Genomic DNA, 144,179 nt, shown 5'->3' on the forward strand with positions numbered 1-144,179 from the left:
ATTACAGCTTAAATAGTAAGGCTTACTAAGTACTCCCCTCTTTAAAATAAAGGTACGTCCTACTTGAACTTATGCAAGGGCAGGACTGGCCAGTCTTGAAATGGAGTGTACAATGGTGACTGAGAGACTGCCCGAAGAATGCTTGGAGAAAGATTAATGCTTCAAACAAACCCATTTCCAGCAGTGGAGCAGCAGTTTTCTTCCCTGTGTGATGTAAACTCACTCGAGGGTATTTTCTATAGATAAGAGTACATTTTCTGCTTCAGTGCCAGTTGCACTTTAGCTGAACTAGTAATTTGAGCACATAAAATCTTAAGTCAAACAAGCAAACTGACAAATAACTTTGCTTGTTTACAGTGTAGCTTCAAAACATCATGATAACGATAAAGCCTTTGTCTTAGTGTGTCGATTTTGAACAATATACTGGACTGAAATTCTTACAAAATTCTGCTCTGGTCTGCTCTTGGAGGTTGAAAAAGAGTTATAAATGGACATGAATTCCTAAATAAACAGTATTCCACTTCAAATGAATAGTTTGTATTTCATTATTTTATTTCACGTCATGTTGTCAAGTATTCCTCAAGGAAAAGAAATACCCAAGTACGTAAAATGGAAGAAATCCCAATGGCAAGTCTAATTAAAATTTGGAGGCCAGATGTTTTGCCTTCTCTCTGTTCCCCGTAGTATTCTATTGGCAGCCTCCAGCCTCTGTATTTTTCAAGAAGCTATTTGGATGCACAATAAAGCAAGAAAAAATTCTTTCATTTTCAGCCAGTGGATATTCTTATATAGCTGTCATTTGCTGAATGTTTTTCATCCCAAAATGCCCTATAAGACCATGAGGGTATACGCTGTTAAAGGCCTCCTCTCATATTATTTCTTTTTTGCTTTATTACCAACATGGTCAACACTGGTGAACACACTGGATTTGTGTCTCTTCTTTCTGGTTATCGGCCATATTGACTCTCATTTAGGAGAGCAAAACAATAATTTTGTTAAATAGTATAACTATTTGTCACACAAGGTAGCACGCCAAGGCTTTTGTTCATTGAGCTGTGGGATTTAGAAAAAGCTGGAGGTATTCACCTGTTCACATTCATAAAGATTTGTTCATGCTTAAAACACTAAAGTTAAGGACTGAATGAGCTTTCCTTTCATTTTGGAGAGCACAGGAAGCCTGCGCGGATGGTAGATTTAATACCACCTACAGTATACTTAACTGCCTTAAATTGGCATTATCTAGTGAATATAGGTATCCATTGTTCTAAAAAATCTATAATCTAAAAACCCTACAGTCTTGCAGAGGTTGTGGGCAAAATAATAAAATGAAAAAATATAAAATCCAATACAACATCATTATAAAGAACAGCCTAAAAGATTCCCATTGAGCCTAATCATCACCCCCCTTAGACAAGACAATAATATAAGCCTTACCAAGATGGTGTTTGTGTCAAGTTAATTAGAATACATTAGATTGTTACTGTTATTGTGTCCACCCCCTGAAAATAATGTCTCTTTTCTGCATTAGGTAGGTTTGTACCAGCCCTTTACGGTTTATACCAAATAATAACCTGGAACAAGTAGAATAAACAGTGCAACACAGATTTAGTTAATAAACAACATTAGACAACAATGGTCTTATTTTTCTGCAGGGATTAGACAGCATTTGTAAAATAAATTACTCTGAGGTGAAAAATTCCACACATTTGGAGTTAACAAAAGACTTAGAAGGTTGAATGGCATCAACAATTACTGTGGGTTTGACCCGTACAGTTTCATAAGACTTTGCTTAATAGTCTCACCAGGTCTGACGGATGAAAAACTGTAGGCGTACACCTCTTCAACTCTAGTCCATACGTATATTCAGGATAAAGTGCAAATAATGATTGCTTTCTAAAAACCCTTGCAGTCTGTTCTGCCTAGACAGGAAGTACAGAGGAAGAGGAGCTGAATTATAAAAGGAATAGCAAACTGATATGTATACCAAGGACATGGTTTTTCAACTCAGAACAGAATGTTATGTAATGGGTTAGCAAGTGTCAATATCCATGATAATGTGCAGTCACAAGAATGAAATACTCATTTTAGGGTGTTGTCTAGATGGTTATATAATTCAAATATTGCAGTTTAAAGAGTTAGGAGAGAAATTAAAGTTTTTTTTTAGGTTTTGTCTGTGGGTGTGCTGTAGTCTTATGTGCGTTGGATGATTAATTATCTATAGGCAGAAGGTGATTTGAGGGTGGGTGAGGAGGGATGCCATTCCCTTGTAAGCAAAAAAACCCAATGCATCCCCCTTGTTAACCTGCCCTCCTCCCTCTCTATCCCCTTGTAGCAGAGAAAGTGCAGAGGCAGAGGGGATGTTTAGCTGAATATGTTGGTCTCGTCTGCCTGACTCATTGATCCTTTATCGGACTGAAGTTTGCGCACATTAAAGTCTATTGCCCCAGCCATGACTCTGAAATATCAGTAGCCTAACTGTGCCTCATATTGGACGATGTTAAAATCACTATGGCTTTACTGAATGTGTTCACTGTCAGTGTCTTCATGTGTTTGACCGATTGATCTCATCTGCACAATTGAATAAGCCTAATTGGTTTTAAAATAGGCTAAAAGAAATACAAATATAAACTAAACCAAACTACCTTTCATTGTAATACTGTGATAGTTCAGTAGTGTATGTGCTACAAAAGAGTGTGTCTTTGTTGATAACATTGTAGTAGGTGCACTGCAGGTGTGAAAAACCTGTGGGTTTAATGGTATTAAAGGTTTTAATGCAAATTTATACCCCGCTAGAGAAAAGTTGGATATGTAGGAGGCTGGAAAGGTCAAGATCAAGTTTATTAAAACCTGAAAACTGTGTAATGTCGCCTTTACCTGCCTACAATGTCTTTGAATAAAGTTGAGTGGGTGAGCTTCAGCAATCATCAGATCATTTATTCTCCCTTCAGCCAATATCTACAGGGAGCTAAGGCAATTAGTAGATGTAGCATTTTTCAAACCAATGAACCAGTGAATGGGTCAAATTCTTTAATTGGCGGGTGAGGTCTAAGGCTGCAGCCCTTCGGAAAACACCTTATCTGTTACTGTTTTGCTGGTTTGCGACAGAGTTCGTGTTGACAGCCTGACTGACAAGCTTGAATACAAACAGACAAACACAGGCCACTTTTTTGTTGCGCATCCAAAAGCCGAAGACAAATCTTTGTTATTATCTCATGCGTATAAATACAATGTTCATGAAGTCGACTTTAATAATTTGAAAATGAGAAAAAAAAAGAAGTGATTTCCTGCTGCAGCCCTTACCCAAATTTCTACAGAGGCCTGAATCTGATTTTGAATATATTAAACCCATGGAAATGAGAACCCATTTTACCAGCATGTAATAATGAAAATAACAATACACTTTACACAGAGGCACTTTATCTGTCCACCGGAGTCTTTCTCCTAACAACCCATACAACATTTTAGTGTTATATATGGAATAACAAATTGCACCACGTGGAATTTCTACACATCCCCTTTTTCAGTCTTATATTTGATTTGATGCCATAAAATCTTTAATATTTAAAGCATATGATTTATATATTACTCACTTCAGTCTAAAATGAAAGGTAAAAGGGTATTCACTTTAACCACAGGTGATGATATGTGCAAGTGGACTCAGAGACATCAAAGCTGTTTATATAATAAATGAAGTTACGGGCTTTATGCATAGAAAATATCAAGCAGGAGACCTGATGATCCCTCTGATTATTTTGTGTGCGAGCTGCCTCCTGTTCTGTTTTTCTCTCTTAGGTTGGACCAGGATGAGCAAATAAAAATCTGAAGCAACATGTCTAATCTGTTAACCCCTTGATAAACACTTAAACCTTTTTTTTTTCATTCATCCAGTCAACTTTATAGACTGCAGGTACTCACTCAGGCTACTCAGTGAAAATCTAGCCAAGTGGATGATACTTCACTGTACCTGTACTTAAGCTAAGAGCTCAAAGATTTCAGCTATTTTCCCACAAATACATCAACTAGGAGATCAAACATTTAACTGAATCGTTTTCCATTTTCTTAAGGGCGTGTGTGTAATCAGCGAAGTGGTTTGGCGCAATACACAGTAAAGAAAAAATAATAAAAGTTTGGAAAATGAGACAAAATGACTCAATCCACAATTAAATGAGTAAATCCTGGGTTCAGACTGCAAAACTAGATGAGTGCTACATTCTATTTGCTAATCCATTCAAATCTATAGAATTTATTTATGACTGTGTACATAATTTAATCTTTTTAAAACGCAAAGTGCTAAGTAGCTTAATTTGCCTCTCTCTCCCTTTTCTCATTTCCGCTTTCTTAAGACGGTGTTGGGTTAGAAGCTGTGCTGCGGAGCAACTGACTGCAGGAGTGTTTAAAGCCCACTGTTTCACTATCAGAACTGCCATTGTCGGTGCTATTGCATGCCTGGCTGTCTGGATCACATGGCTATAATCCCAACCCGGTGGCAAACATAAACAATGAACAAAAAGGAAGGAAATGCAAACTAGTGTATCTCCTTGCATGGTTAAGCACACTGCAACCCCCCCAACCCTTTAAGAGCAACGCCGACATCCCGCACTGCTGCATAGAACCAGGAATAAATGCACTGAATAAGATAAAGAGGCATTGAGTGTAAGACATAGAGACATGTTTACATGACAGTAACAGGATTACTTACCCCTACAGTGCAATACACTCATCGCGCTCACTAATGTGTTAGAATATTAATTTTGAGAATGTATTCGTAGGTAGCTTGTTTGAAGTCCAGTTTTGTGGAGATGAAAGACAAATTTCCAAAGCTCCGTGTTTTCCCAAATTCATTGCGTTTTCCACAAGAGGGAGGAGTGATGCAGATCCTCCCACCTCTTAATGCTCTCTGCTTGCTGGAGAGCCCACTCTGTTAATTAACCAAACCACATGGGGCCAAACATAAGTCCAAATGCTCTCTTGTTTTGATTTAAGTTCACTGTACACTCTCCCAATGAGTAGGAGCTAGATGTCAAGGCTATAGATAAAATAAAGGCATACATATATACCTGTAGGTGGGATCTCTTAAGGGGGATTGAGAGTCAGACCTCATGCAGAAAGAATATATGTGCCGGCATAAGTATAGTTTTAACCTACGACCATAACCATCATTGTCTTCCTACTCATGCTGGCTTTGTCACCTTACTGACTGTCTGACTTATTTTTTTTTTTTAACACCACTTCCTGTCTCCACCCCCACCTCCCCACCTGCCTCATGTATGACATTGTTTGGAAAAGACAAACAAGAGTGCAGGAGGTGAAGTGATAACTGAACTGGCAGCTGCTGGTTGAATTATTAGTGGGTAAATTGTTCGGCCTTTGTAACTGCCAATCACAAGCACACACGCGCGGAGCTAAATCATGACAGGAATGACAGTGAGTTATTCATGTGCTGCTGACAGCTATATAAACACACCTGTTTTAAATCTCCTCAGCTCCTGGTGCAATTAGGACATCAGTTGTCCATTAACACATTTCCGTCATGTCAAAACCTTCAGAGTTTGATGGTTTGTCCTTTTCCATTTCTTATTGACATGAATTTGAACTTATTACAACCTGTTTACAGCCGTGCAATATCAGGTGCCATATTTATGTGGCATTTATTGATACTGTTAACTGCTTTAAATTATCACATACTGCAATGTTAGTCAATATGATCTACACTGTCGTTATAGTGTAGTACTATGCACATATCTTACATTTCTATTTCTTGTAACAATTCTATTTCTAAATGTTAATATATATAGTTGTCACATATCTTATATCATAATATTTCTCTTTCTACTTCTACTTCTTATTGTCTTCTCTATTTATATATTATTATAATCTCTTTAAAATGTGATATTTCTATTCCAGAAAGGGGCAACTGATTGATTTTCCGGCTTCCTCTGGTCAATAAAGTTGCAAAGTTAATGTTACTTATGTTAGGAGATATGGTGGAGGGAGGCAGACATCAGCTGTGAGTGATAGAAAAACACACTCAGTAGCTTAAGAGCAGACATCTGGGCACGATTTTATGAAGTTAGTGGGAAGCAGAAACTGGACAAGACGCACAAATTGAGAATGCCATATACTGAGAGGCGTCAAGATGCATCGAGAATCACTGTCCATTCAGATTGTTCACCATTGACAGGTGAATCGTAATCGAATCGTGAGGCCAGTGAAAGTTTACACCTCATTTACAGAGCTAACTCTGCTTTACACCCATTCCAACTTCTGACTTAATCCTCCAAGTACAATTGAAAGTTGTGTAATAATTAATAACCCCAAAATACAATATTTTATATTGTAATATCATGAAAAAGTTTCTTTTAGACCATGCATGATTACATTATGAAGAAGTTATATTGATTGAGCACCAGAATGTAGAACTACGGCTACAAAGAGAGTTACCTTTTGATCAAACTTTTACTGCTATGAAGTCTAGGAATTGAAATTGAGAATGGTGAATGGATGAGAGAGACTGATGGCATCCCAACTAATTTCAACCTTTGCTTTTCTGCCATACCACCTACAGCCCTGTTAGATTGAACTGAAGTACATTTAATGGTGTCAAGTACTTTGACTGTTTAACTGATAAGGTTGTTATTTAAAGCTAATGGCTTAAATCTATTAATTTCAGTTATCTATTGCAACCAGTTATCCTTTACTTAGCTTACAGTTTCAACAGTTCATCAATAACATTTCGCTATTTTGTAACAGTTATGTTTAGCTATTTATTCCCACTGTTTATTCATTTCTTATTTCAACCATTTATCAATTATTTAAGCTAAGTGTATAGCTGTTTATCACCAACTATGTCACTGTTTACCCAATATTTAACTTACTTAAATATCTTTTTTCAACCAATTAGTCATTAAATACACCCAATTATTTCAAACACGTATGCTTTTGCTGCTGTAGCTGTGTAGATCTCTCTGCAACTCACCTGCTAGTGATCACACTCTCAATTACAGCATGCACTGTTCGGTTGTTTGGGTTGACTCAATATTTCAATAGTTTTTTCTACTGTCTTCCCACATAACCTCTGGTAACTGCAGCAGCACAGCATAGCCCAATATACTGCTCTACAATATAATGTCCCATATAAGTCTACCCACGCATTCCTCCTATCTTATGTTTTAAGATCTGAACATTTTTTTGCACATTACTAGTGTTTGTGGATACCATTATTTTGTCGTAGTACTAGACTACAGCTGCCATTTTAAGATACGCTTATTTAGCATTCTCTGAATAGATGCCATTACTGAATCAATGCCCACATTCAGGAATATTCCAAAATTATTCTTTTTAATTTGTATGGATTCACAAGTGAATGGAAACCTAATTTCAGCGGTGACAAATTTGCTTCATAAACTGCTGACTTGCCGGGGCTTTGTTCCAGGGCTGAACAGTTCTGGATTCATAAAGTTTCCTCTTCGCATCACTGCTCCTTCTATCCCTCCGTTGACCCATCTGTAACTGCTCCTGCTCCACAAGTGGATGTGCTACAAATCTGAATCCAACATATTCTGCCACTCAGTGTCCGCCCATGAAGAGAAGAAAACATATGTTAGATAAAGGGATGTTTTTCTCCCTCGCTGCGGATGAAATATCTCAGACTCTATTTTCAATGTTGTGACATTTAAAGAGTGAATCCATAAAAATAGCATATGGCAGAAAATTTCCACCTGTGGGCTTAAATGTGTTGCACTGCTGACCACACCCAGTGATGTCACAGTGGGTGTTTTCAATCAGCTGTCAAAGGCAAGACGCCCGCTGTGACATCACTAACACGGATGTATCTAGAGGTACAGCATCCTTTCACAGTCGGACTTGCAGAGAGCAGTGCAGAGTGCACATTCAGTGTGGATTTACTCTTCAAAGTGTACACAGACAACTTTTGCTGCACTTTTTTTCTTCAACCTGTATTCTCTTACCTCATTTCTCTCCCTCTAGATGTATCCCCGTGTGTGTGTGTGTGTGTGTGTGTGTGTGCGTGTAGCTTTGCGTCTGTCTGTTAGTGTCTTATTTTGTCTTTTCTCTGTATAAATGCCTCCTGTGGAAGTGTGTGTGTTGGCGGGGGAAGGAAAGGTGCTCCAGGTGTGGTATGTGATAAGAGAATAGATGTAAATATATACAGATCACATTCGCACGCTGTGTTGTTGTGTTGCTGCAATTGCAAACAAACCATGAGCTTAGAATTATAACATCCCGTCTGCCTATGGAGTATTCAAGTGAGCCGAGCTTCAAGGTTTCCAACATCAATAGACATAAATGGAGATAGGTCTGAAAAACACATTCTTCCTTTCTTTTTTTTTTCCGAGAAAAACTTGCCAGACATTTAATTGATGCTCGTTTAATGTGTTTATGCGGCTAAGTCGGATTTGGAAGAATCAGTCCCTCATCAAAGTGCCAGTGTGTAATATTCAGGGCACTGGCCACAGACAATGTGCTGGCCAGATACAGCATGGCGGGCAGACTCTTTTGGGGAATGTGGGAGAGTCTGAGGGCATTTTTTGCCTTTGCTCTGATGCACCGATTACCCTTGCCTTGTCCCGGTTTTACCTTTCTCATATTCAAATATGGCCACCAGGAAAAAAGGTGAGTGGGAATCAAACAGACCCGCACTCTTTATACTGACTTATAAAGGCATCAAATGAAGCCGCATTTCAGCCCACACGGTTATGACTGAAACAGACAATACCTCTGTTGAATTGTAGCCTTCATGAAATGCATGAATTTTAAATAAATGAATTGTGTGAATGAAGGTGACAGTGCTCCCAGTCAGTTTAAAAGTAATTATATCAAACCACTGCCCTGAATGCACATTTTTGATTTATGTGATTAACTAGCAAAAAAAACCCACAACTTAATTTCACAGCAAAATATCATCAACCATAAATTATGTTAACTAACAAGAAAAGGGGAAATTAAATTGTTTCATTTGTTGGTCACTCACTGCTTCAACGTTCACTGACTCTGTTATGTTTTTGTCTTTTATCGGTATATAAATGTCCTTTAACAATCCTTTCCTCTCTCTCTTCTTCTCAGAGACAACTTATGGGCCACCTGTGAAAATACTTAAACGTTATTAGTATGGCTGGTGAGGAGCAGCATGCAGTGGCAGTGCGTGGGCGGGAGCTCTAATATGATTGGCTGAGGGACACTGTAAGCCTGAGTGGCAGCCCTTAATGGGAGCCCTGGAGAGGTAACCCAACAGCTGTGTGTTTGCAGCTAATGAGAGATGGGGGAGGAGTAAAGGATCACAGACTGGAAACACTCTGATAAACTCTTGCTTGAGAATGGCTGGGGAAGATAGGAAATCAAGTTTCTCCAAGGGGACATTGCTCAAGGCTTTCCTTTGTGACAGAGCCCGTGTTTGACTCATTGCTCCTGGTCCATTGCTTGTACTTAAGCAGTTATGATCACCGGCATCAGTGTTTGGGAAGAAAGCAGGAGAATAACTGTGGCGTGGGATGGATTTCGCTCCCTGCTGAGCCATGCTGATTTACAGCCCTGAGCGAAAGCATTGTTTTTTTAATTACACTGCTGCAGTTTGAGCAGATGATGTCAGATTTAACTAGTTTAATTCAATATACACCGACAGCATAGCCTTTTTCTTTTTTCTTCTTCTTTATAATTGATAGCCACTGTCTTCTGGTGAGAAACCAACATCACAATGTGCAGAAAAGTCCAACATGATGCAAATGTTAACACTCCAGTTTCCTCATCTGATGGAGAAGACTGTGTCGCTTCCCCTCCTTATTAGAACCGCCTGAGGGTGGCGCCAAATGAATAAATTGTGGTCAACCTGCTTCCATTTTAGGCCATTCATTTTGCTACATGGAATGCATATCAACAAGTAAACTGTCACTTGGGGCTACCTGTTACATCAAATGTTAGACAATTAGTGCGATCAGTGGGTTTGACGCCAAGAGAGGCATGAGTCGTTTTTTTTGCAGCAAGAATAATATAAATACAACAAAGGAGCAGGGAATGCACAGTAACTGCGTGACACGCTTATTTAATAAGGTGCATCCCCCCCCTCCCTATTTCAGCTGACCCAGTTTGATGAGATCTTCTTAAACTGTAGGAATCACACAATTTCCTGGTCGGCAGCCCAGGCATAATGTGATGCTGAGTGTGAAGTTGCTGTGTGCTGCGGTGGATGGGAGCCCCACCTCCTCCCACGCTCTGATGAGTAGAGAGAGGAAAAAGGGAGAGAGGGGAGCAACTAACCTACCCACAGTATCTCACCACTTGCTCTCTGGAAACGCTTTCAGATGGGCTTCTCGTTTTCTCTCGCCGCTCCGTGTTCACGTTGCAAAAAATGACATTCACGTTGCCGTCGTTCAGACATCCAGTGCGTCTTCAGAGTGCGCTCTAGGCTACTTAATATCAGAGAGAGGGGGGGAAAGCGCTCGGGGAAACTTGGACCGAAGGGATGCGCCAGCGAGTGCATATCTTGGCAGGGATCAGTTATTGAGGATTGGAAATGGCACACTGTAGGCTATCCCCATGGAATGAGACTCCTCGCTCCGCAGCCCTGTCATAAAAAAATAATCCAACAGCTTCTAAACTTCTGATATCTTCACGGACAAGATATCCGTCATCTCCTCCACGAGAGTGCCGGACGACGGTGTTGTGGACGCTATCCTTGAATTTTGATGCGGAAAGTTGTAAATGCTGCGATTGGATTCCCGTGGCTGCTGAAGTTATTTTGACGCGAAGCCCTGTGACGGAGGTTTGAGGGTGAGACACCTGCCTCTGGGATCACCGGTGGACATATCAGCTGCGGACGGACCGGCTTGGACGCGCCAAGCGCTCATTTTGAGAAGTCTCCGGCTCAGGTACTGAAACGACTGCAGAATATAAACCCGAGAAAGTTGTCTTTTTTTTGCGATGCGTGTGAAGTTTTTTTTTCTTTTTCGGGAACATTTCTCCCCGAGTGCAGCCCTAATAGCGCAGGCCACGGTTCCAAATAGGCTGTTTATACAACAAGTTGTCCGCGGTGCACTTTATCACAGACGAGGCTTGACGGAGCGGCGGCTCGGTGCGTTACAGGTTGATCGGACGCAGCGGTTGGAGATCTGTCACCCCGCGACAACGATGCGCTGCGTGATTGATAAGAAGATGCATCGCAATTAAAAAAAAACAACAACATCCGAGTGGACCGGCGCTCAAGCCTGCGTTAGTAATGGTATTAAGTCATTAGGTGTGCATATCGTGGCACTTCACCTACAGCATGAGCGCATACGCTTCAATCGGATCCGTCCTAATTGCATCTATATTATGCATTATGATCCAGTGAATGAGAAAATGCGATCCATTTGGCATCATCCGCTCTCTCGCCTTTTATTTCATACTAGCTGCAAACATCGCACTAATTGCCTCTATTAGTGGATCTTTATTTGGAGCGGTTTACTCACGAGAGGCGATTTAAAAAAAAAAAATATTATTATTATTTCGCGAAGATTATTCTGACGTACACGGGCTGCCATGTTCGTAACTAATCGGCAGTTTTCCTATGGAGATATTCGCGCGTGTAATTGGAGAGGGAGGGGAGAAGAGGGTGGTGGAGGGGGGGTCTTTGATCAGCGCATCCGCACGGGTAATCCCCCCCACCCCGCACTCCGGAGAGTCTGGGGTGTTGTTTTCGTCACTCCACCGACCACCAGGCACATTTCTAATAGTCTGCTCCACATAGATGTCGGTCTAAGTTCCCCACACACACTGTGGGCTACGAGGCCCCGTCACAACAGTGCAGATCAAAACAGGCCTGCGACCGAGATCTAGCCCATATCTGTCTGACAAACTGTCCATAAGACACAAACCTGATGCATGTGATGATGGAAGCCAGCTGATTATGAAAGCAGCTGTGTGTGATGGGAGTTTGGCAAAAGATGAATGAAAGAATGTCTATCTATCTATCTATCTATCTATCTATCTATCTATCTATCTATCTATCTATCTATCTCTGGCTGTCTGTCTGTAGCCTACTTATTTCCTCTGGTCTATAATAACACACAGTGCATCATGCAGTGGAGCTGCTGAAAAAGGCTAACTCTTTGGTAAACATATCAAATCAAAGAAAGTGAGTTCTCTGACATGACTGCTTAACACTGAATTGAGCTCAAGAGTGCGAATCCTTCACGAAATAATACAAAAGCGGTAAAATGAGGAAATCTGACTGAGTTCTGGTTTTAGTCCGGGGAATGCAAAGTGTACAACCTGCCAGTGTGTTCATATCTCTCTTTAGACACTCTGGCCATGTCTGAATGTGGCCTCTTTGATCTCAGTGTATTCAATGGGCTTTTTTTTGTGTGGTAGGAGTGACCCTCCATCGGTGGTTTTGTGCCGAGCAGCCTACATGAATAGCTAAATCAAACACTCATGCCCTTAGCAAGTGTTTCCAACCAAAGGCCATTGCTTTCTCATTACCAGTGGCCAGGGTTTACAGTCAGTAGAAGTGTGCAGAGGAACATTTTGCAGTAAATTCTACTGGTGGATCAGCTGTGCGGGGACCTAAGCTGTGATGCTACCCATCATAAATCATGCTGGTGGGAGGCTAATGGATTTTACCTGTTATACTAGCTAAAGGCGCAGAGTCAGCCAATATATCAAATCACATCAGTTGAGAAAATCATTAAATCATTTGTTATCTTTCCACACTCTAGTGAAGCAGCAATACGCACCTTACAGGAGGAATTCATGAGCTTGATTTGTTCCCAGTAACAGATGAACATTCGGGTTTCTGCAGAGGAAGGCTGGTGGTGGTGCTGGATCATAATCTACTCTGCAGTTACTGCAAAGCAATCAATTAGCACATAATAAGTTTCACTCCTGTACTCTAGTGTGCTTTTTCTCCGGACGCAACGTAACCCTTTGACATATTAGTAATTCACAATTTTGCCTCGGTTGATTCCACGCTTGAGTCATTTCTGCTGGACCTGTGGAGCAGCCAACTTAAAGAGCAAGTGTCACCCAGTCAGTCACTGAGTTGACTCAGCCGGTAGATAGTCTGTCTCTATGGTAACCAGGACAGGCTTACATGCTCCGCAACACAATTATATTCTTCGTCTACATACCTTTACTTTGAATGCATTATGGAAGCAGTTGCATGTATGTAGGCACACACTTAACTTCTTGAACTTTTCCTACTTCAAGCCAAATAGCATCTTAAGAAAAATAAATAAAATTACATTTAAAAACAATCATATAATATAATTTAATATAATATAGTTGCAAATAATTTTCCTTTGCAAACAAATGGTGAAATATCCATGTTACAGTTAGGAAATACATGATGATGTTGATAGATTGCTGATGTAATGCCCCTTTCTAATATTTTTCAGATGTATCCACCTCACAGAATTTCGTCCTTTTACTTCTTTATTTTCCACCCTATAGTTTCTCTAATAATCATTAAAGGTGCACTATGTAGTTTTGGGGAAGACATTTTATTACAAAGAGAAAGGTCTTCACGTTTGACTAATTTCTGTTCTATGTCTAAACAAACTAAATAACAAACTCTCTTCGTTTTCATGACTCAATAAACTGAATAAACACACTGACCTTAAAGGACAACACAATTTCATACTGTTTTACTTTGTTCATATTTGGCGGACCCTGCCACTTTTCTAGCTTCAAACAGTGTCATGGGGACCTTATTTTCCTCTGAGAACAGCTTGTTTATTCAGTTATGAAAAAAGAAAATATTTCTGAGTTGGTATTATTAACTCATTAATACCGTAAATATGAACATTTTGAGATCAAATTTTTTCTCCCTTTAACATGAGTTATTGATAGAATATCAAAACAGGATCTGCTGGTCCAGTGCGACTAATGCCTATGGCATTTCTTTAATAACCACATAGCTACGAAGATTTGATTAACATGGAAGTATTGTGCAATTTTCTCAAAAAACGAAAATCATGACACTTACATTGGAATGCACCAGTTAACCTTATGTTTTTCTCTCCTCCCACCTATGAAATGTCAAGATTCCCTAAGACATTTTGACAACTGCCTGGGGTGCAGACGGATTTTGGCAGAACATGTGTGGAACAGTTTTAGGATGATGGTTTCTAAAACAGACAGAGTGAACAGGCTCCTACCATAGGGGCCAAGGTGATACAGACCACTGACCAACATGCAGACATGTTTATAAACTGAGATGGTTCCACTTTCTCAGAGGTCATTGTTATGACTAGGTTAAGCCCTAGCCTCATTTTGGCAGAAAACAGAATCCCTCTCGAGAATGAGACCGACTGTGCACGGTTTGCCAAAGGTAGGGTCAGTGATAGTAGACATGCGATACTTGAAATGTTCACTTGGAACAGGGAGTGCAGCTGGGTGGTGCACTGTGTGAGGGCTACAGGTGAGGCTCAATCAGACCTTGCAGTTTGACTGATGTTTAGCTGCCAGTGAAGTCTTTCACCTTCTCCTCTGTGAGGAGAAGAGCAGCAGCGCCGGCACTGGGCACTGAGCCTTCAGGGAGGAGTGGAGGGATAGAGGATTGTAGGCAGGTTGCTGGGAGGAATTTAGGAGTTCGCTGTCACACAAAATGGCATTTGAGGAAATGGGTAGATCCATGAGGTAAGGGAGAGATCAGAAGGAAGGTAAATGGAGCCACAAAGTGAAGAGATTTCCCCTTACGTCTGCTCCACTGGTGGAATTCAAGTCTCATTCTTTTCCTTTTGAAGTTGCTGCAACTGTTCCAATATTCCGCTTTATCTTCGCTTGTCCTCTTTTGCGTATTTTATATTTTGTAATGAAACGAATCCACTTTTCTTTAATTATTGAGAGGCTATATGGTTGTATAAGCAAAACATTTATCCCTGCACTCTTTTGATTTATATTTCTGTATATTTAGTGAAGAAAAAATACAGACATTTTCCAGAACTGACATTTGACAGATTCACACTATCATTTGATGAATGTGGAAGCATATTATACAAATATTTATGTAATTCTTTTTGCCTTCTTAACTGCAGCGCCAGGTCGTAACATTTCCTTTTTACCCTTAGGTAAAACAGTCATGTTGATCAACCACAACACTATGTTTCAGCAAAATTTCAATATAAGTGACAACAGACTCCCAGGTGACACAGTGGGCAGAAGTGAGAACCACTTTCCCTCCTCTCCTCGCGACACTCTTATCTATAGAGGTCACTGGCAGGTGAAGGGGTATGCTTGGGTGAACTTCTCCTGCAGCTTGTGAGTGTGTGGAGTGATGGCCATGCTGAGCATGAGTCATGAAACACTGACTCTCTAGTCCCTTCTTGTACTTAGACTTGGCACCCCTGATGGTCTTAATAAGCTGGGTTTTGGCCAGGCAGTGTTGCCACGTAGCAAGCCTACTCTGTGATGTTCCTCAGGGTCTTAAACTCCATCGCTGAGTGGTTTTGCCTCAACTGTATTCTTTGTTGCAGAGTCAAACATCTTAACAAGAGATACGGCAAATAGCAGACCCATCAGGCGATTTGAGAGTGGCTTTGAAGGTCCACCTCCATACTGTGGTACAGGCTGCCTCCAGTTTTTCTCTATGTAGGAACCATCTGGACCATTGCAGGATCACAGCATGAGGCTTTGTGCTGAATGCTGCTTCACTGGTAGAGTTAAAGTTCTCTCTTCAGTCAGACGGCGGATGCCTTGATTGTGTTTGGAAAGATATTTCTCCAGAATATTTGTTGCTCAGAAGGCACCTCCATAAGTGTCTGGCTCAATGTGTTTGTCTTTTTGTGCAGGATGCTTTTTGCAGCATACAGCGCTTAAGGGAATTACGGTATGAGCCCTTTAGGTCTTGCAGAGCCCTAATAGCTCTGCGTAAAGGCAGTAAAGTGTGTATTGCACTCATACAACTTGTAGTACAGTAGAGGTCACCCAAGCATTAGCCAGGTCTAAACTGTGCTTTGGTGTAGCATGTAGCTCTGCGATTTTGTAGTTGTAATGTGTAGTCAGTGCACGAATGAAATAGTCTCTGCAGTGATAACCACCACTGTGCTGCCACAGTTGTGCGGTGTTTACAAGGTGAGTTTTAACAGCCAAAAAGATCTCACCTTCTCAGCCTCACATTTTTTGAAGATTTTAGTTTTGCCATGTCCAAACCAGCTTAATATCTGCCCCACTTTTTGGCATTCTTATTGCAGAATTTTAGAGTGGTAAGCCACGTTTGTGATACGACACATTTGAGCACACTGAAAAGAACTAACTTCTTGTTCCTCCCCTTTGATTTTATGCTGAGTTATGTATCGCGATCTGCCTGAATCAGCTTGTAGTCTTGTGGGTCTACCACACCATCTGGGATGGCAGATGATAACCAAGTTTTTCAGAGCAAAAAGTGCTGAGATGCAGGAAATGTCACTCCCAGTTGTGTTCAGCAGTTCTAATTTATCTATTTTGCTGCTCAGGTAGTGAACTTTGGTGAGACATGCTGTAGTCCAGTAGTGAAAAAAACCTCAGCGCAAGTTCCCCTTCGCCACTACCTCACCGTGCATGAGGGATAAAAAAGTCAATGCTGTCAAGCTTTTGATAAAATATTTGTGAGACAGCTGAGAAATGTGAGATAAAAATCCAAAAGGCATAGTGTCAATAATATTCAGCCTATCAGAGATTCTCAGTGAGTGATGGCAAGCGCACATTTCACAAACAACATGAATTTTAATGTAAACGTAAACAAAGGGGGGAAAAAAGCACCAAATCGCTGTGGCCGCCAGGCACGGTGCCATCTGGAAGACAGGCATGAGGCCAACTGGAAGACATTAAGTCATGAGTGTCATCAACCATAACAATCATGTCACTATCAAAGCACGCCTATTCATTCTGGAAGTGGCTGTAATGGCAGAGGGATGGGAACAGCTAAACAAATCATTTTGGATTAAATTTTTTAAATGACCATTTTGTACAAATGATTTTTGCAAACTTGAATTCAACAGTGAATGTTTTTTTTTGTTTTTCTTTTTAAAAAGAGAAGATGAAGAGATGATGCAAGTGTCAAAAAGGCTTATTTTTAATTAAATTAAAATCCATTTATTTGTGCCTGAAGGGGAATTGCAGAGGCACGTATGGTGGTACAAATCACGAGTAAGACGCTACAGAAAAAAAAAAAAAAATTACAAAAAAATGTAAAAATAGAAACACACATAACAAACAGTGCAGCATTGCTGATTCAAAGTTTAATCAAATTTACTCCAATACGACCATAATATTCTGGACTTGTGTGTCATATAAGGAGACATTTTGTAAGAGAATGATCACATTATTTAATTAACAATGCATAAAAAATCTCAAATTCCATATTGACCATATTTTTTTTTTTACAAGCTTTTAAGAAGCAAAGGCAGCAACACTGTATGAAACATTTTCAGTTTAATTTCAGTTGTAACAATGAGAAATGTGTTTGGAGTGTATCCGCTGATTATGTTTTTACTCCAGCCTGCCTTTTTTTCGCTGCGCACATGAACACACAAAGCACACTCACCGTTCACGCCACATTGACTAGAGGCTCGCCCTGCAATGTAAAAAGGGACACATCGATAACTGAGCAATTAGTGCATCAATAACCTGCACTTCCAATTTTAATGTATTCAAAAGGAATTGGATTTCTCATTGGATTTCTGTATATTTGTGTTTTGCTGTCTAGCTTAATACACATTTGCTTTGCTCCTCTGTGGAACACTTTCTTTTGAGGGGGTGCAGAATGTACCGATTTGAACTCAGATTAACACTGTGTGCTCATATTCATGTATATTTCTGGCTGTTCTCACAACCACACAAGCCAAGAAATCACTGATCCCTAATCTCAGGGTAACGGTCGATACAAGATCCAGCACCTGTACTCCTTTTGTTTTTTTCCCCTTAGTTGTTAAATTCTTCTATATGTAACATAATGCTTCAATTACACATCACTTTTGAACTAAAAACGGCGATGTTTAGTTTGTAACGTTCTTTAAAGGCTTGAAGGATGCCATGATTCATGAAAGTTTAAAAAAATTGTTCCAACTTTGTCAAGAAGTGACTAATACAAACAGTGTTTAATCTAGTCTGGGAAAATTCCTATCTATTTAATAAGGTCAGGATCATAGCCAATTCAAATCAGTATTTTGGATTAGTGAATCAGTAACACAAACATACTGCAGTAGACGGTACAAAACAGGCTGCACTGAATGCACACACACAAATCAGCACTTCACGATTGGTGAGTAGACGTCACATGAAATTTGGTAAAATGTTGCCACTACTAAGTTTTCCAGAACACTGGACCTTGATACTTAACCTCAATGTCTGCTCCCATTTCAATTACCAACGCACACACACGCACAGTCTCACACTTTCACACAAGAAACAATTATAGTCTAAAATCACTGTAGCATGAAAAAAGCCAGAATTCTTTAGCTAGAGGAAATACAGATCAAAGAAGACACTAAAATAATGGGACGTAATTACAAAGTTGAAAGGTTCAAAATCAAACATAATGATTACAGTGTTTGAGTTGGCCAGTAGCAATGGAGCATGGATGGAATTTTCTGCATTGTGCATTGTTGCAAGCTGCATGTGACGATAACGGCCAAGTTGCATAATCTGCATGGGAAGAAATGGCCTCATCGCCTCCGTGCCCTTTAGAATGAAAGCCCTTGTCGTGGCTTGTTTGTAGAGGCCTCTCTGGCAACATCAAACAGTTCAAATTTGTCGATAGACAATATCATGGCAGGTTCGCAAGGATTTATTTTTAGGGGGATGTTTGATACCGTAGGTTACTTCTGAGCTACATTGCTTCACCACTCAATGTCTATTAGTGTAATACTAAAATAATGAGTCTCTTAGGCTGCGTTGAATCGGATTTGGTATTACATTTTTATTTGATTATACAGCTGAAACAATCCACACTGGCCCTCATGTTTGTTTTGCTTGTAAGCTCACAAGATATAATTTCTTCTTCCTACATTCATTTCTGCATGACATTTGTAAAGCTGAGACATTCAGTGAAGCTATTGAAGCCCTAGGACAGAAAAGAAACCATGTTGGGATAGAGTTATGGTTGCATTTTTTTAAAAATGCATAATTTCCCTTTGTTGTTGTTTTTTCTCTAATTGTGATATTGTGCTTCTAGGCCTGCTGTAGCTTTTGGCACAAGTTATTGACAAAAATAATTCATTTTACAGCGGTAGAGTTATAATAGAACAATACAATGAAGACAGTCTTTCTTCCTGCTGACTAAATGTATCACTCTCATCTTAAAGACTTGTTGATGTGAGTTCTGTTATTTTCCTTTATAATTAGTGTTCAGTAATTATTGCCTATGGAACCTGGTACAGCTGCTAGGCATTTTATCGCTGAATCTTTAAACATGATTTCCAAACGGAAACAACATTCTAACACAAGTATTCTTTTCACTCTAATTTCCAGGCAGATCTTCTGATGACCTAATGGAACTGAATTTACGAGTAGTGCTGTTTTGGGTCCTGGTGCTGCACTGGGGTTCTGCTGAAGGCAGCATCCTGTACCGGGTCCAGGAGGAGCAGCCTCCCAACACTCTTATTGGTAGCCTGGCAGCAGACCAGGGCCTGCCAGACTCGGGTCATCTCTACAAGCTGGAGGTGGGTGCTCCTTACCTTCGTGTCGATGGAAAAACGGGAGACATTTTCACCACAGAGATTCCCATAGACAGAGAGACCCTGAGAGACTGCCGAACCCTGACTAAGGGTAAGCCCTGTTTCCTGGAATTTGAAGTATCAGTGACAGATCTGATACAAAACCAGAGCCCACGACTCATTGAAGGACGCATTGAGGTACAGGACATCAATGACAACACTCCACAGTTTCCCTCTTCTGTGCTCACCATCTCTGTCCCTGAGAACACCATCATGGGGGCGCTATTCTCCATACCTCTAGCTACAGACAGGGACTCAGACAGGAATGGGGTTGCGGATTATGCTCTGACTGCAGGGCCAGACGCCGCAACCCTATTTGGTTTACAGGTGGCTGATGACAGGGGGGGTAAGCTCCCACAGCTTATTGTCCTGGGCAACCTAGATCGCGAGTTAAAGGATTCCTATGACCTCACCATCAAGGCTGTGGATGGAGGCAACCCTCAGCGCTACAGTAGTGCTTTGCTGAGGGTGGTTGTCACCGATGCCAACGACAACGCTCCCAAGTTTGAAAAGTCCACGTATGAAGCGGAAGTGTCGGAAAACAGTCCAGTGGGGCACTCTGTGTTGCAGGTAAGATTCTAGTGCAAAGAGACTTGCTTTTAAACAATTTTGTTTTATTTTTTTTATTTTGAATCAAATTGCAGTCTAAGACAAGTTAAATTGCAACCATATTTGTTTGTGCTGCTTGATGGGCTGTTTTGAATTCTATATTCAGCACCAAATAAACCACAATGCTCAGCCAATTTATCAAGATGTTTTTGAAAATTAGTCTGTGCCTCATGTTTGTGCAGAGTTTATTCCTCAGATCAGTCTTCATGCGTAACTCCAAATCAAAGATAGATATTTTTTTATTAGGGTTTTGTGCTTTAAAATATTTACAAATGGCTTGACAACTCTGAATGTTCAGAACTTAGCCTCCAGTTTAAAGCTCTTGGAAAAACCAAGGCCAAATTTATTTCCCTGTCACTTCACATATTTTCATCATATTCATCTTTTTAAAATTAGTTTTACACAAGTTGTTCCACTAATATTACTCTAATGTGCGTTTTTAAGTAATATTAAAAGTATTAGAGCATTTGCATGTTGTGCTTGTACAGGTAATTAAGCTGCTTATTGCTTTTGTTGTGCTATTGTGCTTGCAGAAATGGAGTTAGAGATACACACTGTCTGAGTGTAGGAGTGAGACGCTCTGTGTAGGATTTTCTCTACATACTGCTGTGAAATTGCACTGACTGTCATGAAAGAAATAGCAGCCCTAATATTTTGCCATATGTTTTCATGTGAACTTTTTCTCCATTTTCTGGAATAAAAGAAAGGGAGGAAAAAGGGAAACATTGCCCTTGACATAAATATCAAGAGCAAAAGGGGAAATGCAGCAATGGAATACTCCCAATTAAAGCTTCACTTGCTGAGCTTTGAAGTGATCAGACATCTGTTGATTCATTTATTCATTCATTGACCGATGATTAGTAGAGAAAATCCTACACAGGCTTCTTTTAATTCTAACACCAAATCGTTTGGACATAAATCTTGCCTTTAACCACAGAATTCTTTTTATTGTAGGTCAAAGCAAATGACTCTGACATGGGCCCTAATGGAGAAATTGAGTACACCCTTCACCAAGCAGTAGACCCAGTGCCGAAACTCTTACGAATCGATCGGTCCACTGGCATTATCTATGTGAAAGGACCACTGGACAGAGAGGAAATCAGCAGCTTGTCTTTCTATGTGGTGGCAAGGGATAAGGGTCCTCAACCTAAAAGCTCTAAGACGTTTGTAACCATTGAGGTGACTGATCAAAATGACAATGCTCCAGCTGTCGAGATCCGGGGGATAGGCCTTGTGACACACAGTGAAGGAGTGGCTAACATTTCAGAGGACATGCCTGTGGGAACAGCTGTTGCTTTGGTGCAAGTCTCTGACAAGGATGAGGGAGAGAATGCCGTGGTCACTTGTGTGGTCGCAGGGGATGTGCCCTTCCAACTCCGCCCTGCCAGCGACTCATCCAGCGACAACAAGAGGAAGTATTTCCTACAGACCACCACTCCTCTTGACTACGAAAGGGTTAGGGATTACAGGGTAGAGATCGTGGCTGTCGATTCAGGCAATCCAGCGCTCTCTAGTACAAACTCTTTGAAGGTGCAGGTGACTGATGTGAACGATAACTCCCCAATATTCTCCCCAACCTTGTTTGAAGTAGATTTTGCCGAAGAAAACCAACCAGGAGAGAAGGTTTTGGATGTTACGGCTTCGGATGCTGACACTGGCACTAATGCGGAACTCCTCTATAATATTGTGGCTGACTCATCCATCAAAGGTCTGTTTGAGATTGACCCAAATACAGGCGAAGTCAGAGCCCGGAGTCCACTTGATCGTGAGCATAAAGAGCGCTATGAGTTCCGGGTCACCGCAGCAGATAAAGGGTCACCTGTTCATAAAGGAACAGCAACTGTAGTGATAAAAGTCCTGGACCGCAATGACAATGACCCCAAGTTCATGCTTAGTGGCTACAGCTTTTCAGTTTTAGAAAATATGCCCCCCCTAAGTCCAGTTGGCATGGTGACAGTCCTGGATGTGGACAACGGTGAGAATGCCCATGTTCAACTCTCTGTCGAGCCAGACGGAGGGAAGTTTGTTGTTCAAAATGGAACAGGCACCATTCTTTCAAGCATCTCGTTTGACAGGGAGAAAGAGAGCAGCTATACTTTCCGTCTAAAAGCAGTGGATGGAGGAGAGCCGCCCAGGTCTTCATATGTGGGTGTTACCATCAATGTACTGGATGAAAATGACAATGACCCCGTTATCACCAAGCCCTCCAATTCCTCCTTCAAGCGCCTGTCACCTCTAGCTTCTCCAGATAGCCATGTTGAGGTAGTAGAAGCTGAAGACCTGGATAGTGGGCCAAATGCAGAGCTGGTCTTCAGTATTGCTGGTGGAAACCCTTACCAGTTATTTCGCATCTCCCCCTCCAGTGGGGAGATCACTCTAGCAAAAGAGATGACCCGAAAACACGGCGGACTACATCGCCTAGTGGTGCGAGTGAGTGACAGGGGGAAGCCTGCACGTCATGCCACTGCCCTGGTCCACATCTATGTCAATGAAACCATTTCAAATGTCAGCTTAGTGGAGGCTCTAGTTGGACACAGTCTTTACACTCCACTGGACAGGGACATTGCTGGTGATCCTGACAATGGTTTTGCTGCACAGCGTAGTAATATTTTGTTTGGAAGCCTTGCCGGTGTGGCAGGTGTTGTAATGTTGATCCTGGTGGTGGTATTTATTCGACACCGCATCCAAAGAGAAACTAAGAGTGGGTATCAGGCTGGCAAGAAGGAAACAAAGGACTTGTATGCACCAAAACAGGCACCAAAGAATGCCAAAGGCAAACGAGGAAGAAAAGGGAAACCCCAGAAGTCCCCGAAACCACTCGGGGAAGAGGAGGAGGTCAGCCTTCAAAAGAGTCTCAAGTTCAACCTTGATGGAGTCAATGATAGCCCCAGGATACATCTGCCCTTAACATATTCTCCAGGAAGCCCTGATATAGGCAGGCACTACCGCTCCAACTCCCCCTTACCCTCCATCCAGCTGCAGGCCCAATCCCCCTCAGCCTCACAGAAGCATCAGGCCGTCCAGGACCTCCCTGCTGCCAACACCTTTGTAGGAACAGGAGGAGACGACAACTCCACCGGCTCAGACCAGTACTCAGATTACAGCTACAAGACCAGCCAACCGAAGTACAACAACAAACAGGTAAAGTGATGCCTTCCAGATGTAACTACTGTCTCAACGGTCTGTTAGAGGAGTGGATAGTTCGTGTGTCGCTTTGTTTGGGGGTATTGAAGAGGGATAATTAAATTCAATTTCAGAATAATATGCTCATAATTTTATTCTTATTATGAGCAACCCTCATGTAGGATTATTACTGTCAGTGGCAGTAATATGCCATGAATTACTTACAAGACAATAACATGATAAGACATTTGAATAATTTGAATGGCTTTTGTTATCGTTGCGCCATCAGTCCAATTTGTAAAAATGTAAAATGATACTTCAAAATGTATGGCAGATTTGTTACTATCACTTCTTTCTTAGTCATGATTGATTTAATTATCTGCAAAACTGTGCATAATGTGAGAGATAACAGATTAAGGAGAGGCACAATGTTTATTCCCATTGGAAAGGCATTTAACTTGCATAAATTCTAGCTGTCACTAAAAAATTTCTATGGTCATAGAGACTAAATTAATATGCTTTGTGAAAAATGAAATAATGATATTTACAGTTATTGGACACCAATTATAGAAACAATACAGTATTAATTATCTCTCTATGAACTGAAATGACATACTGTCTCACCGTTTGTTTTGCTCTCATGTAACTGTTCTGAAGGGTGAATTTGGATATAGAAAAGAAAGTCGGAGCAAAAATTATTAACTCCATGTAGGTGCTTAAGTGTTGCACTACAAGAAAATTTAGATGACTCTTCATGTTAAGTTTTCTTTTCATCAGGTTGGCAGTAGAGTTGAACTGGGAAGGTCCATTTCTCAGTGACTTACTTCTGCTCTTCTGCCTGACCTCTAGTGCTCTGATCTCTGCAGGTCACTTGCTCTTATCTCCCTGCTCCTTATGCTCTTATCTCCTCTTATCGGTACAACATTTGGCAAGACTCGAATCGCCATGGAAACAGAAATATTAATAGACTCAGAGGGGATTACGAACGGCAAAATTGTAGAGTCTAGGGATAGAAAGCTAGTGTGTCTCTAGGTTTCTGTGTCATCTGCAAGTATATGAATGTGCGTGTTGGACTTTTCAGATGCGTATTTGTGTATGTGTGTGTGTTCAGGGTGATACGGAAGACCATTATGCTTAAATAGTACAACCTTTTATTGTGTGGTAAAATGTCTGTATGTTGTGATCCCACCAGTTATCAAGACAGCTGTACTGTGTATGGACTTTTGAAATGCATCTCACATTTCTCAACAACCACTTTACTGAACTTTTCTTCTACGTGAGGAAAAATCCCCTGGTGTCTGTAGGTGGTAGAAACAGTATCACATAACTTCAAAGAGCCCTCAAATCCAAAGACTGCCTACTACAGGGGCATTCCCGCTCAGACAAATGTAGTTCATCCATCATCTGCAAGTGAACATGTCCGTGTCTGAGTTTATTGAGTGATAACTGATTTATTTGCAAATCTCACAGATAATAGCTCTAACAAAACAATATTACTGCTGCGACAGAGGAATTAAAAGATGGTCATCATTTTTTATTCAAAAATATTTGGCTCTGACCTATGCAATTTATTTTTCATACAAGACGAGTTGACATCGGCTTTTCAGACGCTTCCATATATCAAATCACAGTGTCATACGTACAGAACGGTTTGACATCCTCCTAGGCTTTGCAGATAAAGTTTGCTGCATGAAAATTAGCAAAAACAGAATTGGAAAATATGCCACTGAGTTCTGAACATGTGTAGGTGACACATTTTCTGTGGAGATATCTTCAGAGCCAGTATCACAGTTGGCTGGTTGGTAGTTTCAGCAGATGCTTGCTGACAGCTTAGGTGATCACAAGCCTTTGTGGGTGGAGTCAGTTTAGAGAACAGTCACCACTGTCTCCGTGATGGACAACATAAGGGACCAAAATGACTGCGAGCCACGGGGTGTGTCTGGGTATTTGTGTGTAGTGCCAATCTCTGTGTTTGTGTGCAGATTTGGAGCTTAGTAAAAGAGTGTTAATTGTAACTGCGGCACAGATGCAAGCTCTCAGCGCTTGACAGTGTTTGTGGTTTCTCAATATGATAACATAAATGCGTATGAGACATGACTCAAGTGATTGACAGGCTGTGCAAAAACACAGACAGATGTTGAAGCTCATGTGACATACCTCAGCAGATGTTGTCTCATGTATGGCATCCCCTCTCACATCAGGAAGAACAGATTGACCGAAATATATAATTAAAGTAACTGCCAAGTGATGTGACAGATGTAGAGTGGTGCCCTTGCTTTAATTAACTGTGCTACACTCGACAATACCTTTTCATTGGGAACTTGGTCAGGTGTCTGGGTTTGTACTAAACTTCTTGATATTTTGTCTGACAGCTTGTGTGTGAACAGATTATGAGCACACAGAACGTAACATGCATTTTTAGCACTTCTTTTTTTTTTTAAGGCATTTGAAGGATTTTACCACAAAGCTAAGCTCCGTAACTATCTGCAGCATTATCGTTCTTTTTCTCCAACTCTCTCAGGCTTTAATTAAAGGCATTTTTACTTATGAGCACCAGTCTATTGTTTGGGGAAATCAGAGTCAGTGTTTAACAAACTAAATGAGTCTGATCTGGAAACTATAAAAAAATATTTGTACGTGTGGGTCTTTTACTTATGTTGTTGTGAGGATTAGTTTTGAGTTTTAGACATTAACAGTGAGTTTAAAAAATATTTTTGCCAACAAGAACTTGCTTTTTGGGTTCGGGTTGGAATGAGATTAGGATAAGGGTTAGGGCATGTAGTCATCCAGGGCTCAGGTTAAGATAAGAGACTGTAGAATGCGTTGTGTCACGAGGGTCCACACAGTCCACATACATGACCCTATACATGCTCGTAAGCTATAGATTTGATAGGCAGTGGTAGACTGTATAAAGATATTATTCACCACAAATGTATATAATTTATTGTGTTGGTGTCACTGCCCTCATATCTATTTAAATATGCGACTATGTAGCCTTCTTTGCTGCAGCTTTTTAATTCTAGAAAATGAATATTGCACATATTAATTGATTTTTACATTAAAATATAATTAATTTATCCACCATAGAATATATACATTTTATAGGAACGTCTACATCTATAATTGGAGGCCTTGAGTACAGCCTGAGGCTGAATACTGAAATCTTTTAATACTGTATACTCAAGAATGGCTAGTTAAGGGTGCCAAAACCCAAACAGATGTTTCCGATGTCCTAATTTGATCGCAGCATTATCTAGGCATGTGCCAGCTATATGTGCAAAACAGTATTTGTTTTGTTTCCTACACTCGGAGCTAGTTCTGCTATCAATTCAGAAACATTTTGATCTTCTCCCAAGAGTCTGCAGGGAATATTTCAGCCCTGTAATTGCTTTAGATTAACCCACTTTGGAACAGAATTCCTGAAATGCCGTTTCCGGGCTTTAATATATTACACCAGGCATGCTTCCTCTAAACACAGTTGAAGGCAGTTGGGCAAAAAATATCCATTGCCTCACAGCATATTCAAAGTAAATCCTTTTTTCTAAAATGCCTAAAAAAAAAAAAAAAAAAAAAAAGAACCAGAAAATGACAGGAATAGACTTAGACACCCGAAACCCTAAACCACAGTTGTAACCAGCGGTTGTCATGTACTGTATGTGTCTAGAACCAATGAAATTCAGAACCATGGACAGTGCTCTTTGCTGCCAACTCTTCCAAAGCCTCTGTGCAGATGGAGTACCGTTGCATCACGAGCGGAGAGAAAGATGACAAGCCCCTGTGAGGCTGATATAGACAGACTCCTGTCCTCCACGGTCCTTTGTAAACACTCTTTAGAATTTAACCAAACACTAATTAAATGTTTGAAATGCTAAATTAAAAAATGTACCGCATTTTACTGAAAGTGTTGAAAGCCACCTACACCTAGAAAATCAGAAAAACACCTGAGCCATTCTTTCTCCTATTCCTGATTGAAAACCAATTTCTTTGGTATGAAAAAGCCGTAGCAAGTGCAAATGGAGCATCAAATAAACCCAAAATGTTTCTATGCCAGATTGAAACAAACAGGATGAGCTGTCTGCATGATAAGGTGCTGTAGTTCCCCTGTGCTGAACAGAGGTCCGTACAATTGCTTCCATACTGCACCTGTTTGGGTTATATTGTAATTAAAGTGGGGACATTGGGAATTTCCCTCAGGGTCTTGGCAAGTTTAACCGCTCTCAGGTGGATGCTGCAATTCTGTTATTGAGCCAGGGTAGGCATTAACATACAGGAACGTTTGGGTATTAGGAAGGAATAATTGTGAATAATGTGTGAATACAAGCTGCACATCATGTCATATGCCATGTACACAGTGAAACAGTAATATTAACATTATCAACATCAATATCGTCATAAAAAACAATATATTTACACAAACACAGAAGCTCATTTATGCATTTACATTCAGTGTTATGGAAGTTCAAGGATTATTTCAGAAAAGGATGTTTGAAAATGCAAATTCTTTAGTTAGGTTCATATGATGTCTTGGCATGGTAAGCTTTACATTTCTAAAACAAGAAGCTCCTTCAACGACTGTCTTTGTGGTTTTAAGTTCCCCCTTCGTCACCTCTGAATGTGTGATATTGCATGATGGTTGCTGGAGAAACCAGTGACTCACATTAGCCATTAGAGCTGATAATTAGCCCTTTTGGGTCTAACAGCTAGCACCTTTTTTCACACTTCACTTAATGAGAATCCTACTTTTAAACACAAGGCAATGTGAGTGGTATGAAACACAGATAAATCTATATAAGACAACAATCATGGCCACTTCAAAGGCTGTAAATTTATACATTCACAGTAGTCACATACTTTTATCAAAAATGGATGAGTGTTGTCCCCCTGTAGGCCACTCGTTCATCTCCATTCCTCACTGCAGACACCTAAAGCCACTCCAGTGGATTGTTAGAGCAGGAAAAGGGATAGAGTGAGTCACTGTGAGTCTTAATTAACCTGCTTCTTTGTTAAGCAGGGCCCACACTTTGTGAACTTTAGGCATCCCTTTGAGCTGGATTAGCCCAATTTAGCCCAATACTGCTGTTTGAACTCAGCAGAGGTGTATTACAGACTAGGCCGGAGGCAAAATTTGCACTTGTTCTACAAGTCTGTGACACATTATTCTCTCGTACCTCTGCTCAAGACCAGTGAAACCTAGAAATCATCGGAAATATGCCATCTGGATTTCAGTGAATCGTTGGGAAAGCGAGGAGTGCAGCTGACTTATTTTCCCTATCTTTTCCTATCTTGGTTTCCAATCTGCCTTCCAGTATTTTTCAAACAGGCACGACATATACACACACACACACACACACACACACACACAGAAAAAGACACCCACACACAGCTCTTTGTGCACCGCATATTTGCCCTGGCTGATTACCCAGAAAAGGAATGCTAGAAGGAAAGTGAGGTAAAAAAAAAAAAAAAGCATTGTAGATGCTGGAATAATTTACCCTGCCTGTACTGCATGTTTTCTCACTGTCTTTATAGCAAAAATGCGTGATTCAATGCATTGTGTTTTACACTGCATTGTTGTGAAAATACTATATTATGTAGTCACCAATACTGCTGCCATTTTACATCTGTTTCCAAATGTTGGCTCAGACTTTACTATGCTTGTTCGGTTGCCAAGCCTTCTTTTACACAGCCTGATGACCTTGGTCTTATATATAGTATGCCTAGTACTCAATGTATTTTTTATAATTGGAGCATATTACCTCTGAGAATTGGTGCTAGTACAGTTATGTAACTTAACTTTCTAGAAAACACCTACTATTTTCCAGTATATTGTTATATATAGTATACACACCTACATGCCGTCACTAAATCTGCTAGTGAGTCTTCACTCCATTGTTGTTGCCTTTGTAATGCACTTTTATCTTTTCTTAAGGTTTTTTAGCAGCATTAAAAACACATTTCTATTGCTCTGAAATTCTCTACATTATATAATTTTGTAATGAAGTGAGTATTTTAGGTATAGGTTGCATGAGTTACTGCCACTAATTGATTATTGAAGGAGGATTATTACTTTCAGCTCAGATAAGGTGATGTTTCTGACACGGAAACAAACACCGAAGGAGCTTTTTTAAGAGCAGAAGCCAGTAATGAATACACTGTAAGCTACTTTGATCCAGACTTGATGGAGCCAAGGCATGGCTGGATCAAACAGTCATAAAGATGACAGGAGCCGATTCTCAGGAGGAAGCTTTCATAGGTTTCAATAAATTTTAATTGGGATTCTTGCACTTTTGGAGAAAGCACACAACATGAGGGTACACATAATGTACACAGTGGAACTGTTTGTTATGATGCTTCATACATCTACCTTTCCCTCTCTCTTCCATGGCGAATATTGAGTCTGCTAGGTCCATAGTTTGGCAAGCCCATACTGTCATCATTCAGGTAACTGACACCAAAAGTTGGACTCAAATGCAGACACTAATGCACAGCAGGGTGGTTAAAGGGCAATTTACTAGCCCTCAGCACTAGAGTTGGCAGATGGGCAGGACATGAACAACTGGAAGTCAGGCATACAGGTAGCAGGCAAATGGGACTGACAAACAGGTAACAAGAGAAATGTTTGGACTGAGAAGTAACATTACCTGGCTGTGAGCAGCCCTCGACAAATACTGGGACTAATTGCTGATGAGGAGCAGCTCGGTAGACACTTGATGGGGTCGGGCTACATACAGTGGAGGGAAAGTGTGGGCAGGGGAACACTGACAGGAAAAGGAAGACACTGAATACGCTGAGACAGGAGAGAGACAGTCTGAGGCTGAGTGTGAACCTGAAAGGGAGGGAAGAGAGTTGAGATGATGTAGGGAGCACAGTGACTCTTGTGTGTCTGTGTGTGTGTGTGGCTGAGCTGCAGTCAGCATTGAAAATAAGATACAAGCAACACAAGTGATTGTGCTTGAGATAGAATTGGACTATATCAGAGGTAGATATTGAAGGAAAAAAAGTATTTGTATGCATATTCAGTTTCTGGTGAAGGACTTGGTTACAGGTCATATAATAGAGGACAGTACAAAGTAGAGCATAATATATGCTTGACTGAAGAAGATCTTGGCAAAGTATAACTTTGGGATAATACCACAGACGAAGAGATAATAAAACGTACGCTCAAGTTGAAACAGGTTACTAAGGACAGCGAAGCTCCAAGGGAAAAAAGGGACTGTAGCGCACTGATTAATTTGCAGCCTTTAATTGTGTAAACAGACTAATCATCAGATCAGAAACAAAGGAACAACCAGAGTTCAACCCATTATCCACTAACAACTGTACACCTGTTCTAGGTTGACTCCATATGTGTGTTTACCTCATGTAATGTCTGATAAAGACAGTAGTGTCAAAACCTTTTTAGCAATTGCAGGCTGCAAATCACTTGGTGTGCTCCACTCCCTACAAGTAGTCTGTAAGAAAAGAGGACAATACTAAATAACATTACACTGCTGAGTTACACGAGTCTTCTGTATTGCTGAGCTGCTCCCACCCAGACTTGCTTCCTTTCCCATTAGAAAATGAAGCCAAAGTCTCCGGAGCCCTTTCATTATTTTCTGCTGAAGCATTGCCTTTAAATACTGTGTGCTTCTAATTTCATTTTGTTTAGGATGGCTGAACACGAAGACTGAACTGGCAACTTCCCCTTGGGACGATAATTAGGTTAAAACATAAAATATTCTTCACACATCCTGGAATGATTTGGGCTATCTACACATGGAGATATTCACAGAAAATACATCAATTAAATACTAAAAGTTGTATATGAAAACATGAACATTTTATAGGTTTTCCTCTTTCTCTTATTGAATGTTTTTCATCGTGCTACTACAAACTATTTTTAATTTATAGACAGGCTACAACCATTGTGTGTCTCTGAAACAGCCTTGAATCTCCCATTCCTCAACAGTCCCCACTCAGCAATTTATAGTAACATACAACATGTATGAAGGATGTCAAATACATTTTCTGTTGTTCATTTTCTTCAGTTAAAATCAAGGGGTTTGTCCCTGACCTGCCTGTAGGAACCATAGCTGCCATACCCCCAGCAGCCAAAGTTACGCAACAGCAGGCAGGCATCTTTTTGAGACATTTAGCTCATTGACAAAAATAGCTAACCAACTCAACAACATGAAAAGCAGCACTATGAATATACTGTATCTCATCCAAAACCTGGATGTATTGATTTTTTTGCAAACACACCACCACCTTTGGAAAAGAAACTGAGGAAGTTTGTCTTTAGATTGTGAAAGCCTGGGAAAGACTAGGTGTACAATATCAAATAATCTCCTTTGGGTCTGTGAACATGCACACAACACAACACTGCAAGGAGAAAGGAGCAATGTTGAATCCAATGACCAAATAATAAAAATAATACAACCACAATAAAGTGATCTGACTCGGATATGACTTTATATATATAGGTCTAATAATGTCACTGCACAGGTCTCGAGTCCTCGAGCCTAAAATCCTCAAACTCCACCCCTTCATGTCTTCTTTGGTGTGTCTGCTCATTGCTATTAAAAACTACGCAAGGCTGGTGGAGATTGAGGCCAAAAATATTCACATAACATCCACAGACTTCCTTTGAAGTATCTTGCCAGGGTAGAGAGGGGTGTATGTGTGCGTTACCTTGAGTTACAGTAGACGGAGACGGATGTCAGCTGTGCGATCTGGCTCCGCGCAGTATAAAAGATGGCACAGCTCAATAATCAAGGCTTATGCGGAAACGCTTGGTGTACAGACTGCCTGCTATACTCAGCACATTTACAATTTCTTGGCATCCCCCATGTTCCCCTCTGATGCTGTCTTGTTTCATGTTGATTTAAAGACTGGAGCACCGGAATATTGGGATACATCCTAATTATTCAGGCGCCAATCAACTGTCGAAACTTAGAGGGACTGAGTTTCTTTAAAATTCTTGTGACTGAACAAGTCAAATCCTATTTGAAGTGTTTGGTGCTAATTAGCATGCAGATTTCTCGTTTTACACCAACAGACCAATGACAGTGCCAGACTTATTGGTGGGCTCCAGGTAGTTGAGGAGAGAAGATTAAAATTTGAGTCAACTCAAAGTCAGAATCCATGGATCATGATTACAGCTGGGTTTACATATTCAGCACCTCAAGTGCACGTCTGACAGGAGGCCAGTAATCATGGGGCTTAAGTAAAAGTGAAATGTGGGCTTGTACTTAGAAATGTAGCCAATTAAAACACAATTACAAATTACTGAGATATTAAAATTACAGCAGGAATAACATTGTATGTCTGACAAAATGTACTGTACTGAAAAGTATAGTTACTTACCTTTCATGTGGTATACACTAATTAACACTGGTTGCTGACTAGTACTAGGCTGGTGTGTGCTGTAATTGTAAAGTTGATACCAGTGGCCATGTGTTGTCAGGTCTTTCTCATTTTGGTCCAGTGTGTCCGGTCGCTTATTTCTTTCTTTTTGTTTTTTATTAAGGAATTAGAATCAAATCGCACCTTTAACTAAAGTAACATGAACTGCAAAAAAAAATCCTCAGAAAAAACATTGAGATGAGAAATCATTTGCAAGCACTTTTCGAGCAGAAAGTATTTAGCTATTTCCCACTACTCCAGGTAACAGAGGGGGGATTGACTCCAAATGGTCCCACCGATAAAGCCTCTAACTAGAGGGACGATCAACATGGCGAGGGCACGAGAGACAGCAGAGAGGCAAATGACTTCAATTAGCAGGCTTGTCCTAATGAGAGAAGCATTCTTTGAACTAGGACATGAGGATTGATTTCATTTGCACCTCACTCTCAGACTGAATGATTTGGCCGTCTAAGATTAGTTGGCTCAGCCTTAGTAGTGTGGAAAGACAGACAGATGTAGATTATGGGCTAAGACTATAACCCCAAGAGAGTCATAAACTTTCCAGTATGTAAAGCATAATTAACATACTTGTCGGTTGCTGTCTCGAGAGCCTTTTCACCCACCAGCTTTTAGCTGGTCTGTAACCGAATTTCATTCTTTTTTATAACACGACATTGCAAAACTTTTAAAATGTGCCAATGAAGTGTGATACCACTGGGTGCATGCTGTTTATTTTAGGGTATGAAAATACTAACATAGTGTGAAACATGTTACTTCCAGTTCGCCTGTTGTTTTGAACAGATTTTACTGGCATTGTATTCCAGGACTGGTGCGACATGGCGAGGTGATTAAAATTTCAACAGCAGTGTATCGAGTTTCCCTTACTGAGGTAGTGTTGGGGTTTGATAGTATTTCAGCAAATCCAACTCCAATATGAAACTCTTTCTTAATTCTTTGTCAATTCTCATTCTAACGTGCTTCATTTGCAAGTAAGTAATGTTATAAATAGCTATAACTATACAGGTTGAAATTCAGTTTAGTTGTGGGACCACCTGATATTGGGCGGGAAGCCAACAGAAGCCAGTTAAGTTTTTGGTGGTAGCTTCAAAATGAATCAACATCAACATTAATTAAGCTGTCATGACCTGTAGCTATGAGCAGCAAAGGGTATGAAATGTTGATTGTTGATTGATATTGATTGTTCTGACAAACTCAATCAGCCATCTATAACCACATCCAAACCACCACCACCACCACATGTGAAGTAATTCGTCCAGTCAACATAGCCATCTAGTCTACCCTACATCGCTTTATTGGTACGTTCTCATATCGCAGATCTACTAGTCGATGTAATGTTTAGAAAACAGAAGTAAGAGGATATTAAATACAGTTATCTCGATTCGCCTGACAAATAGATTATGGACACCTTCAAAGCTGATCACAATCTTAAAATTGTCAGATCGTCCACCACCATATAGAATTCACATTGATTAGCTTCAGCTGATATGATCTACCACCCATGACGCTTTAATAGAAAAAAGTAGTGGTCAGTGTTGCCATGTTCTCAGCATTGGTCTACATAAAAGGTTAGATAAAAAAATTGTTAGCATTGGAGTTTCATCTATCTGGGTGCTTTGCTGACCTGAAACTGGATCCTAAATGCAAAAATACACCATATCAATAGGTTAAAACATACATGTCAAGTGTCAGTGTTAGCTTAGTTGGTAACCATATGAGGTTGCAGTGGTATATTTTATTTACCCAGCTGTGTTTTCTGTTTCATGCATGTCAGCTTTAGTGTTGGACTTATGCATAAAAGATTTTTTTAAATAATGTAACAGCGTATTGATTTAAGGGTAAAGGGGCCGTGACAAAATTCTTCCTGATGAATGGCAGTTGTAACTGAACTATTTGTGCGGTTGCCCTGACTGCCAACCTTGAGCCCTCTTGATGTCATCAAAATGCCCAGCAATGCTGACTTGCTCTTTGATGTAGAGGAAAAATAATTAAAGTGATGCTAGTGATCTATATACCTATTAAAAAGTGATGGCCCCTCCCTATCGATCAAGCCTGATGAAATGTCTGATGAAAAGCCAGTCGTTCACAATGATCTGCTCTCATTTTTCCTCAGGCTCCTTTGCTTTCCGCGAGGGGCACATGGTCAGATTCCGTCTTTTTATGTATAAAATAAAATAAAATGAGTAACTCCTTTAGGTAAAGCTGTGTGGAGGCTCAGCTCCCTGATGGCATTGCCTTTAGCTTAGATATTATATCACCAAACATCCCAGCCTCCTTACCTTCTGCCAGGCAGATTAGTGCTTTTATCAATAAGCAGCTTAGCACCAAAGTGTCCCTCAATAATATGCCATGGTATTTTTTCTCCCGCTGCTTTAACTCCTGGGCTTCTCTTTTTGTGTATTTTGCTCTGACACATTCTCATAACCTCACATTTTCCTGTTTTCACCCCCCAAAATACCTCCACTTTCTTTAACTCCGGGTATTAACCTTTGACTAAAAGGAACCGTGATACATTATGTATTCTTCTCTTCAGGTCACATTAGGAACCTAGACAGGGCCCTGGAGGACCAGAGAGCAGCATCCCCATCAGACATACTACCCCATTAGAAGCCTGCAGTGCACCATAAAACCCATTAAGGTCCATTAGGGAAGTGCTCTGGCCTAGAGACACCTTTAAGTCCGGTCAGCCACAAAGGTGCACAGTTACAAATGGTGTAAAAGTTATTTGATTTGTCTTTGAAACACCATGTTTTCCTTTGGATATTTATTCAGAGCCATTTCTCATATGTCTACACAAAAAGTATTGTTTTATGTGTCATCAATTTTCCCACATGGCTTCTGAAATTTAATTTAAGTCTCTGTCAGTAAGTCTTAATTATCCCTGAATTCAGTGGTGTTTGGTGACAGCTGTATAACTATACAGTTATGGCGTTAGCAAACCAGTGCATAATGCACATTTTCACGATAAATAGGAATTAGCATAAGCATTATTGTGCCAAAAGAGATCCCTGCTGAGATTTCCCTCAGTCTTTTGTAACCGCCTGAACCGGCTCTTCAGCAAATAGCAGCTTGTTCACCCTCCTTCCACTGGAACAATTGCATACAGCTGAGAGGTTTCAGCATCCTGCCTCTTATGTGATCAGAGCACTGCTTATTACGTTTGATGATCCTGACCCAAATCTTCCAAATGCAGACACATTTTTCTAAGTGAGTTTGAAATTCTAAATCCGAGATCAAGTCAAAGGTGAATCCCTAACTTGGCCATAAATTGCTGTATCTGGTGCATTTCTGTGGTTTAAAAAAAAAAAAAAAAAAAGAGCAACTGGACTGTCACATCCTATCTACCATTTTGTTCTGTGGTAGATGCTCATAACATTTAATGAACATCGTCAACAGCTACAAATTTATATGTCAAAACCACGTTATTCTGTCAAAACAGAAGTTTGCCAGTGAGTTTTGGAGCACTGCTTAATGAATGGTTTTTAATTAGCTTTGGGGAAGCATTTCTCTTTCTGACAAACTGTCACGAGTTTATGATTAATTTCATGTGTTCCATGTTTTTCTTTTTTTTGTTTTGGTGTTGGGAGGGAGGGTAGTGAATGGCTCAAGAAGAGAACTCATTCTCATTATTTTTTCCTCCAGCCTCACTTGCAAGCACACATTTTTTTTTTGTTTTGTTTTTGCTGTATTGCTGTACTTTATTATTTATAAAGAGCTGATGATGGATACACATATGCAAATGAGTAACATTCTTTGAATTGTGTTCTTTACACACATTATGCGAGTCTGTTTAACTGGTCATTGTTGTACTTGTAATGCAATTCTATTGCTTTAGTTTTCCATTGCATGACCGAGGCTCTAATAGAGTTATGTTTACAGTATACTCGAGGATTATTCTCTATATGCTGGGGGGGACCAATAAACTTAAGATGTTTTAAGAATTGCCCCTAAAGGGTTACATGGAAAAACATCCATGTATAATCCTGTGTTTATATAATACAGAATAATGTATTCTGGTATTTATATAAACATTATTATTTTCGATGTTAGTAAAATTGAAATGAACTTCAGAAGAAGGGAAACCACTTGAAACACATAGCCTCAAGTGTTCCAGAGAAGACTTTCTTTTTTTGTTACATTTCAAGTGAATATGCACTTTTCATTCTTCTTTTTCTTTCTTTTATCACATTCTGCTTTTCACAGCCATAATGTCACTTACAGTCTCATTTGCAGACAGATATTGTAACTCTGGAATGTATTAATTGCATGAATATTTTCACTTAAAAAGAAATTATGTCAATTCAAATTATTATGAATCTGCAACATTGCATATTATATCTAGTATTTGCAAAGGGCTTTTACAGTATCTATCTTGTAACTTGTTATACATAGTTAATTGGCAGAGAGCTTACTGATGAGTTAGCAAGCAAAAAATCAACAGTGATGTGAGGCTAGCCCAAGTGTGTTTGCCTTGGCAATCAAAGTAAGTTAGAACAATGAAGAACGGCTCTGTGAAAGGGGTTTTGACATGTTTGACTTTATACTAACGCTAATTCCAAATGGAGGAGCACTTAAGTGTTATCAATAGGATTTTGGAATGCATTGCATGCTAGTGAAAGCCAAATGAATGGGGCGACGGTTATGTGGCTACGCCGTTTACATTTCTGATTAGAGACCTCGCTCCTCTAATGCTTTTAACTGAAGCAAGAAAAGACAGGAAAGAAAAGAACCATGTCAGAAATAATCTCATTAATTTTGAAGTGCTCAACATTTCCAATGTGAATCAAAAGGTAACATCGAAATATCTCGCAAAGGGTTTACTTTATAAGTGGAACAACCAAGGTTTTGCCATATTTCAACACTTTTGACAACTATTAAGCAATTAGAATCATTCATTTTTACATTTAGATACTGTACAACTATATGTAGTTTCAAGTTCCTTGGGTAAATTATCATTTTCTAAACCTGTTAGAACTGCTGTAGGAGCCCTTGTGAACATGCCAACAGGCTATAGTTGTCACCTGTGAAAATGTTGAAGGTATATGTAGATATTTCAGAATGTCTCTCTTACCTGTTTTCCCCAAGAGTTAGACGAGAACACAAGTGTCACCTCCGTTCGTTCATTGTGGAGACAGCACTACGATGTGTTGCTGTAGCTGAGAGCTGTAAACAAGGAGGTCTTGTTTACACGTTATATGTGTTTTTAACACATGTAGAAAAAAGAAGATTGCGGTAATGATTGTGTGAGCATTTAGCTCTGGAAACTTTTTCTTCACCAGCAACAGCTGAGAAGTTGGGGGTATTTATGTGCAGAAATGGAATACAATATTATAATTGTGTTTTCATGAGTGTATCATCACCTGAAGGTTTTTGTTGGCTTAGAATGAGCCTTTAATGTCTACAGAGGGAGCAGGGCCTCCTCACAGATTACAATACGTTGCACCAAAATGTTTCTCCAGTTGCCTAGAACAGACAACAGCGTTTTTCGTCAGTGTAGGGGAGGGTCAGACGAGAAGCGATTTAGAGGCTGGCTGCCATTTTTTTGTGTAGTTTACTGTTAGGTTACTGTTGAAATTAAAGATGAGCAGATTTGTCCCCCGTGAGTATGTTTTTACGGCCTCTGGGCAATAATTTTGACTCACCTGTAGCTCCACGAGATCCTCTTATGAGCCTGAGGGAGATTGTAGCCATCTGGCTTGTAGGCATCCTCCGGCCAGCCTGCTCTTCTTTTAATGTTGGCAGTTTAGGTTTCCTTGTATGGATGAAAGAATCAACAGGCAAGTTCCCCAAACTGTCAGACAGTCCAAAACAAAAAAAAAATCAAACCATTTAGGTTTTGTGTGAAATTCTTAGCCTAAACTCTCAACCTGCATACACACATCATCTACCAAACGTGAAAACCTGTTACCAAAATCACACCCTCCCAATATATATATATATCCCTAAATGAACTCTTCCCCATTTGATCTTAGTATCCTTTTTTCTGTTTTTTTCTCACTGTACTAAGCAGTAAATTGTGTCTTTTTTGCGTCTATTGTTAGCGAGATGTTGTGTAAATTCCATGAACACATCTACGGTTGTGTCCATGGAATACATTACATGCTTGGACTATTAGATAGAATGGCGGAGGGTAAATATATAGTGCACTTTATAATAAATAGGGTTTGATTGAGAACACTGCATACGTTGCTTTCCGCTAACAATCCCACAATGCAGTGTGTCACGTTTTAAAGATGTGAAAATGATAATAATACAACCTTCTCATGTTTCTGATGATGCAAATGCAATGATTTTAATGCCCACTACGGAGTAAACTACACAATGTCTATAAGGTATAGGCAGTTGTAAATAATTGAACCAGAGTGTAACTTTAGACACAGCCAAAAACCTAAGTATATTGATTTTCTCATTTTACTGTCATCCAGGCAAATGTTTCAAAATGTTGTGCCTACCTTTCCATTTTTAATAAGTTCTCATAGACTTTCGCTTTTTAGACTTGAATTGTTGCATAAAGCTGCACTATTTCGACATTGTTGAAGTACACATAGAAATGCTGTGTGGGTGGAAAAAACAGATAAAGAGAGATGAATGAATCATCCATCTTACAGTGGATACTAATGTATACTAATGTAATGATGAAAAGAAATCAAAGTAACATATATGGGAATTGGGCAGGAAGCGGAAAGAAAAAAATAGTCTTGCTGTCATAACAAAACATTTCTATTAAAAACAAACAAATGCTCCAGAGTAACAAATGGTATCCCTGTGAAACACTTATGACCATTCTTATCATTCAGAGACGGAATTGCTTGTCAGATAACTGCACGAGCAGCGGAAACATCTCGCAGTTAGATGCAGTAATTGCAGACTTACCTACACACCGCAGACAATTCAGGTTAATTACACCTGGTGAAGGATGCGTACACACATTACCCACCGAGGACTGAACATGCAATATGATTGCCAACTACACCACGCTTCATGAGCCAAAGAAAGTGTTTTTTAACCTCCAACTGAGAGGTTTTTACTGAGGAAGCATCGCCACAGTACTCATTATAGGGCTCAGGTTGGGGTAGACACACAGCCAATAAAAGTTTGTCGAATTCTGCCTGTGATGCATCCAGGAGTGCTATATCAGCATGTTGCCTCCGCTTCATTGCAGGAGGTACATATAGAGAAGAAAGAGGGGGCATGGTCAAACTGAGCTATAAGCAGCTGTTCCTTCTGATATTCAGTCTGAATCAAGCATTCAAATTGTGAGTTTTGTAAAAGAGTACAATCGCACAGATATGCCACATTACTGATTAATTTAGCCTCTGAACGAATGCTAATATCATTCAGACGTGCCTTTGGATAGATGATTTTTACTCCAGGCTATAGGTTGCTACTGTTACTGGGACATGCATTCGATTAAGCTCAGTGAGCATGTCCACACAGGCAGACAAAATTGTGTGTGTACAGAGTGCACTGTAGCATGGGTTGCATCCTCATCTCCAGCGATTGGAGAGAGGGCAGGTGTTGGCAGAGGTTGGAGGATAGATGGTGATGGGTGGTTGGCTTAAGAATGGGGAGGATCGGGGGCTGGGTTGTGGGCCAGATCTCGTCCTTGCAGTTATGAAGGAGAAACAAACTGATCTGACAGTGACAAATGAACCATCTCCTCTTCCCCAACTGCCAGTTTTCTTCCTCGCAAACTCCTTTCCCACCCTCAGTCTCTTTCCTATCCCCCCTCCTATTTTCTTTCTGAGCTTTTTCAGCCCCTGTCTTCTTCATTTTTCACCTACCAAGCTCTTTTCCAAACTCAGTTATATATTTTTTACGTTCCTTTTGTTCTTGCTCCTTGTGATGCTCTTTTACTGCTCTGCCTCCCACTATAATCTTCCCCTATTCTCTTTTTTGCCCTGTTGCTTGAGCAATATCAGAGGATTTTGCTTTTGAAGAAGGAGTCCTGCTGCATTCTATTATGAAGTGGACTATTTTGTCCATCTAATAGATAGACTGACTCTAGCACACAATAATGACTTCCTTGCTTCTGTTTCATGTCACCGATGCGACTAACATGGCATTTAAAAACTATAAATTGCCTTGCATGTATCAAAATTTTATTGCTTTTGAGTGGGATTGTCATAGGCGGTTGCCATTAAGCAGTAGACACTGAAGTAGCACGAAGGATGAAGGCATAGCTCAGCAGTGATTATTGTTAAGGTTTAATGACTGTCTTGCTCCTGTAATAGACCTTCTGGGGTGTTGAAATGAGATGCCAAGCAGAGAAGACAATTAATTGCTTGGCTTCCTTTTGTCCCCGCCCTCATCCCCCTGTGTGTTAGACTGCAACCTGATAAGATAAAGGCTCAGGGCCACCCTAATACCTTTAGAGACTTGTCTGATTATTTTTGCATTTTTTTGTGGGTGCATTGTGTGAGTAAGGTTGCATTGTATTGGTATTTGACATAGGAATATTGTAATGCTCCGCAGGTGGACTTTTAAAATCGATAAGAAGCAAGAAAACGCAAAAAGAAGAAAATTGCACTGGACAATGAATGTATACTTTCACGTGGAGATGGAGATATTTCTATGGAGCTACAGTAACACTTGTTGTTTTGAGATTGACGGAGCGACTCACTGTAGATATCACATTTCTGTGTGTTAACACAACACACAAATCAATGGCAGGATGAATGTATCATGCATGCTCTGTCCCTCCTTGCTTCATTGGCAGGTTATAAACCGGGAACTTTGACGATTGTCAAGAAGCTTCGCATCACTACCGTGTTGGTAGTTTAATTCAAATGAATACTGGTAATCTTATCTTCATTATGCCTGTACCCAGAGCCCTCAAAAATCTGCCAAATGATGCAAAACATGTCTTCTGAAGGGTTTTAGGGACTGTTCAACTAAACATTGTATAATATAGATCAAGAGAGACGCCCATCTTTCTCTTGGATCCAGTGAGGGGCGTCTTACCAAAAACCGGATCAAACTGTTTAAGCTAGGCAGTGCTGACAAACTATAAACCAAAATTCTGTTACTACACTGCCTTTCTCACCTATTTTTGTTTTTCAGAAACACATTTTAGCATCCTGTTTAGCTGTAATAGAGAACAATTATGAACTGGAAGTGGCCGCCATATTATTCATTTATTGTGAAAACAGAGGCTGACAAACTATGAATATGAATGACGATCCCGTTCATTGTCTATTTCTCACCTAAAATGTTTTCAAAAAGGTATTTTAGTGCACTGTTTAGATGTAATACATTATTGTAGGTTACTAGCTGGTCGCCATACTGTTTCCTGTTTCAAAATGGACTCTTGCGGAAGTGTTATTGGTTGTTATAGGTTTTCCACCTTCTGAGCAAAAGGGAATAACACTGCTCTTTTTTCTCTGTTTTCTGCATGGAACACCTATTTCAAAGATATTTGCACCTTTCCACTGCATAGACGGTCCAGTTTTCTCTAAGGCCATCTTTTGAGCAGTGAGATACCAATTCTACTGAGCAGAATTCAGTCAGTGATATCTGAGATATTATGCGTGATGCTTGAAGGAAGGAATGAATGCTTTAGTGCACCCCTTTAGCTAATCAGTGTAATTTTAAAAACACTCAAAACCCACCGGTGACGTGCATAAATCCGTCAAGCTGATCAGTATCACAACATCGGGTCTCCAAAACTATGATAAGGCACACTATTAATTAGAAGTTTCTCTTGAAGGCAAGCTTACACCCGGATCACAGTTGCGTCACGGCTATGACCAAAGTCAGTGTCATTTTAACGCTGCGGGCGCTCCTCAAATTCCAGTTAAACGTCCGTCTTTGTATTTCAGCTGAGCTGCACATTTATTGTGATTAGTCTCATATAGAAAGCAAGAGCACATTTTGTACCAAGGAGTTGCTTCAAATGTCATGACCATATACACAGTTAAATAGTGGAGTAAACACATTCAGCGAAGAAAGCCACAGTGCACACTCTTGCTTATGAGCATTAAAAATGCATTGGTGTTCTAAATCATTATAATGCAAATTCTGAGTCTGTTAAGCAGCAGTACACTGCGCACATTAGATGAGTGCAAATCCATCAGGCAGAGCTAAAAAATACTGTGTACCGTGTGTAATTGGAATAACAAATGTTAGGCTATATTATTCAACGTATGGTCAATACCAAACAGATTGGAGTCAGAGGGGAAAAAAAGCAACATGTGCATGTTTGCCACACCATTTCCTTTGGGCGGGCACAATATACAGCGCCATTAAGAGCAGCCCGCCACGGGTAATGGAAAATGTGAAGAATAATACAACCCTATGTATAAATACTGTCAATCAGTTAGAGGTAAAGATTAATAGCAAACAAGCCAGCTCATACAATTTCAATATTTTGTTTACATATTTATATAACATTTGCATATTTTACTCAAGAAAATGCTGCAAACAGCATTGATTTAAAAATCTGATTTCTGTCTCTTCCTCCGTTCTGCTAAGTGTCGGTACAGAAACAGCACTTAGAGTGAGGACTAAAGCATTGCAGTGTGGAATTTCAGCTCTCAACATAATGACTCTCAGAGGCTGCAGCAGCTCATACGGGGAAGGATTGTTTCTGGTTTGCAGTCATATGAAATGTCATCTGGAATTTGACAAGATATGAAGAAGCAATCCCCTTTGAGAGCTCCACTGAACCACACATTTTCTTATATTGTTCTCTTGTTATAATCAAGGCCCTTACGGGTGACCCATGTCATTGTGTGATAAAACTAATTATTTTGCCACAAGAATTATTGTGGGCTCCGCTGTCTCGAGGTCAGAATAACTGGCAGCCTTCTTATACTATTAAACTGATTATACTGTGTCACTGGCCAAGAATCGCCAAGCAGATGCCTTTTTTTTATCAGCACTATGTTGTCATTGTAAAATATTAGGACGAACATTTTTATGTGTGTTTGTGTAATTCTCCTCGTGCATGCATCGATGTACACTGGCAACAAAGAATTAACAAGATTATAATAGCATGTTCGTACAAAAATCAGTAGTTTAAACTCATTGTAAACTGTTTTTAACCTGTGAAGATGTTAGCACGAAACATCCTTCCCCTTACTGCAGGTAGGGAGTTTTTGCAACACATCTGCACACTTATTTATTTACAGTTTTCATGGGTTTGCACACATCTGGCGCTTGTTTTGGAAGTAGGTCTTTAAAGAGTTCTCCCTGAGGCGCTCCACTGTGAATGTGGCTCCAAATAAACACAAAACATCAAGTTAAAAAATCTCTCTTGTTGTTTCTGAATACATTCTCTATTTTGGAATCAGCTTGTCAACGTTTTTCTAAATAATATGTAGCTTCCACCTGCCGATTTGTATTTCTTACTATATTGTGCCCTTTGTTTCTGCAGGTTAGCAATTTCTTTGATAAATGCATCTGTAGCAGTCTCTTTGACCAAAGATTTATAGTTTCCAGTGTTCAAACCATGTATTTTCTTTGTTTTATTATTCTTTTTTTATATGTATATATAATGTATAATTAATGCATTTGCAAACTATCCTGTGAAAGCCTTGAACTTTTACCGCAGCAGACTGGTAAAGAAACAGGCCAGCCAAAGTTCGAGTGCTGGGTTCCAGCTGCTGAGAGGTTCGGTGGCACAGCTGGAGTGGGTTTGCATCTAAGGCTTCTTCTGCCCAGCACATTGATATTTCCATGGTTGCACAGTTTGAGCTCGAGGGCATCCTATAGTAGGACGATTGTCCAGCTTCCACTTCAGTTCAAACAATATGCATCCACCGCAGCTGCAGCCACTGTTGCGTACTTAAGGATACATTTGTGATTACTTCCGTTATAATCATAGAAATATGCGTCTCATATTATAAAATCCTCTCATTTCAACCCGATGGAGTGTGTGTGTGTGTGTGTGTGTGTGTGTGTGTGTGTGTGTGTGTGTGTGTGTGTGTGTGTGTGTGTGTGTGTGTGTGTGTGTGTGTGTGTGTGTGTGTGTGTGTGTGTGTGTGTGTGTGTGTACGTGTGGCTGTGGTTAGCACCGTAAGCATACTGTTACTGTTTTTACCTTCAGAACTCCAGCAATGAATTCACAATCACAAAGCACAATACATCCCCAAAATTCAAATTAAATGGAGACACACCGGGAGAAAGAAACTCTACCACAAAACAGCTTGCTGTAGCAGCACTTTCCTGCTTCTCCCATAATGGCCACAAAAAAGTTGCTTTAAGCCCACAGCATTCACAAGGTGAAATAAACAGGAATGTTAAATCTAAGTATAGTGTGAAAATGAGTGTAGTTTGAAAACATATTCATCACAAGCAATAATCAATTTGTTAATTGCTGTAACACTGAGACAGTACCTGTGCATTCAGTGCCAAATTACATTTAACAGACATTGTTGACAAACAAGACTTTTAGCGCACTTAGTTTGCTGTCAAGTGATATTTCGAACACAGTATCTGCCAGCATAGAGTGCACATTATGTTACTATTAAAAAGTTCCCATCTCCTGCACCATATTTATGGGACTGTCTCATCCTGAACTTAGCCCCTCAGGCAGCATTACTTTCTGTTTTACCATTAAAGTAATCCCAGAGCCCTTAAAGACAGAATAGATATCTGGTGAGATGAAGAGAGAACATAATTAATGTGCTTTTTTACTTAAATATGCATAATTCTTTAACCTTGACGGACCAAATATACACCTATATATTATTAATTGACCAATGCCCAATAAATGATGCTTCGCTGAAAAAGCGCTCATTCGTTCTCAGAGACATTCCAGAGGCATTGCACTGGGGCAAGATCGAGTTACAGTTTAATTAAGTAACCCATTAATCAAAGGGATAGAAACAGGCATTAGCCTTAAAATGCTATTTCCCCTTTCTGTAGGTGTCGCATTAGCATGCTGAAGCTAAAGTAGGGCAATGTGGCCTCTTGACATGACGGTGGTATTTGCCAGTAAACTTTTATATGCACAAGCAGGAGCTGTGCTGCAGTTTACAATCATTGATAAGTGAGCGAGGCATCTTGTAGGTTAAATTATATCACGTGGAGGTCTTTCAGAATTATTCAACAAGAAAACTATTTTTTTGAATTAAATTACTTTCATGATTAAGCTCATTTTAACGTCTTAGGTTCAGGCTTTATATGGTTGGTCAGAAGGAGGCTATGGCTGCTAAATGTGTGAGTCAAGACACAGGAAACATAGTCAAGGATGCCGTCTGCATAGGGAGTGGCAACACAACTGTGGTACTTTTGTGGCTGTGGGCATGCAGCACTTCTGTGTGCATATGGAAGCAGCTAGGGTAGGATTAGGGTGAATCAATTTTAATACATAAAAGGTGATTTTGTAAGGGTTTGTTAGGGGGTGTAACAACTGTGGCCAATAATATTGGCTCCTTTATCCCCTTTTAAAGCAGTGCTGCTCTCCCACCACGACAGTCTGGTAATGGAGTGGAGAATTGGAAGCACCGTCACCTATTGTTCCCTTATTAAACATGCAGTTCCAAGGGCACGTATACAACACTCAGAATTGGCTGCCAAGGGCGGATGATTTGCCTTTTTTAAGTTTTGTTTAATTATTTTTAGGATTCACATTTCTGGATATGATGAAAGCTGGCAGTCACCTGTTGTTGTTTTTTTTTTTCATAAGTTATGATGCGCTTGTATGTGGGGTGAGAGTAGCTCAGGTGGTAGAGTGGGTTAACACCTTGCATGGCAGCTCCAGCACCACTGCATGAATGCTTAATGTTTGTGGATAAATGTAATGTAGAGCAAAACACTGTGAGCCATTCTTGGGTACATGCACTGCATTTATGAATACAGTCTATTGCACCTTATTTGAGGTTGCAATGATAAGACAAAACATAACATAAAATATATATAAAAACAAAACTTATGTAAGTCTCTAAGTTTAGTTTAATGTTAAAATTCTAAAGAGTGAAATCTGCAACACAATATGAACAAACATAATTGTTTTTCATGCCTGCTACAGGTCAACACTTCAGGTTGCCGCATTGTTTGCACATAACCTTAACGTCCATGGTTCGACTCCTGGCCAGGGGACCTGTGTGGCATGCCATACCCCTCTCTCTCCCCATGTTCCCTGACATTCTCTGTACTAGCTATCAAATACAGACAACATATATCTATTTCAGAAAGCAAAAACAATGCAAATCTTCAGGATACTAAAATTGCAACCCATCCCTGGATGACCAGTGACACCTCTTACTGTTCTTCTCTTCTTAACACAGTCCACAACATGTGCAGGCAAGCGAAAAAAGGCCACTTCACCACTGAACCTACTCAAAGACATAGCCCATAAAATTAGCAGAGAGAACATTGAGGCATGTCAGTGCACAATTCAGGAAGCAGGACAAGCAAAACTGACGTATAAGACAGCAGCCCAGGTCCTCATTTCACCAAATCCAGTTGCGTAACCATTCCTGTTGACTGCGCTCAGACCAAACAGTAGTTATACTGAAGGCTTGAAGGTATCTGCAGTCATCAGGTATTAAGTTACAGTGCCCCACCAGGGGCAGTTTCAGCGCTTTGATGATTACAAAAAGTTATTGAAAGGTTCCACTACCTCTAGTAGAAAGCACACGCAGGTATTGCCGTTCTCCCGATGCGGCTGGTTGAAGCCAGAAATGCTTACCCAGGAAATGAAGTCAGTAATTTGCTTTTGAGCTCGTAGTGAATCAAAAAAACCAGATCCATGATTACTTGATTTGCACGGTCGATATACTCTATATCACAGTATACACACTCACAACAGTACATTTGTTATCTGACAGAAGCTCCTTATATCGTCTCTCAGATTTGTGCTTCCTTTGACTATTCCCACCTTGTTAACGGGGCAGCAGACAGTCTGCAGAGATGGATAAGCTCAAATACAATATATCAGAAACCTAAACATTCCCGGGTCTGTTTGAGAAAGCCCCAACCCACGAATATGTTAGTCTATGTGTTTAATACCGTTTCTGTATGTGCTTGATAAGCATATGTCTTAAATCATTGTGCTGGGATTGTGTGATAAGCCTTACATTTGACTGCAGCCCTCCATAAAGCCTGTGCCTTTTGTGTTCTCTGTGCGTTTAGTACTGTGTTTCTGATCCAAACTCTTGTGCACATTACTTTAAGTTTCCGGATTATCGTTTGTTGCAGAGCACCGAGCGTCTCCTATCATGACTTTTCTTTGTAATGAGGAGAGACTTGGTTGCATTTTAGACAGTATGTGCTTGTAACACTGAACCTGTCCTCCCTGTAGCATAACAGTGTATCTGACTAACTTTGTATCTGTTAAAAATGTGAACTATGTTCTCCTGAAGCAGGGAAATACTGCTTCTGCATGTATTCTTTGACACCTGTGATGCCTCAGTGAGGAGCCATCTTTAATTGAAGGAAGTTTCCTCATGTGAGTCGTGCTCAGCATTATAAACTACACACTTAATGCCGTCAAGGGAAAAGCAAGGGTTATGATAATAACTGTTCCTTTTTCCTTCTTTGTGTATTTATAACTGGTTAAGCCAAAATGTCAACTTTACACAGGTGTGCAAGATGTCTGGTTGTGATAATGAGGTCTGGGTTATTTCATCTGGTTTGTTGTTTAGATAAAAATCTATCTGATAAAATCACAGCGATAGTTGGAGCTCAGCATGTTTTTAATACCGCCAGGCTATGTATTTGATTATAACCATTTGCAATTAGCTTGAATCCCTGATTTTGTGCATATATCTCTCCAGCTGGGAGCTTGTTTGTGTCTTTTAGCTTGTCTTGCCTCACTGTCGGAAACAGTCATTGACTCAGAAACAATTACCCTTATGACATGAATATAATTCAATTAATTTCCTTCATTTCACAAGTAATAACGCATAACAGAGTTCATTTTCCTCAGTCCTATGAACGACATAAGGTTTTCACGAGAGAACGCCATTGCCGTTGGCTTCAATTGTTCCATGTAAGTCCCTAATCTTTCCACTCATTTGAGATGATTTATGAGTTCCGAGTGTTTATCAAAATGTCCGGTGAAGAGCAGGATGTCAAAATAAGCACAAGCTGAATCTTTGTGTGCGTTCCTCTGTTTCCTGCATCTTCCACTCCCAGTGTTTTCCTCCTGCCTGTCACAATAGCGATGATTGAATATTTGGGGAAAGAGGATGCACCTCACATATTCAGTTTACATTTGACATGTATTTGATAACATGCCACAACACCATTGCAGACAACTTGACACCTCTAATCTGCAACGTGATGATATTTGCAGTTATGTCAACAATCCCATACTACCAGAGTATGTATATGGAAAGAGGTGCCGAAAAGACTGAGAATCTGTGCTTTGCGACAGTATTTGATGTTCAGCAAACATTTCATCCTTTTCTCCTTGTCAAAATGGTTCTTTGGTTCTGCCATTTTCTCTCCAGAATAAGATCAGAGGTGAGGTGATGTCAGTATGATGCCCCCCAGTTTTTTGTAGTTTCGTTATTAAGCTTTTCCTTGCAGTAAAGAATCCTGCAAAGGATACCGGACTTAATTGTTTCCCTGCCTTGAGCACTTTTGGACTGATTCCAGTACTTCCTTGGGCTTGGCTTTTTCCACTGATAATTAAGGGTTTCTGTAATGTTTTCAGCACTAAGGTCAAAGCTGCCACTGTACGCAGAGCTTCAGGAGATGGAAAGATCTCACAGAAACATATGGATTAAGAAATAATTACCAGATAGGTGATTTCCATCTTTTTTTGTTCTTCTTTTTTTTTCTTTTTGCTGTAGGACAGTATGTGGCAGCAATACATTAAACATGTTTGACATTTTGAAACATGCATGACCCAGTCGGGGCTCATGTGTACGTGATGTTCATTTCAGAGTGAAACTATGCTGCTGCTGCTGCTGCTGCTAGAAACAATATCTCTTAAAGTTTTTTCCATCTATGCAATTATTATTATGCAAAAGAAAATATGTTTTGAGCGAAAGTTACTTTTGGAGTAGCGTTTTTCTTCAGTATTCTGTATGTGATGGAAATGCTTGCTTTTGAATTGTTAAATTAACTGATTTTACAGTTACATGCAGTGCAAACATACAGTAAATGCATGTAGAAAGTTATTTAATCTATATGTAAATATTGTTGTGGTGGATGACTAATAAAAGCATCAATATTATTAGATAACATACAGTGGGGCTACATCAGCATAAGATTGTTAGATAGTTTTCATTCATTTGGACTCAAGAAAATTATTTTTGTGTCTGCGGCAATTGGAAAGCAATCGCAACATTACAACAATTACAGTCAAAGACACACAGTTAATAACAAAGTGCCTAATATAATCACCAACAATAAAGAATACAAATATAATTATACAGAAGTGCAAGTAACACACACCTCATATCACAAGGATTTGTAACAGAGCTATACTGGAAGGTATAAAGGATCTCTGGGCAAGGGAAGTCCGCTCTATTCTAACTCATATTCACCGTAGACATATTAAAAATCATACTAAGTTTGTTCTTGTTAATTACAGACTGTACATACTGTCTACAACCATCTCAGAAAATACCACGGTTTCACAGCATTACGGTATTACATGATTATTATCTTAGTTATAGTCCTGACAGACATGAAACTTGATATAAACTTGAAACATATCTATTTTTCATAACACTACTATGGTAGAATTCAGTATTGTAGATAAGCAAATATGCATGGTTAAATAACAGTTACATCATCATGTTGTCTTTGGACATTGACAGAAGCATCCAGGTTGTAAGCAATCGAGTCAAACTCGGTGCAGACAAATGGCTAGCTATCAAACGGCATCGGCTGAAAGCAATGACACGGTGTGTTTTTTGTGTCATTAGGACTAACGAGCAAATGACACAGCTCATCGTTTTTTTTCTGTCAGACTGGAATTGTGGAGGTAGCATCTCTTTCCTGGATGTCACTGCTCCCCACTGCTGTATCAACATTCTCGATTGGGAGAAGGGGATATAATCTAACTAAGCTTTTAGTACCAATTAATTAGATATTTGCATTATTGATTAAATCTTTTAAAGTGCTTTTTGGATTAAAATGGTCTTAGTCAAATCTATAATTAGCATTAGTATAATTAGACCTGTTGATGAAATTATACATTTTCTTAATATGCTTTAATTCTTCTTCTTAACTCTTGTTTTATTACATTTTGGTTTATAATGTGGTGATTTTTCATTGTCAAATCAATTTTTGATGATATCTGAGAGCACTAAAAACTACTGTTTGGAAGGGCGGTGGCTAGGCTGGGTAGGAAAATAAAGAATATACAGTGTATTCAACATTTTGAGCATATTGGAATATTCAGACATATCAACAACAGAGTTGTCTTGAATGTCACTATAGATAATACGCAACTTGTTTATAAAGCAGGAAGGAATGTATGGGACTGAAGATTATCTATTAGGTAAGAGAGGACAATAAGAACTAGCATCAGTAGTGCATGCCTCCGGCCAAGGCTCAACAGTCCCCTTTGATTCAATTAGGCGTAATATCAAAAACTCCATAACCATTTATTACTCTAAATTTTAAACCAACCATTACTGCTTAACAATAATTTACCAGATCTCAGTTCAGCATCAAATTGTACTCACTGATAGATAACAGCCACCTCAAATTGCCAGATTTTTTTCATTATGATCTACCCATTGTTCCCTGAATACACTATATCTCACAATGTTAAAGAAAGTGAGAATAATAATCCTGGATCTGTCCTTTATCCTGCCCGCACCAAAAGTTAATGGGGTCTATTTTCGGTCAGGACCCATCCTCCATCTAAGTTTTGTGGAAATGCATTCAGTTGTTTTTGTTTTTTTTGTAATACTGCTGACAAACCAACTAACCAACAAAGAAACACAACCTCCTCGTCGGAGGTCATTAAGAGCAGTGATATGCTAAAAGTAAAAATTATGAATTATGTTCAGGGTGAGATGAATTGAATGATGATTGCAGTTTTAAATGCTTACTGTGAAGTTTCAAAATGTGAAAATATAGTGTGCGTATGCCATAGAATCTGCAACCTCAGTTTGAACTGTTAAATTGTTTGGGATTAACCATTTCACCTACTTTCAGTCATTGTCATATTATTAACAAAAAAATGTATATGGGACCTTATGAAGTTAATTACCATATGACCCTTTAAGCCAATCGCCTGCCAAGGCCTGTATGTAAATGGCACGACTTCCATTTTCCTCCATGTTCTGTTGAAGGCCAAAACATTAGGGTGTTTGACACAGCCAGAATAAATTGGTGAAATTGAGTTTAGTCAACTTTGTCTCCGAAATTTGTGTGTGTGCTACCTTTGTACCCGCTGGGTATTCAGCAGTTTGAATGGAGAACAAGTATTTTAGAGTATTATATGATGTTATGTATAAACACAAATCCAAATACCCATTTAAACTGTTGAATGGCAAGAATAAGAATGAGTCAGCCACTATTGAAATAGTTCGATTAAATTCTAACCTGAACTCTGCAGCAGATGCTTTGTAACCTTGTACTATATCTTCACCCCTTTTATATACTGGTTTTTCATTTTGCCTTTAGTTTTCTTAAACTCTTGTATAATGAGTGTCTTCTTTAAACCAGTGTCACCATGCCTTTATCATCATCTGACTTGCAAGTATGAAAGAAAGCAATGCATTTTTTTTTAGAGAAGGAACATCTCTCTGTTAGCTGAACACCAAAAAACTGCATTGTACTGTACGTGTCAAAAGTGTCAACAACACATAAATGTTCTATAGAGTTCATGTACAGTTAGAGAAGAGAGACAGAAAGGCAGTGGGTTTATCATTTTATGTATGTATGTATCCCTGCAAAATAGGTGCAACAATGTGTGGGTTGGGATGAAGGTGAGAAAAAAAAAGTCCAGTAGGAGATTGGTGGTAGCTGCTCACCTGGGGATTGGGTCAGGTGCAGAGAGCAGAGACAGAGGGCATGTGGGATTGCCGAGTGGGAGGATGTGTGAATGTTACTGTACCGTTTGAAATGTAGGGGGTTGCTAGGATACGAGGGAAAAGATTAGATGCTCTTGGAGAGCAACGCACAATTTGCCCACCCGATACGGCGTCCAAAAAATTAGAGCCAATGATTATTACTTGTTAAATAGAAAACTAGCAAGCGTTAGCAATTTTGTGATCACAACACCACGTGCGAAATCAGCAGTTTACCACCCAAAAAATGTGTACAGTACTGCATATTGTTAAGCCTCGCAAGTTTGACCATCCACACATTTTTCACACAGAAAAGAAAAGAGAGAAAAAAACAAAAAAAAACATTTAGCTGTTGACTACAACTTTTAGGCCACAACACTTGTGGATACAGGCTACAGATGTCCAATGTTATTGTGGAATCCAAGGCCGGAGTGGACGTGTGAATTAAACAAATATGTAGCTTTCTCTCTTTTTGAGGAAACAAGTCTGACACAGCAGAACACACTGCAACGTGTCAAAAGGAGAAATCACTACACACAACCTTATCAGCTCAGTGTATGCATAATTTAAAGGGGAGATGTTCAGTAATTGGCAAGGTTTAAATATCTTGAGCTATGGTAATTGAATAGTCTCCCCACTAATGGAAATGTGTCAGACATGCTCTTACACCCAGCAGACCGCAGACAGTGAGTGACGGAGCACCAGGGCAAGAGAGTGAGACATGGACAGAAGAGGAGAGGAAACTCTGTCTTATTATTTGCTTGGCTGTAGAGAAGAAGATGTCATGATGAGAAAGAGTGGCTGGGTCATGGTCATGTTGTTCTGCTGCCATCGAGCTGCTTGGAATTATTCCATTTCTTTCTTCTAATATTTATCTTATGATAAACCCACAGTTAGCTCCAGGGCTATCTGAGTTCTGTTGGTGATGTTCTCATCGTAACCCTGCCGGCTATTTAGTTCGGTCTGGCTTCAGACTGAGGAAAGCTGCTCATATTCTTTCCAGTGGGAGTTATCCATCTAAAATAAAAAAACAGTTTCTAAAGATGCTTGTTTAATCTGACATTCATTTTAGCAGAGCTACAGTAGTTACATGTCAATCCATATCTGAGGACATGCAACACTGTATAATGTAGTGCTCTGAGTGGCAAAAAAGCAAAGTCAAAGCTTTCACTTGACCCCAGATAGACTGATGCCCTCCTTCTCTTCAGCATAATTCATGCTGCCTCTTCTGCGTGTTCAAGGCTGTAGACTGAATAGCAAATGCGTTATATAATTAGATATTTAAAAAAAAAAAATAGCATTATTGTTATTATATAATGTTGTAAGTCTACAGTTTGACACTGCCAATATATTCTGCATTAAAGCTTCCAACATTATTATATTCAATAGAATAAATAAGACTTTGGAAGTAACATTGCATTTCAGAGCTCTTTCTTATGGTGTATTAGTCTGTTTGCAATATTACCGAACTTATCACAGACCAGTCCATTTTCACAATGACAGCATAAGAAAACAGGCACGTAATGCGTTTTTTTGTTGTTGTTTTTTTTTTTTAGATTTGTTAGCTTCAGCTTCCTGCAAGCCAGTAGCTTATCTTGTAATAAGAGCAGTGCCAGTGAGGTGTATCAGAAAGCTTGAATACTTCATTTCATAACTGAGTATCAAATCCTAGCGTTGTGAAATTATTATTTTTTTCTAGGAAACCATTTTAACAACGTCAGAAATGATAATGTGAAGCGGAGGGGAACAACCTTGATCTGCTGAAATTTTGAGATAGAATCATGATATGTCTCTCTTGAGTCAAAATAGCAAGATTTCACAATGACTGTTGAACTATGAGAGCACTATGGGGGAACAGATTATACCACCAAATGGGATTAAAATGTAAAGGATGTGAGCAGATCTGCATCTGTTTTCTCACAGATCAAAGCCACACTGTGGCACAAAATGGGTTTTTGTGGATGTGTGCGGAGCTTCCCTGCAGTCATTTTGTACAACCCTTAGTAATTGCTAGGTTCAATACTTCTTGTTCTTTATAAATCAAATTAACACATTGATCAGCCAAGAATTCTAATAACAACACTGACTGGACCAGAACAAAACGGTGTCATCTGGCTGAAGAACTTGATTTCTTACCTTTTTGGCCTATTAGAAATCTTTTGTATCGGTCGATCCCATTAGTTGACTCCTAAGTAACCAAATACTTGGACTACTGTGTGTAATAGATTAACTTAGAATCAAATGAACTGCATTGCACAGACCCACCACTGGGCATGCGACGGAATAATATACCACGATTGTCTTGGCCAAATCAAATACTATTCACAGTATTCTATCTAAAACACACTGGAATCACTTTACCCTACATTTTGTTGAATCGTTTGGAATCCATACTATTGTTTTTTCGTTTTTTCCCTTTCCTTCCGCGTGTTATATAAAGTTCTTGTGCATGTAAAAGATCTTGAAAGTTAAAAAGCCCCAAGTCTGCAACAACGGATGCTCCTCTCTCCCACAGAAAACACTGCTCCTGAAGTCAGCAGTTCCATTTTTTATTTTGTGACTTCATGACATCACAGTACATCACCATGTCATACATTTGCATTATTTATGCCTACATTTACTGCTGGAGTGAAGCTAACTGGAAGCTGAAACCACGGCTCAGGCATGTGTGAGCTGACCAATCAGAGCAGACTGGGCATTCGAGAGGGGGGCCTTAAAGAGACGGGAGCCAAAACAGAGCGTTTCAGACAGAAGGGGGAATACAGTGCTGCTGCACTGGACAGTATGAGAGAACTGATGCATTTCTGAGCATTAAAGCACATAAACCTATTATAGGAGTAACTCAAAATAAAATTATGAACCTGAAAGTTAGCATAATATGTCTCCTTTAACCTCTCTTGGGCAATGGGCAAGTTGCAATTCCCTTTTGTGGCAATTCAAGATAAGTCTAGAAATCAAAGTGTATGTTATCAAACTTTTCAAGTCACTGATTTCAGGATGTTCAAGATTATCCCGCTAAAGAAAATTCACCACGATCAAGTTTTTTCATCCCGATCCGAGATTATATTTTATATCGTCCCATCTCTACCCACTGCACCTACAAAAGAAGTTAAGATTCCCTTTATTCAAAGCAGAAATAGACTCACAGAAAGCTCATTTTTGTTTCTGACTATCGTAAGTTGCCTAAGTGTGAGCCAAAGATAACACGATTCTAGCAAGAGGTCTTTGTTGAACAATTTGTCTTTGGTGAGGTGAAATGCAAAATGTCAGCAATCTCTCCTGTCAGACAGCAGGCGCTGCTTCAGAATCAATGTCGTGAGGATGCTTCAAACTATTTCTGTTGTGATTGACTGGCATGTCAGCAGCTGAGCAACCATCAACAGCTGCAGAAATAACCCCACATGGGGTTATAGCTGTTTGTTTTATGGTTTGATTTTTGTGGGTCAGGATGCAGAAGGAGCATTACATAGAAAGGAATATTTAACAATCTGCCAAAACTGAATATCTGGGGACACACGCTGTTGAAACCAGGACATATTCATCTATTTCAAAGATTCCTCTGGACACCTACTGTGTCACTGAAACTGGAGACACGCGCTACATTTCAAGTTAACTGTCTAACAGCTCCAAATGTGACGGGATGTGGCATGATTCTCGTCATTTGAGTCATTGGGCATTTCACATTTGATCACCAGGACAATGCAGTTGAGTCAATGAGCAAGAAAATGTCCAGATCGAGCTTGCCAGGACGATAATTGAGCTTTGCTACATTTTTTTTTAGCACAGCCAGATATATTGTTACATTCTCTTTTTGAACCAGTGATTGCATCACTCTGCAGGAGTTCTTCCTGTCTGGGTCCACTATGCAAGTATGAAACCCAGTGTGTGCTTAAAAAACAAGCTAGAATATGACTGGTGGTGTTGTTTATCATCACCACCACCAACAACATTATATATACTACACTATATCAGAGGCTTGCTCTATCGTAATATTCAGACCATTTGTCAGGCAGAGGACAAATAATTGTGCTTCACACTATTAAACTAAGAAATGGGAAAGTCATTGTAGATAGAGAGCAAGAGAGAGATGGATTTGATGGGGGCTGGGAATAACAGTCTGACACGAAAGAAATTAATCCTCAATATCCACTGCTCCCAATGCACCTCCACAATTGCAGGCTCAGGCTGTCTAGTCCATTCATGAATCACTGGGCCTAGGAGACACGCAGGAGAAAACCACCAGCTCTCATAAATAAAGCAGAAACCTACTACTGTAGTGCCAATGAGTCATCCAGGTCTGTTCTCATTCAGGTTTGGAAAGGGGAAAAGCATGACAAACCACCTCCAACACTCGTGAAAAGCTGCCATGACTGTATTTACTCTAAAACTTAACCTCCCTGCCACTGCTTCCAGCAGCCCGGTAGCAGCGTTAGCCACCAGCGCATTGTGAAAACACATTTTAGTTATGAGAGAGACGCCATGAAGATTAGGTAAAGAACACACATTTAATTTCCTCGTATTGATTCAGGGTGGTCATCTGGATTTTGGCTTGGGCGATCGAACCGAGATAGATGATACGTGGTGGTTATCAGGCGCAGAGGATTTTTTATCTGAACATTTATACTAGATTTCTGCCCAACTCGCCAGAGACGCTTCACATCAAAATGTCACTAAAATGCCACCGGGGAAATAGAGCTATTTTTTTCTCATATGCCTCTAATGTCTGTAGGAAGAAAACACAGCTGAATTCCTGGAGTGGTTGTTCATTATCTCCATCAAATAACACGGTTATCAACCCGGGCCTGTCTGATGATCCACAGTGCTTGAATCTCTGTGGTCCCGAATCAGTTTAACGTTAAAATATGGAAAGTGTAGCTTTATTGTATGTGTAGCTAGAGCTCTGTATAAGCAGCAGAGGTATCTTATTGTATAAAGCTGTGGCAGCTTCTGCAATCCATATCAGCATGATTTAAAAACTCATATCTAACACTTAACACCAAGAAAACTTTAGATAACCACTTTTCACCTTGGCCCTCACCTAAAGTTAGAATATGAGAACTCACTGTGAAAAAAAACCAAAACAGTCTTGTTAGATTCTCATTTATTCACAGGTAGAAATAGAGCGCAAGGTTGCAACGCCTCACTTACAAGCACATTAGGATCTATTAATCATTTCATGCAGACTGTGAGTCTTCTTGCATTTAATTCGATGTGGTTAATTGCTTCACGAGTCTTCGACAATTATAAAGACTCTTAAGACGATCAGTAGTCAGCAGATCTCGTGCTGTAAAGATTTGAGATGGCGAGCCAATAAGACCCCATTATTCCCATGTTCTCAAGACATTAAGCACGATAACTGCATTGACTTTGCGATGCTAAACTTACTGTATCCATAAACGTTTATAATGCTGCTCAGTGGGCTCGGTGACATGGCGAAACCTCTCAGGGTTTCTGGCTCAGTTACTCTGGGATTTTTCCATATTCGCTGGGTAAATATGTGGACCTCCTTACAGGGGACCATTTTAAAGCTAATATTGAACTGTTTCCGAAGGGATCAGGCAACTTCTCCCAGAATTGTATGTACTTTCCCAGTACTTTCTAGTGTTATTTCTACTATTGCCTTTTTACTGTTAGATATGTATTTTTCATTGCGCTGTATATGCACTGTAGGGACCAGAGTTGCCAATTATAAATGTTACAGCATGTGACATGGTGAATTATCTATGCTGTGTATCTGTCACATAAAATAAATAAATAAATAAACATCAGATGTCAGCTCATGTATGGTTTTTTCCTATCCAATTTAATTATTTAATTCCCCTCTGACAAGCTAATGTGGATCTCTGTGATATAGAAATGCTGCTGGTATTCAGTACATTATATGCACAGAATACAGAGAGATTTGGGAAGTATCCGTTGTGCTCAGGCAAGATTGTTTTACTTTAAAATTCTTATGTGTTTTGTCCTTCTGCTTTGTCAAAATCAAATCAATTAATGTGCCTGGTAAATGGGTAGACAGACAGTAAGGCGCCAATCCACAGTCTTTCCTCCCGTTAGATTGTGGGGACAATAAAATATTTCCAATCAATGAAACTTCAGGGCTGATAAAACACAAACCCACCCTTAAAAATCACTTCCATATCCATTAATTATTTTCATTACAGCTCTGAGAGTGTTTTCCCTCCAAGAAAACACAACTATGAATTCATAAGCAGCTCCACACTTGGAGCCCTCTGTAGAGATAAATATCAATAAATACAAAATATTATTTTCTGCCAGATATTACTAAAACTGCAGGTTATTTTTCTGTGCAAAGACACAGCTAATCATACAGTTGGAATCTTGTTTGTATTATTAAATACAAAGCCTGCTGTGACACATTCGCCCAATAAAGGTCACAGGTTTCCCATTAACTTAGGAGTGTCTTAGGAGCATGGTTATTGGTTTCAGCAATAACAACATGGCTTGAGGAGCAGGATCCAATGCTCCTGCTGCCATTGGATTCCTGTAATCTTGTGAAGTTAATTCCTTTCAGGTAGTACAGAAAATGTCTAGCAGATGGTGATCAGTATTGACATTTAAGGTTGTTGTTGAATGTTATGAGGGAACAAATATGGCGTGCTGGCTTTTAGGAAGCCTATCGATCTGTGCGACTTACAACGTATTTCACAACAGGCTTGCATTCTGGCTTTTCAAAACACAATTCTAAGGGTTAAGGCCATGTTTTTTTCTTTTTTTTTCTTTTTTTAATACAAATGAAAGGTCAAACAGCTGCGTGCAATTCTGGGAAATTCAGGAGTCATAGCTGACATGCCCCCGAGTTGTTCCCTCGGTCTCACAGGCTGGTGCTATTATTTAGAGTTATCCAAGTGTTGCCCTGTATCTGTTAGTGACAAAAGCTGGTTTGTGACTCTATAGTGAAGAAGCCATGAGCCTTCCAGTGCGCTGATGGACAGGGTCAAATACCATGATCTGTATTTATCAGCGGGATGCTGCTCCTGTGCTGTAAATGTGATTTTAAAGCCTCTTTATCCTCTTTTTGAGGATTTGCAGTATAGCAGACTACATGTGAGTCTCTCTGCACTTAAGCTACACTATCAGCAGCCCAGTAGGCTATCCATAACACACACAACCTTCCTTTCATTTTGTTTTTGTATTTATTGAGGAGTTACATTCATTGGATACCATTCAAAATCATGAAGCAATCTGCTAAGTGCCTTAACGTTACTACTTTAAGCCAATGAAAGTATGGTGGAAAAATATCAGTGCGGCATCTGTCTTTGCTGCCTAAGAAGCTCACTGGTAAATCACTTGTTCGCTCTAAAAACAGATTAGATAACAGAAGATAGCACACCAGTTGACAGATAGCAGCATGGTGTGGTTTGTATTGGAATAAGGTAAATATTGGGCTTTAAATTGCAGGTCTTTTTCAGAATTTTTACGCCCGCTTTAGTGTTTGTTATAGCACACAGTGGGATGGAAACAGATGGAGACTGGTGGGATCAGCATGTTTATTCATTTGATGTCGAAAGCATCACAAAAACTGACAGTTTGTCCATAGTATTAGGGGAGATATACTCCGACAAAATACTTCCTTTATGATTCAGGTTTCACAGCAGGAAACGAGAAGATTCTGGTTTACTAATTTATAGGAAGGCAACACCTCGCATCTCAAAAATCTGGATCAAATCAATATCCAGCTGAAAGCACTGTAAAATCACATGGAGATCATATGCAGGAGGCCTCTAGCATTTTATGCTAAAGATATACTAATGAATGTCCATTTTATTAGACTGTGACCCAATGGACCACCTGCTCTCTTCATTTGGAGAGCTATTCATTGATGTTACAGTATGAGATGCCCCCTCCAAAAACAGAACATATTTGAATTGTAAAGGTTAGATTTGAATGCATTTGATGGCCTTGTTGGCTTTATGCTGATCTGGGACTCTGTGAACTGATGCTACAAAAGCAACTCTTGGATATCTGTGCTCATAAATACCAGCTGATGTCAGAAGAATATGGAAATAGTATGAAATAAAGAGTTTGTTGATCAGGGCTTGCGGTTATTATTGTTACGTCTCCGGAGCCTCTAAAGCTCCTCGGCGGTGTCATCTTATTGTAGAGATGGCTTTCTAACATGACATTATACAAGCTTACAAAAAGCAAAGGTAATATGTAAGTGAATCTATTTTGGCAGCATGTTCTGTAACCACCCAAACAGACTTCATAGGGAATAAAGAAAAGTGGGGAAGCTGGGGGGGGGGGGAGCAGCCAGTGAGGAATCATGGGCTGTCAGAACCGTGTCTGTCTAAGCTTCAGGAATCCAGGAAGCTAATGCTGTTTGATGTATTAACCATGATGGAGGGGGCAGTGTCTGTGTGTTCATGCGCAGTCCTGTAAGGATTTGGGTACATTGTGTCTGTGTGCGAGTGGGTGTGTACGCGCGTTAGTGGGTTTGTCGGTGCGCGCGTGCGTGCGCGCTCATTGACAAGTGGAAGAGGAAGGAGAATTGATGTTGTTTGATGTATTAATCATGCATATGTGGGATTGAGAGGCTCTGTGATGGGTTGCTTGGGCACTGATTCTATCGTCAATCAGTGGCTCATTTGGGTCCCTTTGTGTAAATGCTTAACATTGTTTAGCAGAAAATAAGCAGTCTGCTTATAAAACATTTGCGTTTGTGTGTGTTTGAGACGGAGAGGCGGGGAACAGGGGGGATAACAAGCGTGTTTCTGCGAATCTTCATCTTGTTCATACATAAAGCATATTAGAAGCATTGTTTTCCATGATCCCCCTTTTTGATGTGATATTCATCAAGCGGCTTTTAGTGGCCAAATCCGAACAGGAAATGTGTTTTCAAACAGCAGCTCTGCTTATGAGCGAATCAATAATTCAGAGGAAAAAGGTATGACACTGATCCATACGCTATCATGATTTATCAGCCTCACGTCCACCCTCGTGATATTTCAAAGATTCCAGATGAAGGCAGATGAATAAGTGCATCCATTAAGATGGCCCGTTTTAAAGCTCCACAGTTAATTAGTTGTGCTTATTTTGTGCTCATTCAACCATCCACATTCAGGTAGGGGCTGCTGCTCTGAGAGTTATTGAGGTGCAGAAGATTATTTGCCTTTTTCCAATTCACTTTGCCCACCTTAGCTATTGAAATCTTGTCCAAGAGGCACTCCTACTGTCTAAAATTTAATCCATGTTGCCTTTGGATTACAAATGTATTTCGTTTGACACTTAAATTCACTGCAGAGCTCGAGTTCTGTTGCCAGGCAACTCTGTTAAGGTGCACACAAAGGATCATTATAGATTTCTTGGGTGCAACTGTTAACTTGTACTTCTTTATAAAGATATTGTTCCATCCTGTATCCAGATAAGGCTCCTGTTTGTTGTATTTTCCTGTGCTTCCAGTGGCATATCTGCCTCTCATGCATTCCATTCGATATAAAGCTGTCAATTGTTTTTTATTTTATTTTTGTTTTATTCGACTAAATAGGCCTCCTCGCAAATTCATTCCTGCCAGTAAATTCACCAACTCTGGGCTCTGCTTCTGTGCTGCACTTTGGAAGAATCAAGTTGAGTGCCCCTTCTTATGCATCGATCAGACATATGTTGCTAACAGGAGATGACAGCATGGCCCACAGTATTTAAATGGTTCATGGTGCTTGTACTCTGATGGCTACGATATGACATGATGAGCCATAAATATGTCAGATATGACTCAAATGAGCTCTGAAAGGATATGGCAATTGAGTATTCATACTAGATATTCTGCTGTGGGGCTCTGTCTAAAGCCCATTGTGGAGCACTCCAACAAAATTCCATCAGTAGATTAATCAAATCTGTCATCAATATCATACCATATCTGTATCAACTGTGTCTAGTGTATTCCCCCACAGTATAACCACAGCGGCAGAGAGACTACGACAAAATGTGCTCATATGTTTTAACATTTGAAAATGAGAATTCCCCATGTTATTATAGTCAAGGCTGTTTGCTTAGATGTCTTAAAAGCTCCTTTTTGGTAATATGCGTGGTATTTATAACTGGAACTTAATTGAGCTTTAGTGATGTGTGCTGCAAATGTGCGTTGTAGATGTTTGAGCCGACATTCCCCTGGAAATGGCAGATCACGATGTACTGGTTTGCTCAGCAGGGCATCTATTTTTTTTTTTATTGCTGGATGGAAGTTGTAAGTCATCTTTTGTTTGAAGCCCGCAGGAAGATCGTTGCTCAGTTGCAGACTGCTGTTGCAGAAAGTGGGGGAAAGCAGGGTGGGTGGGATTGCAAAAGGAAGAGGAGGTTAGTATCTGGGAGTGAGAAATGCAGATGGATTACATGTGCATGTCTGGCAAATAGGTGATGAGACAGAGGGCAGGAGTTGATACTTGTGTGCGAGTTTGTTTGCTCTTTGATTGAGATGCAGTAGGTGGATTACAGAGCTCTTCTCACAAAAACACGCTAACTCCTAAAGGCCTCAACACACAGAGCAGCTCACTCAAACAGAGTAATCTCTTCATCTGATGATTTTTGATATGTTGTTTTTCTGCCTCGTTTCATCGCGTCGGGCTCTTCTCAATCCCCGGGTCTGCAGAAAGATCAATGTTGAGAACACATCCTGCTCCGGCTGCGACTGGGCGCTTGTAGCCAGAGATGAAAAAGGTCACTATGAATCTAATTAAGCATGATTTTTCAGTTCCTTGATAAGATGGAGGAGCATGAGGGCTCCCCATCCAGTTGCATCGAATAGGATTACTTTGAGTGCAAGAATGAGATGCAGACACACTTCCAAAATCGTCCAGCTCTCGGAATGTATTGCCAATCGGGACATCTCGGATGCCGGGTAACAAATCAAGACAAGCGAGACCATGAGAGATGCTATTAATAGCAACGCATACATGTACGTGCACATGCGCACGCACGCAAACGCTGAATCGCACACTCTCGTGCGCATATTAGAGCATGGCCAGGAAAAAAAAAAAAAAAAGTTTTAAGTATGGTTGAAGGCTTTTTCATCCTTCTCCCCAATCCAATTATGTTCCAGTTCAAACAAATGAAAGTATATGCATGCTTCTCAGCCAGATGCAGCAGGAATAGAGATATTAACTCTGAAGATGGGAAGTTTGAGAGGCAATAAGGTACCCAGCAGGGAGTGGATATTGAGGATTAATTTCTCTCATGTCTGATTCTTTGCTTCCCTCATCAGCCCATCTTCCTCTCCATCTATCTTTCCCTTCTGGCATTATTAACTCCTTATGTGTCTGACAGAGAGACCATTTGGAAGATGCTTATTTTACTATATATATATATATATATATACACACACACACACACACACACATATATATATATATATATTATGGGGAATAGATAAAGGATATATAGATGAAGCTAACTGACTATCTACAATCTACTGTGAGTATGTACTTCTAGAAGTATCAAACCATTTAAGTGGGTACTTGACATAAACCTTGTTCAAATGAGCTTACCAGTCCTTGCTGACAGGACTACACTGACAGAGTGTATACTGGCCTACAGACAGCTATTAAGGTGTGGTGACTGTGCAACTTCTGCTGTGGGCTCAAAAACACTAAATATTGATTGGTTTCACAGAAGTTGAAGCAACTGCTTGCATGCTAAAACAAATGGAAAAGGTGATGTAAACTGCTAATATCAGCTATAATCTGTGTCAGACAAGGCTGTGAATTCAGATGAAAAACTGAAAACTATCACAAAAATGATATTTGTTTCTCCAAACAGTCCAAATGAATGTGTTTGACCTTTTTCATCCTTCCTGTCAGCATGGTGGGAAGTCGGTCCACCGGCTTTACTCCTTTTCATGTCACTGTTAAAGTATTGCCTCTAAATTCTGCCTGCCTTTAATTCAGTTTTGTTTAGGACTGCAACTACTGGAGATTGAATTGGAAACTTGCCCCAGGGACGTTATGTAGATAAAAAATATAGTTGCAATTGACCATTAGAGGGCTTTGAACCCATAGGCCAAACACACACAGCTATTGCAATTTGCAAAGCTGCCAAAGCGTCTGCTCAGCAACATTATGGAGCATGACCAGATGTGATCTGGCAAATTCCAGACATTTATGTAAAATTTGATTTCTCTTGCTTTTGGCATAGGAAATTAGGGACTTCAAACTTCAAGCCTAGATGCTGGCTCAGTTAGCGGTGTCAGATCATGAGGGTTTGACCCAAAGATTTATTTTTTTACCTGCAGCAAAGTAATAGAGGCCAGATTAGGATGAATTACATGTCATAGTTGTGGTGAGAGTCTGTTGCTATCATATCTAAATGAAATCAGCTCCTTTTTACTCCCGTTAAAAGCAGTGAACTCTACACCAGTGAAGCACTGACTGTTTTTCACCAGAAGAGCTTTACTAAAGAGAGAAGTGATGTTCCTGCTTCAGAGGTTCAGAGTCACACAGTGCCACCAAAAATATCCTGCTGAGGTCAGATGGTGTCAGGTTTTTAAGTTGAAACCACGTTTCTGGAAATATTAAAATCACTGTCACCATGTTTTCTCATGTGAGGTGATGTGATTCCATAGCTATGGTGGGAGAAAATGATTTTCATTACTGCATTATATCAAGGAAACTACTGCTATCTGTGTAGTGTTTCCATTGTGATGGCAGTTTGTATAGATTAATATTCACATAATAATAATAATAATAACTATCTATATAGCACCTTTTATAAATAAAGTTACAAAGTGCTTTACAGTAAATAAAGACCCAAATCTTAATACTTTTCATGTTGTTCATATCTTAAGTGGGCTTTACTGAGTTTGTATATGTACTGTATATAAAAGTGAAGCAAGCAAACATAATATACATCATAAAGGAGACTATTGGCAGGAACCTTGTACAAATAACCACAGTCTGCTCACTCGAACAAAGATAAGTCTGTCTGTGATGAATAGTTGACATTTCTCACCTAACCTGCACTCCTGCTGGCCAAGGTACAAAGTAGTCTCTCTAATTCACAACACTTCTAAATGCAAGTTCTGTTGTTGTGGTTGCTGGAAATGATTTAGACTTTAGGTCGACTACTGACACGCCAGACTGTGTCAGTAGTTGAATAAAATGAATAAAATAGTATCAATACAATTAAATTCTACATATATTTGTGTATATACTGTACACTATGAGTTGACCGATTATGGCCTGTAATAGACCCACCCTGTCTAGAGTTAAACTTATATGTCCTCTCCGGTCCACCATGTTGCTGTCGTGATTGTTTGTGGTGAAGTTAGTAATAACAAACACACAGTGCCCGGTTACACTTTCAAAATAAAGGCACCAAACTACTGGGTTAGGTTTAGGCACCAAAAGTACCTGAGTAGGTTTAGGAAAACATCTCTTGTGCTTTCTTAAAACAATCACCATTGACTATTTGCTTCTCACGGGTCTCAAGCTCTGGTCACATGAGTAAAAGTCATTGAGAGTGTCAGTAGAAAGGCCTCCCCATTTAAACCCTAAACCAATCAAAGTTTTAATCCTGTGCCCTTCCCAATTAAGTTTTACCACTGATCCTTTCTCAGACTTTCCCCAAAGCTTATCCCTCCCCTCCAGATCTCTCTAGACACTGATGAATATTACATTTGTGTACATTCCATCATGTTATTTCATTATGTCATAGAAAATACTAAATAAAACAAAATATATTTTGTATTATTAATCAGCTCTGACTCGCTGTGTATATTGACTTTCATATTACACTCTCACAAACTCAAAGAAATGACTATTATTTATGAATCAATAGCAATTTGACTGAAGCAGACGCAAAATAATGATGTTTAGATCATGAATAACAACAGTTAAAATAACAGTCTGTTGTACAGTCCGAATGTCTGATATTTTATCAGTTTCTTAAGTTGTTTCTGCTCTTGACCCATATTATATTATGTTTTTACGTTACATTTTTTATTTTGTTTTGTTTGTGTACACTCCACACACTTCATTATATCAGCTAACTGCGGCTTTGAAACAGAAAAAAAAGCAAAACACTGTTTGGACCTTGTTTATGCAGTGAGGGGTTTTGTGGTTATGTTAATGCACAAGTGTGCTCTTGCTCAAGGATGCCATCTAACCAGTGCAGAACACCTGCACCTGTGGTCTGTGTGGACAGAGGTAGAAACATTTCAACATCTTGCTTCATAGACACAACCCTCACTCCTCTGCCCCTTTTAAAAGTAAAGATATCATGTTAAAACATTACCTCAGTGAAAGTAAATGTGAAGTACATACATATGTGAAGTAAATTCTACATATATTTATGTGTATATACTGTACACTATGGGTCGACTGATTATTGGCCTGTAATAGACCCACCCTGTGTAGAGTTAGACTTAAATGTCCTTTCCAGTCCACCATTTTGTTGTCGTGATTGGCCTAGCTTCTGCGTGACAACAACACAGTCTTGCTTTGTGGCGAAGCTAGTAATAACAAACACGCAGTGCCCGGTTACACTTTCAAAATAAAGGCACCAGAACTACTCAGTTAGGTTTAATGCACCAAAAGAACCTGATTAGGTTTAGGAAAACATCATGTCCTTTGTTAAAACGGTCACGACTGACTATTTGCTTCTCACGGGTCACAAGCTCTGGTCTTACTACCAACCCCGACCTACTCCCATCGCTGACTTTCTGGCCCTTTCTACTATGCTTCTTGGCGAGGTCACATCCTGGAGGATCAGCGGGTCAATTACACGCTTAAGCTACTGTAAGAATATTTTGGCCTCAGAGGAAGTGTTAAAGCTGCCGTAAGCATTGTCGTCGATTGAGCTAACTTCCTGTCCGTTTTGCAGTTAGCAGTCCCCTGCCTTCTCTCTATGCACCACATAAAGGTGCAGCGGTAATCGCCAGACATAGCAGCAAATAGGAGGATCCTGATCTCTACAAGTTCATGAGCAGACAGGACTGCCTCTTTATGGCGTTCTCTCCTGATTGGATAAAGTGGGCAGGGATACCAGAAAAAAGTATTTTCTTTTTTACTGCATGAGCAGATGGAGGAAAGACATGGGTTACTGACCAAACCCTCATTAATAGTGATTACTGTTAGAATACAAGAGCTAATTAACATTTATTTTAATAATATATATTTTTTTAAAATGCAGCTTTTTGCAGCTTTAGTTTCTTGGTCAAAGGAGCAACTAAAAGAAACCAAGTCTTGTAGAGATTAAATGATGAAATTCTAAATCTGAATGATTTAACCTTACATGAACCCTTTACATCAGGGAGATACAACAACATGCTCAACTAATGAAGTATTTTATACAGTATGTTAGAAAAAAAGACAGACAGCAAAGGCTAATTGTGTAAATATAAACTGGAGGTCATGATCCCGTGGCTCCTCAATCAGATAAGAGTGAAAACAATCATTACAATGAAAACTCACATAGCTGTTTAAAGCCTGGTGGAGAATGGATGAACATGGTAAAAATTTAAGAGCTGTTCAGTGTTTAAAACCCACCATTTTTATGATAAAACTTTTGTAGTGCATTATTAAAGCTCTGTTACATGCACAGGTCAAAAGGTCTGACTCTTAAAAGTAAAAAAGAAAAATCTTTAGTTGTAGCAGACCAGCCCAAAGAGGAAGCATCAATAAAGCTGCTCCTCTGTCATATTAATTGTATTTTGTTGATGGTGTTTCACCCTCCTGCTGTTATTTATCTTGACATCTTCATAACATCACTCTTCTTTGATAAAATATTTTCTAACCTCACATCTTTTCGACCAAACAGCTGTGGCAAGCTGTCCTCTTCTCTCTCTCAGTTCTTCTTTTTCCCTTTTGTATTGTGGCAGAGAATAGCTTTTGCAGTTCCCTTTCCATCTTAACTCTATGTACTGTACTCGGACTCTTTTCTTCATTTGCTCTGTATTGTGTCCTCCATTGCTCCCGTTCTTACTTTTTGTTTCTCTGTTCAGATCATTGATTCCTTTTTCTATAGTGTCTAGTAGCACACCACTTGCAAGCGCAAGTCTAAAAATCATGCTTTAGGATTTCTTTTGGCCCTAGAAAACTGTGCCCACTGAGCACATATTAGCATATTTAGTCCCCACAGTTTAAGACAATGAGAGTGTCAGTAGAAAGGCCTCCCCATCTAAACCCTAAACCAATCAAAGTTTTAATCCTGTGCCCTTCCCAATTAAGTTTTACCACTGATCCTTTCTCAGACTTTCCCCAAAGCTTATCCCTCCCCACCAAATCTCTCTAGACACAGATGAATATTACATTTGTGTTTCCTCATTCCATCATGTTATTTCATTATGTCATAAAAAATACTAATTAAAACAAAATATATTTTGTATTATTAATCAGCTCTGACTCGCTGTGTATAGTGACTTTTATATTACACTCACACAAACTCAAAGAAATTACTATTACTAATGAATCAATAGCAATTTGACTGAAGCAGACAAAATGATCGTCATGGATAACAACAGTTAAAATAACAGTCTGTTGTGTCTGAATGTCTGATATTTTATCAGTTTCTTAAGTTGTCTCTGCTCTTGACCCATATTATATTATATTTTTACATTACATTTTTATTTTGTTTTGTTTGTGTACACTCCACACACTTCATTATATCAGCTAACTGCGGCTTTGAAACTGAAAAAAAAAAAAAAACACTTTTTGGACCTTGTTTATGCAGTGAGGGGTTTTGTGGTTATGTTAATGCACACGGGTGCCCTTGCTCAAGGATGCCATCTAACCAGCGCAGAACACCTGCACCTGTGGTCTGTGTGGACAGAGGTAGAAACATTTCAACATCTTGCTTCATAGACACAACCCTCACTCCTCTGCCCCTTTTAAAAGTAAAGATATCATGTTAAAACATTACCTCAGTGAAAGTAAATGTTACTCATACAAATAGTACTGAAGTAAAAGTGTCGTATATTCAATGTACTAGTATTTATCTGGCAATAAATACAAAAAGTAAAAAAAATCAAAAGTACAAATTCAATTAAATTCTACATATATTTACGTGTATATACTGTACACTATGGGCCGACCGATTATTGGCCTGGCCAATTAATGGATCCACTATTCAGCATTTTGCTGATATTTTTTATTTTTTATTTTTTTTTTTATCCAAATGACAATAAATTAAATTGATTAAATTGCTCTGATGCAGCATTCAATCTGCAAAGTAATTAGTAACTAAAGTTACCAAACTGGAATGACATTTTGATTCAATGCACGCATGCCTCCACCAAGGCCCAACAGTCCCCTTTCATCCAACATCAATCAAATTATAACATATTTGAATATTAATTGGATCAGCATTGGGCTGCACTCATTAGATATATATATGGCTGTTTTTTTTTTTTTTCTCAAGATCCATACAACATTCCCTTTAGCGAATTTAGCGAAGAATTTAGAAATCTCGCAATGTTGAAGAAAGTGAGAAAAATTCCTGGATCCGTCTCTTTACTAACTTTTGATCCACACCAAAATATAATGGGGTCCATTGTGGGCCGCGAACCATCCTCCATCCAAGTTTTGTGGAAATCAGTTCTGTAGATTTTGTGAAATCCTGGCGACAGACCAACCAACCAACCAACCAACACATGCAAAAACATAACCTCCTTGGTGGAACTAATAAATGTAAGGGAGTAAAAAGTGCAATATTTGCCTCCAAATTGCAGTGCATTGGAAGTATAAAGTAGCATAAAAAGGAAATACCAAAGTCAAGTACAAGTCCCTCAAAATGGTACTGTACATGAGTGAAAATAGAGTGACATTTTAGAATAAATGATGTCATACTATTCCCCAAAATAACCAAATGGATGCCTACTTTTGTTCACGCACTTCCGTTGCTTCTGGAAGCGCTGTGCACAGAGAGGAAGATGACTGTTAGGACTTAGATTTGTTTTTGACATTGCATGTTAGGAGCATTTTACGCTCTCATCGCCACCAAATGAGTCAAATTTAGTTCAAATCAAGTCAGCGAAGGTGGGAGGTTTATGTGTGGTGTCTGCGCCAGCGGGACAGGATCATTGTTGGATGATGCCCCGCAGCTGACAGCAGTGAACCGACCAGAATCAGTTTCATACACTGACTTGAAATGTGTTCTATAGAGAGAGGTGTTCTTGTAATGGGGAACGAAAAAAAAAAGAGACACCCATAGCTCATTGTGGGACAGAGGGGCTGACGGAGAGCTTTTTGTCGAAGGGTGATGCATTCACACCAGCACTCCCACATCCTGTCATATGGAATGGCGTGAGCAGTCAGATTTGTCATTAGATGTGGCAGCTATATTCACACATGGTGGGTCCTGCTGCAGTAATACTTGGTTTTACTGTGACAACATTATGGTATTTCAAGGCCAGTGCTCCCATTGAAATGAAATTCTCTGTGTAGGAGAAAAAAAAAGAAACTCAAGAATAGGCGGCAGCACAGACAGTGAAGAATGCGAATTCAGTCTTGCCTATCAAGACCATTAAGTTCTATGTGATTGTTTTTTAATGCATTCACTCCAGCTCCTTTTTTTTTTCCTCCTCCATTTACAGTACGTGAACAAAGGGACTTCTGGTCTTTATCCACCCCTCAACCCCCACCCCTCCCCTGTCTGATCACTTCATCCTCCACCCAAACCCATGCTGACTCCTCTGCACTCTTTCCCCCTCCCCGCCTCCCGCTTATGTTCCTCCCTCCCCCTCTCCAGCGTGTCCCCTAGTTTTCTGGTAGCTGTGTCTCTTTGATAATCCAAGACTCTTTGAAGACTCCAATTCCACGCTGCTTGCCTTGGAGCTATTGCACCTACAAAAACAACTGTGTGTGTGGGTGTGTGTGTGTGTGTGCGTGTGTGTGTGCCTGTGGAGAAAGAGAGAGAAAGAAAGAAGAGAGCAGTAGATGGGATGAGAATGGAGGACATAATGGTGGAATGGAAAATAAAAACAGTTCCATATGCATTTCCTTTGCAGCTGCTTCAGTCTTTATGGTTTTATGCTTGCTGCATACACTGAGAAGTGCACTTCTTCATTGTCATATTTGTTGGTGCAGCTCATTTTTTCTGTGCCTTCAGAGGCAGCAGCTCATTGATTCCTGCGTACACGCCCAAAAATGCCAGAGCCAGGATGTACTCACAAACATTGTAACTAAATGGAAATTCTTGGTCCCACGTTCGGGAGAAGTCTGAGACGCTATCAGAGAGTTTTCACATGCGCATTTTGTCGCCGGTCCTACACCTAGAATAACAGAGAACGTATATACGGCAGTTTTTCTAGATACTTGTCTACCAGTTTGAACACCACTTCACAAAAATTAGCAGTTTGTCCTCTCAGATCTCAACAAAACATGATTTTCTCTGCTTCTGTCAGATGCTGCAGAGAGGTAATTAGAGAAAATTAGTTGGCTGTACTTAAAATGCCACACTGATCAAAATTAATCATCACTAAAAAATGTTCCTCCATCCACTTCCCCTCCACTTTGTATTGCTGTCTCCTCTTACCTTTCAGCGAGTCTGGCTGCTCTCTGTGACTCTCTCTCTCTCTCTATTCCTCCATTGTTTCAGTCTCAATCTTTAGTCCCTTCTTCTTCCATCTTAGTCTCCAGCCCTCCCTTTTTGTCTCTGTCATCCTGCCTCTCTTTGGCAGAGGAGCTTGCCATTGGGATTTAGAAGAAATTGAATTGAATTATGAAGGAATTTCTCTGCAGTACGATTGGCATCATTTCCTCCACACAACAGAACATCATTCTCATATCTCTCAGTGTGGGGGAATGAAAATAGGCCGTGCACCATTCTTTCTCTCATCCTTTTAAATTGAATTTTTCATATCACAGGGGCACTGAGACATCAGCCGTTTCCTTTAACATGGGCAGAAAACCCATTTCATAATATCTGAGAGACACATAACTGTGATTCAATAGGAAGAGTCTGGCTTCCAGCGCCGGTTCACATACAACACACCTCGACTCAGGATTGATAAACAGGGCTCCGTACAGTAGGTTTCCCGCAGCTTTAGAAGTCAAGGGTATTCCAGTTGAGTATACTATGACTGTTTGGCTTCACAGGCGGTTAAAAGCACTCCATTGCAAACTAAATTAAATGCAAAACCTTACAGATTTCTTTCTCCCTTCCTCTGTTTGTGCGAAACATACATTCTTTACCTTCTGAAGCCTCCCATTTGACCAGTTTGCTTTTATTAGAAGGAAAGATACTGCACCCTAACTGTCTTTGCAGAAGCCGTATTTTCCACAAAGCAAATTGCACCCAAGTTGCTATACAACAAAGCAACGGTTATGTTTAGTAGGTTATTATCCCCATTCATGTGTCATCCTCAAAATGATGCAACTCAGGCGCCTGTAAGTCTCTCCTCCTCCTGCTGAAATTCTGATTATTCTCCACTGGCCACAGTGACTCATCTTAAACAATACCTCTGTGTCATAAAAAATTAGATTAAAAACAGTCAGCAACAAACTAACTGTAACTGCCCCTGAATATGTCCTCCTACGCACCTGTCTAGAAAACTGAAGGTGTGCATGAGCCTTTACATTCAAGAGCATGCTTACTGTAACAAATACATTCTTACCCATTGGGCATGGGAAGCAACAAGATATTCTATTTAAATACAATGTTACTTACTTGACTGATTGTTTCATCTTATAGAAAAACAATTATTTTGCCTTCATAGCAATAAAATGTCAAGAGGGAGAAATTAAAACCTAATCTATTTTTTTACACCAATCAAGTGTATGTTGTTATTTGTCATTGGAAGAAAATAGATAACTGGATTGATTAAAAAGGATTATGTTTATGATTAATTCATAAAAATAAAAAAAAATCATGCAATTGCTTACTTTGATCCAGATATATTTTTGCATGCAGTCGAAGCAGCATAAATTGAGATGCAATCTAAGTGGCATAAATGAAGTATCAGCCACTTTAGTTAAAAATTCAGAGGTTAAAGCCGGAAAGATTACATGCGTCGTCAAGCTTAAATCTCAGGTTGGATATTAAAAGATGTGCTATTATTAAAATCCATATTAAATGGGGGGGGCTTGTCTAGAAGAACCACCAGAGTGCTATTCTGCTATAATAATAATTTCATTGTTATATATATTAGATATATATTGAATGTACTACATAATGATGTTAATATTCTGCTGTCACCACACTATATGGATTGTATCTAGCCGCACCATATGTACCGACCATAAAGCTGTCACTTGCTGTGAAAAACAGAATGCCAGGGAATTAATTCTACAAGGTAGTTAAAGTACAGAAAACAAAGTCGCCAGCTTGATCGCCAAATGTTCAGTCAAAACTCAAATGCAAACTCGGAAGCGTGGGACAGAGATTCAAACACTAAATCTAACTCACCTGTGACTCTGCTGGAAATCTGCTCAAAAAGTGGCAGAGAAGATGGAAAAGCTCTCCCATCTGCATAAGTACCGGCAGCCCGATGCACTGGCAATCAGTGAGGCTTGGCTGGATGACAGGGCACCTGACGGCAGAGTGGTGTCAGGTAGCTCCAGGGCATTCAAAATGGACTGGGAACTGGAACAACAGCAGTGGGGTCTGCTGTCCCATCAGGGATCAGTGGTGCAAATCAGCAATGGCAATAGAGATGCTGCACAGTCACCAAATGCTCTCCTTGTTGCTTAGGCACAGCCATTTGCCCCAGGAATCCCTTTATATCGCTTCATTCAAGCTGCAGGCTAATGCATTATTTTTTTTTACTTCCAATCCAATCTTTAGGACAGACTGTCCGGGCTGTTATTTGCAAGTGATTAGATAAAACCATCAACGATATCCCATCTGCGTCAGTTGCTGTGGAAACAACATAGGCGCCAGTACATACGCAAACTATTGGTGCATTTGTCCCGATACAGACACAAAACAGCAAGGCTGCAGCCTGGGTGAATAATGGAGATGTATTCTCTCACTTTTCACACCATAGCAATATCTTGTCTCAGTGCAGAAGTCCTCCATCACACCAGACAACATTAGTGACAGAGGTGGTTGATATATGTTTTTTTGCAGCAGCCGCAGCAAGATAACGGGGCTAACAGCTCCCTCGACGTGACGTCACTGTTATGTGTCAATTTGCAGCTGATGTAAAGGCCAGTTTGAAAGCCAATGTTAAAATCAGATATCAAACCACCCAAGAATAAGGATTAGATCTGTTCTGATGAATGAAATATATATTCTATCTCAGCGTGCCAAAAATCTGATGTCGGCTGCCAGTCTCAGCATAACCTAAAATGCACTCTTTAGATCAGAGCAGCAGTTTTCTCTTTCCCTAACCCTCAAACTCTTGATTTTACTTACAAAGATCATCACTTAGCCTTATCTGCTGCAGACTATTTCACTTCTTAACCATAACCAGACACGTTTCAAGCTAAGTTTTGACATATTGTGTTGTAGTCTTCCATTGTTTTAATATCATATTGTGTAGTCATCCTCAGCATAAAATACAGGCACTCACATACTGCGTGTAGGTTCATCTGTCTTGTACAAAATCAATGGGAAGATCAAAGGGATTGAAAGTGTAGTGCTTTTTAAATCAAATGTCTTTTCTTATAGATGTTATTCATTACATCAATAGTTCTTAATTAACTATGAGTACACTCAACTTACATAACCTCAAGTACAAGCACATCAAAAGGCTTTTAGTGTACCTTTTAACTTGTATCGTGCCCACGAGTGCCTTAAGAATGTTTGTTTTCTGTGACAGGGCCTTTTAGTATGACATCTCCTCATCTAAAAATCCAGAAGAGCTCCCTCTTCTCCTACTTTCACAGAAAAATTTTGCCAATAACCGCTGCATTGTATACAAGTAAGGTTGGAAATATCTATCAAAGTAAACTCATTCCTGTCTTTTTGTACAGAGAATAAGCCACCAAAACTTTTTATTTCGAAAAGTGAAATATTTGCAAAAGAAAAAAGTGTACTGGCCGTGAGATACAGATTCTTCTGTCTCTACAAAGAAAATAATCTTTTGTTTGTTCTTCAGTTCTAAGCACTGAACAAACTTCTATCAAGGTGATGGTTTCGCAAACCTCTCATATAAGTGTGATTCATAACAAGTGGCTGATTTGTCCATTCAAACTTGACTAGCTCAGGTGTTGACTCGTGTTACCACTGTTATGTACCTGTGAGGCTACAGATAGGGTATAAAGGCACCTGTACACCTACAATGTCATACAGTGTGCTGTTTTTCTTTTCCAAACGCATTATGTCCAAGGCAGTAAAGCAAATCAATCTCAGCTCTAAGGTGATGCGATAGTCAGGGTGTAGATAAGTATGAAATCTATGGCATTGAAGTGCTTGAGGCAAACAGTTGGAAAAACAGCAGCAGCTATTGTATTTTTTATATATATTTTTATTAATTTAATATAGTGGTAGAATGCTGGTTTGCCATTTTATAAAAGGGAAATCCTGTTTGCACGTATATAATAGTAGAAAAAAAACAAATGACTGTCTTCTCTTTCCGGATCTTTCGGTATATTCAGCTATAACCATGGGTGGCTTGAAATTATTCTGATGCAGTAGGCTGTATATAATATTTCTGGCAGAAAAAAAGGGCTATGGGAGCTCTAGGTAGGCAGCGGATGATTGGTTTTTATTACTTTGTTAAAATGTGTCCTGGTCCCCTTGTAAAGACAGTATCCCGCTGTTTCTTTCCATCTGCGTTGAGATCGTAATATTAGGCGTATTAATGAGGCCATTTTAGCCCAATCTAAATGGGGTTATGAATTCACATGTCATCATAAATGTCCCCTCTTTTCATTCTCAGCCCCATAGCTTCTTACTCCTACCACAATGCCCAAACAATCCCGCTCTCCCGCCTCCAGTCTCCCAGAATCTAATCCTTCTGCCTGTCCCCTCCAGCCAAAGCGCCGTCCGTGTCTGCCTGACCAACTCCCCACTCCTGCTCAGCCTCCCCTTCCATCCTTCCGTCTTGCCGCATCCCTACAGCCCCCAAGGCCTGGCAAAGGATTTGTGCTCTGACTAAAAAGGAGAATCTATTTCCCATCTCTGCAGCCTTAGCTAGTTATCATACCCAGGAAACATGCTGACTCTCCGGAGTGATGCCTTAAGGAGAAGTTTAAGCTAGAATCCATATTTAAACAACTAAATGCCCCCTCACATTTAAACAGTCGTGGATCCGCGGCGACCCCCAATCATATTTCAAGAATGCACCTTTGAAATACATCATTTATCTAGTTCAATCTGGTACTGAAATGTCACAGAAATGATAGTAGAATAAGTCACCATTAACTGGTGTGCTGGAGTGCTTCTCTATTGAGACTTCTTGTTAAGCACGGTCTATTTTCACACTTTGTACGGTGCAGAACTATTAATGAAATTCAACATTTTGTGGGTAATGATAAACAGCGTGTCCTTACTTTGTAGCCCCAGCTCAACACACAGCTTGCAAGCACATTTTTTTACAGTCGAAAAACAGCGCAAAGATGCACCAATCAAAGAGCATGTTTAATAGAAAGAAAAACAAATGCCATATTTTTATCCCTCAAAACCTCTCATTGCCCTCTTGTTCTCATTTGTGCACCAAGCATACAAATCACAAACAGAAGACACAAGAAGCCGTTTGCTTGGTTTGGTTTCAAAAATCCTTTATTTATGCTGGAAATTTTTAGCTCAAATTCCATCAAATGTTGCAGCTAACTGAGAGGCCCAAAGCCTCTTTCTTACTGTATATCATGTATGATTTATTGATGTAGGAGGGCTGCTGGGAGAAAAAAAAAAATACGATGCACGCCAGAACTGAAGTAATCATTATTTAGATGAAAGACCAAGAGATGCATCAGTGCAGAAAGGAAAAAAGTGACTTGGTTGAGATGATGGGTAGATGAACAGGTTTCTGGAAACATGACGAAGCCCACTAACAGTATTAACAACGCGGTGTCGATGGCACTTACCTAAGCTCTGAAAGCATTTCTCAATATCTGGTGTGTATATGACCTAAAAGGCCGATGGTTTGAATGATTTCTAGCATGGATTTGTTTGCCAGAAAAGTGGTGGAATGGTAGAAAGCACAGGACCGTGGTATTGATCTGGGCTGACTCGTGCAGCAGAGGCAGGCCTGTTCTGCTGTATCAGTGCTTTCCTGATTTTTTTACGAGACGTGCTCATGTGAAGAGTGGAAGAGGGGAAGGGGAAGGGAGGGAAGAGTGCGATTGCATGTGCGCTGTGAGGAGTCATCTTTCTGTTGTGGATCGGTGGTAAGTAGCCATTAGTAAACTGATCTTTGGAAGAGGAAATTTAATGGTCTCCTAACTGTATTTACAAGCCATTCAATTTGATAAAGGGTGTGATCGTGACTGATTTATTGTATGCTGCTCTGCTCCACTTCAGGCGATCAAATTTAAGATTTCATCAGCATTTTCATTCATTCATTTACTCCTTCATTCTTTCATCAAATCTCATCAGTATATAAGAGTGAAAGGAGATCTAATATTATATTTTAATGCTGGCAAAACAGCGACTGTCACAAACCAAAGCTCTGTTTTGTTGCTTTCGTTAGCCTTAGTTAGATCTTCTTGGGATTCCTCTTCAGTTAAACGGCAGAAATATTGTCTCGCTTGCCACTCGGTTAAACATCAAAAGCTGTGGAAAAAGGGAAATATTAAAATATGGAGATAGGAAGTAGCTCACTGGGGCTACTGATTAGTGTACCAATCATTGTCATCAGAATTAATTTGGCAGTGGCAGATTTAGAAAATGAAACTTTTGTCTGTCTTATAATAACAGTTTTCACCGTCTCAATCTCTGTGACACGCTATGACGCTTGTTTGTAATGTTTGCTTTCACATCCATACAAATGTAAAGGCATTGTCTCCATACATAGGAATCTTTTTCTGTATCTCTATACAGAGTCTACATCTATGCAAGCGACTGTTCTGAGTATAATTGTGAACATGGCTGACAATAATACACATGGCACTCACATTGTTGTTTTTTTTCTGTAAGTACTCGACGCCACCTCCATCTGGAGCTCTTGATAAGATGGAGAACCAGTAATATGAATTCCTCACATTCTGTATCCTGGATCTGTACCTGCTGTTTCATTATCTTAGATGACGTGTTTTACACACCATACATTATCAGCATTCTTTCCATTAAAAAAAAGAGAAACACATGGCATTTTAGACACATTGACCTTAACGCATACAGTGCAACCTGTCATGTATTATGCACTGCATACAAATATATTTTAATCATTCTTTAGATATACAGAATATTTAAACACATGCCCCATATTTAGATATTTAAATGTTGGAGTTCTTTATGGGACCCTTTTAATTGTGTTGGTATTTTTGGTCTCAATTTATTCAACTTCTGCTGCTCTGCTCTTATTATTTAAGTCCATATCCTCACTCTGTTCATATATTCTACCTTATATAATCTCCAGAATAATAATACTGCATAAGGCTATTTAATATTTAAGGCTATTTTAATATTTAATACTATTTTCTGACTTTTGAAGTGTGAACTTTATAAGGCCGGCAAAAATTCAGACACTAGTCTTAAATGGTTCAAGCTGCAGCTGTTGCCGTACAACCTGCTCACCGTCTCCATGGCACCATCAAATGGAAAGAAAAGTGCAGCTGAAAAATACTGGTGTCGAAGATGTTCATTTGTTGTCTGTTTTCTAGCACCCCCATCGGCGAGTGACCTTCTCCACGGCCAACCCTGTGCAGGACCTGCAGGATGCCTCTCAGCACAGCTACTATGACAGCGGTTTGGAAGAATCAGAGACTCCCAGCAGCAAATCATCGTCTGGTCCTCGCATCGGACCCCTGACCCTGCCTGAGGACCACTACGAGAGGACCACTCCAGATGGCAGCATTGGAGAGACCGAGCACCCTGAAAATGGTACGGTGACAATCCCCTCTGATCTGTCGTGTTCTCCATGAATATGTATTTGAATGTAAATGGCTCTAATAGGCTCGGTGTGTGTTTGTGTGCATGTCTGTGTGTGGTGCTGTTGTCAATGAAGACACTTGTGGGAGATTTGTTTGTGCTCTGTGGCCATTTTGGAGTGGAAATGTTGTGGCACCCGTGACGTTGACTTGCTGTGTTTGTCGATGACCGTGTGAGATGTTATTGGTTTTTAAGCAGATCTTTGCTTGTGTAGGCGCGTGTGTGTGTGTGCGTGCGTGCGTGTGTGTTGTGTGTGTGTGTGGTATCAAAGCTGGAGCTAGCAGTGTCTCCATCCTCCTCATCAGCAGGTCCTCTGTCAGACATCCTTAATGACCCTCTCTCACAAGTGTGCTAATTAAAAAGCCCAACTAATGGAGCATTTGCCCTCTAAATAAATCTGAACCATGACATCTGTGCACACATCGCTGTGTTTACTCGAAGCATTTCCCTGCCGCTAGCTGGACCCCAACTTGGACTGCAGCTTAGGTGTGCAAGAGCCATAATTTCTCAGCACAGTAATCAATCCACAGGCTGAACACTGATGGTCTCAGCACTGGTCCATATTAAAAAAAAAAAAAAAAAAAAAAAGTCTTAGCCAAAGCTGTGACTGCTGTTCTGTGAAGTGTGTATCATAATACCAATTTTGCAGCCCTAAGCTGCAAAACATAATCCATTACCTGCCTTATAAGACACTATGATAAGTGATTCTCATGGTGCATTTCCAGTCATTATAGTGTTTTGCATTGCACCGCTCCCTGGATCAGACGCTGTTACATGGTGATAGTTTGCCCTTCTCCTCATATTTGTACATCATTAGTTTGCTGTGTTACTGTATCTCAAAAGCATGTGTGGTTCTGCTTATGGATTTTTAAGGGTAAGCGTGCAAAATGGGGCATGTGTCAGCGAGCACTTGATAGAGTTACTGATCAGCATTGACAGCTACTTTGTCACACTGTCAGTGAAAATGACACCTTTTGTCAATAGGACTATACGTCTGGTGTGTGGAGAAAAATCTGGCTTTTTAAAGTGAAAGGGTAAAAAAAAAAAAAAAACTATTTCAGTCTCACGCACTCCCTTTTAAAAAAAAAACACAGCAGGATCAAAGGCTAAAATGTGTCACCGTCACGCTAAAACAGCACATGACAAACTTCTATTATTAGTATAGCATCCTAGCGTTGTGATGCATTGCCTCTTTACACGACAGTTGTGTTGGATCTCATTAGCTCGCTCATTCATCTCTTTTGCAAATGTTTATTGTTTATTTTGGTTTATGTCAGTCAGTGACACCATAATTCAAGGATAGGAGGAGGCGGTGGGTGTGCAGGAGAGGATAAGTCCTGAAAATATTCCACTTCCCTCTGGTTCTATAGAGGTCAGAGATTGCTTAATATCTCATTTAATAGATAGATTCAGACACCTCAGGTGAGCTTTAGAGCCCAGGAGCCGACAGTTAACTATTTTCGTTTAATCTCTGCACTTATGATGTCTAATATATGCATTCTCTTTCTCTTTTTTCTATTGTTGTGACTCTTTATTGCGTTTTTCCCATCTGCAGAAAACAGGTTTTGTCAGACAGGGCGCTCTTTGTTGTCAGCAGCAGGAGAGCAAGATTGTGAGTGGAGATGGAGCAGTTAAAGAATGAAAAGATGGCACAAGATGGGGGAGATGTAAGATTGTGACAGGGAGCGAGGACTAAGAGTCTCTGACAAGGAAGCAAAGCCCATAGGATGAGCACATAGGACAGGGAGATGTGAAGATGAACCGCTAACCAAGGATAGACCTAATTAAAATGTGATTCCCCCTTCAGGGAGATAACAAAGAGCCCACATAAAATGAAAGATTAGACAGAAAAATCAAACGAGACAGAGGAATTCCTCCCCAGCTCCACCTGAATAGTGACGTGAAGTCTTTTTTTAAACATTTGAGTGACAGAGTGACAGGTTGTACTGGTGCGGAGCTTTATTCATTGCAGTAGAGATGAGTGACAGGCTTAAAATTGGGAGGTGAGCATGATGTGTCACTCCATTTAAGTTGGATAAAACACAATATACGAACCCCAGACTGTCAAGCCTCTGCATCACTGGGCCCTGGAAATATCGACATGGATGTGTGTTTTGTTATACAGGTTGAACTTTGACAGTGGCGAATCTACATTTTGAGAGCGTGTCGGTGGGCTGTAGTTGAGAGTGATGTAGTACACGATCCATTTTAGATCCACTTTTGGCTCTTGGGTGAACTTTTGGAGCCAAAACTCGATGGGCACTACAGTGCTATTGCATCCCAGTCCACGCAACGTCATTCAAGACATGCTACTTTTAAGGATAGTAATGCCAGAGACTGGTGATTAGCAAAGAATAAATAATTAGTTATTAATTGATTTATAAGTTGCTGAATTTTTTTGCTACATTTTATTTTGAAGATTCTTGCAGACGCAAGTAATCTGACCTTGGTTTATTGGAGTGGGTGGCAGAGAGGAAAGAGTATGTGGACTGTAACAGTCTCTCTGCCTCACTAAAGCAGACATCAACTTATTCCCTTATGGCGGCTGTGCTTTGGAATTAAGAGTAGATTCAAACTACGGTAATAAAATTTCTGATATATGTCATGTGTGCGGCCTGATCTGCAGCAATTAATTTCTGGAGTTCCTTTTTCCGTATGCCTGAGCAGCTGCTCCCTCCCTCCTCCCACCTCTGATTCTTGTCTTCAGGCTGTGTTAGAGTGCACTCCATTTCAGTTTCCCCATGTGTATTTTCCACTCTTGTGTTCACGCGTGTAGCGAGCCCATTGCTCAACTGTTGGTTAATCATCAGAGATGTTTATCCGTCGGATGCATGCCTCTGTCTCTCTCTCCCACTCTCTCTGTGTATGTGTGTTTGCACCTGCATGCATGCATATTTGTTTGCATTGAAGGGCGTTGCATCACTCCCCAAATCTCTAAATTATTTTGATTACAGTGCTATTTTATTTTAATAGGCTCTCATCATAATCACTGAGCTCTTTAATTCTCTTTAAATTGATTGCTTCAGACAGCATGAAAACTGCTTATCTTGTACGTCTGGTTGCTGTCAAGATGCATGATTTGTCCTGCACGGTGAAATCAGAGAAAGTCGGAGAGCTTGTCTCCGTCTGTCCCATCTGTCCATCGACAGTATCTCAAACTCCGTTGATTAGATTTTGATTAGTGGTCGAATCAAAGTGATTTACGGTATTTATTTCTGATTGGTTCACAGGCCTCATTTTAGGGGATTGCTATTTACATTTTGAGCATTTCAAGTCCAATAAAAGTATCAAATTATATTAAACATGAGTAACACAAGATGACATCAGTCCACTCTAATTATATAGATTTGATTTTGACTTTGTTTCACATAGTTTCTCTATTCATTTTACAGCTGGGCCTTAAATTAACATCACAATAATTTAATGTTATTTTTTAAATCTTCTCAAAAGCACTTCATAAATGTTAGGGCTGAGCAACAAAATCAAATATCACGATATTTTTGACCAAACACTTGGATATTGTGACAACATTGTCGGGATGGTTATTGGTCAATTTCACAAAATATTAAAACAATGCAATTTATGATCAATAATCAACAGCAATGTGGATATAATGACTAAAGGTTAGTATTAGATCAAGTAGAACAGTCAGGTAAGTTTTTTAAAATGACATCACTTTACTGGTATGTCAAATGACGATATAACAATATCCAAAATATAAGACAATACAAAGTCTCATATCACAAAACCAGTATAATATTGATACATTGCCCAACCCTAATTAATTTCTTTAGTTTTATTTCGTAACCATAAGCGTGTCGTTAGCCCCTGCACACACCTGGAATCACACAACACATAAACTGTTAAACTTTCCTAAGATCCCTGCTCATGACTCATCCAGGACCTTTGAGAGGCCCCTTCCCTCTTCTTGGACACAAGTTTGACTGGCAATTCTGTCATGTCCGGTCCAACCTGGACAATAATCACTCTTCTGCGGATCGGTGGTTAGGCATCTTGGCTGTGATATGAGGGCTAGCACTGCTAGGACACAGGTGGATTGAAGACTGGTACCAGTGTGCACACACACACACACACACTCACACACACACACACACAAACTCAATTGACCACAGATGGAGGAATTTTGATGTGGCCGACTGCCCAGTGTGAGGTCTCCCCCTGTCTTCCTCTGTGCGGACTCGCTGCCATATGGGCTATTGAGAAGGGTGAGATAAAATGGAATAAATGGCATTTGCATGATAATAAGGTTCTTTAGTAATGCTGTCTGATTTCCCTGCCTTAGATCTCTCAGATGATGTGTGTAGTGTTATATATTTTTTTTGTCTTTTTGAACTCCTGTCAGGGATTTTCCTGCTTCCAATGCATGCCATATCGGTATCATACAGGGTGCCACCGCTTCAGCCAGAGATGCGGCGGAAGACATTGTGCAGACAGAGAGGCAGAACATCAGCTTAATGGGGCTTGTTTGTCCTATGAGTGCCAGCTTGGGCCCCTGTCCGAGTGCCAGTATAGCATGCTGATGCAGGGGTGCGGGTTTCCTCAGACAGATGTCATTGTGCCTTGTCAGAGTCCCTGCCTGTTAGTACTGTTGAGTGGTGTGGAGACCATGCCAGCCTGTACCAGCACAGTGGCCTATGCCAGCCACTGCTGGAACTGCCACCACCCGAGAAGGGACAGGTCACGGGGCTGGCAGTTTTGTGGAAGCTTGTGCAGAAAAAAAAACTCCTTACAAGTGGTCCCCTGAGGCAAGTTGTCATGAGTAATATGCTTATAATCCCCAGCTCGTTCTAGCACACGCATTATGCTCTGCGCACATCAGCTGCTGCTGTTTGTTGCCCCCCCTCCAATTGTTTGTCGTTTTATTTCGCAGCAAATAGGTCACTGGATGGGCCTAACTGGAGCAGAATTAAACTCTCTAACCTGGATTAGGCTTTGACACCATGAACAATGGTTAACTATAGCCCTTTTACAAATGACTTTATGGGACGATGCAGCTGAATCCAAAATGGAACTGATGATGTGTCAACACGTCACGGTTTTCAATGTGCTCAGATTTCCCTCCGCCCAATTTGAATCTGAAAATGTGCTTTCGCTCATGTGGTCACTGACAATGAGACCGACACACTCATCCCAAAGTTTGGCCGCACACATCAAAGTGTTTGTCAAATGACTGCAGACAGGCCCGGCCTTTGAACAGGCCCGTGTTAGAGAAAGGACATGTATCACAGCTCAGACCATTAACTGTAGCAAAGTCAGGAACAGGCTTATTTTCTATCAGAGTGAACTTGCATATTATTGTGTGGCAGAGATTGTAGCCACATGTTAAATCTAGACGGAACGCGAACAGAAGCCCCATTATCCCAATAAATCTTGCATTCAATTTCATACTACCTTCTTTTACACATAAAAGGGATTTCTCTGTGGTTTCATCATTGTGTCCAGCCAACTGGAACTTTGGTAACATGAGTGATAGTAAAATGTTTTTGTCAGAACCTGCAACCCAATTGCAAAAATAAATGTTGGTAATGTAAATTTCTGCAAAAAATGGATATATTGAAACTTTACATTCTTTACCTTCACGTTGCTTTAAGTTTAATTTGCAGCTTGATGTTGTGGCGACACTGTGCGTACAGCTTGGTTAGGTTTAGTCCCACAACCACTTGGTTATGGTTGGAAATCTTCCCCATGTCTCACTGAAAATACCCAGTTATTTTGCACTCACAAATATTGAAACACTGTCTTGAATAGCGGTCTCTTTCTTGGCAGTTGCCTCGCCCAGCTGTCAGAATAAAGTCCGAATTCTGACATTAAAGTTCAAATCATAAATCAATTTATCACATATGGCCCTTATCCTCTTCTGTATTTTCCAGTGTTGATTCATTTGCTCTATCAGTCTTGGTATATGGGTACTGTTTAGCATGTTAGGTGTAAAAAAGAAAATCCAGAAAATCTGAAAAATGTATCTTAATGTCCTTTTAAATAATGAAAAAGAGAAAAGCAAAAGTGATTTAGTAGTTTTTTGCAATATTTTCTAAAGGGACGGATTCCCAGTCCTCTTAATTTTAACTGAGATCTACACAAGCTACTTAGCTCTTATCCACATGTATATGACATGGATGAAAACCCAGATGAGTGTTTTGAATTATGCGCAGAAACACACATTAGGTTCCATAAATAGTGCTTTTAACACCATGCTGCCACGGAAAAATGTCCGGTTTTAGCACTAAGCTTGTAAAATGAATGAGTGAGCCAGTATGCCTAAGCCAGTATCCCTAAGCTTTAGATGTGCTCATGTATTACTCTAACAAAAGTGGATGGCTCTCTGTACTTAGGCAAAAATTGGATAGCATGCAGCCTGCTCTTGCCACGCCAGTGAGTCTGGGCAACAGCATGCTGAAGCAGCAGGTTTGGAGGTGGTAATGTGTGTGTGTGTAAACGTGGGCTTGAAAGTACAAGTTTATAAAGACACATGGAGAAAAATTTCTTAATTAGCCTGGTGTAGCTCGTGGCTGTAGGAGACGCTGCTTTTAGCCGAGTGTCCACTGGCAGGTCCATGGGACTCTGAGTTGGAACTTTAAGGATAATTATGGAGGCAGAAATAGAAAGTGGTGGTAGAGCTCTGTAGCTCTCAGTGGGTCTTACCCAGTCTCACCCCAGATGTGATTCGTAGAGCAGGTAGAGCGATGTGCAGTGGGGAGGGGAGGTTGGCCAGGGGCCAGATCCACTTCAACCTCAGCTGGTCGGGCAGCTCAAGCCGGCATCAAGAGAAAGGCCCTGGGGGTCATCTCTCCATCATAGTGCGATGGGGACGGCGAGTCGCTGAACCTCCCTCTAACTAGTGTTCTGCCCTTCAATGATGGATGGCACTTGAGGGACTGGAATTGTACTGTATGGGTCTGACATGTATTTCCTTATTTCCAGTGAGTTACAAAGGAATGAAGCCGCTTTCGCTTTAAGGCTTTCTCACAGTCAGTTGGAAATATCTCAAAACTCAGTGCAGTTCAAGGACCTTACAAGCTGAAGGAGGACTACATCCAGTGGAACTGGAAATGTCTTCCTTAAACCAAGCAGAAAGCACCAGTACATTTGTTTCTTTTTTTACAAATGGAAATGGATCAATTCTTAATTTGCGGTATTGTGTTAACATGGTTTATCATCCAGTCAATACTCTACATGCCTTAAGCTCAACAGAAACGACTTGAATTAGTCTTGCTTAACCTCATGGCCAAGCATGTAAAGGTGACATAAATAACACCTTTCTGCCCTATTACACAAAATCATTAGATTTCATTTACAGATTTTGACAGGGTTTTTGAACCCGTCTCAGCGATGACTTCACTCGTTCTTGATAGTTTTTGGCTTTCAAAATGCATTTTAAAACCGTCTTCCTGGTGCAAGATATCCCTAAAGAGCCCCAGTTCTCGAGCCAAAAGTAAGTAATTCTGACAGAATTTTGCATGATGGTGTAACATGTTTCCACTATGCATTTCTGCTGGAATTCTGCTCTAATTAGAGAGCATACTTCATTGTAAAATTGTGACAGATTTTTGCCAGTTCCAAACTACAGAGCTGTAACACAGACATGCCAGCTTTTAATGTAATTCCCTGGTCAACCGCCCAAGTCTATTTTACTTAAAGCAATTATACGTTTTATTTCCACTTCCCCTTTGGGTCACTCCCTCTCAGATGGTCATGTTGCAAGGCCCCAACACTTGTCACTCATCTTGATGAGCTGTCTACTCTGAAACAGTATCTAGCCCGGAGATGAGGTACCCATCAAACACGCAGCCACCACAGGCGCTGGAAAACAGATGGCGAGTGCAGCCACTTTAATAAAAAAAAGAAAAAAACAGCAACAGCTATGTTTACTGTTGTTGTGCATTTGCTGTGTGTTTTTTCCCCTTCCCTTACTGCTTTCCTGCCTAATTGTTATAATCGCTATGGTCCCCTTGCACTCGGTAACCCCAACCTATCTCACCACAAGCTTCATTTGCTTTAAACAGTAGCACAGTGAATATGCCTGACACTTTTAAATAATGCCATGCACAGCCAGGGTCACAGACAGGCCCAGACTACTGCACTGTGTACATGACCCAATTTACCCATCAGCTGATTAAATTTTAATTTTATTATCCGACAATGAAGTGGATGGCCTGTCCATTTATGTTATTTTAATGTGATAAAACATTTATGTCTCTGTTTTAATGCCACATTAATACACAAGACAGCAGTTAAGTGCAGGTATGGTCTTCATTCAATTAGCCAAAATACTCCCAGATATCTTCCTGCCTCTCCCCCCACATTCACTCCCATATCTGAACAAATATTAGGTCAACTGTGTTATTGTGTTAGATTTCTGTTGAAGGGTTTCAGCAACATCAAAGGACATGAATGTTGACCCTTCTGCATCATGCTAAGCTTACAAAAGTCAGCCAACACAAGCAGCCAATTGCTATGGATCAGTAAGGAACAACAGGGAGGGTGGACTCACGCTGGAATCAAAGGCCCATATGATGACCCCCCGCTGCCTTCTGTGTTTTGCGTTTCTCTTTAAGTCCATATTTAAAGACTTAAATATGCAGTTTCCCTTAATAATTATATATTCAATCATGTTCTTGATTCCATGTGATATTTTTTCCCTTAATCAAAGCCTTGTCAGAAAAGCTATCGTCTGGCAGAGGGTACAGGCGGGTGAAGCAGCATTGGGAAATTGCTGCTGTTGCCTCTCTGCTACACAAAAGGCAATTTTCATATTTCATCATGTCATAAATTTGAATTGTCCTGCTCCAAACGCATAGCTCTATTGTTCAGAGCATTGTGGGAACAGAGCTTTCCATCCGACTGCGTTAGTATGCTGACTTTTCCACAGAATTGTCAGTCATGCAGCAACTCTCCATCTACAGTAAATGGTCAAATAAAGCTTTGCCTCTCTCCGGGGTCGTTATTTAGCCGCTGCGTGGACTGCTTACATGAATCTAAAGATCGGATTTTGTGAGATTATGTCGATGTTTGTCCATACTTTTAAACGATGCACCTACTGTGACTGTATTATTTAAATCTGTGCGTATTAACTTTTATCAGATTTACCTCGTTATATCACTTGTGCTGATATATGCAGTTTGCCTGGAATGCATCCAGACTGAGAAGTGCTCTAATAGCAACCTGAGCCTGATCATTTGGTGCCTGGTTTGAGGATATAAAGTATGATCAAATGATTAAAGTTTCCCTGGAGCAATCGTGGCCATGGACAAGGCTACGTAGTGCACAAGACATGGAAAAGTGTCGAGAATACGTCACTACAGAGCAAAAAAAACTCTGAAGCTGCGTTCTTCATTTCTACTTCCTATTCAGACTACGCAGGTGTAGGCTAATTAGCAGCTAATGTTATCTCTCCCAAGTTAACCATGTCTCACACTGCAGACCGGGGAGATCAAAGGCAGAATTAGCAAAGAGATAACATCTTGATCGAAAGGGGAGGAAAAACAACAAATGGATCATGGAAGACATCCGTTTTACATGTCAATAAGATCAGTGAGTGAAAGATAGCGAGCATGAAAGTGGCACATAGGAATTAACTCCAGAGGAAAATCGGTAGAGGGAAATAATTCCTTCTTTGATAATTAGAGATGTAGATCACATATAAGAAAGACTTTGATTTTCGTATAGATGAAAATTGAATTGCAGATGAGTTGCATTATTTGTTGTGACCATTTTCAACCTCTCCTAGTCTAAATACAATATTAAAAAATATATTTTCTATTGAAATCAAGGGATTCTGTAATGGGTTAAATGGAGGCTGGAGCCAGGTCAGTATGTGGGCGACGACAAAGATAAAAACACAACAGTAACATATTGCGACCTGAGTGTAAAAGCCCATTACTGCAAGAGTTTACGGATAAATTTGGTTCAGGGAAAATAAAAAGCGGAAATGTGACGAACATCATGTTTCCTTTTCTGCAAAATAAATCGTCCTCTACCTGCTAGAATGAGGCCATGGAGCGCTGCCACCGGGGGAGAAAGGGCCATAGAGTGCAAATGTGAAAGCCTAAAGCAGGAAGAAAGCTTCAAAGGCAGGGGCCAAGAAAGAGACATTCAGACATGAAGAAGAAAGAACGTTTGGGTGTGAGACAGGAATAGACAAGTGACTCTTCAAGTAAATGTCACACAGTAATCAGAGAGGGGCTGGGTGATAAAACGTTCTGTCTAATTATCATGACAATATTTCCCATTAAATCAGTCGTGAACTTCACACAAAAAAAAGGTATTTTTGGTGTTGATCTTTCTCAGCGCCATCTTCACTTCTAACCTCAGGGCTGTCACCAATTATTAAGCCAAATCAAATCTCGCATGTTTTTTTTATTAGCTAATCTGCACCAGAAACAGACCTCTGCTGCTCGCTGGCATACGCATCCACTCGCGGCAGAGCTAAGCAAAGCAGAGTCAATCAACGTGTTTCGCTTGAAACGTGTGCTTAACATTTTGCACTAACCAAGTTTGTTTCAAACTGATGAATGCATTGTCCTCTTCTTCCTTGACCTGTGCAGAATTAGTAATGGAGGTACACTTTTGTGGCAGAAGAAAAAGTCTAAAAAAAAATCATCAGCCTATTGAGCGTCCAGTCACAACCCCACACCACAGGGATTTAGTCTACATTTCTTTGAGCTTCTCTAATTAAATTACACAGAAAACTGAATGGGAAATGCAAGGTTTCCTCTTTCAGGAGTGAGAGAGTCGGAGAGAAGAAGGACCAGAGTAGGCCTTAATGTAATAATGTGAGCAGATTATTACATGGCTAGCATAAATATATGATGAGATTGTGAAATTTGCTTACCCTTTACAAAATCAGCTTTCCAGTAAACCTTCTTCTTTATTATTATCCAATTTAACACATTTTAACACCTAACTGTTATTGGCCATATACATATATTATGCTCGGTTGTATTTACATCATACTCAACACGTGTGTCAGGAGTAGCTCTTTGTGCAAAAGCTGTATTTTACTCCTAATCAGCCTCCCTGTGTTTAGTATTACACCCCGCATCTACCGTGGCGCAGCCCACACTAAAGATTTAAATGAACAGCATTAATAAAATACCTGCATTGGCCTAAAGAACAAATGCAAATTTCTAAATTTAGGCACTGATGTCTAACTAATGCTTTTCAGACTCAACATGCGCATTCTACTCCGAGTCCCTGAAGCCCTCTCTGCATGAATATGAGATTGAATCCAGCATATAGAGTAATGCTGTTTATTATCCGAGCTGACTGCTCGAATAAAAGATTTAGGGAAAACGATGTAGGCATCTTTTCTTCCCAAGTTAGCTCGAGTACTAGTGGGTCCATGGTCAAGACACACTGTACTGTGGTTTGTGGAATGTCTTAATGCAAATGAAGAGAGTTTTCTTTATTCATTCTTCATATCTGGAGACATGTTTTGTATTTATTTGGTGGTTTTGATTTATTGACTGTGAAAACAAAGCCGGTATTGTTTGAACTTAGTCAGTCAAGGAATAATGTTAAACTGGGTCTTATATTCATAAACCTGAATCTCCTACATTCATGATAAATCATTTGTTTTGCTTTTTTAGTGCATTGGCAGCCGCTGCAGATCAATATTCCGTTGTCAAGGTTCAGGAGGCAATTTCCAGTCAGTAATTGGCCAGCAAGCCAAACATAGTGTTGTGGGCAGAGCCATGAAGTTGTTCCCTACACAAGCATTTCACAAACACCTCCGTGCACCAACGGAGAAACGATTATATTACTTACAAAAGCAACTCTATCATCATTTAGTAGTGTTTCCTCCCAGTCCTCCACCAACGTTTTGAATCTATTTTATCTGACGATGCCTTGTGTGTGTCACAGTCTGACAAAGCCTTAGTACTGGTTGACATTTCACACCGCATATCAACTTCTCAATTGGAGGAGCTGGTGCATAGCGTGATCTGTCAGCAGGTGCTAAGGCTTTGTCAAATGCAGTGATACAAAAGGCAGTCTTCAAATAGAGGAAACTCTAAGACAAAATGGTGGATGGCGAGAGAACTGACAGGAGGTGTACCATCACCCACTGAACCATCTACTGCGGCTTTCCCTGACGTGCCTCTAGTCGACATGTCCACTCATCAGCTTTTGTCAGCAAGAGGCTAGCCTGTTCAGGAAGCTGAGGATTCAGACCTTACTGAATCTGTGAAGAAGACTTGTGTGCCTTAAACTTCAGTACCAACTCTTATTCTTGCATCACCTTCTGTAGACAATGTGACAGGAAAAAAACTGAGTCTCCTGTTTCCAACAAAACATTTAACCACTTAAGATGAGAGATTGAAGTGTGTGTGTGTGTGTGTGTGTGTGTGTGTGCGATATGATGACATCAACGTGTTTTTATTGTCTTTTGAAGACACAAAAGACATAAAAACATGCTTTTGTATTACTTGAAAATACACTTTTCCATCAAGGCTGTGTAAGAAAGCAGGTGTTTCTGTTTATGTGAGTGCTGTAGAACAAAGTCATGCCAGTGAGCCACAGAGTAACATATATCATACCTAAATAGTTAACTGCAGCTGTATCTCTCATGTTACTGTCTGTACAGGCCAGGTGTAAAAGCCCTTGAAGCCTACACATTCTAATTTTGCTCGTGAGTTGTGAAAGTGCATGTCTCAGGTTGCAAACTGCTCCATTGTTCTTTTGTATTCCGTTACAATGAGCAAGGAACATGTGCATGCCGACGCTGTTTGTGTGCTTGTAGCAAGTTTTCCTCTCTTAAAAATGCTCCCCTCTGGAGAAAAAAAAGACTGTTTTTGCTAGCTTCTGCTTACTGTGAGAAACTGTTCTGAGCGCTTGAATAACAAGACTTGACATGTCATAGCTAAAGCAATACAAAACCTTGGTTACTTGTTTTTCTTAGCGCGTATGACAACCACAGAATACATTCACACCCCAGTTAGTATACTGATAGCTGGCACCAGACACTAATGTCTGCTCGCATGTGAGATGCTCCTTCTTCTTCCTTTTTGTTTCTGGGAACTTTTTAGTCATTTACCACGTAAACTGTTTGCAGGGACCACAAATATACCATTAATATCACTCACACACTCCCAAACGATAGTAGATGTTTTTCCCCCCGCCATCCCTCTATGAGCTGTGGGTCTCTCATATTTGTTCGCCATCGATCATAGCGGTGTGGCGCACACGCTGGAAAGCAGCCGGTGGGGAGAGGCAGCATTTGCAATCAAACAGAGAGGAGCAGTGTGAAATCTCAGGAAGAGGCAGCTTCCCCCATGCCCGTGGGCAGGGGATCAGACGATGAGGAAGCCTGCCTCAGACACTCAACACCTCCCACTGGCACCCTGATGCAAGCAGCATGCAAACCCACCCCTCACATGTATCTGTCAGCCGGGGGGTTAAGCTCTGTGTGTACCCCCACTCTGTAACTGCACTGTGGAGTGCATGTTATGCTACTGCAGTTGAGGTGCTTTTAGGAGCTTTGCTAAGGTTCACTGTGAGACGTTGATGTGCTACTGAAGGTGGAAGAAGGTGGAAATTACTGTTTTTCTGGTTTTTTTTCTTCTTCTTTCACGATATTGCTTGAAGCAGCCAGATAGGACTGACCCAATATAAAAGGAGAAAGCTACAGGTGCAATCTATCTCCAAGTCTTGAGGAAAAGAAGTCTCTTCTGTGCAGAGAGCAAGAAATATCATTGCGCCTGAAAAACCAAATCACAGGCTCTCTAAATCCAGTCGGTCTGGTCCAGCCACTGGCATAATAGTGCTGCGGTTTGCCCATCTGTTCTCCATTGTCCACCTTGGCTCTCCATCCATGACATACAAGACTATAAACTCTAAAGGGTTTGTTCCAGACTGTGAGCAGATTTATTTCAGGTACAGGTACAGAAGAAAACATACTTGAGCGAGTGAGAAAATACCATTTTTTTCCCACCGTGCCTTTGGCTGCACCTTCACCTCGCGGTTGACTCACTGGCTTTATCCCATCCACCACATATTCAAACAGCGATCGTTTCAGCCAAATGCGGGAGTGTGTTTTGATGTGCGGAGCAGACGGTGTTCTGCCACACTGTAAGTGTGGCAGAACACAGCTGCAGATGGCTAATAGCCACAGCAAAAGGCAGACGGCAAAAGTACAATTATCACTATTGATTCTTTTTTATAAGATGGAATTGAGTGTGACAGTGCAAGCAAATGAAAAAAAAAGTGCTTTCACAAATGACACTGATAGTGATCGGGCTGCCATAACTACACAATGAGCAATTAATTGTATTTCATGTTGAAAAAATGTTTTGAGCTGACATGTGAAGGCTAAGCATGTGTTAACAATTACTCTAACACGACAGGTTGAAGGTCTGTTAAGAGCAGACAATATGCCGAAGCAACTTTATAAATAAAACCATATAAAATTTAGATGAAAAACTAACAGACAAGGTAATGGCCTACTAAAATAGCTGCCATTAGTGCATTTATGCTCTCTCCTGATGACGTGAGATATGTGCTTTGGCGTTGTCTGAAGGAAATGGCAGACTTTTGGCAAGCTCGACCATGTATTTAGCTGTCACTACAGATTTTATGGCCCCCTGATGATGATGAGTACGGTTCAGAATATGTTTTAATTCCTGTCACCGGTGCATGTTATCGTTTCCCATTACATGTTTTCTTTTAGTTGGCATTCCATCACGCAAGTCAAAATTATGTTTTCTAAAAAACACAGTCGACCTACAGTCGATTACCGACCTAGTGTTAACCTTAATGTCTTTGATCCCGTCTTTTGTGCGACTGAATGAGTTCAAAGAGAAATGACACATTTCTTTCTAACTGTGAGCTCTCTGTGCATGTATTCACACCGCACGCACACATGTAATGGCAATTTCTTATCCTTACAGAAACAAACATGCCCAATTGCGGCAAGTGTTTTAGAGAACCTGTGTAAATGCACCTTTTTCTGCCTTCACACTGATTTTTAGATGTGGAGCTTCTCCGGATCTTATGCGAAGCCGCTTGGTGTGGCATAAACCTCCTGGAAGCTGTGCAGAGGTTTTAATCAAGTGTGAAATCCTTTTGGAGGAGATGCCTACACGACTGTGCTTGTGCTTGGAAGCGTACTCCTCAACCCTCTCCCCAACTCTCTTCCCATGAACATCTTTTGTAGCGAGAGCCCATTTCACCGCAGTGATGCATACAGACAACGCTCTTAGCGGAGCTGAGAAAATGAAACTCCAATCACTGTGCATGAAGCCACACACACACACACACACACACACACACACACACACACACACACACACACACACACACACACACACACACACTCTTTGCTCAGTTGCTCGTCTTTTCTTAGAGCTCCATACTCAGTTTCTTCTTCCTTAATCAGGCATAAAAGTGCAGTTCATTCATTTGAGAAGAATCATTGACATTGGCCTAGTAAACAGAGAGAAGAATTTGACTCGTAAGCATAATGATATAATTAAGCAAGAATAAGGCAGATCATTGCTCAATTGTAAAGCGAATGAATTATATAGTCTAAACATCTACGATTTAGGATTATTCGAACAATGAGATTAACGGCGACAATAGATCAAGCTATGCATTCTGTCATAAACAATGGGACAATTGTATATGGATTAACCACGAGTAATGAGCATTTTAGACATAAATCAGGAAATTAAGAACAAATACCTTCCACTAATGTTTATTAAGCAGTTTAAAATCTTAACTCATGCCTTGCCATCACACAAGCTGTCCCACTTTGGCTTCTGATTGATCGAAGCCTCGGCGGGCCAGATGCAGTTTTTCCAGCCTCAGCGGTCTGACATTTTGCGTGATAATTATCTCGCCACTGGTCATGAGTACAATACTGATGGTACGTCTCACAGGCTTACTGTCAAGCTGGCACTTTCTCTATTAGCTGTGAACTCTCGCCACAGCCCCTCGTACGTCATCTCATGCGGTTGCATCATTCACATGCAGCAACATCTTTTTACTCCTCGGCGTGTGCAGCTCTCCGCTCGCTCCACGAATACATTCACTGTCTTCACACACAGTACTGTAGCGAGCACGCCGGTGATGGACGCGCTCTTTGATGGCGCGGACAGCATCGAGGCATTACAGTAATGCGTTTATCACAGCAATCAAAAGTTTACACGGGGGTGACACGGCCGACTGGCAGATCTTAGTCGTCTGCTCCTCTCTTCACAGACATTGATTTGGCTGTCCTAGTCTGAGTCTGAAGGGATAACAAAGATAAATTGAGTGGTATTTCCATTAAATCTGGGCTGTATGTTTAGCTTGTCAACAGGTGGGCCGCTTAACAAGTCTGTTGGCTGCCAGCTGCACATTTCTGCTAAACAAATGCACGGGTTCTTGAGTGCGGTTTTACTTTTAGAAACCGTCTGTTAGCCTTGAGTGACGGCTGAAGCTGAAACTTATTTTGGAGCTTTCACAGCTTGTACGTCAAAATGAGGTCACTGGGTCATGGGCCCATTTATTTAATTAGGAACAGTTGAATAGAAAATGGATGATAATCAAGGGCAGGGAACTCATTTCAGCACTGTCAATCAATAGCTCGTTCAACAATGGTTTTGCCCAACGGGGAACCAGCCATTCTCATTGTATCCAAACACTGTATGTCTACTGTATGTGTGTCTGTGGCAGCCTCTCCACGCTTGGTTATTTATTTATTTTTTTCTGTTTTGACACCTTTATGACCAACATTTACATACAATAGAAATCAATACATAGCTGTTTAATGTTTCAACAATGCCCTGATATGTTACAAACATACCTACTGCTGCTGGATACTTCTAAATGACATAGACACAGCACGCCACCTCCTGAATGTATCACACCAGCGAGTGGACTGCACACACACAGTAGTGCTCATTACACAGTGCATAGCAACAGCTACATAGCAACTGCTGCCGACTGCTTAGCAACAGCTGCAAAGACATCAAGGAGGGGGGTGGGTGGGTTTCATGGGGTGTTTCAGATGACACCATTTCTGTTCACAAATGCCTTTTTACAACTTTTTTTTTTTTAATGTTCCGATGTTTATCACTATGAAGCTCTCTGATGGCCCTGTGTTCTCTCTCTCTCTCTCTCTCTCTCTCTCTCTCTCTCTCTCTCTCTCTCTCTCTCTCTCTCTCTCCTGCCCACAGACATCCGCTCCCTCCCTGACGTGGCAATGACCGGAAACTGTACAACCGAGTGCAGCGAATTGGGCCACTCAGATGCCTGCTGGATGCCCGGGCATCCCTCCCCCGTACGCAAGGCCAGGAACCCCCCGAAACTCTCCACCTTCGTGCCTTACCAGGAGAGAGGGAGCCTGGGACGCCTGGCGAACGGGAGCGCCAGGCTGGGTGGTGAGGAGCACCGGCCGCGCCTTCCGCCCTCCCGCAGTGCCTATTCCAACAGCGGTCACGACGCCAGTCAGGACTGCCCCTTAGAGGAGATGCCCCTGAGCGTAGCCTCTGATTTCCCACCCACCTCCCCCTCCACCCACACTCCAAAAAGAGAGATTTACCTGTGAGGAATATCATCATCCGATCGGTGCACAAACGAAGAAAAAGGTACACCCACTTCAAGAAGGAGAAACAGGCTGTCCACATGCTAAAGCCAATGCCCATTTTGTAGTTAACAGTAGGCTGTGACTCATCCAATCACTGGCATGAACACTTGTTTTTTGTCATCTCCTCCTTAAATTATTAATTTATTAGCATATTTATTAAGAATTCCACAAAGTCAATTGATGCACTCACTCATTTATTTATACAAAATCTTGAAGGATACAATTCAAACTGATCAAAAAGGAAATACAGATGGTAATTGCTACTTTAGTAGTAACTGATTCTCTTTGTAATTAGCCAAGTCCCATTCTGTGAAGTGATCTCTTGAATATGAAAGTTGTGATCAGTGCTCTTGTGCCATTACTCGATATAATTTAATAGACAGCCGGTCAGGCCCTATCAGAAGGCGTAACACTTTTGACTAACAATCAAATGAAACGGTCTATCTTAATGTACAGTGCTGTAAATACATTTGAATGGTGTGTTCAACATATATTTTTGTCTGGCATAAGCTGAAAAAAAGAATTGCCTCAGAATTTTAGCATATTTAAGCTTTTCTTTGCTGCTGCTGTTTAGACTTGATTGAAACCATCTCCAGAAGTGGAGCTCGATATTGTGGTAGGCATTTATCCGCTCCACACAATCTCACACACGCACACACACACACACACACACAAATGAACACACACACCTTCGACCCCTAATCATGGTAGAATGGCCTTTACCTCTGCTCCCTGTAGAGCTCCGCCACTGGTGGAGAAAAGCTGTGCGGCAACATTTAAACTGACATTATGTTCCACTGACTCTCAGCACTGTGACCTATCGTTCATCATGAAAACGGTTGACTTGGCCACAGTACCCCGGAGTCACAATGACCAAACGCAGAGCGCTCACATGACGCATTCTGATTGGCTTTTCGTATCAACGCCGGTGACTCACCGCGTTGATGAAATCATACAAGTGTTTCCGTTTGAAAAGCTCTTTCTCTATCGTGACAATCAGACAGGGCTCGATGTGTAACTCACAGTCCTCTCCCCTATAGCTCATAGTCCTTTTCCCCCTCATGATCCATAAGAACTTTGGTCGATCTGATGAAAGGAGTTATTTACATGAAAGGGCACTTGAGCGTGGAGAGCCACTGCAGAGTACTTATGGAAGTTATGTCACGCTGATGTAAACTATGGGAGCTTTATGTTGAGGGCACTTGCTTTGTTATTGAGTCCTCACTAGATACTGCAGAGGTGAATTCAATACACAGTGCACCAAAAGCAAAGAATTGACGGATTGTGTGGATCTTCAAGTCAAATAAATATATAGGTTAGAAGGAAAAGGAAGGGGTTATTTCAAAATAAATGTTTGATTTCATGTCAGTAATCAATATCTAATGCAGGACAGTGTTGAGGCTAAACTTAGTTTTGGATCAAATCAGATTCACTGCAACTCCTGTTAATTATGATTTTCCTTGTATTGAGGACAACATGCTTAATAAATTATTAGGCATTTTCCCTCCTCTGGCTATTGAACAGAGAATAAAAAATAGGGCATGCCCGTGGGCTTCATTTATCTTTACAAAGATTTTCCAAGTGAGGCTGAAGGATATGTCTGAAGGACACTATGTATTAGTCAGTAATTGGATGTTAATGATGACAACACTAGGCTGCCTTACAACATCGTAGAGCCTAGCTGCTGTCTTTGATTTAAACATTGATTTGATTAGATTTGTAGATACCTTTCACCTCTGCAGAGTATTTCCATAGTGAGATTGTGTCTGTGAGTAAGGGTGGAGGAGCCCAGAATGGACATTTCCTAATTAGGGTGAGTAATGAGTCCTGAGCTAGGGCATGTGTGAGCACACCCCCAGGACAAGGCACCCACCAGATAATGCAAATCCACCCGCAGAGCTACAATCAGTTAAAAGGGGTATTTTTATCAGCACTTGCCTCATCGCGCTGCCATTGAAAACAGCGTTTAGAATAATTAAACTGGAAACATATGGAAATTACTGGACATGGCCGTGATTAAATAAGGTGGGCGATTATCCTGCCTTGAGGGGGAGAAAGCACATTATGCCGTTTTCAAAGCCATTTAGCGACTGAAATAAAATTCAAACAACAGCCATGATACACTGTGATTAAACCCCCCACAGCTCCCCCAAGCACCCCTCTCAGAGCTGCGGATAGCCGCTTCACGAACTCAAAGCAGCGGGTAAGATCACTGACCTGGAATTAATGACAAGTGAGAAAGATAGCAATGAGTGATAAAACCAGTGTCACATAGCCTCAATCACAACTTTATCTATTTAAATGCTTTGACTCAATTCAGATTCACTTTGCATTCCAATTTATCTCCGAGGTTAAATATCACTCTCGTGAATCTGGAACGCATCTTCAGATTTGTCTTTGATCACCAGTACATGACATGAACGGGGGTAAACTCCGAACTGAATGACAGGAGTTTAAATCGTCTGCGAAACACAAACAAGCCTGGGCCTATTTTCCCTCTCTGTTAATGAGTCGGACTCCAGCCGATAATGACCTCCTGCTACTCACTCCTGGAACAATATATCACCAGGTTTGACCTTTCTTTTGAACTCATGCTGAATGAACTGTGTTTACTTCTCTCTCTCAAACACAGAACAGTCCCTCTTTGATCAAATTGAGAGGACCTCATGAAGCACCTAAATACACTCAAAAGTATGTTGAATACTGTTTAATTTGTACTTAACATTGATTTAATGTTGAATTCACTTGAGTATCTTTTGCCTCTCTGTAGTGTGTATCGTATGGTGATCATTTCTGTGGACAGATGGACAAATTTACTGTACTGAAATTGGCCAGGGATATTTTTTTTTTTCTTTTTCTTATTGATCAAAGACTCTTAGCGAACCGGTTGTGTGAAAAAAAAAAATAAAGAAATCTGTTGGTGGTGTAATGTACATAGATCTCCACAACCCTAAGTCTGCTGTCAAGCAGGCGATGATTTTAGCATGAATTCCAAAGATAATTGGTAGAAACTGTTTACTCTTTCTTTTCCTTTCTTTTTACTTTACTGAAGTGTCAGTTCCGGTTCATATTCAAAAGGCCCTCTCCCAAACGAACTGAAATTAACTGAACATTTCATTTTTCACAGTTCATCTAGAACAAAGACAATTGCCTTGAAAATATGTCTTTGCAAGAGAGAATCTAGTTGTTATCCTAATTGTTGGTATATTTATATAGGATAAATTGCTTGTGATGCCATGTTTTTGTACAGTTTTATGTACATACAAGTGAAGCTTTCTAAAAGTTCTGAGAAAAGCCGATGGCATATAAAAATTGTAACATGTTTTTCTTGAGATGTGCACATCTTGCCTTGGTTGGATTGACCTTTGCTGAGTCAGTGTGAATGTGGCCGTTCTATGCCTGCACTGTAGTCATTCACCGGCTCCCACCTCCTGAGGACTTAATCAGTTTTTATGTTTATCGTGAACAGTGGATTGTCTTATCTTACTAGTTTGTTAAACTCCTGTGTTCGGCTTTGTTCTGTTTTCGCATGTTGACAAATTCTCTTGTAATACTGTAAGTCCTCATGAACTTTGTAATAAAATCACTTCAGGGAAAAAATGAATCCTGTCAGTGTTTTCTTTGTTTTCTATTATTATTCATCGCTTTTTGAGTGTTAAACAACGGTTTTGGTTGTTGCATTTTTATAACAGGTTTTGCAGCCTTGGAGCTACATTGTGTGAAAATGTGTCTCACTCTAGGACCCAGGCTCATTAAGGAGAACCAGTATTCTTGTCATGTGGGAACCAGCGCCTCATTTCTAAGTCAGGAAGCCCCAGAATGTTGAGAGGGAAGCATTCCAGGGCTTGAAGTAGGAGAGTCCCAGGACCTGTGCTCACTACTTCAACTAGAAAAACACTGTGCCAGGAGTACACAGCCAGCGTCATACACTAAGCTTAACACAGAACATTTCTTTAAAGCATTGATGAGCTGCTCATTGCTACACAGCTCAAAAAAAGCACTGTCTTGTGATGCTAATTTTGAGATTTCTTTTAACGGACTGAGCTGCGGTTGAACGCATTTCATGAAAGGGGGAACTCTTTCCATGTCTGGATGTTCACGCTCTATGTATTTCTACTGTGTTGGATCATCAGCACATAAGCTGTGAACTTAATTGACATAATCATTGTTGCAAAGATACCACATTATTTAATAATGTGTGAACTACAGTAATGTAACATGAGCAATTAAGCAATTTTAGGCCTCTGTCACAAACAGTTCCCAAGACGAGACACTCTTTAGTAATGTAGTCTGACTCTATAATTCTGTCTCACATAATCAGAGAGAAAATAGCTCCATACATCACTGCACCTTTTACTCTTCTCTGCTTTCAGTTCCTGCGCTCAAGGAAATTTAAGACGGCACGCATTTCAATGCATTTTATAAAAAGAAAAACCTTGTCCTGTATAATCATGAACAACAGCATACAATGCATATCATTTCCAAACACTACAAGGTTTATCAGTCAAGGTAAAAAAAAATCTGTGTTAGAGACTGTTAAAGATGAGATCAAAAACAGCAATGATGATGCAAATGGCCATTACAGTAATGTCTGTAATATTCATTGTAGAGAAAACTTGATATTAAACAGTCTCAATTTAATACTTATGCCCATATATGACTAACATAACCAAACAAGACCATTAGTCATAACATTGGCCATTTCCAGCGTTGGGGTAACACATTACAAAAGTTACGCGTTACAGTAATCTATTTCTTTTAGCGGTAACAGTAATAATAACACGTTACTAATAATATTTCAGTAATATATTACTACAGTTTTTTTTTTAAGAATCCATCCACACCGCTCATGACCACATTAATATAGGCTGTGTGTGTGTTTAATATAGCCGAACCTATAAGTTCTTTGTTAAGTCTCTGTGTGACTGAAATGAACCGTATTTCGTAGCCTAATGATGAAGACTAATCCTCTGCGCACACTTTAATTTACATTCTTGAATCACATATGCCCATGCATTCCTTGTTCTGTGGACTATAATAAAAAGGTATAGAAAAAGAGATTTTTGTCTCAAGGTATAGGTCTATTATGTTTTATATGACTGAGCCTACAATTAAAAGTATTTATTCCTGTCTCATAATACATCAAACTTTGATCCTTTGTCTGCCTGCTCATCCCTGTGTCCAAGGCCATCAGTTTATTTAAAAAGAAAAAGGCTATTTAATTGTTCTATGTAGGTTATTTGGGCATTTTGTTGAAAGTAACTAAAAAGTAGTGTAATAAGTAATATATTTCTCTGAGCAGACAGTAATATTGTAATGTGATATATCACTTTAAAATGAAGGTAACTAGTAATATGTGATATATTGCATTTTGAAAGTAACTTGCCCAACACTAATTATTTCTATATCATTTTTAATGTCTGTCACCGGGGCGGATTCCTCCAGAAATCATAACATTATTCCAAAATGCTGGTTATCACATTAAGTCACTTGTGATATTTATGATATCATCTATAGTGTTAGACATGCAAATATGTGAATAAGGAACTAGTGAGATGTTATAAATGAGGTCTTTAATTGTTCTGAACATTTGGGCAGAAGGAAGTTCTTACAACCCTGAATCCAAAAAAGTTGGGATGCTGCGTAAAACGTAGATTAAAAACACAACGCAATCATTTCCAAACAAAATGCTCACCAACAGCGGTGTTGTGAAGCGTTCCCGAGCCCATGTTGTAAAATCCTTTATACAATCATGTGTTTCCCAAAGTGGTGAATCTCACCCCATTCTTCCTTTGGAACAACTGGGCCCTTGGGGGGATGCCCCTTTCACACCCAATAATGATACTCTCACCTGTTACCAGTGAACCTGTTTACCCTGTGGAATGTTTCAAACAGGTGTTTTTTTGAGCATTCTGCAACTTTCCCAGTCTTTTGTTGTCTCTGTCACGACTTGTTTGAAACTTCGAATTCAGAACAAGCATATATTTACAAAATCAATGAAGGCGTTGAGGTAAAATGTTAAATATATTGTTTTTGTACTGTTTTCAAATAAAACTCTTTAGGAATCACTGTCAATTGACCTTCAAGGTATTTGGTCAAAAACCAAAGCTTTGAGAAACAAAAATACATTTTGACCTTATGACGATGACAGATAAATCAAAGGTCAGGGGATCACCAAGGTTAACAAAGATCATGAATATCTTAACCCGGTTGCATGGTTATCCATCCAAAGTGGTGGATCGTCCAGCTGACACTGCCATCGCTACAGCTGTGCAGAACACTAGGCACTAGGTATTAACTCTTCTGGAAATAGATTAAAGCAACAATCTCCCTCGTATAAGCCTGATAATCTACGCTCATTAGGAACATCATCCTCAGCCAAAGCTGCCAGTGATCATTAGGACTTTAATCAATGTATGGCTTTGCTATATAGAGATTTCTTTGTGTTCAATAGTTGTGTGGTTGTTTTAAACACTATCTCAGTGAACACTGGCAAAAAGTGACATTGAGCATAAAACGACCCAAAACAGTTAATGGGAACGTGGAGGATCTGGGTCAATTTGTAAGATATGGCCAGAATTATAGTTCGAACATCCTAACATTATCAGCGGAGTGTGAAGAAGCAACAGTAAGCATGCTGACCAGCTAACCCCGGCCTGTCCTGTCCCGTTACACCGCTTTGTACCTCAAAAGGTGATCGTCCAATAGCCCCTGTAGTTTTAGCTCTCTTTGATTTTAGTGTAATAAATCAACAAATTAAACGTACATAATGTCCAGAAAAGAAACACTCTTGCATCTATCTTCCTTTTTAAAGTAGCAGAAAATGCAAACCGAGATTCTTATTTTCAATGTATGTATAATGGTTCCAAATATCAGTTATTGGTCTCCTTGATTTGTAAATCTTGATTACTCATATAATGAGTATAAAAAATAAAACCAAACATAGCACAGTTGTATATTGGTATTGCGCATGCCCTTTTGCTACTTACTTGTGGTTATTAAGGGGTGAGGCAGAGGGACATGCATTGCTGAGAACAATGCTCACTGGAAAATGGGAGCAATGGGCAGACTAATGGATGTGGCTCCAACTCATAGGCCACTCTGACCAGAGTTCAAAGTAGATAGACCTTAAGAGAGACCTCTACACACCCAGCATATATATTAGTCACAGGGTGCCGACCACAATCTCCTCCACGCAGTCTCGTCAAAAACTGCCATCACCCAGCCCCTTCACCAGCCCCTCTGACAGCATTCAGGCCAAGAGCTGCTGTGTGTCATAGTGCACCAGTTCACTGCACATAAACATGGTATGGCAATGCATCGACCACCCTGGACCTCCGAATGCTTTTAGGTATGAAGGATGGGTTGTGTCTCAGCATGGCCCAGCTCCGGTTCAGTCTGATGAGTTTGTGACTCGGATGGACAAAGTGAGCAAAGGTCTCTCACTCTTAACTGACGTTAAGGCAAGCAGCAGCCATGTCTTAATAGACAGCAGCTTGAGAGGGATTCAGTTGATGGGTTCGAAAGACCTTGTCCCTTGTGAGTGCCTCGAGCACCACTGCACAGAGAGGCATCTCTAAACATTAGCACATGTGTCCATACAAGCAGACATTTTTCAGCTCCTAACACAGTACCTGGACAAAGAAAATGTGCACTGGTAGACGATTACGGAGTCACTTAACAGCAGTTTATGTTTAATTCTGCTGATTACAGTGAACAAATGTTCTCTCTGACAGCTTTGACAAAGTGTCAGGATATATTGGAATGCTTTAGATTGCACAGGTGCACCTAAAAAACTGGTGCCTCACAGGCTGCTGAATCACTCACACATATGCAAATTTAATCAGAAAAGCCAACACAACTATGAAACAAACTCAAACTTATGCTAAGCTCACCAGATGCATCTTCAATCCCATCATTGACTGAAAACAGAGGTTTGACAGGACAGCCCTCTCTACTGAAAATATGTGCTGGCACTCGTGTTCTTTTCTAACAAGGTCACAGTCTTGGATCATGTTTGAACAACCCATCGTTGCCAAATTAGAAACATTTAAAACACAATGAACTGATTCAGAGCCAAGGTACTAAAAACAGACCTAAACAGGAACTTTTTTTTCCCCAACCAGCTTTTTCACAGCCCTTTTTCCTTGGTTTTCTGTGGTCATGTAGCACCAATTTCAAAAATATGTGTTGTTCCACTGCATAGACCAGCAAGGGTCATCTTTCCAGCAATGAAATACTTATTTAATGTACAGTTCCCATGTGAAATAAGTGAACAACACACAGCACCATCATGAAACAACATGGACGAAACAAGAAATGTGCAAATTTGATTGCCACCATATTATACATAGAAGGATAGCTTTCCTGTGACCCCAATACAACACCACAGCTTTTCCAACACATTACATTACGCCTACCCATCAGTGACTGTAATAACATGATTTGAACCATCTCCCCCACACCCTCCCATCTCAAACATATGCAAATAATGGACTTCTGTGTGAGCAGCCAACCCTCAAATTCACGTTATCTCTGTTCTCTGGCATTATGCTTTTTTATATGTTTGTATTTATTTTGTTTTTTTTGTTTTTTGTTCTTGTGTTCTGACACTTTTAAATTGTTCATATCATAAGCGGTGACAGCATCCAAAAATCAAATATCTTTTCAACCTCACACACGAATACACACTCATATACAACCTCTACACATACGAGCTTGCATAATCAAACACAAACAGACACTACTTAAGGCAAATACTCAGCAGGCGAAACGCCTCAACCATTTCCCCCACTTAAACCACTACTGACCCAGATTGCAGATTCTTCTGTATTAACATATCAATCAACAGCATAGATCTTACCCCAGAAAATTTCTATTGACCTATTATAGATGACCCTCTTTTTTCACAGATATCTCATAACTTTGTATGATATCACAGCATCCAAACAGTAAATGTAGTAGCCAGGACTTGGCATGACAGTTGGCATATAAATAATCCAAGAGTAAAAATGAATATTTATACAGTATTTTTCACTGCTACATCACTTTTTCTCCCACATTGACTTTTTCCTCACTAGTAATTCAATTATACAAGACATAACTGATACATCAATCTATTCAATTATAATAAGTGGCCATGCCCCTATCCGCTTAGTTCTCCACAGTAAGCAATTTTACCAGATGGCGCTTTAATGTTTCACTCCTCAGAGATCGTGGCTTTGACAGGTTCTTAAGGAGTGAGCGGGCATCCTTCATGGACACGAATGATTCTCCGCTCACCAATTACTCTGGGAAAAAGCTAAAGCACTTATATGGAGTAAAATAATACATTTCATACTCATCTTACAAGAAGAATAAAGAAACATGAAAACAACCTGGAACGGGAAAGCAAAGATTTGAAAATAATTGTCCAAATAACTCCCACAGAGGTAAATTTTAATAATTGGAGGAAATATGAATTACAATTGACTGGTATAATAAAGTGCAGCAGCTGCAACACATTCACTTTGAATGTAATAATAAATCAATAAAAAAAATCAATCTTGCAAAACAATTTCAACAACAGAAAGGAAAGAACACTATCGCTGTCATAACAAAGTCAGCAGGAAAGAAACCAAAGGAGATAAATTATATACTTCAAGCATTCTAAAATAAATTCTTTACATCAGATAATTACCTAGTCGTCAATGATATAAACAATTTTCTTAACAAGCTTCCAACACTTATTCAACATAACATCAACTATTGTTTGCCCGTACGCAGCGCAATAACTTTAAATCTTGCTAGCAAAACATTTGCTTTCGGCATAATCAAGCATTATGGACTCCATGAAGGCAACCATCCGACACGCAGCTCAGGGCGGTAATGAACACCTCGTTGGTTACCTCCCCTTCCATAGAGCAGAAGGTTCAGATTGCTTCCCCAATGAGATTTTTGAAGGCATTTTTGGAAAACCATATAATCCTTATTTTTCAGAAGTGCCACAAACTGGCAGAATCCAACTTATTATCATTGCGAACAATAATACTGAAACCCGCTAAAGACTTCACCTTCGCTGCCAGTTATCATCCTCTATTCATCAGCAAAGCACTATGATTGAGAATAGTAAATTACATTCCATCATTAATACACATTGATCAAACAGGATAAAATAAAGATGGACACATACAAAATGAAATGAAGATTATTCAACATTATTCACAAGGTAACTTGAAGAAAATCTTACAAGGAAACAATAGCGGTGAAGACAGTTTGGTCAGAAACATGCACACCAGTAGCCTGCCGGAGGTCATTTTGTAGGGCTCTGGCAGTGCTCCTCCTGTAACAAAGGAGCAGATACCGGTCCTGCTGCTGGCTTGATGCGCTTCTGTGGGCCTGTCCAGCTCTCCTCGTGTAACAGCCGGTCTCCTGGTATCTCCTCCATGCTCTTGAGACTGTGCTGGGAGACACAGCAAACCTTCTTGAGACTGCACGTATGGATGTGCCATCCTGGAGGAGCTGGACTACCTGTGCAACCTGATTGGGCTGCAGGTACCGCCTCATGCTACCAGTAGGGACAAGGACACTAGCAGAACACAAAACTAAAGAAGAATCAGTCAGGAAGCATAAGGAGAGCGCAATTGTCTGTGGCCACCATTTGTAAAACCACTCCCTTTGTGGGGGTTGTCTTGCTTTTGCCTCTCCATTGCACCTGTTGTCACTTTGATTTGCACCAAAGCAGGTGAAATTGATTCACAATTACTTGTGCTTCCTAAATAGACAGTTTGATATCCCTGAAGTGTAACTGCCTTGGTGTTATACTGTGATGATTAAGTGTTCACTTAATTTTTTTGAGCAGTGTATATGAATGGAACAAACCTATGGAACAATGCCAGCCCTGATTAGCTATTGAGCAACAACAATGTAAAGAACTTGATGTCTCACAATTGCCATCCATCAACAAGCCCATAAAAAGCTACTAATGCTTCATAAACATTACTATAGCGACAGCTCTAGTCAATTCACAAAATTCAACTCCTTGATGAGTTTACCTTATTAACAACACTGGGTTGTCCCTTAAAAACTGGGAAAAACCTTTATCCTCATCATTTGATCTCGACTCCTGGACCAAATCTTTACAAATCCATTCTCAATGGCAAATAAACCCGACCTTCAACTGGTTCAATATAAAGATTCATTATAAAGTAAACCACAGAGCACATCCCACAGTAAACAAAAAATATACTAAAAGGTCTCTGCAGATTAACTCACTAGCTCACTCTACACCCCTGACACTTTAGATGATAACACCCATGCAAGCTGGCACTGCCCACCTGTACAACACTTCAAGGAGGAAAACACTGATGAATTGTCCCTGACCTTGGACTGCCAGATCTACTCTCCAAGCCCAGGGCGACCTATCATTAGTCACACAAAACGCTAGGAAAAAAAAGTAGTAATGATTGTGCTTTTTGTCACCAAGAAGACCATCCTTCTCAGCTGGGAAAGCAAAAAAAATTGCACATTTCAAAATGGATAAATACATATTGCAAGAAAAAAATGACAAGGCATAAGTGTTGTCTTTTACAGGTTTTAAAGGCTGCGTTACAGTGAAGTGATGTCATTTTCTGAACTTACCGCAATCTTCCACTTAGTCATCATCCACTTTACTGGTGCTTATTTTACAAAAATGCCATTGTTTAAATAATTTGTCACAGCACCAGTAGTCATAACTACAACATTGTCAGTGAGGCATTTAATCAAAATACTCTGATGTTTGGTTTTGTCTTAGTCTTAGCATGTATGAAGTGCTTTTGAGGAGGTTTCAAAATACTGAGATATTTAGTGTATATTGCGATAAAGCCTATAAATATATCTTTTATTTAGCCAATTGTGTGATAAAATAATTGTACAGGTGCTAATGTTTAACAACATAATATGTGTGATCAACTGAAACAGAAACAGCTTGGTAGGAGGAATACAACTTGGGAGGATGTTACAGCCCAGGTCTAGGTCGCAACATGCTGTGTCTCCCCACTCTTCCCACTCACAAGGCCAGCAACACAATAGAATCAAGTTTCAAAAGCAGTTTATTGGCTTTAGAGTAGAGCAGTGCTCAAAACAACATAAAAGTACTAATCAGCCCTAACCTCCCCTAACAAAGGAAAAACATTAAGATGTAAATAATTGACAAACGACTTACCTAATTTCCTAACTGAAAAACAGGGGGAAAAGATGAAGGTAAACAAATAAGGCTTCTCTCTCCTACTAACTGCTACACCATCTATTTACAGGTTACTATCTGCAAAATACAGAATATACTTAACAAGCTCTTCACTACACCAAACTGCCCAATTTAATACTTTGTCAAAAACTTCACAAATCACTCATCACAGGCTTGCTCCTAGTTACTCACAGTTTTACTGAATACACACACAACAACATGCCGCTTGCTTGTTGGAAGTGGAAGGAGAAGGGGAAAGGAGGGTCATCAAGCTGCTGTCATCTCTCTGGTCCAATCCAAAGGGAGCAATCAACTCGAACTGACCAATCGGGAGGCCAACCTTTCCACTTAGTTCAACCACACCGACAGTGCACACACACACACACTCACTGAGGTGAAGAGAGGGAGATTAGCAGCAACACATATATACACACATGACCAGGGTTATAACAGGGAAGTGAGTGAACAGCCACACTAAAAAGGTGAAGTTTTTGAATACATAATATTCTAAAAAATCTTACACCATGCCGAGTATAGCAGAAATAAATAAATAAATAAATTCATTAATTCATAATAATAATAATAATAATAATAATCTTATTATCTCATCTTATTAGTTTTTCTGCAAGCAGCAGGGTGGAGGTGAAGAATTTCCAAGAGCTTTGGGAGACACAATTGTTCCGCTCCACTGTTCTCTTCTAACACTTTCCTCGCAACAGGAACTTGCATGAGTAACTTCACTGAGTTTATCAGCTCTGATGCCATGCTTATCTTGCTGCTAATTTTAGCCCTTTCCAGCCTCCTAAGGAGTGAGAGGAAGCCAATATCATCAATACTATGTAACCTTAAAGCTGGACAGGGGGCAGCTAGCTTGCTGTGCATCATCTACTCCGGTGATAGAAACAGCAAAATCTTTCAAGCTTTTTTTTTTTTTACCTTCCACTGCTATTCTGTGATCTCAGTAACACTGATTAAATTGTTACTTAGACATTACAGCATTTCTAATCTCCACTGAATTTTAACTCAGGGTAAGGGGCTCCATTTTCTAATTTATTAGTCTATTAGTCTTGCTCGGCATTTCCCTTCACTGTTGTAGTGAAAGATGACATAACTGGCACCTTCAAGACCTATTTGCTGCTGGAAATTTCTCCTGTGGCAGGCGCTGGGCTTCTGAAAATTGCCGTGTAGCGCTGCCTTTCTATCTATCAATTATTAATGTGTCTATGTTCTGCTGGAGACCCTCTTACTTGAGGGATGTGCTGTCTCAGTATTATGGTTATTATCTGCTTTTTGACTCATGGAAGTGTTTTGATATTCAGGAGAGTCACCTAGAATTGGACGAGGGAGACCTGAGAGCATGTGGTAATTGACAAGGCAATAAAGATGAGAGTGGGGAGATGATGAATTGGAGATGTTAAATTGATCAATAATTCCTTACATATCTCATGAGCAGTCCGACTTATAATTCAGTTTATTTATCATGTTCCTTTTACAACTGTAGTGACGTAAGCTTGTTTTAAAGTTAAACTGACAAATTCGAGCCTCAAGACTGAGCTAACATTATTTTTTTAACTATTCTTTCCTTGTGTCATATCCCTGCATTGGGAATGACTAAAATATTCAGTACAATAAGACACAAGTAGCTTATATTTTCAATTCCTCTCACAGTATGTCTCGTGTACGGTATAGTGAAAATAACAGCTGACACGAAAGCACATGAAAGTACAATATCTCATAATGATAAACCATCTGTCTTGCTCATCCGCTCCTCTGCAGATGAAGAAAAGTAGTTTTATTGTATGTTCAACAGCTCTTAGCGGGGGGGGGGGGGGAAGCAGCTGCATGTAGCACAGTGAAAAGTGGGGCTGTGCGGGTCAGGGTGGTGGATGAGTGTACAACTGGTTTCATTCATTTTTCCCTCCATTTAATCAAATGTTCTAGTTGTCTGTCCTTAACAATCATTCAGCTCGCCGTGAACAAGCTCTTTACCTGATCTGAATGTGAATGTTTAAAGAAAATAGACAATGACCAAACGTGTCATCCAAAAATAAAAAGCGCAAGGACAATGTGAAAGAAATATGAATTAATTACTGCGTTGTTACTGTAAGTCTTATTCAATCTCAAAAGAATCACAACCCGTAGCCTCCAACTGAGGGGTCATGGACTACATTTGTCATTATTCTAAGCAGACATTGTTGAGTTTGGAATTTAAATTTTAAAAAAGGGCAAAAAGCCTTGTTGTTTAAAAGTCTCCCATCTTGCAAAATTAATTATGTTATTTCAATTACTCTTTATCAGAGAGGGTAGACTCAAAACCTAGGAAATCTATTATGATGACTAGATACTTGACTAGAAAATGCTCTCAGAGCTCCATACAAAACCCACAGTTGAACTACCAATGAATGAGTCCTTGTCACAACAAAAAGCTCCTTTTTGGGATTCCAGGAAGCAAACAAAAACACTCAGTTTGTGGCTCAATACAACAGTTGGCCAACATAAATAAACCCAAGTGGTGCTTCTTGCATCTAAGCTTACTGATTCTCTGAGAGCTCTGGAGTTACCTCCTGTAGTCCAGCCAGTGTGCTGCTGTTAGCTCCAGGGAATGGTGAGCTTTGGAGCTGAGTAGTTTGATGGTGGGTCCACGGGGTAAAGAGGAAAGAGTTTGAAAATAACCTGATTCTGTAGCACAGGTGGACTTTGGATAACAGACTTTTTGGCTTATTGCCATGGGTTGACAAGGTAATTTGAAAATCACGCCCAGGATGGAGTTTGCCTCTTCCAGTGGTGAGTATTGTTAGAAGTGCACATTTTCTTAATTCATAATGTTCCACATCTGGAAATTCAAAACCCCCATGTGAAAAAATAACCCAATCACATAGGATCATATGTAATTCACACAGGAAAAATAGAAAAAACAAACTGCAAATAGGAAAAAACAACCACAAAAGCAGAAAGGACAACAAAATTAACCTCTACCAGAAAAGGTAGTGACTTCTGGTTGCTGATTGGATGAACGCTGATATGTTTACCCACAAAACACCTCATAGACCATTGTGTCAGAAGTGTAAGAAGTACAGACATTACCAGACCTACTGTGTGAGTTAACAGTTAGGGGAAATAGTTTTGTTTTTATTATTTGCTGTTGTGATTTGCATTGCAGGGCCACTGTTGGATGTGTGTAATTGAAAAAGCCAATCACCTGTGAAAATGTCCAGTCACATGGGACATTATTTTCGATTCACATGTTAAAATTTTAGTCCATACGTTAAAATAGCCGATCACATGTAGAAGTATTCAAGTAAAGGGTATAGTTGTCATTTTCACATGTTAAAAGGCAAATTTCACATCTGACATTTTTGTAAGGGGTGGGCTGGATAGAAAGCCTTGGTTGACAATCACTGCTCTCGTTCTTGGAAGAAACAGATGTATGGAGTAAAGTCATCTACAATCTACTAAGAACTGGACAAGAAGCGACAAACAAACTTGCCTTTCATTTCTGTTGAACTTACAAAAAGATATCTACAACTAATGTACACTTTTGTCAAATCACTAAGGATTAGAGTAAGTAACCAGTACCTTAAACATACTGTAGCTGTGGCAGAATTTTAACACTTATTTTTGGGAAAGCACTGGCAAACTACCAATTATGACTCAGTGTTTATGACTAAGAATGTGTTAATCCACTTCAAGCTAGATTTTGCCATTCCCCAATATTGGCTTGTATAAACACTGAGTGTCTTTCCCAGCTGAATTTGCCAGTTCTCCGTACAGTCATAATCGTGGATCATACCAGGACATAATGTTCCTGTGGTGAAGAAGCCTTGAATCATTTGGGATTTTGAGTTGCTCCCTTTAGCAAGTTTTTTGCTTTATTTCATTCATTACTGACCGTTAGCCTAATGCAACACATCGTCCACGCACTGCCTCTCTTTCTCTTCTCCTGCTGGGCATAGTGTGTCCTACTTGGAATACATGACACACATGGATGCAGACCATTGGCAAAAAGAAAGGGAGAGCAATTTCTTTTTAAAATGATATTTGAAAAATAACCAAACCTGAACACAACCTGAGGCTGGAGTGCACCTAAAAACTCAACCCTGATACTGTGGCGGGGCCATTAGGCTCAGGTTGGTTTACAGAGCTGGACTTCAGGGGTAATGATGATCCACTGGGGCATCTCTGGTTGATATAGTGCAAATAGAAACCTCCTGGACTCCAAAGAAATTGCATTGATTTACTGTAGATCTGAAAGATAAACAGGGCAATAACTGACTAGCCTATTTCTTTGTTCAAATGTTAAGACAGAAAGCTTTCAGAGCTCTCTCCCTGCAGAGTTACTTCTAAGCTGGCGCACACATCAGCAATGGACCTACACAAGTTTTAACCTGACATTCGGAGGCAAATTATTCCTCTGGTGGATTGTGGAGAACTCCACAGGTTTGCGTGCATTTTTCAGCTCTGCAACATCTCCACGAACATATCTATTACCGTATAGATATGCATTATAGGGTTGCAGGAAGCACTGCAGGGAAACACTGCTCTCTTGTAGCCTTTTCCTCAAGATGAAAACACTACTCGGCTACCGCTGCTGTTGCCTTGGAAACCTGGTCACTCTCACTCTTTTATCCACACTCTTCACCACTCGCTTCATTAAGTGCGTTGCTGCTGGCAATTAGAATAAAACCAGCGGCAGGGCTGGCTGTCTTGAAATGCAGTCTCCAATTAAATACTTTCAAATAGCAATGTTTCTTCTAGCTACATCTGCTCTCTATATAATAAACCATGCACCTGGGAGCTATGCTTCTGAAAGCCTGCACTTTGGTTGGTATATACCGATGAATGACTTCAGAATGTCAGAATCTCTTTTAGTACCGCAAAGACAAATGTAACATGGATCAGAAGCTGCCTTGCTGCTGTGATGCTTTTTTTTCAAGCCTGCTCCGCGCTCAAATAAGCAAAACAATGCTCAAGACATTGTTACGGTTATCTCACAGGAGGAGGAAAAATGCCTGAGTGATCAATGCAACTCTGCATCCTTGTGTGTGCGCCATTATTTCAAGTACTGGAGGGAGCAATTTTTTGCTCTTCCATTCAAGGCCATTTCTATATAAATGATATAGGTGGAGCGAATGACAATTTCAAGTCTTTAAGTCGGAGCACACTCAGCAATTTATATTACTGCCCAGGATTTTCACTTTGATTAACTGAGGATGTTATTACGGCATTAAAATTGATGAAGTAAATTTAAGTGAATCATACGGGACGTTTACTTTAAATGAATAAGTACGCTTGAGGAGTGCACTTGGTATGTTTCATGTACAACATCATCATTAATTTAATCTTGCTCGTCAGCTGCTCTCACACATACTAAAAGCTGAGAAAAAGAAGGAGACACACTGTATGTGCTTGAGCCGTCACAGCAACCTCTCCCACCTCGGCTGAGCCTGCATGTGAAGCCTTGCATCGTTTCATTTAACACTCTATTACGTCCCACCTGAGCACACTCTCAGTCATTACTGAATTACCTACAAGCTATCCATTTGCATTGACAGAACTTTTGTGATTGAACGACAAGCCCTCAGACGGTCAGGTCGGCGTGATTGCCGATTTCAGAACAATTTAAAGTGCTGTCTTAAACAAAGCAATGAACCATAAAATCTCACAGCATCAGATATCTTTTTGGGATGTTTTTTTTTTTGTTATCTGTAATTATAGATAAACTAAATTAATCCGTCATAACCCTGAAGACAGTTTCACTTCCTGCTACAATCTACTCCACACAAATCCCTTTAACAAACATCAAATTTAACTGTCACTCTCCGCTCCTCTGTGAAAAATATCTGAAAATAAATTTCAGACTTAATATCTTCACTTCAATAAATCTTTGTCTAAATAGAGGCAGTGGCTGAGAGCGTTTCAAAATTAATTCAAACGATGCGGCATGCTGCCACCAAGATCGAGGACTTGTTATGATGCGACAGCACTGAGTGGGATTGAATTTCGAGTTTGGTGTAATGATTTGTTTTACAAAGAAAAGACATAATGACTGCGAGGTTGAAGGACACAAGGTTTACTTTAATCACCGATATCAATATAAAAACACATGTCTTCGGCGCAGAGCGGCTACATTTCATTCTTAATTTTAATGATGTGAAAAGTAATTGGTCAGATAACAGGTCACAAATCTTCTTTTACAAATTATGCAGCTGTGAACCTGAACATGCTGTTTTCTTCCCATGCGTGCTGCTTTTCACAGAATACCACTGGGAATTGATCCTTGACTTTCGCTCTATGCTGTTACTTGAAGGTGGAGTGTAATAATACATGCAGGCTGCTCATCTTGAAGCTTTTCTCCTTACAAAATAATCAACACCAAAGACTGTAATAGAAAATAACATGACAACCTCCCACGATGTTAATGCTTACTGATTACTTAAGGAGACCTAATGTGCTTTTTCCTTTTCCTTCTGCGTTATATACATATATACACACACACACACACACACATATATATATATAGGTTCTTGTGTATGTAAAAGGTCTTGAAAGTTAAAAAGCCCAAAGTCCACACATAATTCATGTCTATATTCATGGCAGAAGTGAAGCTAACTGGACATAATGAGCGGTGCTGGCTCAGGCGTGTGTGAACTGACCAATCACAGGAGCTAAAACAGAGTGTCTCAGACAGAGGAGGAATACAATGCTGCAGCACCTGGACAAAATGAGAAAACTGGTGTGTTTTTTGAGCACTAAAGCATGTAAATCTGTTCTGGTAGTAACCCAAAATAAAATATGGTACCGGAAAATGAGCATATGTCTCCTTTAAAATCATCACTTTCTTAGTTTAAAACCAAATGTGCAAATGCATGAAAGCAATTATTTTCATTTTACAGCATAATTTTAGGTATTTCACATAAAAAATTTTTAAAAAAAAATTTCAATCTTTATAATTAAATACTTGCATTGTTTTATTGCAATTGATTTTTGGCTAATAAAATATTATATTTGTTCCGCTGCCAGGATGAAAGTTGTCTCATCACTGGCAGGTAAAATCTATTACATTAATGAGAACTGTATTGTGTTAGGGTTATTATTATCACACCATAAGCTGCAAATTCCTATTACATGAATGTTTTATGACTTCAATGGAAAATTAAAACATCAACAGTTTTAACAGTGTTCGCTGCACATCCATCATTCTTAAAAGCTGTAATGAAGGCTCTATTGTTTTTGTATCATTCATTCATTTCACCAGTCGGTAGGCTCCATTACTCACCGCCAATCTCCCATTTCCACATAAAGGGAACAAAAGTCTACACAACAGTAAATTAATAAAACAACTTCATTCCCTTTGACATGAGCCAAGCCTTGTCCACAGGCACCAGTGAGCCCCCCTGCACCTCTCCCCCCCCATGCACCTGCTGGCTTTCAGGGTCGAGGCTGACGAGTTAATGCGGCTCAGGTGTTGTAATTGAAGATTGCTACCAGCTGGTTGCAGTGTAGCTTGGCAGGGCAGAGCAGAGCGGAGTTGGCTGTCGGGCTGAACAGGTGAACGGCGCTTCAGTGCTGCTGGCCTCTGTTCACAACAAGCCCCTTGTTCATGGAGAGGCACTCGTGTCTCCAGGCGCCACATGCACATAATGGCTCTAACAGTGAAATAAAGAGGAGAGAACGAGCGCTTCATTGAATATTAATTTCGAAGATACTCTAAAATTAAAACCAACTAACCTCATTAGCATCATCTCGTTGAGCGTTTTTAAAGTAGAAAGAGAATGGAGTCAAAATATCAAACAGTATTTCATTGTCCAAATACTTCCTGGGCTGTCTGCGGCGCCAAATATTCACTTAGAGTAATGTAAACCACCCACACACGTCGAGGCATTCAGGGCGATTTTTAGATTAAATAAGTCACAAATTCTATTCTAAACTCTCCACAAGCTCTCTGCTAGCATGGGAGAGCTCGCTCACCACTACTTTGTACCTTTAAAGGATCCATTTAATGCTTTCCATTTACATCTCTAAACCTGATAAACATGACATTTAGGCAGTAATCTAATAAGCCACCACTACAGGTCCAAATGGAATTAACACAGTTTGCAGTCGCCCTAAAATGTATTCAGTGTATACATAGACGTCTTCAGATGTCTGAGCTACATTTGCAGTTTCTCCCTTATCTCGTTCTCATTTCCATTAGCAGCCTAAGCTGTGCATTTATAATGTCTACCACTATCTGCAATAACTAATAAAGGCTCTCGACATAAGAGGTCATGGTGGGAGTTTCCTTTTTTCCTCAAGTGCCCACTTCAATTTCAGTTAGATATAGTGCTGGATCCCCTGCCAAATCTATTAAAAACAGGCCTATATGGTTATAAAATCCATGGTGTTTCATCAAGAGCTGATTTCCAAATGTAAATAAGTGAAAACTATCCAAAAACAATAACAGGCATATCAAGAGCATGCCTTATGCAACTGGCCTAATCTGGAGTAGCCAGGAGCACGCACTGTGCATGCTTGCAAACACAAATCAGCCTTTTCTTTATGTTTTTATTAAGCCTTTTTTTAGCTGCTTGCTGCCAGAGGGACAAGAGATATGTGAGCAAAGCTGCAGGGAGGTAAGTTCAGATGCTATGGTTATGGGACAGTCTGTGTGACCACGGGCATTCCCTGCAGCTCTCAAGAAATTTGAAATCGATCATTGCATTCACACACTGTGGCACCTGGATGGGGATGGGTGCAAGCCAGCACCTTATGCCTCTTAAACAACTACAGTGGGGTTGCATCTTGAGGGCCAGCAGCACTGTGCAGAGAGACAAGTCAATAAACAGTTACTCGCGCCAGCGGGTTGTTTGTCAAGTGCAATTACGGGAAAAAACATTTTTGAGACTGATGTTACCCAGTTCAAACCAGGTAGAGATCCGAATGGAAGGTAAACGTAAATGATTTGAGGATGGATTGGAAGAGGTGGCACTTAATACCCTGAGTAATCCAAGCTGCTGGAAGGAACCGCAAAAAGGGCCAGAAGAGGCTCCTCACAACAGCAGGAGGTAAATGAAGACAGAGGCAGACGGGGACCATGAAATATGCATGTCTGTCCTGAAGTAGAGGAGATATAAACAAGTTACCAATAAAGACTAAAAATAGGTAAATAAATAAATCCACATAAAATGATAATGATTCAAAAGCAGCATTCCTTGAACAAAAGAAGGAGGGGAAAAAAAGGTCACATGCTCAGAGCGTGTTCGCTCATTAAGATCCAAGATTTGCCGGCATGTGAGATAGCATGACACACACAAAGTCATCTGTAAGAACAGAAGAAATCTCCCGGCAAATGAAATGTTAAACAAGAGCTATGTCTAGAACAGTGTAACGCCCTCAGGCATTACAGTCTGTTGTTGGGAGATAGTCTTGGCTTATTATACTTTACAGGCCGTGATTCGTAATTAAATATTAAATCTAATTAGCAGAATTTTTCTCGGTGAGTAATTCACTGCACCAGAGTATCCGTCAGTAACTTCACATGCTAGGTCTAATGTCTTTCTGGTGAAAAATCGAAGTAGAAGTACAGTAGTAGTTCTCGGTTTTAAGTTATTCCATTCACCGCCTGTATCATTATGCCTGGTGTGTCGACTGCAGTGTGAAAGGGTTTCCAGGTATTTGACAGAGAGAGCTGTTCCAACATTTGAAGTGTTTCATTATGTTTAACTAAAAAAGCAAGAAAGCTTGTTAGGGAGTTTTTCGAAGGAATATTAGCTTTCCTTCCATTAGTCCTTGTAATAGTTCTTTGAGTTCACAGCCCAATCATCTGACACTTAAAACTAATCACCTGCCTCATACAATCCGTCAACTTCTCATCGGGGCCTCTAGGTGATAGAATAATTGGTTATGGTTCACTTTCTTCCAGGAGGGAGATGTTGTAGTTCCTTTTTGTCTTATGTGCTTTCGTCTCTCCGAGGGTTAGGTTTAGGTGACGGTGGAATCTTGTGCTAAATAGAAACATCCAGTGACATCTCGCAGGCAGAGTTGACTTTGCCGGATTGCGGGAGCCCAAGTGTCACTTGAGCAGATCCAAATAATTGATTGGCTCATTATCCCAACACTATATTATCTCTGTGTGAGACTTTGCGTTATTTAGTTGCAGCATTCTCTTTCTACTTTCTATTTCACCGGGGGTTTTATTGCCGTATTAATTTGTGCTTGCCAATCTTATAACTAACATACTGCAATGTTTAAAAACTGCTGCAGGATGAGTTTTGAGGGAGCCAGATTTGAACATAGCCTTGAATGCCAGTTGTTCGGGGCTGGATGAAATGTCCGAGATGCTCTGGATTTTACAGCTTTTGAGCATTTTAACAAGCACAGTCCAACAGTTATTGACCAGCACTATCTGTGCTGAACTGCGCTTTCATCAGGGATCAATATTGGATAGTAGCGTGTAGAAGTGTATATTATCAATGCATTCAGAGCCTTTTAGATGCGATTTGCTTACTCATTAAAGTACACTTTTACCCTAAAGAGCAGTCAGTACATAAAAGTATTGATGTTAAAACAAAAAACAAAACACTTTTACATGTACTTTGCAGAACTAATTTTCCAAACCCTTTATTGGTCTGTCGCTTTCCACACATACACGCATATCTACTGTACAATAATCACCAGCTGATTGTAATCCTCCCAAACAGCTGACCCTCTCCCCTCCAGTGACAGAATGTAACCTTTAGGAGGAACTGCCCCATCTCCTCGGGGACAGCCAGTGTAGACAGCAAATTCACAGCGACCAAGTCTTTCAAGAGGCAGCCGAAAGGGCACCAGCTTGTTGAGGGGGGATACACACTCAGCTCACGGATGTCAAAACCCTCGGAGCTTTGCCTGTTCACCGCTTGATAATTGGTCATCTATCTACTCTCCTGTGATCACCGGTTTAGTTCCACCTCCCTGGGTCAGTCATTTATTTCTGGTCCCATTGCTGCTTGTTTGTTTCCAGTTGTGTGGTCAGCTGTCTGCTTCTGGTCCTGTGATGAGAAATTTTATTTCTGGTGCTGCAGTCAGTGGTTTATGACTGGTTTCAAGGACATTGCAGTTGGATGTGCAGTGATGCAGCCATTTTCTGCTTGACTTTATTAATTGGTTTTAGACGTATTTAATGCAGTGGAAACACTGTGTTTTGGTCATAAATATATAAAGAGGCAGACACTAGCTAATGCAATGTTTGAAGAAACGGTGATGGGATTGTTGGCTACTGAAAAGAAGTTGCTAAGTTAGATTGCATTGCTTAAAAACTGGAAGCTGGACTGTTTGCTTCATGTGTAGCTGGTCGCTAAACTGCATTGCTGACTTAACTTTGAGTGAAGGAGGACTGTGAAGAGTTGAAATAGAAGGGAGGAGAAAAAGGGGACAAAATATAGTAAAAGCAATGAAATGTGTTCAAATAAGACTTGTAGTCTAAGGACTTATATGAGCTTAATTATACAGGGAAGGAGTTGAAGTGTCACTTAAGTTGTCTTAGATGGAATAAAGGTGTACTATCAGTTGAGGGCTAAGCCCTCAGTATAAGAACTGCTGTATACTGGAGGGAGTTGAATTGTGTGTGTATGAGTGTCTGTGTGTAATGGAATAAAACATGTTTAAAGTCATCATCGTTCCTGAGGCCTGCAGTAAGTGACTGTTAGCTTTTGGGACATTTATTTTCAAAAGTATGCAGAAGTTAGTTTTCTCAGATCGTTGAAAGAGGACACATTTTTCTATGATTTGATAGAAAATAAAATGTATTAAGAGTCAGAAATGTGGGATTAAAGGTGCAATATGTGAGAATTTTGGTTGAAAACATTCAAGACTTCACTAAAATTATCAACAGAATGTGGAGGAATAACAGTTTTGATGTTATGATGTTTATGTATTGTGGTGCAGTATTTAGCATGCTAGCCAGCTAGTCCTGGGCCATCCGGGTTCAAAGCTCCTTTGATTGTGTTGTAAACACCAACACTTCCCCAGTGCCCCAAGCTCTCATTCCCAACCACTAGCTGCACGGCTAAATGAGCTAATGGTAGCTATAGTTGGCAGCACTTATTGGGTACTTCGGTGGTATGCTGTCCCATATGTGTTGTAAGTATGAATTCAACAAGTGGATGCACATATTGCATCTTTAAGTAAAGACGGTATGGTTTTGGGGGGAAAATTCTTGAAAAATGTAAAATATTTCGGAATTAAAAAATACAAACACTGACACTATTTCCGATAATATCCACAATAAGCTAAAACATTTTGAGGTTTGTCAAAGGTTACTGTGTTGAAGTAGTAACGAGAAATCAGAATGAAAAACTAGAATAACTGAGAATTGCTGTTGCCGAGAGCCTTAAATTTCTTTTGATCACACTTGGGATGTGGCCTTTACATGGAACATGAGAAACCCTGTTAGTCATCTCCCTGTATACAGTATGATCATCTTCAGTTTTAGTATCTAGGTTTCTGATCATCTTCTTGCAGATTTCTCACCATGTCTGTTCTGTACCAACAAAGGATATTCAGAAACCTGCATAAGCTGTTTACAAGCCACAGTCGCTTCTTTGGAAGCATATCCAGGTTTCATAAACCAGGATAAGCTGTTTACAGGCATTATATTTGGGTGATATTCTAGTGTGTTTATATCTTCATACATGCGTGTGCTGTTGTTATTTTTCTTTCATACCCTCAAATGTCTATTTTCTCCCTTATAAAAGTTTGAGATCCCTCCTTTCCTCACCTTCCCAGTTGAGACTGTGAAATGTAAATTTGAAAGTAAAGTGCACGGAGAAGTTTTGTTGCAGTGAATGAGCTGTGTGTGAAATGAGGTTGAGTGGGACACCCTCATGCACAATATTTAATGGAGCCTTGGGAGCAGAGTGGGATCGTGGCAGGATGAGTCAGCTCTGTAAATGCAGAGAGAGAAGTAGTAGCTTACATATTGACTGGAAAAAGGGGTTGATTTCTCTGGTGAAAAAAAGATCCATATGACAGCAATACCTTGAGGCTCTTTGAGAAACTGTCAAGAATACAAACTACTTGTTAATCAGTGATGGAAGTATCTCCAAATTGGCAGTCTCCTGGAAAGTACATGCGGGATGAATATTGCTCTTGCATGATTAAAAAAAACAAACAACTGATACCTAAATCTTGCCCTGTTTTAGAAAGCAAGTATATTAAACCTACAGCTTCAAATCGTTATATTACATTTAATGATTCAACTTATAAGAATTCCAAAATGGTTTCTAGGGAGATAAGGACGACATTCATTCACTGCACAATCATTAAACAGTTCTACCGGACTCTCTCATAACTATGTAGACTCAATTTATGAGAGAATCCCAAGTGGGGAAGGCACTTTGGCTCATTCTCTCTGTGATGGTTTGCTGATGAGGGTTTTAGTTACCAATCAAGATTGGTATGAGAAGACTGCAGGTGTAAAATATCCATACTCATCCGGTAACCCAACCCATCAGTGCCTTACTTTAACATGAGACAGCACGTCAGACAGCACTTATGGTCAACCGGACATTTGCTTAAAGCGGCTATAATCAATATTTTTCTAATAACAGAGATCACATGATCAAATGTGGAATGTGAAATGTTTGTCGGGACCAGACTGCACTTCCCTTACAACCTCTCAGTTTACTGTTTTTCTTTGTCGGGTCCTCAAGTTAACTCTTTTGGCTCACTTTCACCATCCCTCAAAGCATCAATTTTGTCCACCATAGGCAGCTGTTTTCAGTGAAAAAAGCTCCAAAAACCCACTGGAGGCTACCTGAATGGCACCAAAAAGCAGACAGACACAGTTAGCAACAAGGAGGGAACATAGTGCAGCATTTCAAAGCTAAAAATCCAGATATTTCCCGTAGGAGTTGGTGAAGATCAAAAACCAAGCTTAAAAGGAGGGCCAATATTTGACTTAAAGGTCCCATGTTGTAGAAAGTAAGATTCCCATGTCTTTTATTGTTATAAAACAGGTCTAGTTGCTAAAATGCTCAAAACACTCAATCCAAAGAGAAATGCACACAGCCAGTATTCAGAAACTGTGCCTTGAAAGGAGCTGTCAGGACTTCTGTAAGGTTGAATGTCACAACTATACAGTCAGAGCAATGCCGTGTTTTCAATTACACTGGCTGAGGTTATTGCAGAGACACAGTGGGCGGTGGCTGCTCAGGCCTGTCAGAGCTGACCAATCCGCTTTTCATGAGGGGGGCCTTATTTTGTGAGGTTCCCCCGAGGATCTATTTTTGGTCCCCTCTTCTTGTGGTGCCATGCTACTGATTTATATTGTTACATGGATGACAACCAACTGTATGTTCTAATGAAGAACATCTGATGTAATTATATTAACCCCCTGTGGCCCCAGCATAATCTCTCCTCTAAGTGTGGGTGCCCTATCTGGTCATGTTTGAAAAGACGCCCCTAAACCTTGCTGTTATCTTTGACTCAGAATTGTCCCTTGCTACTCAACTCCATCACTATAGTTTATACAAAATGCTGCTGCCAGGCTTCTAAGGTGCTGTAAGTGTTTAAATGTGCAGTGGCAATTGCCAGACATAGCAGCAAGAAGGAGCAGACAGGACTGCCTCTTTATGGAGTTCTCTGTCCTGATTGGATAGAGTGGGCAGGGATACCAAAAATGTTCTTTTCTCTTTTACTGCATGAGCTGGGAGAAGAGAGACATGGGTTACTGACCAAACACTCTATAACAGTGATTACTGTAATAAAAATATCTCACTTATTGGAAGTTTAACACCCACTTGTACCAATCCTCACTGCATTTCGATGGTTACCCGTGAGTGTTGGAATTGAGTTTTAAATCTTGTATTGAAAGCCTTGAATAACCTTAGCTCCTGCCTTTATCTGTGATTTTCTAACTCCCCATGAGCCTGAGGATTTCAGGTAGTGAACTCTGTATACTTTTTATTTTATCTTGTTACCATCTTAAGTTCTGGGTCTCTTACTACATGTGTTTATTGCAAAGCACTTTGTAACTTGGTTTTTGAAAGTTGTTATATAAATAAAGTTATTATTGTTATTTTTATAAAGAGAGGGCAGAAAAAATGTGTGTTTAGTGTTTAGGCAGAGGGTGAATAGAGGTGCTATGGCAATGGTGAGTATGAGACTTAAAAGTAGCATAATATAAGATCTTTTCACTACAGTGGCCTTCCTTGGCATAATGGCGTATATTTTCTCCTTTTTGAAAAATCTTTTGTCTGTGTGTTTCTGTTGATTTGCTTAACCAGTATGTGCTATAAACTTACATAATAATATTAATATTATATTAAATAATGTAATTGATTATCATTTCAGATATGTATTGAAAAGTATTTAAAGGGCAAGTTTTGTGAAAGATGTTCATTGACTGACCAATAAAGACTTTATCCAGAGCAGTGTATACATTGAGAAATAAAGTTGGTTCCTTGTTTTTTTGCTCAATGACATCAGTACAAGACATACTCATGGAAAAAACATAAAAATGGCTGCTATTTGATGAATATGTACTGACATATGTGAGGAATCTGTGTTTACTTTCAGACATCTATGTTGTGCCTTCCCCATCTAGTGCTAAAGAGAAACAGCACAAAATGGGAGCCATTGTGCTTAGACATTTGAAAGCATCAGACAGCATAATATTCAATGCCAAACTGCTTGATTTCTATTGACATTTCCCTTTAGTGTGCTCCCCTCACATTCTGCTACCGCTGATGTCATAGAGAGCCATTAAATTACCAAATGGGTGCAGGCAGGAAAATACCTGCTTCTGCTCAATGAGACTGACACTTTACAAGGTCACTGAGCCTGATCTGCTCTGGTACAAAATTAGTGCCCTCAGTATCATGAAAATTAAATTGACAGGAAATTCATTCGCTAATGAAACAGACAAAAGAGCTAATCACTTGCTATCTGAAATGTCGCCCATAGTGATTTAAAAAATACACAGTCCATCTCTTGCTTTCTTTCATTTATAATGAAGTCTCTCATTCAGTTGAGTGATCTCACTTTCAAAACCGTGTTTTTTTCAAACACACCTAATTGGACTTCACAACCTCTCACTGTCGATCTTGTCTAATTAAAGGTCTCTCATTCTCCCTCTCACCTCGTGTCTAGTGCTCGTCAAATAAAGGTCTCACTCTCTCCCTTTTCTTTCAGATCCCAACTAAATAAACTCACTTCCTCTTCTTTTCCACTGCATTCACGTCTTAAGTTAATTAGAAAATGTGTAATTGAATATCTCTGTCTCACTCCATAAGCTTTAAGCATTCTGTCTACTCCTTCAACGCACCTCTCACCTCAGTTCTCAGCCAGTAGGGGTTTCGTGCTTGTTTACTTCCTCCGCGCAACTCTAAAGCACTGTTTTGGACTCGAGCCCATTCCTTTAGATGTTTAAGATCTCAACATCTCGTCTGTTTCCTGTATCAGTACTGAAGGTTCTGTTTGCCTCTCTTTTGTTGCCCTAGACATATGGGACGCAAATCTGTTCAATGAGGGAAGCTGAGGCGTCTTATCTTCTCCATAGTTTTCTTCCCTATTGTGGAGCCTGCATAAAAACAGAGCGAACCTAAAAAGTATTCTTCTCTCAGTATTATATGATGCCAAATTCTGTAATTGTGTCTTGAGAGGGCAGCAGGGTTATTTATAGTCTTAGCTTCTTCATAAATGCTGTTGCAGTAGTCTGCAGTAGATTTAGCTCCCATTAGACTATAAAGACTGCACTATGCTTTGTGCAAAAGTACCACACATAATACTGTCATGTATCTTACTTTTTGGTTGGTCACAGAAGGAGTGGATAGTTTTGCATCTATATTTATCAAATGCTGATGTGCACAAATTGCCATTATATGTAAATTACATACTCAAGGAGGTGCAGCTATTAGAACTGCAACACTGCAATTGCATGTTGCACAATTGTTCCGCAAATCTTCTGAATGCATACACATGCATATCTGAATTATACTACTAGTCCCAAAAGATTTTTTCTAATACTTTACTGCAAAGATACAAGATCTCACATAAATGTACATTTAATTCCATAAGATGTCCGTCTATACTCACAGTATTCTTATAATTTGTATATGCTTTATAGTGGAAAAAGAAGAAAATACTTCTATTACTACTAATAATGATGATGATGATTATGATAATCAAGTTAAACAGGAAAAAGAAATGAGAAAATAAAATAAGTTAGTATAGTGATGTACATACATACTATATACATAGAGCCCGACCGATATGGCTTTTTCAGGGCCGATACCGATTATTAGAAATCAAGGAGACTGATAACCGATACTTGGAACCGATATTCATTTGCAGTAAAAATGACAATCTTAGTGTCAAAAATTCAAACAACCAGTGATGTTGCATCAGAGTCAAAGTGGCACATTTTAAATGTATTTATTTTTTATTAGCAATCTGACAGTAAAATCGCCGATACCGATAATCCGAAGAAAGCTGAAAATCGGCCTCGATAATCAGCCAGACAGATAAACACCTACATACATAGATACATACATACACATAGAGTATCCGTTTACATACTGTACATACAGAGATACACATACAGTATATATATGACATCTGCACACACCTACACACACGTACAAGAGGGGAAAAAAATATAACCCTTAAAAAACTCTTCAAGGTTGAATCCTTCAATATTATTTATTTGTGGTCTACATATTCAGTCCATTCATTCCAACTCTTGGTTTCTGATTAAGGCATTATTTCCAATTTCAAAATGCTGTTTACAGTTGATTTCCAGTTATTAAATGAAGGTGGAGCAGGTTTTAACCAGTTCCTCGTTATCTGTTTCATAGCTGCAATTCGAAGTATTCTGTATAAGCACCTGTCTGCTTCTAATGTAAGTTTAGGTAGTGATCCTTGTTTAATTTGTAAAAATATGAACACTCAGAGTGTTGGACAGAAAAAAACCCTACATGTGAATGATTTGCATTTTTATTTTGATTGTATTTTTGAGCTGATCAAGAATCTTGTGTATATTTTCCTTGCCTTCAATACTTAGACCAGGAAGTAAGTAGGATTATTTGCATTAAATGCATAGTACTTTTGGTGCCACTGTAAATCCATGCAGCATCCACTTCTCTGATCAAGCCTCAAAAACGAATCTGTCTCCTTCACCAAGGTTCCTACCTTTAGTTGTTTATTTGGGACATGACATCAATCTCCTGAGGTTTGTACTTCATGCTGTGGAGGTGTAGGGGGGCATAGTAGGGGGTGGCTGTAGCTAGGGGAGTCAGGATGTAATGTTAGGCTGCAGCACCTGCTCATGTCCTCTAGCCTGGCTGTTTATCTCCCACTGAGCAGCTAGTAGCTCAGGAAAGTGATGTAGTCTATCTGGCTGCCAAGTGCAGAACTGAACTTTAAATTTCCCCCCAAAGGATTTATTGAACATTGAAGACGGCTTGATTCTGTGCTGCCTAATGAGCCTTACTTAGGTTCCTGCTTATGCCTATTTCACCAAGGATAACTTGGTGTTAGAACTTTATTAAAATAACATTTGGAGTCTTTATGGCCAAGATGAATTCACAAAAAAAATGGCAATGTGAGCTACAGCTCTGAAAGTTGAACAGTTGGGGACACTGCCTGCCAAATACTGAATGGCAGCAGCTAATCAGTTTTGGGAAATCAGGACTCGGTTGATTACAAGTAGGCCTATCTCTGGAAATGCACACCAGAATTTTGAAGTCGTGTGTGCTTGGCAACGGTGCAATCCAATGATGACAGCTCATTACACAGTATTTAAGGAAATCTTAAAACAGTGATGCAATGTCAGTTTAGTTAAAGAGATTTCACCACAATACCTGCCATTGTTTACTGGGATTACAGCTTGCTGTTTGGATTCACTTGTATTCTCATCCAGCCTGGAAGTTTGTGAGACAAGCAAAATGTCTTTAAATGCAAACACATGGTCTGTGTAGAGAATGGCAGAAGATAATGTGGAGGAGAAAAAACTGAAATCTGGTTTTATAGAGGATACAGTATTTGTTATTGCCAATAAATGCTGTATTGGCATAACAATTAAAGGTCTGATGATTGTCAGCCTTGCTCTGGAAACACTGGGAATTATGTTTTATTTTTGATAGTAATGGTGTGAAGCCATTCCTGCCAAAGTTGTATTCTTGTTTCAACTTGAAAATGTTTTTCTCAAAATAAATCAATGTGAGAAACATTTCTTAGTCAAGAGTCATCACATGCATCCTCAGCCTGTAAGCCTCTTTATGTTCCCAGCAACTAGAACAGAGCCAGCATTTCTGGACCTATTTCAGCTGTTGGGAAAGACAGAATGTTATATCATCGTTTTCTCATTCACTGGTCAATTTTGCTTCTGAAACATGTCTTATTCAGACCAATGGAAAAAAAACATCAAATTAACACATTTAGGTATTTGTTTTAGTTCAGATTTGTGTTATGGGCATCTATGCAAATTAGTAGCCTACATATTTTGATGAGATAGCCTCATTTGTATACATAAACATAAAATGTCAGAAAACTTTCGTAGGTAAGTTTCGTGGTGATATCTTTTCATTAAAACTTTTATGCTATTTATCATTTTTTGTCTAAAAATGAGTGTAATTTTGTAACATATATATATAAAGCAACATTATATAGAAATTGGCATTTTGTGCAGTTTGGCGGCCCCAATTTTTTGAATGCAACACCACTGTTGTAAATACAAATCCCAGGTCTGTAACAATTTGTCAGATGTAATGTAGGTGCTAACTACAAACAAAACTCAATTCATCATAAGAATGTTATGTGTTGAAAACGTGTATGTCGAAGTAAACATGTATGTTACGCTGTGATCCTCTCACTGACGTTACATAGTGCAGAAACAAGAGATAGGTGGGCGGAGTGGCTGAGACAGAGACACCATTCACCCTATTACAAGACACTGTGCCATCAAAATGACCCTGAAGTCGTTAATTTAAAGCACAAAAGTTGCATAATGGTGCTTTAAAAGCTCTGAGGACTTATCTCCACTTCAGTAGCACTTCCATACACCATACTTTCCAGTTTTATCCCAATCTATATTCTGAAGGTTTTTAGAGAAAGTTCTGTTCATATATCATTCATAGCCATATTTATATAACATTTCTTCGTAAAAACATGCCGAAATTGCATTTTATATGGCTGTTGCCCATATTCTCTGATTCATGGAGTGATAAAACAGAAAATCAATTAATAAAAACCTTTAACTAATATATCAGCAAAATGATACAAGAATTATTCGATGTTTAGAATTTTTTTTTGGAAATGAATCCAAATTAGGCCAGATTGTTAGTAGATTATGCCCCATTTGCAAACATTTCAGAAAACTAATTTAAGTAATCAACTGGGGAAAATCCATGTTATGTCTATTAATTAAAGTGTTTACTCTATTCACCTGTAGTCTCCTACATGCCAGTTTGACGGCAACGACGAAGGTGTTGCTGTGGTGTTTTCACACTACTCCTCCCAGGAATCACTTCAACTTTTTATGTACTCAAAATTAACCACTGTTGCTGTTGCTTTACACCTTTGGACCAGTCCTATTGCTTCTAATTTATTATATTATATTATTATTTTAAATCATATCATGAAAAGAAAAAAATAATGCAGCCTACAAAAGGTGCTCTTTCCAGGAGGATCATTCTCATTAATGATCTTATTTCAAATCAGCGCTGACACTGATTCTACAGTTATCAGACAATAAATCAGACCTTGTTACAGGCATGCCACATCTCTCTTATGTGACAGGAAGAGATAGAGAGTTAGAAACTGAGTTGGCAGACGCACACTCTGATGTCCAACTCATCTTTGTTTCCATAATTAGCTATTTAAAAAGTTCACAGTTGTTTAACAATGTAGACAATTGAAAAATGTTATTTTTATAATGTAAATCTGGTAGCTGCCAGTATGACATATTTCACTTCCATAACGAGACGTTCTTTCACACATGACTAAACCTGTATCCCCCCTCCCTTACTCTTACGAGATAGAGGCCATTTTCGCACTCTTTGGCCATCACAGTAACAGTCAAGAAGATTTGACAAGCATGGCAGGTTTCTCCTTCTCAGTGTAGAAATGGAGAAAGCTGGAACTTCTGAAGCCAATTACTTAAGTTTTGCCTGTTTTCTTTCATTCCCCTCTCACGCGGAAGGATTGAATGAAAACTTCCTACAGTCCTCTTATCATATGGTAATAATGTACCATAGCCTGCATGTTTTTATGTGCCAAGTCATCTTCTCATCATTTATTCTCTTTATTTTGCACTGCATTCTAATCTCCCTGCATATGAAAAAAAAGGTACTTAGAGGATCCTTTTTGCAGAATAACTGGTTTCTGTGCTGCTGGAGTGTGCCAACGGGGACATTTACTCAGAGATTCTTCGCAGTGTTTAGATAAGACTTTGGATGCTGGTGACAAATCAAATGCATGTCTGTGGGAGTGTGAGAGGACAGCAATACAGCCAATCATGCAAAGCTGTGCTTGCTCTCTGCCAAAATGAGATTCATATCGGGAGTGAATAGCTGTTTTCTGAAAAAGCGGCTCTGAATGGTACAAAAATATCCTCTAAAATGTTAAAGAACATATATTCATGCCAAATGACTGTGGTCACAATACAATAGAGGCAAGAACTAAGGAAAGATACTACAATTTTAATTTTGTAGAAAGTACTGTATGCATTTCAAGGGGTAGTTCCTAACTTGCAGCCATTGATTATATATTTAAATGATATATTTAGCTTAATGCACAGCAGAACATGTGTTAAGTCTGTGTGCAGAGTTTCTGTCTAGTTTTGTGCATTTCCTTTATATCTTTACTTGTAGTTTGACAAAGAAAGATGTGTGTACTGTAGCTTCATAATGAAATGTTCTACCACGAGGTCTGTAACTGTGTCAGAGGGCTAAAGTTAAAATGGCCCTTTCCCATTCTTTTTTGCGTGTTGGCGTGTTGTTGAAGTAGCCAGAGGGGATGCAGTAAAAGAATGGAGGAGGCAGAGCAGGTTGCATATCATCTGTCTACATCTTCCAGCATTGTAACAAGCAGTTTTCACATTGTTCTGTCAGAGTAGTTAAGCAAATTATAGCTGTGAGTCTAACAAATGACTAATGTCAAAGTGCTCTGGAGATACAAAATAAAGGGGCGAAAAGGCTTCTGATCAGCTCAAAATACTTGATAAACACAAGACAGAAAAAAGAAAAGGAAAAGATTATTTTGAGCCTTTACATTGATGGATCACGATGGCTGAGTGGCAAATAAATGGGTGAGTATGCTTTGAATATGACAGCTGACACTGTGTAGTGTGTATCATATAGTGTGTTAATTTATTGGCTCACAACCACAAGGCAATGACTGAAGCTTGGATCCTACAGATAGTGCTGCTGAACACGATTTCACTGGATAACACAATGCTTTAGCCTTCAACTTAAAAAAATATATATCTACAAGAGGAGGTGGTAACAGGTCTCAGCGGGACTGACCTCACTACAAAAAACAACTACAACACAGCTGCTCAAAAAGAAGAAAAATCAATCACACATACAAGGGAAAATAAACAGAACAAAATCACAACCTAAACCACATGTCAAGTGTGTTGCAATATTTGCAACAGATATTATATCACCGTAACTTCTATTCCTTTGTGTTTTCTTTCTTTTGTTCTCTTTAATCAATGCTTTGTTTCTACACTAATGATGTGTCTTCACATCAAAACACTCTACTAATAGGTAACAGGTGGGTTGACATGCATTGGCCATAACAGCCAACAGACCATACTCTTTGTTCATGTTTTGGTCTGTTACACTCACACTTGACACATCCTTGATGGCCAACTACACATATGATTGCACACTTTCATGTATTGTATATATATATATATATATATATATATAACAGATGTTGTGGTTGTCTCTGTCTTTTAATAAATGTTTCAAGCCAGAACTATTTCCTTAAGTATTTGGCTGCAGCTAACACACAGGATTCAGAGCAGAACAGAAACTATAGCATGAGACATATGGTAGCCTCACATGTAGGATTTGCCAACATGCCAATGTGAGATTCTTAAGGTCTGCAGACCATATGGTGTCGCACAGGTGTTGTGTTTGATGGTACGACTGTCGCTTATTTAAATCCCATATATTTTATATATACTGACATGTCAATACGTTTTTGCGTCATTAAAGGGGCTCTTTGGACGTTCTGTTGTTGTGCTGAAAGCTGCTCATTTGTTTATATCAGCGGATTTCATTTCTTCACTTCTCAACGTTAGCGGCTGTTGCTTTTTGTTAGCATTAAATACAGCCCCTTTATATTTAATAATAAAGAGCAGAAACCCCTCTAAAACATATTTGTGTTAAATAACCAACTGCTACAAAGCCGGGGTTGGTAAGAACAAACAAGAGCAAGGAACATTTTGTTGTATCTGAGCTACTCCTTTAAAACACATGAATGTGCACTGTCTGACAACACAGACACCGACACCGACTGCACCATAGCTCTTGCTGGTCAGTTGGGAGATGGCTTAGTTGCTAGTTTGCTTCATTCCACCATCTCTCTTAGCTTTTTTTAGCGTAATAAATACATAAATAAACAACTCTGTTAAATGTCACAATTATACAAACACATGGAAAATAGTCGTCATGAATGTGCTGTAGTCCATAAAGGCTACAGGTCTGACAGTTACTACTTATTATTGTAGTGTACTTCTTGCTAACTGGGTTAGCTTGGCTCAGGGACTGTTTGCTTTGTGCTAATGTTAGCTGCTAAACAAGTCTGTTGCTGCTGTAGCAGCTCTGTTCTTTGGCTCAGGGACTGTGTGCTTTTTGCTAATTCGTTAGCAGCCGAAACAAATGAATAAGTTCAGGGGCCTGCAACAGCCACAAATATAGCATGAATTGCTTCTTGAATAACTTACCAACCCTAGCTTTGCCTAAAATTTGTAAAGTGCTTGAGTCAGTAAGTCATTGCTTAGAGCCCCCCTAACCTTTTAGCACCTTTGAATTCATGAAGATATATATATATATATACATACATATATATATATATATATATATATATATATATACATACAAAAATGGGTGGAAAGCGCCAAAGTCACTTTTGATGCATTTCCATGAATGTATTTTAGTTAACAGTGAAAAATTTTACAACACTGAAAAGATGTTATCCATGTTATCCCCTACCATAGTCTGAGCATGATTCTTCAGAAAGTTATAACCATATTCACAACTCAATATGGAGGAACACCATAACTAAAAGTCTATCAGGCCTGTTAGCCACACAAGCCCTAATATCTCATATTATCATGATGATTGATTTGAACTTGAAAGCAAAATGACTGCTTCATCTGAATTTGCCCCTTTTATTCTCCATTAGTACCCCAGAAAGCTACATGACAGTATGTTTGAACTTACTGTATATCTCTATTAGTTAGCATACGAAAAATGTAATGAGTACAAGTGTCCTGCACATGAGAAAGTCCAGCTGCATATAGTCCAATAAATCTGATGAACTGTCAGACTAAGACTATGATGTCTGTTCTCATAAATATGTCTGTAAAGCTTTGCTCACATTGATTGATGGGTGTCACTAATGAAGTTACTCTCTATTCTCTTTGCAATCAGACTGCCACACAGCTTGTCACTGATTCTCCCCATTGGCCTGTCAAAAATGATCCTGTCATGAAGCCCTCCAAAACCATTAAAAAGGTGAGCACTAAAATCCTCACTTTCATCAGTAAATTTCAACATTGCGATGTCCTTTCAGAACTCGGTCCTGAAACTGATGTACTAGATGTTTATTTAAATAAAGCACACAGTACCCTAACCCTACTTACTTGAAGTTATTCAAAAAATGTTTGTAAAGCCATTATGACAACATTGAGAGATTAGTTTATTGTCCAACAAGGAAATGATCCCTGTGGATTGGCTCTGTCTTTTCCTCCAAAGATAAAGATTGTGGATTTAATCATTTTGAAATCATAAACTGCCAAGATTGATGACCATCAACAAGCCAGCCAAAAAAAAAATCAAAGCCCAGTGCTGCCGTCCATAGAGCTTGAAGGGCAACGCCACTGACTTTACAATCTGTTTACAAAGTACTGCAAATGGGAAAACAGTAGAGGTAGAAAGAAGTGAGCTGACCAGATAGATCTCTGCCTGACCCGAGCAGCTAGGGGCTACACTAGCCACCATTAGCATAGTGTACTTGTATCTTGGATTGAACTGGTGAAGAACAGGTTTCAATGTGGGTAATGTTTTAACAAGGAAGAAGAAAGTGTGGAACACAAAATAACCTCTTTGAAACTGTCCATCTTGAGTCTAACAATGTTATATCAGTATGCTAAATTGGTGGAGTACTTTTTAATGCAACTGCTTAAAAGAATGAACAAATTAACAAACGGAATAGGCTGTCAAGGAGAATGATTAACAGCCTGTTCTTACTCCCAGCTTGTCAAATACGGCAGCCTGATCAATGGTTTTAGGCCTCCAGCGTAATTTCTGGAATTGTCATTCGAGTGCAGTGGTACAAAAACTGAGAAAAGTCCCTAGGTGGGCAGTTGGGGTGGTTGGATGCATTGTATACAGGACTTTACCCAAGGAGACCTGGGTTCCAGTTCCATGTGAACAAGTGTCAAGACTAATTTGTTTTTAAGTTATTGTAAGGTAAGTTACATAAATTAATACATGTAACTTCAGTGACCTGACAGAACTTACCTGAGTTACATATTTATTTGAACCCAAAACACAATCTTTTCTTAAACCTAACCAACTAGTTTTGGTGCCTAAATCTAACCAAACCACTACACCTAAAACAGGTCAATCATCATAATATGTCATGTGAAATTGCTAACGATATGAATTGCTAACTTGACCACTGAGCCCTCCATTTGCAAAACTGCTGTCAGAGGGGCAAGTGGAGCGTGATAGTTTAAAGGTTCAAGCCACTGACCATTCTGCTAGATTTTAACAAGTTGAGAGTGAGGAGATGTTGTTGCTTGAATTTGAATCCAGATTGTATACTGTGTGTTGTGTACATTTGCATTTAAGGGGAACTTTACTGACTTTATCAACCATTACAATGTGGGTAGTATACATGCAAATTAACAATGTTAAATTCGCCAGCTCCTTTGCCAACTAAAGTTGCATGTCAGGGCAGTATGACACCTTTTTATATGCCCACCTCCACAGAGCAAAGAGTATAGACATCAGATTGAGAGAGAGCATTTGCCAATATCTCGATTTGAGAGAGAAACTCAGATCAAATTGTCAAATGAGGCAGTGCTGTTGACATCTTCAGAAGCATAATGTAGTGTACTGTTTAGAGGTAATAGGGGAAATTTGCCACCAGGCCAGCACTGCTTGAAATCTAATCTGATTTACCAGAAGTAGGCTGTTGGTATAAAGCCTGTCATTGGGTGCCTATTCCCCTCCTCCCTTCCACTGTCTGTTTGTATTTCTGTTTTCATAATCCCCATCGCTTCATGAAACAACCACAACCTCCAAGCTAACAACTTACATGCTGAAACTGGCAAGTTACTCCCACACTAATTTGTTCATTAACAGCGCAAACGTAAACAAGCTGACAGCTGTTACCTTTTCTTTTGTGAGGATTTAGCCATGTAAGGTCAGGGCTCGCCTACCTAAGTGCAGAACAAGTTTCTCCCGGCATTATTTAACAAGGGCATCGTCGCTGCATCCTGGGTTGGGCGCCGACCAAGACGATTGTGATTGGTTTACAGACATGCAACGAAGACAGAGCGTTTTTTTTTTCCTATACCAGAACGAGAATTGGTGCAGCCAGACCTGAAACCACACAAGCCAAAACCAAGCATTGCCACACACAGCAAGAGTGTTTAGGTCCGGTACTGCGCACTGCATTCTTGTTTTTGTCTTTTGTGTTTTTTTACCTTGTGAGCATAAGAATATAGCCATTTTTTCCCTTTTTTCTCTTGTCATGTCGCAACAATTTAAAAAATATTTGAGTCTTTCTGCTGCATAGACAGCCCAGTTGAAGAGACAATGTTTTTCAAAGGAAAAAGAAAAACCTCTTTCAGATCACATTTTATGTTTTGAACTTTGAATTGCATCATGTTACAGTAATTTGTCAGGCAAACTGACATTTTTTCCTTGACTTGTTTTAAGTTTGTTCTCCTGGTATAAGAAATGCATTCTGTTCATTGATTTCTGTGTTTGACGTGTGCCTGGTCCTTTTAATTGTCTGCTTGTGGCTGTGCATGTTTCATTCTGTCTGCTTTGAGTACTGGGAGACACTGCCATTGTGAATACATATTACTTATTTACTTATTTTTGTCAGACTTGACTCGGATTGGCACTCCAGACCACAAATACAATAAATTCTCTTGTGCAAAAGGAATGCTGTGGTGTATATTTCATATATACAGAGCGCCCCTTTTTCAATCTCAGTGGGTAATACAGCCTGTTTGTGACATTTCCAAATGGGACAGTTATTTTGTCATAGACTGACAGCCAGTAACTATTCTGACACAGTCACTAACCTTTTGTCGAACATGTACACCCAAATCATGTTTTTGACCTTTCTCTCATTTCACACATTCTGACAGTCAGAGCCTCATACTGTCAATATTCGGTTTAATTTGGTTAGTTTTGTATCTTTCTTTGCAAATTAAGCCACGCAGAACCTCTCTCCCCACACTGCACCATCCTATCTGTATCAATTCAGTAAGAAATGTCTGCCTTTTCTCATGATGTTGTAGTATCCTTGTGTTTGACACCACTCATTGTGCATCAGCTGCCCCTCTTGTTTGATTGCGACGACTTCACTGTGATCAGTCATTGGAAAACAAAAGCAGCGAAAAAATTGTGAAAGCTGTGACTGAAATAATACATTGTAGTCAGACAGCAGACACCTTTGAAAAAAAGCGGATCCCTCTTCTTGTCTGTCAGGCGGACCTGTGAGATGATTGTTAAACCTCATCACGGAGAACATTTGTTTACACAAATAAATGCTTCCAAACATACTCGGCGCACAGGCAGCCTCAAGGCGGAGTTGTGGCATTGTGTCTGAGATGAAAGGGGCAAACTCTTTCGCCTCAGGAGATTCAAACTTGGCCCTCAGTGGGCCGTTCCACTGTAATTAATTCAGCTCAATGTGTCAGTATTTTGGAAAACTCTGTGCATCTACCGCAAATGGATTTGTAAAACTTTCAAAAATCTATTTATGAGCATCAAGGTTCGTCGACCTCTGCCTAAATTTGTGCTTTTTCCTGTTGCATTCTGGCCCTCCCGGTGAATGCAGTTTTGTTTGAATTGCCTTTTACTGCATCATGCATATTCATGAATGCCCGGTTTGTGTCCTTCCAGCTTCACATTCAGGCATTCAGAGGGACTGAAAGTCTCCGTTACATCACACAGAGAAGACAAGCCGCTTCAGTTTTCATCCCCATGCTCCATAATAACATTTCTCTTGCTGGCCTTGAAACTCGTAATTTTGCTCAAACAAAAAATCATGGCTCTGCCTCTCATGGAAAATAAAACTCCTTTACTTGTGTCTCATACACCTTTCTAATTATCTATTTTCCGCATCCTTTTTTGAAGGTGTAATTGATTTCTAGATGTCTTACGTAGTTAAGGAGAATAAATTCAAACTCATAATTCTAATATTTACAATATTAAAGAGGTAATAATACAAACTCAGTGATACTTATTTTTTCCATCACTGAATAAACAAGCTGTTCTAAGAGGAAAATCAGGTACCTAGATGACTGTTTGAAGCTAGAAAGGTGGCAGGGTCTGCCGGATATAAACAGAGTAAAACAGTATGAAATTGTGTTACACTTACTGACCTTTAGGGTTAGTTTGTTTAATCAGCCATGAAAACAAAGAGAGTTTGTTTATTCAGTTTGTTGAGGCATAACAAAAATCTGTCAATGTGGATCTTTCTCTTCTGATTAAAGTTTTTTCCCCAAAACTACAAAGAGCACCTCTAATGGTCTCCTACCAAGGATCTGAAAGCCTGTTGGGGTGCCCAGGTGGCACAGTGGAAAAACACTTGCCATCACTTCAGAGACCCAGGCTCAAATCCCAGCTGTTGCACCTCTGGATTGGTTTTTTGACTCCAACAAACACAGTAATGTTCAATGATGGGAAAGCAATGAGGGATCATGCCTTTGTTGTTTCCTCTTGGTCATGAGTGAGGGCAATTTAGGGCATCATATTAACTTTCTAGCATGTTATGGCTGCTCATTGGTGGGGTTGGCTTCAACATTTGTCAGCGTTAATGTGACTGTCTGCACCCTCTCCAGGCCAACAGAGACAAGCGCTGCTGGGAATTGGCCAAACCAAACTGGGAAGCGAAAAAGATGAGGGGAGGAGGGAAATTAATAAAGTGTGTTGGCAGGTGTGACAGCTCTGTCTGTTTTGTGTGCAGTCATGTCCTATTGTATGTGTGGGACAAGTATTCCGGCTCGATCGGCCAGAATGAACTGACAACACAGATTCGAGCCCTGCGCGTGCCAAATCAAAATTCGAGATGGGCTGGAGTCCACCTGTGCCTCCAGTATATTGCTTTGAATAATGGTCAGTCAAGGCTGAAAATGATGATAATTATGCTACAAAACTAGATGAAAAACAAACAGTAATTCAGTTGGATTGTCAAGGTAATAACACTTGAATTAAAAAATAGCCCAGAAATCAGACTTTGAATATGAAATTTTATGAATTGCTGATTTAAATTGGATTGCATTAAAAAGATAAAGCCGTCACCATGTTAATGCTCTGGTTTGATGTGAGTGAGATGCTGAGGGTAATCCAATGCAAATGTGTATGTCTTGTTGGCAGGCGAGCAGCCTCCTCTAATAGCCCTGCAGTGTTGGTTTTGGCACAGCGGCAGTACAAACATGTTGCCGTGGAAGAGGCTACTTCCACTGTAATGTATTTACTGTCTAATTTGTGTCTCAGTGAGAGACCATATATCCTGTTTAGGGAGTGACACCTCTCCTCCTCCACTTTATGGAGCGGTGCAGGCATTTGATGGGGACTTGAACATGCTGTGCTGATGGATGAGCTTGTCAAGGCAGCCCCATGATGCTGCGCTCCCCACAGAATGCACAGGGCTGGAGAAACTCAATCATATAGAAAGGCGTCGCTCGAAACGCGGTTAATAACTCATTCATAACACCTGAAAATAATCTTCTTAACAGTTTATGCTTCACTTGCGGAGATAGGTTTACAGTTTACGGTGGGTCAGCCCAGGTGTCAGCTTTTATACCATAGTTAAAAACATGACGTTCAGCAGAAAAAAATGCTAATTTATTATGTAGCGACAACTCACTTTTTTCAACTGATAAACACCCATGAGGTTGAGACTGTACATATGTCAACAAGCTGTTTTTTAAAAATAAATCGGGCTGTTTGTTCCTCACACTGCTTCTAGCCTGCACCAGCCTGCCTCTGCTGCCAGTGTGTACCGTCGAACACTGTGCCTCTAATGTCAGAAATCCAGCTCCAGACTGAGAGTTTGATTCCCTGAGGCAGGAGTTCTGAATCGCTGACAGGTGTTTCAAAGTGTTCAATTTGTGGATGTTCTGAAACAAATTCTTGAAACATTGTGCTTTAATACGTCTCTTTGAGTGACTTTCGGCACTATTTCTGTGCCTCTATTTTTGCTCCGTGTTCTTATGTGAATAATTCCAATCAACAGCGTTCCTGAGTGAAGCCTGAAGCTGTTCTGAAGGGCTGAATAATTGACAACAAGTACCATTTCAAATTATAGCTACTAACTCTTACTGTGCTCATGTATAACTTGTATTGGTATTGGGTATAACTGAATAGACAACACTGTAGGGGGTGTAAGGCATCATGCTGCAGTATGTTACCTCTATGAGCAGTCGACCTGAGGCAAGCTAGCAACAAAGGTAGTGCACACTGGCCTGTAATTCCTCCCAGTTGACTGCAACAGCTGAAGCACTCAGGTTTTTGGAAAGATAGTGTTGTTGAAAATGCAGAATGCAGATGGATGACACAACAAACCTGGAACTGAAGTAAACAAACGCGTGCTCTTTGGCTGCTGCACAAAAAAGTTGCCTGTCTGTTACTTCCCATGGTTTTCTATTATCGATTGGCAGCACATCAATTTTTGAGCGTTCAGTTCATTAAATGTTTTTTTGGTCACTCCAAGTTAAAAAGGGTAAAAATTTCATGTCAGCGTCAATTCATGTCAAATCTCAAAATTGAATCACGGCCAAATTAAGTCTTGACTGGAAAGCTACCACATTATTTGACAGAAATGCTTCATCTCTCTGATGGCCTCCATCAGACCCGTTCCAGTGACTGGCTCACGCTTCATGTTCCACAAGTCAGGTCCGAACTTGGAAAGACTGCTTTTTATTTCAGTGCCCCTGACTGCTAATACAAAATACAGCGCCTAATTGAAATCATTACCCTTATACCCTTTAGCCATTTCAGAAATTTGATCTCAAACCTCCCAACCACCAGTTTAAATTGTTTTAAACTAACATTTTTTATTGCCATTCACATTATTCTAATTATAGCCATTTAACACAGATGTCTTTGTAATTCACTTTCAATTATTTTATTTTATCTGTTGAAATATTCTGGCATGGCTGTGATGTTTTATGTAACTGAATGTTATTTCACACTATTTCTTATGAAATTATTGGACTTTCTTTTCTTTTTTCGTGGCTTTGGCTTTTTATTAGCCTGCTGTGAGACAACCTTTACTTTGTCAGTATTTCTCCTTGTTGTTTTTACTTACATCGTTTTGTTTGACTCGATGTCATTGTAAATGAGGATCACCCCTCAATGATCTCCTGAGTATAAATAAAGGTTGATTGATTGATTGATTGATTGATTGATTGATTTTAGTCTTAATACATCAAATCATAATTTTTATGTCTACATGAATTATCGCAGATTCATGCTTGACTTAATGAATGAAAAAGTATTTCAGTTTCATTCATGTACTTCAACTATCAGTAATGTAGATTTATTAATAGTGTCTGATGCCTGTCTTAATGCAGGAATAATACAATCTTGCTCCAACACACCTGATTCAAGTGAATAGGTTATTATCGGGCTTCGGTGTGTTGGAGCAGGGGAAACGTCAAATGCATGCAGGGCAGGGGAGCCACCAGGACCAGGATTGGAAAATTATTAATAATTAATGCAACAACTAAGGTATTTCAATCATCATGAATTCTGGGTTATTAATAATGTTCAAGTCTTCTTCACAGCTGAATCTGCAGTTAACGGGACAAGCCAAAAAACTAACCAGTCACACCATTGCACATGTTACGTGCTGAATCCCAAGTGTTAAAACTGTGATTATTTAAGCATTACTTTTTGATAAATTCATCATGTTTGTGGCCTTTACCAATACACTTAGTTGCATTAAAGAATTTTAGTTTACAACATGCAAAAATGAACAAAAATTATCAACATATTGTGGAGAAAATCTATGTTTTGTGTTGCAGAGATATCTACTGAAATGACCATGCTAACCAGCTAGCCCCAGCTCTTCCTTTTTCATAATACCACTCAGAGCTCACAGTCCTGATTGCTAGCTGCTTAGCTAACTGAGCTGACTAGCTAATAGGAGCTACAGTAGGCAGCAGTTAGCAGTTATTTTGGTGATATGCTCCCCCTATTTGTATGAATTCAATAGATTGCCAGTTCTTACATATTGTACCTTTAAGTATTGCTCCTGCATTAAGTCAGGCATGAGATCCAATTAATACATGCACATTACTGATGGTTCATGAAGTTCTATAATAGACTAGACTATAACATCTAAATACAAATTGTACAAAAGAAAAATAGTATTTACACAGTGTCCTATAAAATTATGTAGTTAACATGAGCAACAGTATTTCTTTTCCATTTCTGCAACAGATGAGTTTTTTTCTTATCAGACTCAACAGACTTTTGGAGAAATATGCATAATACTGTTGTTTCAAGGCTAAACAATATGCAGTCGGCATTAGATTGCCGCAGGTCATACATATCAGTCACCATGAAATTTTGCACAAAAAGGCTATTGCATATTCACATTATCAGTATCAGTATCATATTAGAATTCAGGATCTGGACCTTGGTCTGACACTGGATATGTCTTGTAACAACAGCATAGCAGCTTATGTGTTGTTATTCACAGCCATTACACACTGTAATTTGAACCATAATAGCCTATTGATCGATGACAAGCAATCTTAAATTTCAAATGCATTATAAGCACATTAAGTGGACAGTTTAAATGACAGGGTGTAAACCTATACATGGATGAGAATTACACAAAAACACGTTTATAGAAGAAATCTTCATGCATGCATATTTATATCTTTTATATGAAAACTCTTTAACCCAACATGTTATTGTACTTCAAGATAAAAACTGTAGGACAGTTTGCGTGTGAAAAGTGGCACATGCATGCACACAGACAGCCCGTTGATGTCTTCTAAAGCTCAGACAGCTGACAGGTAAATTGTGAAATATTACACGTTTCTGTCAAACAGCTTATATCCACCTGCTCTCTCCACTCCAAGTGAACTCATGTGTGGCTTCCTTGGTAAACACGAAGGGTCTTTATAGCAGGTAGCAGAGGGGGCGAAGACAAGTATCGCATTTGCTTTTAATATTAAGAAACATTGAAAATGGGGAGGAATGCTGATAGCTCAAGTTGTCTGTGAGAGACTCCAATTGGTCCATTTTTATCAAACATTTACACCCAGAATTAATGTTGGTTTGCCTTGAAATGTTATAAATTAGACATTAAAAGTGCTGTCAACATTATAAAGTTACAATGAAAACAACATACTGACAGCGTTATACCTAGAGATGTGCATGCAACCGAAGTCCTCTGCCAGACAACAGTGCCGTCACCGAGAAACATCTCTCAGAGATGCTTTTACACATGCATCACTCAGGGCTATTTGAAAGGGTAGGATTACGTTCATGGCAAGTGTGGTTTATGGCAGCAATTCAAGTTTGGGGAAAAAAACAACATCTAGATTGCATGACAAATACACGTCTCACATCCGTCAAATTCATAGTGGCACTGATTTCCCCACCTTGCATGAGTTGTCCCAAAAGTACATACACAGTATTTCTGTGGCTGTGTGACCCTGAAAGTGTGTCTGGGAGAGTTTATGACACTCACAAAAAGATTTGCCAGTTTTGCTGACTGCATGTCTTACACTGTCAGTGGTGCATAACGGATTCCCCCATTCAAAACAACTAATATACACTGTCTCTATACACACTCCTCTAGCACACTGTATTGGAAAACAAGCTCAGGAAACAGGTGTTTGGTAGCAGGAATGACACGCCAGGAATAACATGCTGCTGTTGAATGACTTTCGGCATCATCCCAGAAATGCAGGCATACTTTCTGATTGATTAATCTCTCCTGACACAGTCTCCACAAACTGGAATTTCTACAACATGTGTCATTTCACATTTACTATACACGTTTGTGACCTGACTTTCACATATGTGGGTCGATGGGGTGGTGGTTGAGTTAGGAGAGAAGGTTTACACAAGTCATTGGCAGCAGTTCAAAACTACGTTTCAGCATTTGTAAGCATGACACCACAGAATAATTTTAATAAGATCTCGAGACATCTCCAGCAGTTGTTGTGGCTATAAAAGTGGTTGTTTTTAAAAGGGTAACCACACCAATTTCACATATTAAAGTGTGTTTACAGGTCTTGGAGA

At 39.8% G+C, this 144,179-nt stretch overlaps 1 protein-coding gene across 1 annotated transcript; it reads left to right on the forward strand.

Annotated features, from left to right (window-relative positions):
- The first annotated feature begins 19,457 nt into the window (after nucleotides 1-19,457).
- pcdh1a (protocadherin 1a) lies at nucleotides 19,458-97,220 on the forward strand. Its single transcript, XM_073479598.1, has 4 exons — nucleotides 19,458-20,252; nucleotides 21,246-23,432; nucleotides 79,405-79,624; nucleotides 96,850-97,220. Exons 1-4 carry the CDS (start codon nucleotides 19,458-19,460, stop codon nucleotides 97,218-97,220), a joined length of 3,573 nt encoding a protein of 1,190 aa, XP_073335699.1.
- The last annotated feature ends 46,959 nt before the right edge of the window (nucleotides 97,221-144,179 follow it).

The sequence above is a fragment of the Pagrus major genome, chromosome 13 (genome assembly GCF_040436345.1).
Source record: "Pagrus major chromosome 13, Pma_NU_1.0".
Lineage (NCBI taxonomy): Eukaryota > Metazoa > Chordata > Actinopteri > Spariformes > Sparidae > Pagrus > Pagrus major.

Coding starts and splice junctions, on each gene's coding strand:
- pcdh1a (XM_073479598.1), top strand. CDS start 19,458: ATGGAACTGAATTTACGAGTAGTGCTGTTTTGGGTCCTGGTGCTGCAC. Junction 20,253..21,245: donor TGGGGCACTCTGTGTTGCAG/GTAAGATTCTAG, acceptor TTTTTATTGTAG/GTCAAAGCAAATGACTCTGA. Junction 79,625..96,849: donor GACCGAGCACCCTGAAAATG/GTACGGTGACAA, acceptor TCCTGCCCACAG/ACATCCGCTCCCTCCCTGAC.